The sequence below is a fragment of the Poecilia reticulata genome, linkage group LG16, assembly GCF_000633615.1.
Source record: "Poecilia reticulata strain Guanapo linkage group LG16, Guppy_female_1.0+MT, whole genome shotgun sequence".
Taxonomy (NCBI): domain Eukaryota; kingdom Metazoa; phylum Chordata; class Actinopteri; order Cyprinodontiformes; family Poeciliidae; genus Poecilia; species Poecilia reticulata.
In genome coordinates this window covers 24,790,308-24,914,769 of record NC_024346.1, presented here as the reverse complement: position 1 = coordinate 24,914,769, position 124,462 = coordinate 24,790,308, and the positions used below count along the sequence as shown (strand labels likewise).

General features: G+C 40.2%; 8 protein-coding genes across 11 annotated transcripts in view; 3 read left to right on the top strand and 5 right to left on the bottom strand.

Annotated features, from left to right (window-relative positions):
• The first annotated feature begins 27,478 nt into the window (after window positions 1-27,478).
• zhx2a (zinc fingers and homeoboxes 2a) lies at window positions 27,479-55,947 on the top strand. The gene is made up of 13 exons (XM_008432016.2): window positions 27,479-28,325; window positions 45,184-45,596; window positions 45,784-46,503; window positions 47,872-48,084; window positions 48,755-49,006; window positions 49,147-49,362; window positions 49,522-49,606; window positions 49,718-49,903; window positions 51,036-51,433; window positions 52,173-52,425; window positions 52,518-52,674; window positions 52,878-52,988; window positions 54,364-55,947. The coding sequence occupies exons 2-12, from the start codon at window positions 45,498-45,500 to the stop codon at window positions 52,984-52,986; spliced, it is 2,688 nt and encodes an 895-aa protein (XP_008430238.1). The 5' UTR covers window positions 27,479-28,325; window positions 45,184-45,497; the 3' UTR covers window positions 52,987-52,988; window positions 54,364-55,947.
• derl1 (derlin 1) lies at window positions 55,226-64,017 on the bottom strand. The gene is made up of 8 exons (XM_008432018.2): window positions 63,680-64,017; window positions 62,022-62,133; window positions 61,877-61,941; window positions 61,244-61,270; window positions 60,252-60,347; window positions 60,077-60,129; window positions 59,856-59,966; window positions 55,226-58,980 (listed from the first exon to the last, which is right to left on the bottom strand). Exons 1-8 carry the CDS (start codon window positions 63,830-63,832, stop codon window positions 58,833-58,835), a joined length of 765 nt encoding a protein of 254 aa, XP_008430240.1. The 5' UTR covers window positions 63,833-64,017; the 3' UTR covers window positions 55,226-58,832.
• A 1,439-nt stretch (window positions 64,018-65,456) lies between these two features.
• tbc1d31 (TBC1 domain family, member 31) lies at window positions 65,457-76,889 on the top strand. The gene is made up of 23 exons (XM_008432019.1): window positions 65,457-65,878; window positions 66,067-66,207; window positions 66,683-66,798; window positions 66,941-67,119; window positions 67,771-67,922; window positions 68,028-68,187; window positions 69,137-69,337; window positions 69,427-69,597; window positions 70,525-70,604; window positions 70,689-70,835; window positions 70,938-71,071; window positions 71,160-71,293; window positions 71,647-71,826; window positions 71,926-72,158; window positions 73,007-73,079; window positions 73,214-73,293; window positions 73,379-73,514; window positions 73,613-73,705; window positions 74,140-74,268; window positions 74,410-74,604; window positions 74,787-74,856; window positions 75,667-75,822; window positions 75,944-76,889. Exons 1-23 carry the CDS (start codon window positions 65,808-65,810, stop codon window positions 76,093-76,095), a joined length of 3,183 nt encoding a protein of 1,060 aa, XP_008430241.1. The 5' UTR covers window positions 65,457-65,807; the 3' UTR covers window positions 76,096-76,889.
• Window positions 76,890-77,793: 904 nt separating this feature from the next.
• On the top strand, window positions 77,794-82,497 carry LOC103478288 (protein FAM83A). The gene is made up of 6 exons (XM_008432021.2): window positions 77,794-78,982; window positions 79,062-79,178; window positions 79,726-79,820; window positions 79,937-80,104; window positions 80,230-80,354; window positions 80,990-82,497. The coding sequence occupies exons 1-6, from the start codon at window positions 78,685-78,687 to the stop codon at window positions 82,170-82,172; spliced, it is 1,986 nt and encodes a 661-aa protein (XP_008430243.1). The 5' UTR covers window positions 77,794-78,684; the 3' UTR covers window positions 82,173-82,497.
• A 764-nt stretch (window positions 82,498-83,261) lies between these two features.
• On the bottom strand, window positions 83,262-86,848 carry lg16h8orf76 (linkage group 16 C8orf76 homolog). Its single transcript, XM_008432022.2, has 8 exons — window positions 86,633-86,848; window positions 85,939-86,040; window positions 85,329-85,472; window positions 85,052-85,102; window positions 84,828-84,972; window positions 84,627-84,738; window positions 83,745-83,877; window positions 83,262-83,660 (listed from the first exon to the last, which is right to left on the bottom strand). The coding sequence occupies exons 1-8, from the start codon at window positions 86,735-86,737 to the stop codon at window positions 83,487-83,489; spliced, it is 966 nt and encodes a 321-aa protein (XP_008430244.1). The 5' UTR covers window positions 86,738-86,848; the 3' UTR covers window positions 83,262-83,486.
• A 217-nt stretch (window positions 86,849-87,065) lies between these two features.
• LOC103478290 (snaclec rhodocetin subunit delta-like) lies at window positions 87,066-93,500 on the bottom strand. Of its 4 annotated transcripts, none has more exons than XR_001777407.1 (5): window positions 93,380-93,500; window positions 89,214-89,240; window positions 88,758-89,055; window positions 88,034-88,179; window positions 87,066-87,899 (listed from the first exon to the last, which is right to left on the bottom strand). XR_001777407.1 is itself a non-coding variant. In XM_008432023.2 (5 exons), the coding sequence occupies exons 1-5, from the start codon at window positions 91,752-91,754 to the stop codon at window positions 87,553-87,555; spliced, it is 858 nt and encodes a 285-aa protein (XP_008430245.1). In that variant the 5' UTR covers window positions 91,755-91,896; the 3' UTR covers window positions 87,066-87,552. The 4 variants fall into 4 exon arrangements, 3 of the variants coding, with proteins under 3 accessions (XP_008430245.1, XP_008430246.1, XP_008430247.1); XM_008432023.2 differs by lacking the exon at window positions 93,380-93,500 and adding an exon at window positions 91,715-91,896; XM_008432024.2 differs by lacking the exon at window positions 93,380-93,500 and adding an exon at window positions 91,715-91,896 and having other exon boundaries at window positions 88,758-89,025.
• Window positions 93,501-94,551: 1,051 nt separating this feature from the next.
• On the bottom strand, window positions 94,552-97,997 carry LOC108167015 (fucolectin-4-like). The gene is made up of 6 exons (XM_017309389.1): window positions 97,932-97,997; window positions 97,766-97,811; window positions 97,547-97,576; window positions 97,174-97,456; window positions 96,613-96,758; window positions 94,552-96,446 (listed from the first exon to the last, which is right to left on the bottom strand). The coding sequence occupies exons 2-6, from the start codon at window positions 97,797-97,799 to the stop codon at window positions 96,424-96,426; spliced, it is 516 nt and encodes a 171-aa protein (XP_017164878.1). The 5' UTR covers window positions 97,800-97,811; window positions 97,932-97,997; the 3' UTR covers window positions 94,552-96,423.
• Window positions 97,998-112,127: 14,130 nt separating this feature from the next.
• zhx1 (zinc fingers and homeoboxes 1) overlaps window positions 112,128-124,462 on the bottom strand; it is a 21,741-nt gene continuing 9,406 nt past the window's right edge. Inside the window, exons 4-8 of the mRNA XM_008432026.2 lie at window positions 121,220-121,441; window positions 120,914-121,129; window positions 120,093-120,257; window positions 118,630-119,877; window positions 112,128-117,522 (exon numbers count right to left, since the gene is read on the bottom strand). Of these exons, the coding sequence (XP_008430248.1) occupies window positions 117,235-117,522; window positions 118,630-119,877; window positions 120,093-120,257; window positions 120,914-121,129; window positions 121,220-121,441 (2,139 nt within the window). The 3' untranslated portion in view covers window positions 112,128-117,234. The remainder of the gene's footprint in view (window positions 117,523-118,629; window positions 119,878-120,092; window positions 120,258-120,913; window positions 121,130-121,219; window positions 121,442-124,462) is intronic.

Here is a 124,462-nt window from a genome sequence, read left to right as displayed (position 1 = left end):
AAGTGACTGTTTTCGGAACGGATGAAGGAAATTACAAACTCAGTCAGTACTGACTAGTCGTGCTACCTTAAATATTTACAGTAAAACAGTTAAACTGTTGTTTTCATTCAGAAGTTCCTACCCACTCTTATGCAGACACACACACACACACACACACGCACACACACACTCGCACACACACAAATACTTTGCTGTGCTGGACAGAGGTCAGTCCCTCTTACCAGACTATAAGTCTGTTTTTCAACAACACCAAATAACGCACCGTTAGGTTACAAAGTTTCCATAGGAGAAGGTCACGAGGTCACAAACTTTCCATGGGGGAAGGTGAGGAGGTCACAAACGTCCTATGGGGGGAGGGGGAGGGGGTTATTAAAGGGGGCGGGCTTTGATAACGTTTAATCCATCAAACTCGGATTAAAATTTGACAGAAGGTGGTATATATAGTCTCTCATAGGTTATTGTGTCATTTCCTTCAGTGGTTCTTGGTGAAGCGCCACCACAGGTGAGCAGGGGAATAGGTTGCTATCAGGTGTGAAGACACCCTTAAAAAAATCATCACCTTGACTTGTTTTAAGCATTAAACAATTAAATGTACTTTTTTTCATTTCAGTGTCTGCTCTCACCTCTTCCTTGGCACATTTGGTATAGAAATCATCGAGTCATGCACATGTTAAACCGAATAACTCTCTGACATCAAAGAACACCTTATTGCGACGTCAGTCCAAATCCAACCACACTGTAAGCCTTCTGAATATCATTAAACTGAACGTGAGTAGCTTTTGTTTTACTGTTGTGATGCATGAGGTGTTGAAGCCTCAAAAAAGTGTGATTTGAAATCAAAGTGACCTTGTTTTAGTTCGAAAGGTACCACAACAACCCACATTCTGATCATTTAAACAAATGTTTAAACGTTCTGATGTGTAACAATGGCACTTGACAAAATGTGAAATGTAATGCTTCAGTTGTTGACTGTGCGTTCTATGACTTTGTGTTTTCATGACGTACAGCACCTCGCTGCTGAAATGTGCTATGCAAATAAACTTGAACTTGAAAGTCTAAAGTAGTTGAGCTCCGCGAGGTTCTGTGATTAATTTGTTTGCAGCACTTCTTTCCCTCATGGCTCTTACATTATAACCCACCCAGAGGTCTGATCTCACTCATGATCACAAATCACTTGTGTGAGCTGAGTGTTTTAAGATCCTATTGTTATTTATGTGACTTTTGGACATAGCATAAGAAAACCCTCAAGAATAGAGGAGGGAAATATCGTAGGCAGACAGCTGTTCGCTTAGTGTGAGTAAATGTATGTGTCTGGAAAGCTGGAAAACGTTGGGTTGACAGAAATACACAGCAGCAGCTCACTTGCCTTAAAGAGCGTTGGTCCATTTGTCCATATTTGAATGATATTCAAATTCATGATTTGACAAATAAAAGGTTCGGCTTCAAATTGTTCCACACATGTACGTGGAAGATTGGGAATAAAATATCAAAGTTGAAAGATTTTTGGTTGAGCGTCTCTAAGACTGTTATGTTTATCTGTAAAAATGGTTTTTACATGGACCTAAATGTGGACACGCTTGGTGCGTTTTCTATGCCTTGTCGCATCCTTAAGATACGTCTGTTGATTATGATGCACTCAGGTGTAAGACATACACTTTGCTATTGCTTCAATTTACAATTTCCTGATAATTTTGGGCTGAAAGGTCATTGCTTCATGCACAGTTTCTGAGTCCTCCAAACGGGCAACGTGATTATTAGCTAAATTAATCAAAAAGCAGGCTAGACTGCTGTCAGCTGGAGTCACTTAAATGTCTCAACATCGAAAAATGAGTGAATATTTGTCGGTGTAGACAGAGAGTCTGCATAGTGTAGAATGAGACTGTGCTGAAACTGAGAAACCTAAGTATTTCAGATCATCACATTAACCATGATATCAGACAAAAAGTTTTCAACTAGTTATTTTATCTTCTAATGGCAAAGGTTAATCAAACCACCCAGTATGAGAAAGTAATCATCCGAGTCACAAAATCATGAATTGAGTGTGATTTTCTCTTTCATTCCCATGCTCTGTTTGAACTTCAGCAACTGACGTTCTCTATGTCTTCATGCCTCCATGCATTGGAGGTCTGCCATGTAACTAATTGATTTTCTGTTTGTGTTTGCAAACAACTAATATTTCAGGCGTGAGGCCAAGGATGATGACAAGCTAACTAAGATGTGAAACTTAAACCAAGCTAATCCCGCATGATTGAAACTTACCTGAACCTCCTCAAGAAATGGCAAAGATTCTAAAAATTAAATTAAAAAAACTCTGAGATAATATAACATTTCTTGTTCATGTAATTATGAGCATTTCCAAGACCGCAACCTTTTTCAGTACCTCAAACTAATTTACGAGCAGCATGCTTGGGAGTCCCTTCATCCAGCCCATGAGTGATTCTGAACGGCTGCATAAAAAAAGTTGCGTGAAATGAACTCTGACCCTGGATATCTGTTAGCACTCTGTATCTGCCTGAGTCACAGAGCTTAATGAAAGGCCGCCCTAAAGAAGCTAGAGAGTCCCAGCGCTGCCAGGGATCATGTGCTCGTTGTGAAGCAAAAAAAAAAACTAAAAAGGAGAAAAAAAGTGCAAGTAAACAGAACAAGCCTGGAAAATATCTTGTCCCCCCTCCCTCCCTCCCTCCCTCCCTCTGTTTCTTTCTTTCTCTTTCTAGAAACTGCTTGAGCAACACTTCAGCCCTATGCAGCAACAGCGCTCTGAGCCAAATGTACGTCAGGCTGCGGACCTGACAGAATGTAAAATGACAGGTGATTTGTCCTTATGTTGTTTGTCCACATCAAACTGAGAATTCAGGAAAAAAAAAAGTTAAGCACAGAAGATCACACTGCAGCACTAATGAGTTTTTGCTTACCAATAGTAATGCGTTATAAATTCCTTACTTCCTCACTTGCAGTTTTCTGAGTCTTATAGAAACTAATCTGTTACGATATTTGTTGAAAGGACAAACACACTCACTGCTGACCAAATATGTTTTTTTTTACATTTGTTCAAACCGCCACCATGTCCTGACTGTGTGATGTGAGACAGATAATAAGTGAAAAGATCGGTCTCCTCTACGTCCACCCTAAGCTGCTATTGGCTTCTGAAGAAATGCACCGCTCCAGACCAAAAACAACCTATCAGAGCCAGGAGGCGGATCTTGGCGCTGCCAATCAGCATCATATACTAACTCACTGTGGTAATGGTGGAAAAACAACTTGGCATTACAGGAAAACCGTTTATCCTCCGTCATTGGTGGTCATGCTAACTAGCGTAGCATTCATGACATTGTCAGAATGAAGCTGCAAGACGGGAAGAGAGATGAGCAGCGCCACACAAGATTGTGATTGACAGTGCCAAGACCCTCCTCCCGGCTGTGATTGGTTGTTTCTACTTAGTCCTGGGACAAGACAGAGGAGCTTGTTTTTTTTTTTTAACAGATTATCTGTCATCACATAGTGACAGCTTTAACAAATATGTAAAAATATATATATTTTTAGAAAAGTTACATACTGCAGCTTTAAGGTACAGGTGTTTCCCATCATCTAAGAAACGCTTGGCGGGTGACATCATCCACCGTTGAGTCCAGTGGATAAGCGTTGTGCAGTATGTCAGTCTTCATTATGTTGCTGAATGATGTGCTCAAATAAGAGGCTGGGCAGAAAATCGTCTTCCTCTGGAGTCCTCAAAGTGAAACAACGCTGCGAGCAGCGATGATCTGGATTCAAGCTGACCACAAACACTTGTACCATTAGAATCTCTTGACCTCGGTGAGCACTTGGAACGAATCAATACGGTACATGTTCCTTATTTTCAGCCGAGTGAGCTCAGTCTCAAAGCAAAAGATACTCGTGCTTTTTCAGCACCCCCCTTGGATTGTGTTGTGCTTCAGGGTGTTTGATTTGCTGATACTTTACAGCATTTAGGGTTGGTATTGTGAAAGCGAAGTTTGGGCCAAACCACCGTCGGATATTTCACAAACACCAACTCTCGGGTTTATCGTCCAAACCATCCCAAACATCAGCAACATTCTGCGGGAGTGAAAAGAACACAAACTCCAGGCATCAACATGACATTTAAAATAAATAAGTACTACTAGGGGGGCTTGCTTTACAGTGAGACAACATCAAATATTTCTATTATTATCGATACAAACCAAAAAGAATGTAACATTTTTCTTTACATTTTACAGTTTGTTTTGTTTACTTTAGTAAATTAGTCATCACTTGTAAATGGCATTTGGGACTTATTTGTTTTCTTTGTCTGATATAAAAATTGGCTTCATGAAAGCAAAAACAAGGAACTCTGTCAGCCTTTGCTCAGACATTTCATCCAACACCTGGAATCAGACGTGGACGTCACATTTTCTTTGAACTAGAAATAATACCTAAACCTTCATTACATACTTGCGCATGTTTTATAATATAAACATTTACAATTTTCTACAAGAGGTCTCTTCAGTGCTCTTTAAAGGCCAGAACTTTCCAGCATGAACACATTATCAGTTTCTTTTGCATCCTGGCTGATCTTCGCATAAACATTTGAGTCACAGGAAGCTGTCCGATTATCTTGATCGAATGTTGAACACATAAAAACAGTACGCTGGATCTATGGAAACGCAGGCCGAGCTGTCATCTGATAAGGTGAAATTTACTGCAATGGTGATACGTCACTAAATTCTCAGACGCATCTCATGGATCTTATTCATCTCAGCCAAATTAATAACACAGCGTTGTTAGTGATCCTTGAGGCTGGCCCACAGGAAGCTCTGGGATAAGGAGTCTGGTCATGGATGCACGGTTTATACAGATAGGAGTCAGATTAGTCAGCGTAAATAATGATTTATCCTGGGAAAATACACATAAGTCAAAGTTAGATTGGTTTTTCTTTCAGTTTTTGAACCAATTTCACCAATTTTTAGAACAAGAAACATCCAGAGGAGAAAACATTGACTGTGCAATGTGCCACCCAACTAGACCAGAGTAATTTTTATTTGGAACATTTGGATAAGAAAAAAAAAATTGTTTCATGCAATGTTTTACATTTGATAATAAGATTACGTGAAACATGTCTTTTTTAAAATAACTTTTCGGCATACACAAGAAGGCAAGATTTTAGTTTTATGTTCAGAAAAAAAAAAAGCTTCGTACAATGCTTACAAATGAAAACCGAAGAGGGAACCAAAATGTTGTGCACAGATTGTTAAACCACAAACCAAACTCGACAAACGCACAGACAGCAGTAATTTTATTAGCCTCCTCCGTCGCTCGGTTCCCATCTGCGACAAGTCCGAAGCTGCAGAAGGCACATATGGAACTGCTGTGTGCTCTGTAGGTGTTTATGTTGCACAACATCAGGAGAAAGTAACGAGCCTGGCCACAAACCATTGTGCCAAGACATTGGTCTACTATTAGCATATGGGAGTTTTCAGGAGTGCACGCTTAGTAAAACTTAAGTCACAAATTAAAAGCATTAAAATAATTACACGGCCCGAGGCATTCGACTTTAAACCGTTTCACTTGGTTATATCTGCATGCACAGATCTCTCTTTGTCCTCGCTTATTCCAGGTTTTTATTTTCCTGCAGGCTTCGTGTTGCTTTTGTGTGCTACTTTCCGTGACGAGGATTAGCCGAATGGGAAAACAAAAAAACAAATTGTTTGAATAGACTTCTCCCGCTGGTCCTTACATGTGTCGGTGTGTGGGCTAATTCACAGGAGGCTCAGATGCACATCATTCCCGCAAAGCGTCTTGGCAACTGCAAATTCACTCACGTTACTTCATGTCCTGCTGTTGTGGTAAAACTCATCAAGCGTCAGAAGCGATTCCCATAACTGCCTCGGCACAGTCATGTCTCACCGATGCAGATGGTGGTGAGGAGCACAGACTGCCGGAGACAAATTAGTCTGGCCTGTTGCTTTCTGCTGAATATTTCTGCTTCTTAAATTCCTGAGGAGCAAATCAAAGCTGGCACGGCGCCAATTAATGGGTCACTCAGTGTTTCCACATTTTTGCTAGATGTTAAGTTGTGTTTAAGAAAACCAGCCTTTCAGAGCGTCACCATGCGGACATGGATGATTCTGATGATTAATAATCCTTGGCATGTGATTATCTTAATATTTAATCGGGCTTAGTTATGGGGTTATAAGTTAAACAAATTGAGATCACATTTTAGTCTTTTTGGATTGCAATGAAGTCAAATCGCCAAGACCTTTATGAGGCATGTCCAACTTTAGATGGTAGCAGTTTTTGTCTGCAGCTTCACTAATTAAAGTGACATCACATGTTGGGGAGGTATCACTTCAATCCATCCTCCCAATATTTAAACCTGTTTAATCCAGTTCAGAATCATGATGTGGACTGAGGTGGATTCCAGTATTATGCAGAGTCGACTTTTTTGAGCTTTACACCATGTTATGATGTTATTCCCTCATCAGAAAACATCCTGTAGTGTTGCTTTGAGGAATCCTTTAATCTCCAGTGGCAACCAGTCAGATGTGCAAAAAAACCCTGGGTGGACCCAGTGCTGCCTTCGAGATGAAGCTCCTCCTCGGAGCTGCAGTTTCCGAGCTTCCGCCTCACAGATCACCCACCTCCCCTACGACTCTCCCTCTCAGCTCCTTCAGACTAGCCAGCAGCAATTAGCAAACACCTGGTAGAACTGGACATTTGCTGAGCTCATCATATGAGCTTCTGCTCAGTGCAAAGCTGGTAAAAATGTTGCTAAAGGGTTGATAGAAGAGCGATATTGTGATGACTTCCTGAAGGCGGAGTTTCAGAAAGAGCAGGAGTTTTTAAAGAGACAGAGACCTAATTTCTGTGCGTTAAATTTTTAAGTCAAATTTCTTTTAAGCCATAAGTGATACATGCAGCCTTTTTATCACAACTGATGGTAACACAGTTACTTGATTGCTCTACACAATGATACTATGTGGCTGGAAAACATAATATTGCCCCTTTAACATCTGTAGCATAAGTACATTTAAGGGAGTGTTGACAACTTGATCAGTGTTGATGCAGACACTGAAATACAGTAGATTCTTGGAGGGCATAAAGGACCACAACCGCTTGCAAATAGGGAAAATCTGCACATACTTTAGACACCTTTAAATTTCTTATAACTGCACTGTTTAATAGTTCAAACTCCAAATATACCTTAATATGCATTAACAGTGGAAACCGTCTTAGCAGTACCACATAAGCTAATGTCTACAGTCTTCCTTATCTCTACTCTCGGGAGAACAGCCAATCAGTGCCAAGGAAAATAAATGGCACTTCTGGATTGGCTGCTTAGCAAACAGCAGCCAAAAGCGTGTTAAGCAGCACTGGAGCACGTTTCTTTAATCCTGAAACATTTCAAGTCTCAAAGTGCTACAGCAGTTTATGAGAACGTTGAATTGTTAATGTCGGTGTCAGCTTCATTTACATAGCACCTAATAGCAAACACTTTGCGGCGAAGTGTTACCCACCAGGAACAATACAAGTAGTCCCAGTAGGACAGTAAAAATAAAAACTTCTGTGAAGTAAATAATCTAAAAACACTTTAACCTTACTAGCATAAGGGACATAGTAAGTAAAGTATTGAAATTTGTTGTAAAATCATTGTATCTGTTTTTGCTCTCATTGTTTTTGCCTGTTGCTCTCACTCTCTCCTTTACATCACACTTCTGCGCTGCACCGCCTCTCTGAGTGGGTTGTATATGCGATGTGATTACAGTCTTCTCAGCCCACAAGCAGTGAAACAGTATAGAAACACTTTGGGTCAGTACATTTGTCGTCATGAGGGCCAGGCGGCTGAGGGGCCTTGTTGTGTGTGATTGCACAAATTCATCACCCTTGGGCAATCACAGCCAAACAATTCATCATGGTTTAAATTCACACTCAGAGGATCTGAAAGGCAGAAAGGGTATACTTCCTAAACTGTTTATGTCGGTCCGTTCTACCCTATCTGTGCGCGGTGATTGTTAGCTGTTGTGTTAATATTGTGGGACTTGCCATGGCATGAAGAATCCTCTGAAGTAGAAAGTGAAGTAAAGAGATCAAAACACATGCACACTATGTGCTCAAACCACACCATGAAGAAGAAAAAATTACAATTTTCTGCTTGGAACTCACATAGGTCCTGTATAGTAAATACAGTAAAACACTTACTTAGGTGGATTTAAAATTACAAAACAGGTTTTGCTATCGATAACCAAAAACAGACTCCCCAGGACGACAACCATTAACGCAAATTTGATTAAACTACCAGTTGACAGAGTGTGACTTCAATAAAATAATAAAATGAGACGTCTCTGTTCCATGAAGTGACAAAATACTTGGCTGATGGAAGCAGTTACAGTAAAGCAAAGAACCAGGACTTTTTATGTACTAAAACAAAATATGAAAATGAAAAACTAATATGAACTCTTCAAAGAATTACCATCTCTAAATAAACCACAGAAGTCCTAAAGCAAGAAAACCTAGCTTACTAGGTATACTTGCTAGTAAGCTAGTAAACCTAGCTTACTAGTAAGCTAGGTTATCTTACTAATAAGCTAGTTTACTAGCTTAGTAAGCTACTACTAGTAAGCTAGTAAAAGTAAGCTAGTACTAGTTAACTTGTACTAGTTAACTAGAACTAGCCAGGTAATAACCTGGTAGGACAGTATATGTAGGACAACTAGGCTTACTAGCTTTAGGACAAACTTACTCGCATAAAAAATTGCTAACACACACTAACATTTTCAGTTCCAATATAAAAGTTGTAATTGCAAAAAAGATAAAAAAAATAACAAATGTGTGCTTTTAGATTGGAATGATGAATTTTTGAAAAACGTGTAGGTGTGCTTTCATTGTTGCGTTGTCCGTGCAACAAAGGTACTTAAGGATTATGTTTTATGTAGAAGCAGCAGTAATTTTTCAATAATTCTGTTCTTGGCCTGAAATCACTTTCCTGCCATAACTTGCTAAGGTCGTTTGGGTTTGGCTCTCTGAGAAATGGACCTCGTTTTTCAAAAGACAAACAAGAAACTGGAATCATTTGGTTTTACAGAAGAAAGATTTTTAAAATGTTTGTTTATCCATTTTTTTTTTTTTTTGCTGACACACAGTATATATCCTCAACGACAGCTTGTCCTTTACAGATCTGACAAAAAGAAGGAAAAAAAAGAAAACAAGCTAACAATGCACTCACACAGCAAAAATGTACTTCTATTGTCAAAAATAAAAATCTGCAACTGACTCAGCATGCATGTTTTTGTACTGTGGGAAAGAACTATTAAAAGAAAACATTTTTTCATGTTTGAGGAGAACATAAGAGCTCAACACAGCAAGGGCTGAGAATTGAACTGGAGCAAAGTATAAAAATAGAGCAAAACTAAAGCAAAGCCTAATTCATTAGCAGATACGTTAATGGATGTGACATCTGATATTTTGATATCCGTTTTAGACTTTTAAGTAGAGTTGAATGTGATTGACATAATGCAAATCTACAGCAGCACAGAACACATGAAAAACCTGTGTTGTTTTCCATATGCAAAACGTGAAACTGCTCCTTTGAGCGAACATTAAAGGTGTTTACACTTCAGCTTTAGGCTATTTGAAACCGAGTCACAAATTGTGAAGGAAAAGCAGTGGCTCTTTAAATTACACATAATATTGCACAATCATCTTGGTCTCATTCTCTTGCAGAACAGCAGTGCCCTGATTGTAGCAAAGTAATAGAGCTGTTCACCCAAACGTTGCTAGGAAGCCAAATGTTACCTCACTGTCCCAATACTTTGTCTGTAATCCCTTATATAACCCCTCCCATTATTTGGCCTTTTCTCTCTCTGTCTCACACACACACACACACACACACACGCACGCACACACACATACACACACACACACACACACACACACACACAGCTGCAGACTAGGCTTCCATCCAGATCTTCTTAATGGTGAGCGCTGTTACACTGCACACACACACGTTTGTGGATAAGCATAAACAGAGAGCAACAAAGCGTGGATGCTGGCTGCCAAGAGGCTTGTTCATGTTGCACATGTATTCATGTACATCTGCTTTACAAAGCTTTCTCTGTGAAGTCTATTAATCACTGAGTTTTGTTTGAACTCCAGCCTCAGTTATTTTATATGATGTCATGACTAATGTTAGCAGTTTATATCTATTTTTCTGTTTTACATAAGATATTTAATAAGAAAACATGTTTTAATAGAAAAAAATCTATTTTGTTTTATGATTATTTGCCCCTTTTTTTGTTCCTAAATAGCAACAGCTTTAACAGTATATACATCTAATCTAAAATTAGTGTCTCAATCAAAGAAAAAAAGAACAAAGAAAAACATTTACACTGTCATTCACGGAGCCATCAATGTAAATAACCAGCCTATAGATCATTTGTCTTAGTCTGACCGCCGATGACCTCTGTGCCCTGGAAGTGCCACAGTGAGACGGAAAGACAGGACCACACACACTCCCACACACAAATAAACACAAAAGAAACGTGTGAGCGGAGACTTCCCCCGCTTGAGAAGACAAGCAAACCCAGCGTTGGAGATTAGGAATATTTCACGCAGAGTTTACCTATGTGAGATTAACACACCGCACTGAAAGAGCACTGAGCTGGTTACTGCAGGCCCTGCAATAAATTCACTTCCAGACCAAGGCAGCTTGAAAGCAGTGAGTGAACACTGAGCTGTTTTAGTTACGTTTGTGTTGCAAAGTGACAACTACTTGTAAGAATTGTTTTAAGTGAACTTAATGGGCTCTAGTTGCTGCTTTATTGATGCAGGAGCAACTTTTGGAAGGAAAAATTTGTTTTACTGCTTCCCTTTATGCTGCGTCTAAAGCATCTGTTGCAGTAGTTTAATTGTAAATAATTTACTGTGAAATTTCAGACAGAAATGGTTATCAAAGATACATACAGGCACCATCTGCTGCTTTGTTTCAAATTTATCAAATATCGTATTTTTGTTACACTAGAAATATCAGTCCATACTTTCTGCGCATTTGATACTAGCATACAGAATTTGATCAACATAGAGAATGTATAGAGCATTAAACCTTTAACCTAACATGGTCAATGAGTCACTAGATTTGAAAATAAAGACAAAGTAGCAATGTCACAGTCATCCTGATACAAATGCATAAAAAAATGCATCACACTTCATAGATGTCTAACAAAAATCTGATTCCTGTGTCTGTGCTTAGACACATGTCACATCTTTTCTGAGACATGCCAACACGAATGGCAAAACAAGAGACAGCGTGACAGCAGCTTCAGTTTGCTGGATGTCAGCGGCTTGCACTGCAGTCCATTGTGGCATCTGCTGGAACAACAAAGACTTAAATGTTTGCTAACACCCTCTAGCAGCGTTTTCTTTGCTCATAATTTTGACACGTTTCATTGAAACTCAGTGTGATATTCTGTGTGAATATTTGGTTTGATTTTGGTGGCTGCCCTCCGTGGCTTACCCCGACTATTAAGTCAAGCGTTAATGGGCAGATTATGCGCGCTTCTCAGAAATCACACAGGTGAATGCGGTTTGTGTGTGTGCGCTCTCACTGAGGCGAGTGCGTCTGTGTTGTAGGCAAAGGAAGCACATCTCATGCTTGTGTGGCTGCTCTGCTCTCCATGTTTCCTCATCAAACAGAGACTGATGGATTTAAATGCTAACAGGCTAATTATTGTTTGGCCTTTGCTTTTTCCTAATGATCCCATGGTGCTCTGTGTCCTGATTGGCTCTGACACTGCAAGCCGGGCCCTAATTGGATCAACACAATTAGTCACATTCTTATTAAAGTCAAAGGTTTGCTCCTTTGAATTCATTTGCAGTATTATTTATTAAAAATCTATGTTAGCAGACATATAGACATTTAAAACTGCATGTGCTTATAGCGTTTATGTGATGCAATAATCAGCACATATAGAAATGTTTCTTGTTCTCCAGCTAAAATTTCATTCCAGTATTGCTGACCAAACCTTATTTTCTAAGTTCATCTTTAATGTATATAATTTTCTCCGTAAAGTATCAAGGATTTAGAACTCGAAAAAAATTACGTGCATTGCAGGAAATTATTTTTACCCTTATTTACATGCTCACTTAAGATTTACGACAGTTGATTGCAAAAAGAGGAGCCACAGAAGAAGAAATAAAAATATTATGTCAGGTAACAAGGGGTTCTCTACTGAAGTATGTTTCAAATGACAGGAGTCCCTGATGAAACTTATCATAATTCCAATAGTTAAATAGCTGTCTGTGATTTTTATCACCCAGAACCTACTGTATGTGAATAGATTTTTCACAGCTCCTTAAAGATAATTGCTTATTTTCGTTTGTTGAACTTCCAAAGCTTTATTATGGGTTGTGTATATTATTTTGCTGAGCAAATAAATCCAGTATTTTTCGCCCTGTACAACCTTTTAACTCTTAAACTGAAAGAGAGAAAGAACTGGTTGCTGTGACTCCATGTCTACCATGTGGTCTGTTCTGCAGGCTGTGAAACATTTGCCAAAATATGTAGCACTCAATCTCCATCACACATTTAGGGAAAAGCTTTCTGTCCAAGTTTTATCTTGGAGGGTGAATTCCACCTTTTGGTCAGTAACTGTTCGATATAGTTATTAACTGATGGATGGACAGAAGTACTGAAATATGCTACGAGCCGAACAATCAAAGAGTCATATCAAAACAGAGGCGATACATGCTAACATTAGCCTAGCAACTTCAGGCAAATACTCCACAAGTATGGTCAGGAGTCAGACATGACAAAGACGGTATCTGTAAGGAATTTTCTTAATCCAGTTGATATTGTTGAGAAAACTGTATCTCTAAGTCAGTGTAATACCGATGAAATGTAGGGTTTGACTTCATTTCAGAGCTACCAGGCTGCCATCCATATTCAAGGCCTCAATACAAATCCTTACCTGAATCCTTAATTCTTAATCCTTACCAAATCCTTATCCTTATCCTTAACATATCAACTCGTTATTGAAAAACACATCCTGATTTGGAAATCACAAATTATTCCTGAATATTTCACTTAATTTTACCTATATTATGAATATTTCTTAAACTGCTTCCATCAATTTATTTTAGAACCTGGTTGCGTGGTGGCATTATTGTTAAAACTGTTTCCTGCAGCTTCAAAGGCTTGCTGGTTCAAATGTCACCTCGGGTTTGACTTGTGTGCCAGGTACTCCCACATTCTTCCATTCTGCAAGACTACCATTGTTTAGAAGCAGATAGGACAAACAGTAATTAGATTTTTGAGTAAATTAAATGTCAAATGCAGCAGAGGAAATGATCCGACATGCATGTCATTTGGTAATAAATGCACCATATATTATTATTATTAGACAGACATTAACATGGTGATAATCTCTCCCAAACATACTGACAGCTTAAAACAACCACAGACCTTTAAAATGTTCTTCCTCCATAAAGTCACGCAAGAATGAAAAGAGGGAAACGATACAATAAAAAGAATCACCAACAAATAAAAGGAGCAGATTATGGAAATTAAAATTAACTGTGAGCAAAACGAAGTCAGCTCGGGTTACTTTTACACTTAGCAAGTCTACACACATTAATTACTCATAAAACAAAATAACAATTTGGTTGTTCTGCTCCTAGAGGGCACAAAATACAAATAAGAATGAGACTAGTCTTACATTCATGGACTCATTAGGTCATTTTCTACCGGGCAGGTGTTCTTCTTATTTGATTGGCAGCAATGGGAAGTAAAAGCGACAGTAAGTTGTGGCTAAAATCCCTCTACAGATATTAGCAATAGATTCATTTCCTCCTGTATAAATTGCACCAACATTATAGGGTCGCACAATGTGCACAGTGTCTGTGTGAAGCCCGGCCTGCATTGTGGAGGCTTCCTACCCAGAGCCATTAGACTGCATTACCAACACTTGACTGGGTTTGATGGAGCTTACATTTTAGATATGTATGAGCGGTCGTGGTAATATTGAGCATTAACCCTGCAAGTGCAACAAACCTAACAGTTCCCCAGTAAACCTAATTTCCATCTTAACTTAAACAAAAAAATAAAAATAAAACAGCTACATGCAAAACAGTGGATCATTGTGTAGCTATAGAATTATTGAACCACTGGGAAACAAAAATGGGTTTAAAATCATGCTAGGCCACTTCCACTTATCACGTGGCCACAAACCCACTGAGTTTTTTATTTGCGGTTCATTTGAATGAGTTTGCCCGTTCGAATGTCCTCGCAATGTGTAATTTTCACCAAGGCTGGTAATGAAAAGAGCAAATTAATTTTGCAGAAAGACATTTCAAAGGACAGAGTAATAATGGGGGAGATCGAGAGTGTGTCGAGTCGACACTGCACACCACTTTAGTTCATCTGTTGCCCATATGGCTCCAATTAGCATGCAACCCCCTCCGGCTCTGGCTTCCTCTTTATCTACCTCCCTCCTTCCCCGCCTCCTCTGTTCTCCCTTCACCGCTCCCCTCTTCACCCAGCTTCCTAACACCAAACACTGCTGACACAATTACCTCCTGTAACCTTTCTGTTTGGACTATATGTGCATGCGTGCATCTGTGCGTGCATGTGTGCGTGTGTGTGTGTGTGTGTGTGTGTGTGTGTGTGTGTGTGTGTGTGTGTGTGTGTGTGTGNGTGTGTGTGTGTGTGTGTGTGTGTGTGTGTGTGTGTGTGTGTGTGTGTGTACCTAGCCTCCCACTGCCCTTGTCTATAATATGCCACCTCCAAGGTAGTAGTTCCCCATGTGTTTTCAGACGTATACACTGAACAAAGCACCTATAGTTACTCAGAAAGTCCACTGGAGCACATGGGATTTGGGGTTTTGTAAATTACTGAATGGGTGTAATGAGCACAAAGCAGAATGAATGCTAGATCTATAGTTGCCTCGTTGGTGATTCATTTTAGAGGGATAGTTTATCATTTTCACAGGGATGATCAATTTAAATGTCATAAGCAGTTAATATCTCACCTGAAGTCAATTTGTGTGTCTTCATTTAGCATAAATCTAGATTAGCTGGTAATGGAGGCTAAAGCTAACTGCTAGTCCAGTGGAGGCTAACACAAGATTGCACTTGTAGAATTTTAAAACAAAAACTCCAGTCTCTCTGTTATATGGGTTTATGATTCTTTTTTTTTTTCTTTTTTTTTTTTTACTTTTTATGCTTAAAGCTATTGTCACGCTGGTATTGGGTGCGTGTTTACAAGGAAGGACTGTAAAATGTAAGGTGGAAGTGGTGCTGCTACAACAATCCACCTGTGGGAAACACATACTCAGAACATATGAAACTCTTCTTACAGTAACTACCTAATCAGCATAACAATCAATAAAATAACTAACAATTTTCATCAAACAGTACAAAGATATATAAATATGAGTATATATGTATGTAATTCACTTCAAAATCCTTACCAATCATTTTAATGTGAGTAAAGAGTTTTTCGTGACGCAAAACAACTGGAGAACCTCGTGTTACAAATTGTATTTTATCCCATATGGTTTTGAAAGGCTTGGATCCTTAATGACGTGATTGTCTTGGCTGATATTTCTTTCACCGTGAGCAGATGAGCATGTGTTTTCGTCTCCCCCACCTGACTTTGTGATGTCCATTAATTGGTTGTTTTTACTGCTGTACCGTGACCGCTCGCATCGCGGTGACATCACAGGGAACCTACATGTACACATTTATGAATCGTTAATTGAACTCAGGTTCTCTTCCTGGTCACTGGTGTTTCCCCTCGCTCTGATTGGCCAAGGTTCGCCTGGGGATGACTAATTATTGAGTCATTTAAAGTTTCCACACCACCGGACCACCCCAATGTTCATTATAGGCTTCAACACCATACATTTGGGATGAGCATCCCACCCTTTCTATCTGCTGTATCGCTTTGTCATGCAGTCATTTGTTTAAACAAAGGCTGTCACAGACATAACATCAAAGAGGACTGCACGCAAGAAGATAAGAGCTTGTGAAAAATTTGTCATCAAGGGAAAACGTCTCTTTGTGTTATTAGAACCATAGAGAGTTTAGAGAAGTTATGCAGACGGAGTGTTGCTTAATAAAACCTCAGCACTTCAGATCTTCGTACTGCAGTTCAATCCCTGCTGGTGTGCCAGCACATCAAGGCGACGCAGAGCTGACCAGAACGACAAACAAATGGGATTCAGTTTCAGATTTACTGCAAACTTCTTGCGGCATCTTTGGTCAAAACAACAAGTCACTCCTTGGGTCCGGCGTATTGCATTCATTTCAAACCTCTGTGCTCACATCTGCTGCACCCGATGCTGCATGCTCACCAACACAATATGAGAAATAAAAACTCTGCAGCACTGAACATCTGTAACACATTTAAAAAATGTAAATTTAGGTCAAAGTACTGTGTAAGAAAAGAAAGTGCAATTATTACCGACTATGTTCTGTACTATGGTTTAATGCAGTAAATTAGTTATTCTACGTTTATAGTTGTGTTGTAAAAGGGATGCATTTCTGCATTTTGTTGGCAATAGATGCCAAAATGAATAACATCAGAATTGTGTTAAAAAATAAAAAAAAGACAATATGACATATTTTTGAACTCTGAAATAGTTGTCACATGTTACTTTGGTATACTGATTAACTTTAGGATGGATTCACTTAACTTTCTGTCAGGTATTTCACCATCTTTTTTTTTTTTATTTCGCATCAGTCGAGCCCTCAGTCAAAAATGTCAGGCCTCTTCATGGAATCAGTGTTTCTGTCTGAAATGATTAAATGTGGGATTTTTCGGAAATGAGAAAGCACGGCTCGTTTGTGAAAACCAGAAATATGCACAAATAAATTCCGAATTTCTGAGCCAAGGCCCATTAAAAGACGAGGGGTAAAACAAAAGTACTTCATGGTGTCCGAGGACACGTTTTCATTGAGACTTTTGTAATAAATGTTGTCGCAATTTCTCCATAGCACCTCTAAATATACTTTGGCTATCTGAATCTGAATATTTCCACTATGTGTGCCTTCCTGTTTCTGTATTAAATCATGTCAAGTTACTTGATCAGGCAGGATGTATTTAAGCGCCAGGTCTGAACTTTAAAAGCTTTATAAACATTTTTTGCAAAAGTGTCAGTAAATTATATTCTTAATGTGGCTTGAAGGCCAGAGGCCTGTTCAGAATGTATTCACAACGATTATTTGAGCTATAAATGATCTAGCGTTTGCCATAAAATTATTGCTTATCAACATATTTTCTAATGCTTATTGCTCTCCTCACCAGACATCCCACACTGGCTTTTTTTGTTGTTGTATTGAAAAAGTAACACTGAACAGACATGATGAAACATGATGGTGGCAGCATCATGCTGTGTGAACATTCCTCTTTAGTCGGCACGGAGAAGCTGTATAGGAAGGTAGATAGAGTTAAATACGAGACAACATTTTGTTAGTACAGAATGTTACACCAGACTGACAAAATACATTTTTGAAGTAGACATGTGGGCTTAAAGTTATGCTTAAAAGTTTTTATTTTAAAATAATACTTTTTAATCAGGCTGACGAGCCTCGTTGGAACAAATATCCCAATTTACTGAGGTGTATCTTCAAGCACAGTCTGTTTTCAAAGAGTCAGCAGAGGGAAAGCAGAACCTGCAGCATACAAGCCTCCAACGGTCATAATAAACTATAAAACCACTTGCCTGAAGCCGCTACTACTGCATACTTGAGTCATTTGGCTGTCTAGAGACATTTTTGGCTTTCTCTGAAATATGTTTTCTTGGTAATCTGAATGCTTGGACACCAGGCACATCCAAAAAATGTATTTTAAATACCAAACAAGGACATGACTCACGCTTCACTGCAATGCTCTGCCTCTGGTTTAGCATTGTAATCTCTGAAAGAGGAGCGGAACATTTACTCTTTGCTAAGGAAGCACTTAGGATCAAAGAAATCACCTTGTGGGATAAAATGCTCCAGGCTCCAGATGGCAAGGGTACATCGGGGTAGTTCACTTCCTCAAAAGCTGGTGTAGATTTCAATGGTTTTTATATTGGGGTTAGAGTGGGAATGGAGGCTAACCGACTGACAGTTAACAAATGGTCTCGCAACTTTTATAGAGCAGGGGAAAGGAAACCAGAATCTCTCTGAAGTACATTTTTTTCTAACCCACACGCAGACACAGCGTACATTCCCCAGTCCATTACACTTACCTTTATCACCATGTCTGAAACACTGACTCCTACCTCAGGTCTAGCTGTAATGACTCACCTCAAAATCAAGCCTTAAACCGGACAAAAATTTTAATCTCAAAAAGTCCCTGGTTTGTCGTCCGAGATGACATGAAGTCGGGCAAAAGTAAACCTCCGGCTTCTGCTTCCTGTCAAAAAACAAATGCAAGCTCATGTGAGTGACAGTAAAACATAATGGAGCAACCGCAGTTACATAAAGATTTATGATTTCCGCACAGTAGATGATAAAATTTGGTTTTGGCAAACTCTTGTCATTCTCAGGAAGTCAATCAGAGCCTCTTTAACAAAGCTCCAGCCTGCATGTGTTTATTTATGAATAAGCAGCAAGAGGAAGAGTGGAAAGGTCACAAGAGACCTGAGTTTGACATGTATTCTAGAAAGCTAACTTTTAATGAGTTTAATTCAGTAGTATTTGCTTTTAGTTTTATTTAAATAAAAGGGGTAACATTAAGAAACAACCCTGAAGTCTTTCATGTGAAGAATTAAGGCAGTGATGAAGGTAGAAGGAGGTCCAACCTGGCACTAGCACAATGTACCAGATAAAGAAACTGGTGAGTGTAGATGCTAGGATATGAAACACTGTGAGGGTTGCTTAGCCATTACCTTACTTTCACAGAGTAGTTTGTGATGCGTAAAACATAACAATATAATCCCAAAAGTGAAGGTATTTTCACTTGGAAGGGAGCCAAACTTTGTTGTCGTGCATGACACGTCAACAAAATAATGCACTACCAACCTTCCTAAAAGCATTTGTGCATATAGTTTTTATATAGGACTTTGATGACCATTCATGTTGGAAGTTACGTGAAGTCAGAGCAAAGACATCACTTATTATGGACACCGGTCTGTGTGTCTTTAGTGTGCTCTGAAACAATTAGCATTGCACTTGTAAACATACAGTGCTACCCGTGCTTCCCTCTAAACTTTCTTGCCATCTTTTTAACAACCAGCCAGAAGCTGAACTTTCCACAAAACACCAAAAGGAAACAGCATGAGACCAGGTAACACTCCAGATCCCATACTGGACATCAAACAGTGTTCACAGGGTTCAAACAATTTTCCCCCTCAGTGACCACAAATCTGCTCAGTCCCTTTCCTGTCTGCGCTTCAAACGAGCTGTTTAACCTACCTTCCTTGACCATTGCTCACACATTCAATTAAATCATCAAATCTGAGTCAGTGTAGCTGGAATCCATCCCGCTTCAGCACTGAGCCCAATTCAAGTTGACCGGCTCAGGCTGTGGTCGCAGCAGTGCCTCCGTTCGCCCGTTTGCTGGGTTTGGTTCTCTCGGCCGTAAATGGACACCATTAGCCCACAGGCTCATTAAGCCACTTTAGCCCCATTAGTTTTCCTTGACACGCAAGACGCTCAGCTGGAAGGCTCATGTTTGGGTTCTGACAAAGAGTCAAAGAGAAGGAAAAGGGGATGAGGGGAACAAGATGTGGAAGGATTTCAGAAACATTTGACCATTTACGTCTTTTCATCTCGCAAAGTCTATTATTGTGTGGTGTTTGCTTACTAATTAAAGACCAAGATGTCATTTCTTTGTTGCAGAAGTTACCACAATTGATGCTGTGGGATAGATGAAAAAGAAATGTGACGACAAAGGAAGGACAATGCTGAGAGAGAGAACGGGAGTAACACATCTCATATTTTGATTGTTTTTTTTTTTTTGTTTTTTCTTTTGTATTTTTTATTTTTCACCATAGTGGAGGATTTCTAAAAAAGAAATAAATAAAATCAAGGCTTATTCAGTGAATTGAAAGGGTTGTTTTTAGTATTTTTTGTGACGCTTCATTGCAGAATATCATCACTGGTTTCTGCTGAAACTGTGACAAAGAATCAAAGCATCTGTTATTGTAGCATAAGATTACAACACCAAAAAAAAAAAATAATACACAGAATTACTGAAAAATGTGGAGGTATGATAATAACAAAGGAGAATTGCGAAAGCAGGAAACGGTTAAATGACTCAATGAGAACTGTGTACAAAAACAGTCAGAAACTACCAAGATAAATGCTGTGATGATGTACTGCTCTTCGGGAGATTATACCCTGATTCTTAAGGCCTGCAATAAAACTTCAAAGAACTATTGAGGTCCATATTTACTAAATACTAGCATGGCTCTGTTTATGGCTGTCGAACTTTTACTGCAGGATGTATGTTGGGTTCTGTCCAGATCACCGAGGGACTCTCTCTGAAATCCTATACACAACAAAATCAAAGGGGGAACCATCCCCCATAAACCGCGAGTACATTGCAGCGGAGAACATAAAGTTGTCCTTGTATACTCTGATTACAGACCAACAACCCAGTTGCATCATGCATGTGTAAACCCAGTGTATACACACTAAAACCGAAGTAAGTGAAAGCATCAGTGGCACGCTGAAAAGTAAAACTGCTGCATTATAATTTATCTTCATACAGATTCTTGCTAGTCCAAGCCAGTTTTTTTTTTGTTTTGTTTTGTTGCAGTATATTCACCACAATATGGAACATTTATCCTAAGTGCAATAATTTTTGGCAACCATCAGTGTGATTTATTTACGATACCGTGAAGACCAGAATTACTTTATTAGTCAGACATTTCCTGTCTGACTACTACGAATAAAGGCGACTAGAGCAACAAAATATAAAATACAGAAGATAATCTTAATTATACCTTCAAAGGAAAAACAGGTAGAGCTCCTTTAGTTCCCACATGACTCTCTGTATTTTTTCTGACTGATAATAATGTCAAACAGCCAAATTTGCCTTTCTTCTAAGTGAAGAAAGGTACATTTCTTCACTTAAGCCAAGCAGTTAAACCAGGATTTTATGGTGATTTTTTATTTTTGCTGATTTTGTGGTGCTACTTTATAAATATTCTAAATGAATTTTGTTATATTTACACTTATATATGACAGTAAATGTGAATTTTTTTAGTCGTCATGTTGATCACTGATTATAATTGGCATCTAGGAAGGATGAGGCAGTATAAGTCAGATATACCTCCACATGCAGGTGGGAGTTGGTAATGTTTTTAACTATTCTTGTGGAAAATTTGCAATAAACTCATAATTAGGCAATAGCTCACAAAAATGTGAGGATTTGTTGATTTCGCATAAGTTTCCTTTATCACAGATTTGAAAAAAACTGCAGGGACTGGCCAGCAGTACTGGCTTTCTCTGCTCTGTATGGTCAAAGAAAACTGATTAACAAATATAAACCATAAACTCTGTTTATAATGTAAAAAATGTAGAAAAGGATATTCCGTAAACAATTATGCCGCATAGAGAGTAACAAAGACAAACCGGTCTTGCTCTGCTATCAAACACAATGAGATTATAAACTGTCCAATTACTGTTAACTTATTTTTAACTTGCAATCTACAATGGCGATTATTACTGCTATTGCCAAGTGACAGTAATGGGCTTGTGAGCTGTGTAAGGTGATGGGTTTAGAAAAGATCCAGACCATTTCACAACTTCACAATTGTTAAAAAATGGAAAGAAAAAGAAATGAAAAATTAAAACCCCAAAGAGGCCAGAAAGCCCTGAGGACAGACTTCTTCCATGTGCGGTCTTTTCCCAAAAGTTGCAAAGTTATGGTTTATTCAGAAGATGGATTTGCGTCATTGACCCCTGTCTTACAACTGCATTCAGACCCCTGGAACAGATTATGTCCCCATGGAAGAGATTAAGTCGAAGTGAATGGTGCAACAAAGCTCCCGAGAGCGTGGTTCTTCTGTTTAGACGGTCTAGCTCTCGACCCCTCTGAGGTCAACACAACCAAGCCGTCTTAGATCAGCAAATTCTCGACGTTTTAATTAGCCTCTTCTCAAAAGTAAATCTGAATGAAAATTTGGCTGCAACCACCCATTTCTCATTGCAACTTTCCCTTGCCTTCCCTGCCCTTCTACTCTTGCTTTTTGTTATCTTCTCTCCAACTCCAGCCTCTTCATCTCTACTCCTTCATCTTCTTCCCATCCCTTTGTTCTCCTCTTTCTCACTCTTTCTTGGATGCATTACTGTAATTTCACTTATTTTGCCTCTCCAATCTCTGCTTTCCATTTTTTCCCCCTCTCTCCCTTAGACACTGGAAGCCATATGGGCTAATTGCAACCATGTGTTTGTTTGATCATTACAGTGGCAGCTCTGTCAGACTCTGAGAATCTTTACTGTAGCGCACGGAGGTGGCACCCATTGACGTGCACATGCGCGCATGCAAACACACATAAACACACACACACACACACCCCTACACACACGCACACACCCACACACCTACACACACGCACGCACACGCACACGCACACACACACACACACACACACGTGTAGCCGGTCTGGGGCCTCCTGCAGACTAAAGACGCACAATCTGAAACACGGAGTGGAAGTAGTCTCATATCTCCTCCCGGTTAATATTGCTGTGGTGAATATTTTCATATCATGGTTTTCGCGAAGTGACAGTACCCTGAACCGCAAAGGATAAGTATTTCAGAGAAATGGAAATGAGCAAAGGGTTTGCTTGTGAAAGAAGGCTCGCTCTTCCACTCTTTTTGTGTGCCTTGGGAAATCATGACGATGCCAAGCTTTGTGTTTTGTGTTGTTGCCTTGAAAGTTCAAAAGGATGCTGGTTTTGTCCTCCAAAACAAAGGAATAATGTACATTTTTAATCAAAGAAAGATGAGAGGCTAATAAGAAGCAACACTGAAATGTTTTGTTTTGTTTTGTTTGTTTTTTTTTTACAATCATGTCTTGCTGAATTTCAGGAATTTATCAAATCTAATGTGTATATTGGGACCTATAGGTTTTTGTACAGTACTTTCTAGAGTGTTGTACAAAGGAGTTTGATGGGGTCGGGGATGGGGGAGCTCCTTTACTTTCGAAGCAATGGATGAAAAACATAATCTGACAGTGGAATTTGCTGGCACAGGGTTAAAAAAATAATCAAGATAATACGCAGTTTGTATTTCACCTACAGTAGGTATCGGTGTTAGCATCTTCATTTTTTATAAATTTAAACTAGTTGGGCCTTTGCATTAAATTATCATAATTTACAAAATCATGCAGAGTTGGCATTTTTAATGAACTTTCAATACAACTTCTAGAGCAACTTTGTATTAAAATTATTATTTACCGAATGACACTTCATGACAACTGTCATAAACATTCATAAAGACTTCTTTATGTTCATGACAGGTGTTATGTCATGTTTATGACAGTGTAATGTCAGTCTTATGCACACCCCTTCAAATAAAGTGTCACCGAATAGTGACATGATAATTTATTTATCTAAAACGTCATCTTGTTCTCATACGCCTGTGATGCTTGTTTCTATGCCGCTCTGTTTGCACTATCATGGCCCCAACCGACAGCTGTGTCATGGCTGAGGCTGAGGCTGAACCTGAACGTGGGAAGAGAAGTCAGGCTGAGGCTACAGCGATAACAGGACTGATAGCTCCCAGTGCTCTCTCAATGAAATGTTACCAAAACAGTCTGTTGATCTTGTTCCAACTGTCTGCTGTCTGACAGGTCCAGCACTGCTCACCAGGGAAGAAAATACGGAAGACACAATCATACACATTTCATAATGCACAATTGCTTTCATCAGAGCTCCAAGAGCTGGTGCAAAAGCACACATCCAGGAGGAAGTGTCTGAACTGGTAAAAAGATTTACTAATAGGAATATTAAGCTATATTACCAACCACGCTGCACTGCAAAAGCAACCACATCCATTGACTTTTTAACATGTTTCTGCACATTAAGCAGATAATTGTGATAATAGTAGATAATAGTTCAAGCACACACGTTCTGGGTGGAAAGTGTCTGGGAAAAGCAATTTTTCAATCGAAATTGAAATTCTTAATTTGATTTTGATCTGAACGTTGGGCAATTCAAACAAATAAACATGCATTAATCTACATTAACATATAGTAGCTCTGTCTGTATGCTTAACATCACAGCATGGTGTGACTGCCATGTTTTACTACAGGATGGTGTGTTTAGGGGGCTTTGTGTAATGTCAGCTTTCTGGCACACATAGCATTTTGCAGGTATGCAAGTAAGTTCAATTTTGGTTTCATCTGACCTGAATATCTCTTGCACATTTTTGCTATCTCTTATTTAGCTTGTGGGAAATTACAAACGAGACATAGCTTTTTTTTTTTTTAACAATAACCTGTTTTCTTTCTTTTTTTTTTGCAAGGCCAGGTTTGACACACAACTTCTGCTCTTCTGATTTATTCTCTGCCTGCCCAATATGAACTCTTCTTTGAATAAACAGCAAAGTATTTTCAGGGATGCAGTTGTCAGTCAATAGAAATGGGTTTAATTAAAATCTTTAAAAAAACAAAAACTAGTATACTGTCAAACAGCGATCTGACCAGTTTGAGTCCTTTTTTCAGATCAATAAACTGATTCACAATGGTTATCGTTTTTGAAATGGTGTGTTTTCAGATTTCAAAGGAAGTAAAAAGGAACAAAAGAGCAATGCATTTATACTAAATGGGGTAACAAATTAGCAAAGGACCTAAATGACCCCAAGCCATTCATCAGAACCAATATGGGTGATTTTGTGAACTCTCTTGAGTTGTTGTTTCCAAGCAACCAAAATTAAAATCCTCAGATACTCATTATTCAGGTTTTCAAGTACAGCCTGGCTATCACATCTATCGCAGGGCAACACTATAGCGAGTGAATCCAAAACTATTCATACACTCGGCAGAGTTAGATTTAAATGATGTCCATTCAGTCAAAAAAGTTTGCTTCTCATAGGTTATGTAGGCATATATTTTAAAAAATCACTTACATTACAGCAATAAATACTGTTTATAACTGTTGACAACATTTCCACATGTTTCTAATACTATTATAAAACTGAATCACTGGTAATGACATAAACGTTTTAAGGTTGATATAGGTCCCTGTATAGATTATCAGTCATAAAGCGACTGGGACTCCCAGACTTTAAAACTTGCCAGTTAAAATAAAATGTTACTGTTTATCTACATCTGCCAATGGTATGAATAAATCTGGCCTTCGCTGTAGCTGCTTTCTGTAAAGGCAGTTTATATACTGAGAACTGAAAACTGTGTGTTTGAATAAACACGAGAGGAAGTCACGTGCCTCATTATTGATAGTTTTAGAACAAAAACTTAATGAAATTCAGCTGGTGGCATGTTTCCTGCGTAAATTAAACAAAAAAGCGCACAAATGCTTACATTCACCCAGAGTCCAGTCGAATGTTTCCTGGAAATCCAAAGCCTTTAAAAATGTCAGCAGCCAAGTGACATCTGAAATAGCAAACAAACTTTAATAGGTCACTTAACAGGAGAAAAGTGGAGAGGAAAATGTCCTGCCTGCAGGCTTCTATCTGACCACATGCTGACACTGTCACTTCAGCTCGAAGCGAACTACGGCAGCAGGACATTTTGTAATTAAAACAACATTTGATGTTGTCTCTGTCATGGTTTTATTGTCCGCGTGACATGGAATCACTTGTATTTAGAAGTCAGCTTGTGGTCAAAGTAGCAAACAAGACATCTGCATTGGTTAATTTAAAAGTCTAAGTTACCTTAGACTTGTCATTCATACTTATGTTTGTTGATCCAAATCCATGGAGAAAACATAGGTGGAGTTCAGCGCACTCAGTGTGTATCAATGCAGCCACTTGGCACCATCTAGTGACCTTTTATTTAACTCACAGATCAGAGCAAACGTTTTAGTCTCACCACGTGTAAATGCAAGAAGTAAATAAAATTTTTTTTAACTGCAGGATGTATGAAACATTTAGTTTCCATTAGAAATCTGACAGAGAACATTTTCTGAAACTAATAATTGAAACTAGGCCCTATTTATGTTCAATTCACAAAAAGGATGTGGCACAATTACTTTTTGAGTCAGAGGTACTCCACCTCGAAATAAGATTTTTCTGTCATCGATGCATGCAACCATAATTAACCTCATTTGGATTGTTAACACAAAATAAATAAAAGCCATCCTACATCTCTTGTTGCGTTTGTACGTATTTATACCAAGCTTTCCTGATTTTAATTTAAAAGCATCAGTATTAAGGAAATTTTAAACTGAATATGGTTATTGCTTTTCAGAACAATGGTTATTTAAAAATAATACGTTTGTCTTCCTTGAGCATAAACATGCTTCTGTCTGATGTGGGTCAGTTCAACCATTCACTTGTTTCTTCATAGTCATTAGCTATCCAGGGAAAAATGTATGCAAGTATTTTACCCTAGGGTTATTTTTCTCAATAAATTATGATGAAGTTTGGAGACAAAAATCACAAAAATGCTGAAATGACTGAACTAAGTGACATTGTATTATCAATGGGACTCAACTCATCCAGTACAGGAACACTTCACCTTACTGCCCTTGGGGCAAAGATGGAGGACTTCATTTTGATGAAGGCCAACCTAAACAATAGCACACGCTAAGGATATAATTTTATGTTGAATCTTGTTCGTTATGTTTTGTCTCATGCTGCATGTTATTGTCTACCTAGCCGTTGGTTGTTATTGTCTATGCGGTGATGGGAGTGCGGGGGCTGGTTTGTGGAAAAGAATTTCCCCTTTGGGGACAATAAAGTCTAGTCTACATAGACAAAATTAGCCCAGGAAAAAAAATGCCTCTTCCACGTGCCATTCTACTGGAAAACAAAACAAATCTGTTAGAATTAAATAAAACAACAAGGGTGCAATAAACTGGGTACATACCAACTTTTGGCTATGATTCACTTCATGCAAGTGTTAACAAGCTGCAACAGTAATATTAAATCTGATTCACCTGACAGAAAAATGTGGCTTTCCAATTTAGGTTTTCCAGAATTTTCCTTAGCACTCTATACACTTTTGAGAGCCACTGAGATACAAATATACTCAATAAATAGACACAACACAGAGTGGTGAAGGGGAAGCTAACCCTCACCCAACTGGGCTAGCTGGGGTCATTTTACACCTTTTACAATCCATCCCTTTGTTTCATAACTGCACATTACTATTTTATTAGCCCTAAGTTTTTACCTATAATGGTTTTGAGTGAACTTCCACCCTTGATAAAGAATATCTTATTTGACATTTCAACATTTTTAACTTGAAAACCTGTAGGGGAAAACGTGTTTTACATTTCTTAAAGACTATACTTTCAGACACACGCTATTACTGCAAACCTGTCTGGAGAAAAGGTAACACTCTGGCCATTACTCTGCAACGAAAATAACAGGTTTCAAACTTTACTGTAATATTACACCTCGCTGTTTTGGTTCTGTGTTTGTCTTACACAGGTTTTGCTTGAATGTATCATCAAATAGACTATGCCTGAGCCCAGGTCAGCAGTTTTTGCATGCATCCAGAGGAGGTCAGTGTTGCATGTCTGCTTGTGACCTCAAGTCACTTTCCCTGACCTCACACTAACCTCTACAGATTCAGCAGGGAGGGAGTTTTTTTTAACTTTGAATGAAGGAGAGGCAGAGCTGAATGCGGGTTTCCCCTGCTGCATGCTGGAAGAGACCGCCTCCAGCTGAAAAAGCACTGCAGCAGCTCTGCTTCTGAGGGATGGGGCTGGTGGGCGTGGCCGTGGATGGAGGGTTGGACTTTGGGTGGTAGCAAACGCCCCATCGCTGGATGTAATATTCAATGAGCTCCGAGCAGAGGACATCATCAAGGGGCAACTTGACAGCAACAACACGCAGTTCATTCATTTTCAGCGCCGCGGACATGCCTGGTGGACACTTCAGGTTCCCTCCTGATATCGGGATGCAGACTTGCCCCACTTTTCTCCTCCGGCGGCCAAACTTTTCACGGCCATATCGCTATGGAGCCGCTGTGGACGGACACCGGCGCTCCGGTACGACATGCAAATACGTACTCTGACGTCGGCGATCATGTGGCTTTTGGCGTAGATCCTCCTTGTGATCGCCAATTTTTTCCCTTCCCTGTCGCCTGTTGTCTCGTCGGCTATTGGGCCGCCGCGAGACTCTTTCAAACCCATTCGGCGTGCTTGCTGCTCCAGCGGTCGCGTTGGGATTGTACCGCGCTACCTGAACGTCGCGTCAAGAAGGGGGTGGGCAGGTAAGAAACGGCTAAACTCTTCCTCTGGTTCTCTGTCGTCTCGCCGCGGCTGTTTATCAAAAAGTCCCCCCAAGTTGAAGCTGCGTGTTGTTGTTTGTTTGTGTCCCTCTCGGTGCTTCGTGACGTCCACACGCCGCCGTGTAAACATTTTAAGTTGTCTCGCCGCATGAACTTTGCGTGGCTCTGCCGTTTACACCTGCGTACGGGGGGACACAACGTGTCCCCTCCTGAAGTTAGGTGGACATTTTCAAGCACCGTGTGAGAGTTTCAGTCTGATAAGCGGCGACTGTGGCGTCGGCAGGCAGAGAGGAGAAACATCGTGTCTACTTTTCCTCCTCCCCCGTGTCGACATAACCAGCAAAACATGGCCGTCTCTGCCGACATGTTGTTACGTCGGTGGCGAGAGGGGGAACATTTGAGAGAGGGGGGAGAGAATGTGTTTCTCTGCGCCCCACTCTCACGTCTCGCCTGGGCCCGGCGGAAAGGACCCGGCAAAGTCCGCAAAGCGGCGGGTGCAGCAGCTCTCTGCTGGAGGTGCTGAGGTTTCACCGCAACTTTTAGACTCCGAGGTTGTTTCTCGACTTTGATTTGGGAGGCTCTGTGATGTAGGCGGAACGTTACCCCTGGTGATGCCTCCTCCCCACCGACACACACGGCGCCGCTAGTGTGGGTCCTCTCACTGCAGTGAGCTAGGAACAGCCCGAAAACTCCCTAATTCCGTATTTTCCTGTCATTGTATCAACTTTGGTGGTGAACTCGGTGTCCCACATTATAAGCTGGCGGTGTCACACCAGCCTCCTCGAGAGGGAAGGTGTCCCCAATGTGCCCAATGACACATTTGGCACCGCTGCATCCATCAGGATTATTTAGGTAAGGTCACAGAGGTGACATAAACAGCCACCACACCTGCCACTCATCACCTCCTGCAAGTGTTTTCCATAACAACTGGAACAGCTTTAGGTCACAGGTTTGTCATCGTTCATCCTCCAATAAGGAGGATGTGACAGCTTTTTTATATAAAGCCACTGAGCAGACTTTACTGTAGAATCCATCAAACTTCCTGTGGTGTGTAGTGTTAATACACACACTACGTTATCAGTGCACTTTTTAAAACACTTTTTTATTTTTTACTAAACACATTTTGTGACATCCTGTTATTGAAATCGATATTTCGTCTAGCACTTTGAATTTGTCTATTTATGTAAAAATTATATAAAGTCTTTTCAAAATGAAAACAAAACAGTAATCGAGGCGTTCAAGGACTTCAGCTATGGCCTTTAATGCTACTTCAATCAGCCTGTGGGAGTAAAATTAAAGGAGCGTTTTTAAACGTGATGGTTAAGATGATTCATTGCACTTGGACAGAGGGGGGAGAAAATAGTTCTGATTCTCTAAGCTCTCATCCAGTGCGTCATGCGAAATCTGTTGTTCATCCAATGTCTTTTTTCCTCCCATCTCTTGGATGACCTGGTGTTCTGTATTTTGCATGTTTTTTTGTTTTTTTTTACGTTCTCTGATCAACAGCCCTCCTCCACGTCCCTCTAGAAGATGTAAAGTGATTTTGATCACAGCGCAGTTAACCCTCCCGTCAGGCCCGTTACCAGCTGCTCCCTTGAGGATAAACTTGGCTGCGCTCGCTTAGGTTTGAACTCCCGTTTTTTTTTTTTTTTTTTTTTTCTCAATTGTGAGGAGAAATTTGGGTCGTGTTTGTTCTTCACATGGTTTCTGCTTGATCTTCCACATCAGAGATGATGTTATGTAATTTGGAACGACAGCTTAAGTTTTTTTAAGGGGTGGCAAAACGATAAAAGCATGTACCTGCTTCGGTTGATTAAAAATCAGATGGCTCCATTTAAATTGCCCAAAAATATGTGTCAGTTTTTTTTGTGCAGAATTTAGAGAACCATCTGTTCAGTGTCAAGTTCTGTACATGAGACAGAAATGCTAAGTATTTTGTATGTATGATTTATTTATTTTAATTTTTATTTTTTTCTGTATTGTTTGGACCCTTTTAGTCAGTATTCATTACATGCAGGGATTATAAATGCCTTATGCATCCTAAAATCGCCGGCTTTATTTACATAAAGGTTGCTTCCTTTTGAAGCGGTGTAAAAATAAATCTTCCTGTTGTTTTATAGTAATGTTTTGGGTTTTTTTTTTTCCCCAGTTGTACCCAACCATGTGGTCTTTCTCAACACGTTGTGCTCTTTCAGAATGTCACAGTCAAAACATCCAGCTGTGAAGCTATCTACTTTATTTGTTCCTAGAGGCGTTTATCCGTTTACCATAGTCAGATGGTGGAAAATGAACAAGACTCGCTCTGTCACATTTGTTTAGATCAAACGGCTTCAAAAACTCGTGTCAGACTTGAGCAGCGGAAGGAAAGGGGAAAACACAGAGATTGTTCTGTTTAGGCATATTTATTCAGGCAGTCCAAAGGCAAGCTGTTAAATCAAAGTTGGAATTGTGTTTGACAGCAGTAGATTAGAGGGATCTTGTTTCGTAAAACCCCCGCAGTGATCAGAACTACTTTGTTTTTATTGTTTAAGACTTTTTTGCGTCTCCTGCTAGAAGATTAGGTCCGGTCCAGTCCAGTGTGATTTGCAGAGGAGATGACTGATGGTTGCCGTGCAGCCTGATGTCTCGCGTGTCGATCATTTGAGGAAGTTTACCTGCTGAAACTTATGTGGAGGTCGATAAGGCATCAGGCCTGGTTTTTGAGGGAGATTTAAAATAAGTTTATGAAGTAGAGGACAAGCGAAAGAGTTAAGAGATTTGAATGTGTGCCTTCTGGTTGAGCCCAGCTTTTTAAAATGTATTGCTTCCCAAAACTCTTCTTATTTTGCAAACTGTGTCATATAAATTCCTTTCATGGCTCTGCTTTTATTTTACGACTGTGAAATGTATTCTAAATGCAGAACATGCAAACTCTTTCATTTTTTTCTGTAGTTGTGATGCATACAACCTTCAAGGTCCAGAACCCTTGAAGGACTTTGATCACCTATATTACAAGTGTAAATTACATAACTGTATAATGCAACACATTGACCATGTTTGATAAAAGATCAGATCAGTTTTATTGCCGATTTCTTACAGTACCACTAGTTGTAGCAATGCTTTGTCCTGAGTTATTGCTTTAAAACTTTAGTTGATGTATGAAGGTGAATTTTCTTCTAGTCTTCAATCCACTGACAAGTCACACAATTTTTGTATCAGGAGCAGAGGTGATGTCACAACAATTTCAACAATTTTAAACCCGCTTTAGCATCTTGTACTTGTAAGCACCAAATGTAGTTAGTTTGAATAATGAGGCACATTCATACAGCATACATGTGACTAGCTCGTTAGCTTCCACTAGTCTGGGTTTTCATTTACTTCATCAAAATTAAATTTCCTATTTACGTACAGATTTAGAGATGTTCAGCACAAAATGTTCCTTCGTCACTTTTTATTATTTCTCAGGAAACTCAGATTTTTCAGATTTTTTTTTTAAATTTTTTATTTATTTATTTTTTTTTATTCTGATGTTCTGAAATTTGTTAGCTTTATCAGGAGGTTCAGTAAAGGAAATTAGTTGAACTTTTAAGCTGCCACTAGCAGCCCTGCAGTGAGCTGTTTATTTTACGGACAGACACTGTAGCAGATTTGTTCGTTTTCATAGCATTGTTGTCTTAAAGAGTCAGCAGTTCCCATCTGGCGGTCGAGCTGTTTCTTTCACTACTAGACATATTTTTAAACAGAGAAGTTGAGAATGAGAGGGGAAATCCCTCTTGAGAACCAACACTGCAATGTGTGTATTTGTGTGAATGCCAAAAGGGCAGCAAAGAATAGTGTGGCATCCGTACAATCAGTGTGACTCAAGTAATTTAAATGAAAAGCTGTTTTCTTTTGACTTCAGAATTTAATGAGTCAAAATGATAAGTTTTCATAACGGATTTTTTTTTATTTATCCTGGTATAGATTAAAACCTGAAACAGAACCATGTTTATGTACAGTAAACAGTTCCTGTCTGTTTGCCCAGTTTTGAATATTGTGTGAAATAAGCAGTGAAAAAATGTTTGCCTCCTGTCAGATTTCTTGTTTTCTTTGGATCATACTTAGATGTTTCAAATTATTAAATACATTTTAATATCAAAGATAATGAGCAAATGTGAGAAGCACTTTTTAAAGCCGTGATTCGGTAAAAGGCAGTCACTCGTCTTTGCTGAATTGTTTTATAATATAAACTCTAAAAGTCTTTCAAGCATAAGCTGCTTGTTTAAAGTCATTCCACAAGATCTGTTTCAGACTTGGGGCTTGTCTTGACTAGGCCACTCCAAAATCAACGTTTTGTATTTTTGAATCATTCAAAGGTGAAATGCATGTTTCGTACTAGTTTTCTGCTGCAAAACCCAAGCCTGACCAAGCTGACTTAACATTTTCTTTTAGGATTTTTCAGATGGAGAACAGAATTGATGACTCCATCATTTAGGTCATCCAGGTCCTGAAGCAGCAAAGGAGGCCCAGAGCATTATGCTACCACCCTGTTGGACTGTAAATCCTGCGTCTGTCTTGTCAGCCCACAGAATAGTTTCCTTAGTCTTGGGGAGCTTGTTGCTGAGTCCTGCATTAACTGTGAAAGCACACAGTCGGGGTGTCCATGCATCCTTACAAAGTCCTAAATTCATGAATCCTTAAAATGTCTTAAATTCATTCAGAAATTTAAGTTGGCCTTAAATATGCTGACCACAGGTTTTGAATTTGGCTGTTTCAGGATTCTTTGCTTGTATATTCTATATGTGTGTAGTTTATTTTCTCGTGAGACTTGTCCATCAGGCAAACATTTCAGTCGCATGCAGACTCAAACTCTTCATTACGTTCTGTGATTTGAGGCAGTTTAGGCTCCCACTAACTAGCTGCTAATAAATCCTTGCTAGCCACATAGCTTTTGTGCATCTATCATCGGTAAGTGTGAATTACTGCCAGTTGGCCGGACGACGTTTGTCTTTGCCACTGTCTCACTTCTGTTATCAACTGATATGACGCTACGGGCATTCTGTGCAAAAAAGGTTGACACTACTTTATAAAATATGCAATTTCATTCGTACATTTCTGTCATGATGCAGATCTTAAAGTTATGACCCTTTTAGGATCATTATGAATTAAATTTGAGCTGGTGAAACCTGCAGAAACCCTGGCAGTGTGTTAGATGTCTTTCTTGGTTATTTTGTGACCGTTGTCATTTTCTGGCAACTCAAAGCCTTAGAATTGGTTTTGTAGCTCTTTCAGAACAGATAAATGTCAGTGACTTTGTTTCTCATCTGTTCTTGCACATCCTTATGTTGGAGCGTGGTGTGTTCATTTTTGAACTCTGTTTGACATAAACAGTACATAGTTTGAAAGGCCAGCTTCTATTTCTGTAGATTGGGGTAAAATGTTGAGCGTCTCCAACTTCAAACCGTTTATCCAGAACTCTGATCCTACACAGCTACGGAGCGCGTCCAGAGACTGTTATAACAGAGCTTTTTTTTTTTTCTCCTTCTGTTTTAGATGTCACTGATGGAAATATTGTGTGCTTGTATAATCTGCTGTCTAACTAATGGGGGGCGGTGGGGTGTTGAACATGTTTTCTTGTTTTGCATACTGATTAGAACCATCCATTGTTTCATAACCACACATTAGATTTCCACATCTCATCCCGAGCCGTATAATGGCTGCCCCTTCTCTCTGTGGAACGCCGGAGTGAGTCATCACGGTTTCGGAGGATGGAGGCTGTTGTCATCATGGCCTGCCGTGCTCACCCGGGCCTCGTGGGTGACATCACTGGCGTCTAACACGGAGCTTTGTTCCTGCGTTTTTTTGGTTCAGGTCTTCTTCTCTGCCAGCTTCTCAGACGTGTTGTTAGGTGACTAAGGCAACCGCAGAGATGAGCTCATCACCTGTAGGTGGGGGGGGTCAAACGGTGGAGGCTGCGACTGGGAGTAGGTGTGATATTTGAGAGAGAGAAATGAGGACGAGACAATTACAGCGCTGTTCGTAAGAGTTTTGGTAAACGGGGAGACATTAAAAGTAGATTCATGTCCTTTCACCTTTAAACACAGTTCTTCATGTTGGTGTCAATTTTCAGTGTAAATGGCTTAGATATGCTGGCTCCAGACTTCCTGGAAGTGCTCCGTCACATCAACATTTCCAGGTAAAAGGCACATAAGGTCACATCAGTTTATGTCCGTGAACGCAGTCCAGATCTCGTATTCTAAAACCTTAAACCGAGCTAAAGGTGACTCCGAGTTAGCCACGGAGGGACAAAGAAACACACCGGAGTCAGAATGTCTGAGCAGCATGAAGGAGATACGAGAGTCGACTGAGACTGTTGTTGTGAGAGAACGGTTGCCCACTCGGGTTCAGTGTTTGGAGCCGGGTTCTTCATCAGCACCGGAGCATCTTAATTCATTAAAAATCCTTCCAGCTTCGCTGTGGGATTGGGTTGTATTTGAGCATAAGAGTGCAGAGGAGTTTGCACAGCAATAAGCGTGTGTAGTCATGTATTAAACTTCCCCGCTGTACATGACCCAGCAGCTTTTCTTTTTTTCCACCATATTCACTGCAGTGTTATGGACGTTCTGCTGTGCTGTCTGCTCAGAACCAGCAGATCATTCATTAGCATCACAGCAATCCATGTTTCATTACCTTACTGAAGCATACGCCATGTACTGTCCACGTTCTGATACGTTTCAACCACAAACTGCAATGTATGATCTTTGGAATGTAACTGGGGCAAACATTGATCGCATTATTTGCTATTTATATGGAAAACGTTTTGTCATAAAAACCTCGATTTATTGTTGTCGCAATGAATCCAATTCAATGTTAAATTAACTGCTTATTGTCTGAATTGTTGTTTTTACTATTTTCTCCATTGAGAATATCAACAAATATCAGTACATTTGAAGATATGATCAAATTACACGTGCAGTCTTTATGTGACTGGCATCACGAATGGATATGTTTTTGTTCTTTTTTGGGGGGGAGCTATAATTGATGTCATGCATTCACAGCCGTTCAGTTACTTAAAAAATAAGTAACAAATAGTTCTTAATCTCAATTTTTATTTTTATCACAATTGTATCACAAAACAATATTTCAAGCCTTTAAATCCAAATCTTATTAATTAAATAACAAAATAGCCTTTCATATACTTTTACTCTAACACTAAATAATTAAAAAAACATAGCATCAAATTGTCTTTAGAAGTTACCTAATTAGTAAATAAGTGGACTGTGTGGAAAAATAAAAAACTTACAACTAATCAATATTCCTTCAACTTTATATATACTCTACTTTTTGTTAGTTTTATACATAAAGTTTCAGTAAAGCACGTTGAAGTTTGTGGTTGTAGCATGAGAAAATGTGAAAACGTTTCTGGGTTGTGAATAATTTTTGCGGCACTGTATGTCACGAAGAGGTTCATGCATAAACGTGTGGCATAGCCTCCTGCGTCCTCTGAATCTCATGTTTGTGGGGTCAAATGAGAAAATGGAGGGTCCAAGCCGTAGAGCTTTTCACTGTGTCTGCCACTGGAAGAGCTTAGGTTCCCCTTTTGTCCGTTTGAGGCCAATAAGAAATTGCTAGGAACCTTCGCTCACACGCCCCACCTACTGCAGCCAAGGCATAAACTGACAGGTGGGAAATTCGGTCCCCCAGGGACGCCGGGTGTTTGAGGTTCATGGAAAACACAAAGGCTTACCTGGAATCCAAAAACACTGGATCGTGTTGCAGTGAAAAAGGACTGAATGTCAGGGATTAAACTATTGGAAACGTGTAAGTGAAGTTCTATAAAACTCTCATTTGGGGGTACAGTCAAGAGCTAGATAATGTTTCTACAAACTTGAACAGTCAGATTCTCTTTGGAAAAAGACACTGTGGACCATTCTCGGATGGTTTATGCAGTTAAATTACTGCTTTGAGACCATCAAGTGAGAGTAACGCAGTGTTGCTGTGGCTGGCTGGTCTTGAACAAGGCTGTGGGAGAGAGAAAAAGAAGAATGGAGGAGTGGCTCGACTAAACAACAGGAGGTGGAAATAAGATTGCAGAGCCTTGTCAAGGGGGGGCTCTTTATATTGGAGGCCCCATTTTTTTTCCTAGAAAAAAAATCAAGAATGCTTTCATCCAGTATGTCTGGATTTGTTGTAGCAGAACTATGTCAAAGCAACAACAAAGTCTTTTCTTCTTTACAGTCTTGTTTTCTTATGCTGACCTTGTTCGTCAGGGTCATTTTCAGTAATCGAAGCAAAGGTTAATTCTAGCTGTAATTCTTTGTTTAAACTTTATTTTATTTTGTGTGATTAAACCAACATAAAGCAAAATAAGGTGAAGTTATAACGGATTGAAATGCAAAACAAAATGTGTGGTTGAAAACGAACTCTGGAGTTAAACACAACGCCTTCAATGTGACATGGTGGTGGAAGTAAAATGCTGTGGGGATATTTTACTTCAGCAGGAAAAGCTAAGCTGGGTCATTCGACAGGAATATGGAGGTTAAGCCCAATATTCTTCACACACTTTTGTTGAAAGTTTTATTTGATCAACATTTCTTCTGATTGGAAGTAATATTGTTTTTGAGAAGGCCAGCCAGAGTTCTGATTTGATTCCTATGGGGACATTTTGCAGAGAACTCAAGATTAGGGTTATGGCAAGGAGATCCTCAAAAGATGAGTTTTAATAAAAATAATTGAAAACATACAAAAATATGATCAAGAATTTTTAAAAGGGTGTAAATATTTTTGGTCTTGACTAATTTCGGGGCAGTACTGCTGAAAATTTCAAACCGGGATGGAGGTTTTTCTTCCAGCTTCAAACTGGAGCTGAAGTGCAATATTACTATCCTGTGTTAAAGTTTTGACTCAGTGAGGCAAAATACAAGTGCATGCCACACTTTTCAGATTTGTATGAGGAAAAAATCAGAACCATTATGAAGTGGAACCATTTCCTTCCACTTCATAATTATGCTACCTTTAATCCCACTGGAAATCACTGATGTTTGTGGCTGTAAAACAGCAAAATGCTGAACATATCGAAGGGATATTGAAGACGCTGCAGAAAAACATAAAAACCCTGGTAAACGGGGCAACAGAGAAAACCAAGACTCCCTTATACCTGTGGCCTTGATTTGTTGAACACGATGTTCTTTACCTGCGATCAAGTTATTTAGGCAGATTTGTATAAAGTTGTCAGTGTTGTCAGTGTGCAAGCTGCGAGTTTCTCCCGCTGAAAGGTGTAGCTGAACTGGATTTCAAGCATCGCAGCTGTCGTGACGGTTTCTGACCTCTGCGGGGTTTCTGCTCCAGGATGGAAGCACACATTCGCACACCACGCTCTCTGTTGGTTACAGCGTTGCCATAGTAACCCAACCATCCGCACTTGGATATTTTTATAGCCTGCCCTGTATATGCGTCCCAGTGTAGCTGTGCGTTCTGTAAGGAGACAGGTAGTGAAGGGAAAAGAGGGAGAAGTAGTCCCTTTTTAGTGTGTTTTATAAATTATTTTTATTTTTTATAAGCCAGATTAAGCAGAGATGAACGTTTCAGATCCAATTCAGAGCAGCTTTTTGGAAAATGCTTCCTTTACACTAAATATAGGTTCGTTTAGTGAAGGTTAAGCAGTAATAATCAGGTTTTTTTTCCCCTGAAGTTTTGAATCAAATTTAAACAACTTTTTAAATAAGGGGAAAGCAGAACAATATAACAAAAATCTTTATGTATTCCCCATGTCCTGCATCTTAAACACATCTACTGTCTTGGTCTGAGGCACCAGGATTCTTTATCGCATTTAATGAGTATTTCAAAAGATTGAGGTTTTTTTGTTTTGTTTTGTTTTTTGACAGTATTTAGAACTTAGCTGCTGGAGAAAACCATTGATGTGTGTTTGATCTGCAGCAGTAATTACTAGATGTTGTGTATCAAAGAATAATCCATATGAACACCAGACAAACTTATCTGGCTGAAGATTATTTTGTGTATTGACATCTCGACTTAGTGAGACCACTGTACTGTAAAACCATGCCCCTTGGTACAGTATGTTCTTCTTATTTTTCATATTTTCTGACTTGTCATTTCAGATATTAATGGAGTAAATACCAGCTGCAGACTAGATTCTGCTTAGGAATATATATATATATTTTTTTTTTTTTTTTTTTGCTACTGAACCACATTTACAGTAGTCTTCATAGCAGGCCTGCAAAAAGTAGCACTGCTCTGTTGCTATGCAGAACATAGCGAGCACTCAAACACAGTGCAGCACTTCGCTTTGCTCCAGAGGAGCCGCGTGATGAGATTTAAATTAATTCTGCGACAGTCCGAAATTCAGCCTCCATCTCCCTCCTTCTGGGACGCGTTGCGTTTGTGCCGGAGCTTCTCCTCACCCACACAAGTCTTGCCGACACACACTCATTGTACTTCCGCGCTGCAGTGGCTCACTTGTGGATCATGAAGGGAAAAGCGCTCCAAAAAAAAGAACAAGAGATGGGGGTTGGGGGGTGGGCACGCCCCACCGAGCCCAGCTACCAGAGCAGGGAGGGCACGCCCTCTGTTTGTAGTAAAAAAGAAAAATGGCTTCTGATATGTCAAATCTTATCAGGTTTTTGAGATTTTTTTGTTTGGTAAAAAACAGAGGAGTCATTTCAGGATTTTGACTGCTTTCTCACTCTGCGCTCTAGTGTGTCCTGCTGGTTTGTTCTTCATGCACAGGAGTCGGAGAGGCTTCACTTGAATGCCTTTGTTTTTGTTTCTCTTGACCCACTAATCCTTTCTTTACTGTTAATTCTCCACCTTGATTTCACCATCGAGATTCTTACAACCCAACCAAACTTTCAGCTGGCTGGTTGTTCACAAGAGGTGTAGAAATGTATTCTGTTCATGAGGATGAAATTGGTCATATTTCATTGGAATACCAAGAATGCCATTTGGTTTCCATATATTATTGTGCTTGTCTAATTCTAAGTTGACCCTAATGTCAAATATACACAAAATGCTTCTTTCTGTGTTTTAGAGTTTGAATTAGAAATTATTAAAAAAGTTATGACTGCCCCTTTATTTTTGCACCAGTAGATAATGTCCAACGAAAATGGCAACTTAAAAATTTTTGCCACGGTTCCTCAGTCAGAGTGCTCACAAATTGTCTGTGAAGTACCTATTGCCAAACAACTGGTTCTTAACTGGGAAACGGTGGATTGCTTCCTTTGGGTCATGGATCTGTTTGGGTTTTTGGTTGCCCAGGAGTTGAAGGGGTGATGATGAGATTAATAAGGAGATTTGGTCCTCATCTGTAGTAGTTCAGACTTTCCTCCAGTCTGTCGTGATGAACAATAAGCTGACCCAAAAAGTGCATTCCTTCATTTGCTGGTCTGACTATGTTCTAACATTTCCTTATTGGTCATAAGATGGGGATCGTGACCAAAGGAACAAGATACTGGGTGCAAGTGGCAGAAAAAAAGATTCCTCTGCTGGGTGGCTGGGTCAAGTCTTAGAGATGGGGTAAGGAGTGTAAAAAGTTTGAGATGGTTCAGGCATCTGATCAGGATGCTTCCTGGGCATCTCCCTTAAGAGGTGCTTTCAACAGACCTAGAACATGCTGGAGGCACTATTTATCTCTTTTGACCTATAAACGCTTTGCGATCCTCCAGATTGCATTGGAGAATGTCAGGAGGATGTCTGGGTTTCTTTTCTGGACCTTTCACCCCCGTGGTGCCATGTCGATGGATAGATGGATTGATCATTTCCACATGCGGGAGACTTCTTTGATTCTAATTCAACTGAGTGTTTTTAGACAATCTAACTAGTAGTCTTCACACGTAACCTCTTTCAACACACCTAGGCCTTTCGAGAAGTACAACCTTTTTACTTCAACAAATACAAGCCTAAAGCATGCACTTTGAAACATCTCCATATCTGTGGCTCATAGTGGCTGACACTTACTTCACCAGACAGTCGCATTAAGAGAACAGCCAGATGACTTGAGTTTGACTGGAAATGTGGGTGTTTGTAACATTTTGAGGCCTTGTAGCACAAGTTGACAAGATAATAATGTCTAACAACTTTTTCCTAGAACGTCTTAGTCACATTGGCAGCAGTTACTATAGTGATCCCCAAGTAAAAATGTCTTAAGACATAAAGAACAACATAAAGATCTTTCATTACAAGTCTAGCTGGGGTTTTTTATTCACAGAGAAGCTATGATGGGTATTTTTATGATGACAGGTTCAGCTAAACAGTCTCTTTGAAACTCCAGATCTTGTATGCGGCAAGTGAGAAGCATCTGCCCTTCCTCAGTGTGAGATTACCTTAATGGCACACAGAAATAGGGACTGAGTTGAGCGTACTGCTGTGACTCATCTGTTCTGTGTCATTTGCCTCTCCGTGCTGTTTGATAGCACATCCTTCCTATGGCCCTATTGTGTTTCTGACATATCGAATCGTCTGTCTGTCTTCATACGTCAGAGCAGCGGCTCCGGATGGCATTGTTTTGATTCCTGTTGTCTTACTGTCTGTAGCGTAACCTTGTTACTGTCTGTCCTTCTTCATCGCATTACTTAACATTTTCAGGTAGATGGCTGCACTATTATGATGCCAACCAGGCAGCCAAACAACAGGACAACACAAACTGACAGACGGCCAGGCTAGAGGCAGCCAGGCTCAGTATTCATACAAGTTTAATGAGCATCCAGACAGTAGGGAGTTTGTGGCTCTGGCACGGAGCTCACTCTGCACACATTGGCTGACTGGGTTAGACACACTAATGGAACAGGTGGGAGGCCGACGGTCTGACCTAACTTGTGAACGCAGCTCAAGTTTTAGAGCAAAGATCACAGTTAATAAACATTTTCTATCTTGAAGAACAGATACTTTTTTATTGTTTAAAACTCAGGCAACAGATTGCAGAGTCCAAAAAAATATATCTTTTTTCAAGGACATCAGACAAAAAAAACACTTAATATTATTTTACCTTGAGACTGAAAGTCTGTTAGTGTATTACAAAGATGACTAAATTAGATAAAGGCTGCAGATATGATATGATTAACAACATGGATTCTTTGTGATGGCATTCGGTGAAGCAGCAGGAGAGCCGCCCCTCCTCCAGTGAAAAATGTTGAGAGAGGAAGAAGAGTGTTGGTCTATCTCCAGTGTTCATCTGTTTGCTCAGGCGTTTCTCTCTGTTTGAGATGGTGGGCACACATGTTTGACTGCCACAATTCAAACTGGCTGAGTTGTTTGTATTTACATTGTGTACGATAATGTCTGCCTTTCTGACTTCTGCTCAAAATCTGACATGTTTTGAACACTGTTCTTTTTTTACTCAAGTGGCACGGTAGCAACTTTTTTATTACATAAAGCAGTATCTGATGTTCTCCGTGCATCCTGTTGACGACACTAAGTGCTTGTCATATAAGTTCCTGTGACTAAATGGTGTTGCATAAGGGGATGGCTCATCTTCCCTCTCAGCTTGCATAGATCCACTGTAGGAGATAAAAATTCAGCTGCAGCACAATGGCTTTTCTCTTTGCTTCTGATCTGTCTTTCCCATCATCGCTTTTGAGGAGGGTTCATGCTGTGTCAGCAGTGTGGCAGCTGAAGTTCAGGAGGTCATGTGAAGTGGCACTTCAGTCGCAGCTGACAGATGCATCCCTCCATTCCTCCTTATCCGATGTTAACTGGATTTCAGCAGAGACGAATCAAACTTTTCAAGGGGCATATGGTGTATGGTGCACTGTATGCAGTTCTATGCTGGAGTTAGATGGTGTACTATATACTGTAACCAGTGGCAACAGGAAATTACTTCCCATCGCCACTTTCAAATCAGCATGCTGCAAACACAGAATTGTGTTAAGTTATGTACAATAGAGGTTTGCAGTATGAACAGCCTGTTTAACGCCTTTCCACAGCATCTTAATTAAAGTTGAGCCTGGACTTTGATTAGGCCGCTAAACCTAGTCCTTCAGTTGGTTTCTTTGGAGCATATCAGGGTTGCTGTGCTTTGTCATGCTGAATATTAACGCTGAAGTAAAAAACTGATGGATGGACATTCTCCTTCAGGATTTTATGACAAGTCATCAAGGTGGTGAAGCAGGAAGTACCTCCACCTTGTTTGACTTATGCTGAAATGCTGTTAATTTATACACCACATGTTACAGGACACAAATCTTCCAGAAAGTTTCGCTGTTGTCTCTGCAGTCCACAAAGCATTTTCCAAATATCTTGGGGATCTTCGTATGTTTTGTGGCAAATGTTAGATCAGCTTTTGTTTTTTGTTTTTTTGGTCAACGGTGGTTGTGGTTAAAATTTTATCATCTGAGTCAGGGGTCAGTCAGCGGTAGTAACTCGCTACATAGAATCACCACCATGCTGATGTCCCAAGATGTTAAAAATGGCACCATAACCCTTCCTAGAATGAAAGCTATCAATGATTTTCTTCTGTGTTTCTTCGGATGTGTAGCTTTTTAAGATCTTTTTGCCTACTTCATGTTTTTATGCAGGTTCTGATTAAATTATTTGGCAATAGCCAAACCTGGATGTGGCTAATAAAAGTGAAGCAAAAATATCTTGTGGCACAAGATCTCATTACCGCCCCGTTTTGTACAGCGACTGCGCAGAGAAAGTTTGACAATATTTCAAAACGGGCATTTCACTCTAATTTGTCATTAAAAAATATATAAAAATAAGTTTTAAAAAAACTGTCAGCATATTGCCCACAGCAGATCTAAGCTTTCAAATCAGCATGCTGCAAACTTTCCAACTGTAATGAGCCAATTACAAATCTGGGTTTTGGTCTGTAAAATATACAGATTGACACCAGAACCACATATCGGCAATGGTGCAAGCAACTTGTTGGTTGCTACAATTGTCGCACCTCTTTTCTTAAACGGTAGGTGTTGCTGCATAGAAAATCTACCTGCTACACAGCAGGAACATCATCAGAAGTAGAATTGAACAGGAAGGAGACTGTAGGTACACAAACATGGATTAAGACTTCCAACCTTTCTGCCTCCAGAAATGAAAAGTTGACTTCCTTTCAAAAATATACTGTTACTCGGTTTGGGTTGAAAGCACATCATAAAGTTGCTACTGTGTGTACTGCTTAATTTGTTAATGATCATTTATGGAAGTTTTTTTTTGGTGCTAAATTTACCATCCCGATTTCACAAACCACCCATCCTCATAACAGGTGCATTAGTTTATTCTAACTCCTCCTCTGCCTCTTAAGAGACGGCAAACAAACCTGAATGCAGTTGGACGATGTATGTACAGCTTGTGGTACTTTACGTTCGCTGTTGTCATAGCAACACCATGGCAGTGCAGCTGTTTCCTGACGATGCTTCAGTGGGACGTTGGAAGATTCGAGACCCGTTGGGACAGTGGCTGGGATGTCAGCATGCAGGCCTCAAAGGCTTCGGTGCTTTTCTAAATGGAGGAGATGTTGTAGAGGTTCGCATCGAGATCGTGACTCTCGGAGGTGATTACAAAGTAAATCCAGAGCTGATGAAACTGCCTTGGGTCGTCTGTGCTTGGAAGCGTCAGACTTCCTCTGTTTATTTTTACTTTATTACTGGAGCAATAAAGCGCTGTTGTGTAAGTGAGATTTTAATTTGGAATGAGGACTCGTTCTTCTGTGCCATGTTTTATGGAACCTCATTAAGTCCCGATAGAAGAGCACCGCAGCTGCATGAACTCATTTGATTTTTACTCATGTGAATATGAGAGTAAAGCTTGTGCGAGAGGCCTCCAGAATATCAATGGGCCTTTTCAGTCAGATAAGCTTCTCTCTCATTAGCCTGCAAGAAAACTTTCCCCAGCTCACACTTCTTCTGATATTTCTGAATGTTCCTTCTTGATAGGGTGTCATTTTCCACAATAAAGCTGTTCTTGGCTCTTCAAGATGCGAATGTGAATCTAATTTATCTCTGATTTGTCATTCTATCCACACTTTGTGGTCCAATCAGCTGAATAAGTATTCAGCATTACTCTGGACAGTCCTCTTGTTCCTGACAGCAGCAGATCTGAATATATTTGCATCCCAGCTACAGTATCGCCACAGTGAATCTGACGCAACAGAGTTATTATGTGGATCTGCAGGTTTGCAGACCAAAACCTAACAAAAGATCATCCTTATCATCTGACTTACAAATAATAATATTTACAATGTTCAAGTTGTTGATACCCTTAATTTGTATTTTCCTTTCCCAGCCTTGTACTTAATAATTTTTCATTCAATTAGCACATTACGTTTTTTGACAGTTGCTCCTCACACTTTACAGCCAGTATTATAGCTGGCTTGTGCTTTGCCTGAAGTTGTGGAGTTTTGACTCACAATATTGTCAAAAGGTTTCTATTTTTGTTCGTTTTTTTGTCACATTCTTTTCCACCAGTCTCCCAGCATGAAACAACAAATGCTCATTAAGCAGCACACTACCTTTCGTTTAATCTTCCAGTGGTTCGCCGCAGGTATTCCTTAAGATTGTTGCCTGCACAGTAGTTTGTGCAAAAGAAAAAGCATTGTTGCAGTTTTGTTCTATTGTTCAAAGACTTTTCTGAAGCAGTCCACCTGTAGACCGCCTGTTTGCTGTGCCGTTCATTTGCCAGCTACTGTTTTATACCCATCGACATTCAGCTTGAAACTTGAAAACTGTGGTAATCTGTTACACCAGACAACATTCAAACACTTAATCTTGACTTTTGCTTTTGAATGATTGCATTGTCATTGATTATGCTCTGCAGAAGTTTTCATGCTATCCGCACAGAGGTCGAAGAACTGTAGATGAACGTGAAAACATTTTTCTACTGTTGGGAATGATCAGTTCTCATTTGCTGACTTTTTTTGTCTCCCATCCAGGCAGCATCCTGTCATGAAGATCCAGAAGAGCTGCCATTGCTGGAGCTGACACCGTCAACGAGTCCAGCCCACGCTGCTCTGCAAACAGTCCTTCATCTCCCATTATCGTATTTGGTCTCTCTACAAATACCAAAATATTTCTTTGACGTCTCTCTGTGACAGTCCCAGAAAGTCCCGTTCTGGTCTGCGTTTGATCCGTCTGGCTCCGCTTTAGACAGTCATTCTGTATTTAATCAGTGGTCCTCCATCTTGGAATCCCGAGCCAAGACAAAAGCAACTCTAAGCACATTCCTGACCCGCAACCTGAAATCATCATGTCAAGTCGACGCAAAGCTTCCACTCCCTGCATGATCCGACCAGAGCAGACACAGTTGGAGGTGGATGATGATGAGGATGAATCGCACAATATGGAGGCAGGAGCATTGTTTTTTTTTTTTAATGTTTGTTTTTTTGTTTATTGTAACATTTGGAGGCCCTGGTGGGATTTTTTATGTGAAGAAGATCCTAATTACATTCATTTACATAGCAAAAGGTTTAACTAAACATTTATATACAAGTTAAAAATCTAATCTAATGACTTTTGCCTTCTCTTTCTGCTAGGTAACAGAAAACCATGTTCAGGATGAGGTGCCTATGAATACAGACCATCCAGTGCAAGCAGAGCCACCGACAGACTCAGACGGGACAGGCAAAGCCTCGGACGCTCCCACAGGTCCTGACAAGCCACAAAAGGAGCCGCCAGACCCCTCCAAACCTCAGCGCAGACAGCAGGGGGGCTACGAGTGCAAATACTGCACCTTTTCCACACAGAATCTTAACACTTTCAAGGAACACGTGGACTCCAACCATCCAAATGTCATCCTCAACCCACTGTACCTGTGCGCTGTCTGCAACTTCAACACTAAGAAGTTCGACACCCTAACGGAGCACAACGAGAGATGTCACCCCGGGGAGAGCAACTTCAAATTCAAACGCATCAAAATGAACAACCAGACAATCCTGGAACAGACGATAGAAGGCTGCAGCAACAGCGCAGTCATTTATAACACGTTGGGTTCGCTTCCTGGCAAAGGGGACAGACTGGGAAGCTCCTCGCTTATCAAAACCAACACAGTAAAAACTGCTAAACCAAAAACTTTGTCTACAGACACCAAACGGACAGAATTGCAGATGAGTAAACTGACCCCAGAGCTCGCCAAGAAACCAATAACGGCGCTCAATGTGAACGGGACCGTTATTATCCCAGAGTCGACTCTGCTCAAAGCAGACAGCCTTTCTCACATCATGCCTTCTTTACAGCAGCCTATAAATTATACCCAGGTAGGACAAAGGGAAAACCTCTGCTGTTTTATCACGTTGGATGTACAAACCTCAATATATGTTATTGGGATTTTATTATTGTCCCAACGGAAAATATTTTCTCCAGATAGGTTTTTCTGCCTTTTCTGCATTTATGAAACTTCCTTAAGTCAGTACTTTGTAGGACTAACCTTTACAACCTTTACAGTTGCAAGTGTTTTTGGATATGAATGTCTCTACCATCTTTGTACACCTAGAGACTGTACTTCTTTTTTCTTCTTCTTTACAAAGAAGCTCAGTTTCAGTCAGAATGAACGGAGCGCATCAAATTGCCACAAATTAACAATTTCCAATGAGTTTTTAGTTGTGAAGTGTAGTCACTGTGATAGAATCATTGGTTATGGCTTTATTGCTGAAAATCATTGTTGTTAGGAAGTCGCTCTCCCACATTCAGTTGTCCTCGTTGACTCTCCTGCATTGGTAGGAGTTGCCTCATGGCGTCACTGGTTCAATTTGTGACCCCAAAACAGATGGCTAGAGTAAGTGAAGGCTCCAGGGGGGATTATTGTATAAAATAATAGTCAAAATATGCCAAGAAATGCTTCAATTTGGTCTCATTTGACCAGAGCAGCTTATGTGAAATATTAACTGTGTCCCATAAATGGGTACATTAAAAAGGACTTGTGTATCTGGAACAGTGTTGGGTTTTTTTTTGCCGTGCTTCTGCTAAGCCCAGACTTGTGCAGTGCCCAGCCGATAGTCGTCCTGTGAACAGCTTCTACCTGCTGCTGATCTAGAGCTGATGCTCTCCTTGCCCCGCATTTCCATCCAGGTAGATGGCCCTGTCTTGCAGAATTTGCAGTTGTCCCAATTAGTGTATTAGACTCTTGTTTTAATTTTGGGGTATCAGAGTAAAGGGAGGTGAATACATATACACATTTCACTTCTCAAATTCTTGTGCTTCCCTTCCATTTCCCCTCATACTCTACTTTGTGTATCACTTTGAATCCAAGCAAAGTGCTATTAAGTTTGAGGTTGTAACGTGATCAGATATTAAAAAGTTTATAGTGGGTGAATGATTTTACTTGGCAGTGCATTGGTTTAGAATCCCTGTGAAGTTATTTTGTGAAAATATTGCCTACTAATGTTGGCAATTATTTGGGGAAATTTCAGAACGGCGTAAACTTTGCAATTCACCACCCAACACAGAAAGTCATTCAATCAAATAAAACTATATTTGATGTGATGGGGGGTATTTTTTATAGCTGATCCAGAATCAGGTAATAGTACTTTATTAGTCATTATTCCTTTAACTGATAATATTGAGAATTTACAAAAAAAAAAAGAAAAATCCTTCCGGTTGCCATTTTGACTCGGTTTTTGTTTCAGGTGCCGAAGATCGCCGTGCCCCTGAACACAACCAAATACAACCCGTCCCTGGACGACAACCTGACGCTCATCTCCTCCTTCAACAAGTTCCCCTACCCGACGCAGGCCGAGCTCTCCTGGCTCACCGCGGCCTCCAAACACCCGGAGGAGCAAATCAAAGTCTGGTTCACCACTCAGCGGCTCAAGCAGGGCATCAGCTGGTCCCCTGAAGAGGTGCAATGATAATTTCTTATCTTAATTTCTCTTTGCTGTGTGTGTTGCTACTGTGAGCTGTTGGTAGATAAACAACAGTAAACAGAATTGTACCTAATTTTGAAAACCTAACAACCTGGGCCAGACTTTAGAAAAGGCTTACTGGGGCCGTAGCCCAGCGCCCAATTTTTGGGGGGCTTTCAATGAATGCATGTTTTGTGTTGTACATTATATAAAATTCATAGTCCCATATCTGATTAGTTCTATTAATATTTTGGGGGTTTTATGAACATAAAACATTCTCAAGTATTTAAAAGTTAAGAAGCTATAGTAATTTCTTTGGGAACAACATGGAGCCACTTCTCAGGAGATGCATTAAACCTACCTTGCATCAATTTATGTTAAAGATAACCTTTTATACTATTAAGCTTATTTTTTATACATTATTTTTAACACTTTAGGAACTTTTTGTGTGAACATTTATATCTGTTGCTGTTGTTATACCATAATTTCCCCCTTTCTGTTCTATTGATGTTTTGTAATTTGCATTAGTAGAAATTTTTTTACTGTAGTGGATAGGACACCAAATCTGGCTCCAGGCCCGGGACCCCGGTTCTTGTAAATCCGGCCCTGCTAACCATGCTCAGTTTGACCTAAAACGTTCCAAATGATCTCATTCTTGATGTCTCAGGTAGAAGAAGCGAGGAAGAAAATGTTCAACGGCACCATCTCATCAGTGCCTCAGACTCTGACAGTGGTGGCTTCACAGCTGGGCTCCAGCTCATCCACCAACAGCAGCTCCTCCAAGCCTCTGCCGTCAGCTGCCACTGTCCTGCAGTCTCTCCCCTGTCAGATCCTGGGCCAGAACAGCCTGGTGCTGACTCCTGTGGCCAACGGTTCCAGTGTCACATGCGCACCACTGGCGCTCACAGTGGCCAGCCAGGTAGACAACCAACAGAGGAAATGACGTTTTAAACATTAAAACTTTAAAGTGAATGTTGCTTACAGCAGATTCTGATTGGACCCGTTAGAAGTACCTTATCACAACTTGATCAGTGAGAGAAACCGTTTTGACTCCTGCAGGTGGCACAGTCGCTCAAGCGACCGCTGGTCACTCCGGTGATCGCAACCGAGAGTAAGCGGCCGTCCATCATTCAGACCATCCATGCGTCGACGGCCACGACGAAGCTGGCGTCGCCCAAAATGTTGACTTTCACAGCGGACCCGAACAAAACGGCCGAGCAGCTGTCAGTGCTGCGCTCCAGCTACACACAGTGTCCTTTCCCCGAGGAAGATGAGGTAAGAAGTGAGTGGAATGACATCTTTTTGTGCAGTAATAAACATAATTGTTTCTCCAATGGTTGGATTCCCAGTTTAGTGTTTTTCCTCTTAAATCCACACCTATCAGCAGCAGTAAACCACAGTTGCTGTTTACTTTAACGCTGTTTACTGTGGCAGATCTACAGGCTGATAGAGACCACTGGACTGTCCAGGGGAGAGATAAAGAAGTGGTTCAGTGAACAGAGGCTGCTCAATCTCAAAAGTATGTAAGAAGAGAAAATTCACTCTAAACGATGCCTTATCTGCGTTTTCTTGTCCTACGTGATGGAAAACTAAGTGCCGTTTATGTCTATCTGTGTGCGTCTTCTTGGAGGCGTGGCTTCTCCACCTGTGCTGGTGAAAGCAGAGGCGGCCCCTGCCGTTCTGGACGGCCCCGTTAAGAAAGCTGTCCCGAGTAAGTTTCCCCTGCTGGAGAGAGTGAAGGGGAAGACATCGGAGCAGCTCAAGGCGCTGGAGGAAAGTTTCCAGAGAAGCAGCTCCCCAACGGAAAAGGAGCTCGGTAAGGAGTCCAAACAGGCGCGCAAACTTTTATCTTCTTACTTCCACTTCTCGGTAATCATACTTGTTAAACTTCTCAGCATGTAGTTACGTTGCAAGCTCAAACATAATGCGTTAAGATTTCATACAAAAGACCAACAAACATAGTGGATTATTGTGAAATGGAAAAGAAGGTGACATTTTTTTAAAATAATAATAATTAGAAGGCGTTGTAAGAGACTAGAAATGCTCTGGAGGAGCAGCAGAGATCTATAACTCAGGTAGGAGATTCCCTACCAGCATGACGGTAACCCTAAATATGCAGCCAGAACTGCAGGGGAAATGTGTAAATGATATTATATTCAACTGGTAGACTGGCCTAGTCAAAGTTCAGATCTAAATCCAATTGGGAACCTTTGCAAAACTAAAAATTGTAATCCATCCATCCATTGTCTATTCCCTCTTAAACATGGAGGGTACATCTTGAACAGGTTGCCAGTCCATCACTGGGCGATAGACACACACAGAACGTACAACCGAAAATCTCAATTTTGTTGTTATGGCATTACAAAATATGAAATTATTTAAAAGGTGTAAATACTTTTGTGCTAAGCAAATCAGAGTTTTGCTGTGTACTGCATTAAAGCGTCTTCACATGTCCAACTCAGACCTCTTAGTTTTACATGATTTCATCCTCCTGGGAAATCCTGACAGGATAAATCAGGTAATTGGTTGAAACCGTGTTAAGTTTTACTGACTAATCAAAGACATGTAGCCAGTCACAAACATATTCATCTCCATTTCTGGTCTCCTGCATACCAGTCGGGCTAATTAGCAACTTGTAATGTTCCCGCCGTCTCTGGCATTTCTGCCAATGAATTAGACTTTTAAATCACAAAAAAATCAGGTTGTTTTCTTTCACTTACACAAGTCCACAGCATGTGACTCGGTTTTTTTTTTTCACCCCGGAGGAGCTGGCGCTCCTCTCTCGTGGCTGCAGCCATGACGGGAATAGTGGCGACGTTTTTAATGAGGCCCCGTTTTCAAGTCCCCCCCGAAGCGTGACTGAATCCTGCGGTTTGTCGAAAAGGGGAACGACCATCTTTTCTCTCTTTTTTTTTTTTTTTTTTCTAATCGTCTTGTTTCTGCCGCAGACCAGCTGGCTCAGGAGACAAGGCTGTCCAAGACGGAGGTGGACTGCTGGTTTTCGGAGCGCCGCGCCCTGAGAGACAACATGGAGAAGGTTCTGCTCACCATGGCCTCCAGGAACTCTGAGGACAGGCCGGAGCGGGCGGGAGGGGCGCTGCTGAATGGGGCTTCTCACCGGGAGCAGGACGGGAAGGCTCTTCGTTCCTCTCCTCACCCTCCTCCTTCCTCCTCCTCTTCTTCTTCATCTTCTACCTCCCCCCCTGTGCTCGCTCCTCAACCTCCCACCCATTCCTCTTCAAGATCTCCTCCCATACTCAACTCGTCTTCTCCTCATCCTCCCCTCCTGTCAGTCTCCTCAAGCCCAGCGCCCATCTCCAGTCGCACGCTAGCCCTTCTCAGGGAGGTGAGAAGCGATGAAAGCCTGTCTTTAATGGATTGTATTTATTTTTTAGTTAAAACATAACATTTTGGAATTGCAGTGTTCCCATTAAATAAGGCATTTAAAATCACATGTGAATATGTTTGTTCATGCTATAAGTTGTTAAAAAACATGCTACACCATCATCATCCTACCACTTCCTGCTGCCTCCTTCATCTTTTCCGCCAGTAGAAACATGATCACATGGCTCGTGGTGTTTCATTGTTGTTTTAGTCAAAACAATGAAACATTAACTGCATTTCCCTTACAAATGTGCACAAAACTTTGTCGATGTTCTGCTAATGTCAGCCCTCCCCCACCTCCACAATTGTGATATTTCCATTAAATTATTGCGGTAAGTCGTTAAAAAACATGCCACGTCATCATCCTCCTACCACTTCCTGTTGTCGTCTTTGTTGTTTCCGCTAGTGGATGCATTCGGTTGTTGATCGCATTTCAATACGGCTGAACAACCACCTGGTCCTAGCTCAAAAAACGTCTTATCGAAAGTGTTTTCGAAATGTCTGTGTTATCATTAAATAAAAAATAACATTTTACGTGAATAAGCTTGCCGACGCAGTAAGTCGTTAAAAATCATGCCGCTTAACTCCCAATTATGTGGTCGATGAAAACGCAGCTACTGACGCCCACGGATCCACTTGTTGTTGATGTTTAAAGATGCGTTGCTTAATTAGTGATGAACATGCTGTGCTTTTACCCACAGATGTTCTGTCGGACCCAGTGGCCCTCCCCCGAGGAGTACAGCCAGCTGGAGCTCCAGACGAAACTGGGCCGCACCGACATCGTCCGCTGGTTCAAGGACCACCGCTCGGCCCTCAAGAACGGCGAGACCCTGGACTGGATGGACGCAGTCCAGAAGCAAAGCCTCGCCGAGGAACAGAACACGGGCCAGCACCAGAACGGCCAGATCTCTGATGACAACCAGGCCGTTTCCTTGGAAGTCAAGGCTCTGAATGGTGAGTCCCGCCGGAGGACACTCTGTTCTCTGTTTGATTCATTATTATTCCACCGGACTGAGGCTCTAAAAATTGAAACTTGTTGATCCTAGCGGAGGAGTCTGGTGGGAACGTAGCAGCTGGGGAGGACTCCAAACTGTCCGGCCAAGACAAAGGACGCCGGCTGGCCGGGCGACTAGCGCAGGGCGTGAACGATCTGAGCCGAACCGGGCAGGACCAGAACAGCTGCAGTGCATCTGACAAAGGAAGGTAAGAAAAACATTGGCTTCATACTGGAGAAAAACATTTTGACTCACATTTGTTTGCATAAAAAACAGGCGGATCAGGTAATTCTTCATAGACATTGTGAACCATCATTTCTTCAATCTGAATTTATTCTTTATGTCAATAAAATCTAATAATGCACAGCTTAAATTAAGTTGTTGGTTTTTTTAAATATTTTTTCTTGCTAGGTGGGTAAAGGTCACTGCTGGAGACGAGACAGAAGGAGCGGAGAGACAGAGACTGGCCACCGACACTGGTGTTATGAGTATGGAGCAACCAGGAAGAGTGACTGGGTGACGGTAGGTTTAGATCTGTTTGTTCTTAAAGCGTCTTCTAAAAGTATTCACACCCCTTTTGGCTTTTGTCACATAACGGTCTCGAGCTGTATCTTATTTTATTAGACAAAAACAAAAAAAAGGTGCATAATTATGAACTGCATAATTATAAGTGTGGCATGCATTTGTATGCCATCCTAACCCCTGCACGGAATAACTGGATTAACAGTGGGATTAAATTACATCCGAATCTGCTTTGTTAACTTGTATGCAACTGGTTGCACATGAGTTTTATTTATTCAATTCAGAAATACTTTATTGATGCCAAAGGCAAACTAAATGTTTGCTTTAAATCAAATAAGATTTTTCAAAGAGTTATTGTGGATGGTGATGGCTTTGGGCAGGAAGGATGTCCTGTAGCAGTTTTGAGGATGAAACTCCTCCTCAGACCTTCTGCATCACAGAGCAGCTCTCCCCCCCACTCAGCTCCTTCAGACTAGCCAGCAGCAATTAGCAAACACCTGGCAGAGCTGCACATCTGCTGAGCTCATTATAGGAGCTACTTCTCAGTGCCATGCTGATAGGAACATTGTTAAAGGAGGAGCCATGTTGTGATGACTTTCTGAGTTTTTAAACAGACAGAGGATCAATTTCAAGTTTTTAAACTACAAAATCAAATTTCTTTTAAGTCATATTTGATATATGATTTTTTTTCTGAAAACTGAGGGTAACATAGTTACTAGATAGGGCTATAAAATGGGACTACATAAAAAACATACAACACTGCCCCTTAAATGTCTAGAAATTTTAACATAATAGATCTAATTGACAAGTAAAATCCATCATCTATACACCTGTGGGAATATAGAGGAAGTGATGTGGTTGATTTAAGTTTGATTCACTTTTTAAACCAAACTTTTACTTTTCTGCTTTAGTCTGCAGCCCTCAGAATCAGTTATTGCTGATGCTGATGCTGATGCCGCTGCTGCTGCGTTGCCAAGTTTTTTCCTCTGTGGATGCTGGGAGACGTTCCAGCCCTCCGTGACTCCTGACAGGACGAACTATAGAGAATAAATGGGTGGCAGGAACAGACTGTGACTTGGCTGAAATTAAATGGTGAACTGTTCCTTTAAGAGGGCACAGCTGCGCTTCTGCAGCCATCTAGGAAGTTGCTGGTGTGTAATTATGTCTGATTGGTCCTTCAGAAATAAGGCATGCACCGCCATTAGCATCAAACGTGCAGACAAAAGCAGATAATTATGGTCACGTAAGGGCAAAGAGAAGGTTTGTTTATGTAAATAAGATGGATAAAAGAAAAAAGAATTATCTCCAAAAAGAGATTTTTAACTGTTAGCAGGAAAATATTGGCTAGTATTATAAATCTCTCTTCCTGTTCTAGGAAAGGCAAATCTTTAAATGCTGATTCTCCAGCCATCATGGGGCAAGTGAAGACGACCAATCAGAGACACAATGTGTCTGTGATGTCATCACAAAGCGCCAGGGACGATTACAGCACTGAGGTGAAGAACGGACGCCGACGTGAAGAGGAGTGCCAAAGCTGGACTTGATGCAGAACTCTCACTACTACGTTTAGTTTAGTTTAGTTTTCGTTTTTTGGTTTTGTAACATGTTTGTAAATATTCTTGTCATACAGAGTAAGCGGTCTGTTCAGGTGCAGAGCGACAAAACTTTTCTTTTAATTTTTATTTTCATGATGAATGAATGTCGCCCCAAAACCTGGAATGTTTTTGGTTGCTGTAATAAGAACAAAAATGCATTATAGTCTATTTGCTGGAAATCTCCTTTTTTGTAAAAAAAAAAAAAAAAAAAAAGCAACTAGCTGCATTTTGCTCATTATGAGTAGATTTTGATGGCACTTGCATATTTTTCTTGTCGTAGTGGTAGATGTTCCCGTACCAGGCTGCTTTTCAAATGCCTTTACGGTGATACAATGCTGACTCAGATGTGCAAAACAGGCGAGTAGGAGGAGTGTGCAGCTGAGGAAACAAACTGCAGCGAGCACACACACACACTCACACTGATTAGCAGCAGTGGTGCAAATACTTTAACAAAAAAAAATATCCGCAGCTTGTTTAAGCAGTTTTTTTATTTTTTTTTCAGACGTGTTCTTGAAGCTGATGCAGAACATGATGTGCACATTTCTACAGAGAACTGATAAATCCCGGAGAATGCAGGGTCTGTCCGACACCATGCTGCCTTTCCAGCTCATACCTGTTGTTTCCTGTCTACTTTGTAAAAAAAAAAAAAAAAAAAAAAAAGGGAGCAGAGTGGAGCAGCTTCACAGTTCTGTGTTGTAAATCTTCTCGGCGGAACCTGCCAAAAGCCCTTCATTTTCTTTTTTCTTTTCTTTTTTTTTTTTATGAAAATGCTACATGCACTCTAAATAACCTGAGCACCTTTATCTGAGCCTTCTCATATATATCCATTCGTTTAGCTGTAAATACGTCTTGTCTTCTATCTAGGCTTCTTCGCTTAAGAGTCAAGGTGGGATTAATTCCCCCTCTTCATTTCTGCACATGCTCAAAACGGAGGTGGACGAACGTCGGAGATACAAAAACGGAGCTGTTAAAAGGCGGTTGGAATGTCACTGCAGTCAAAAGCTGTCACAAAGTTTCAAGCGTTTCTCTCTTTTTAACTCATCTTGGAAAGTGTCGTTCAAGTTGACCTCTTTATTTCCACATGAATGAAATCGGTGGGTTTTTTGCTTTCAGTCACAGAAGGAGGGAGGGGAGCTATAATTTAGCGTCAGCAGGTGGATGGCTGTATGCTTGACTGCATGTTGGTTCCTGCTGCATTGGGTTCACGGTCTCGAATAACTCAACATCTTGTTTTTGACGTGTACAGGATTACTGCTTGCATTTTCATTTTCTCCCTTTTAAGTCTGATGCAATTCAATAAAAACACAGTTGACTGCAAAATGCCGTGGTAGTCTGAATAAAATGGAGAATATGAGATTCCTTGATATTTGAATTTGTTGCGATTATTTTCTGCCAGCATCAATACAGTGCTTTGGACAAGTATTTAAACAGTCTTTACATTTTTTCACTAACCTAATTAGAGTGATTGAAAATGCTTGCCACACTTTTCAGATATGAATTGGGAATTCTGAGCTAGATTTGACGTCGGAGCTGAGGTAACTGCTTCTAGTTAAAAAGCCTGAATTTCAACGTAGCGATGAACGTAGGCGTTGTTCGTGGTAATTCTTAGAAACATCTTAAGCTTCACTTATAATAAGCACTTAAAATATGATCCATTTAATCTTATACCTAGTGGCCCAATCAGTAGTGGGGACCGGGGCCGCTACATACAAGACTGATTCTAGATGCACTTTCACATGTGTGTCTTGTAAAATGTTTCCACCTAATCTTCCTACTGTGGAGCGGCCATGTTGAAACGTGAAGTCGGTCTTACAAGTCGTAACTGGGGGTAAACCATGCAGGTGATTGGGCTCAGAGAACCAGTTCCAATCAAAACTGAACATGCACACCAAAGGAAAACATTAGGCTAAAAGAAAAATTAAATTATATGGAATGTATGAAATAAATGTAAATTTAATTATAAATGGGTCAAATTTCATCTAATTTCTTGCCTTGGTGTGAAATTCTGATGTGAATCAAGCTCACCTGACTGATGCCTCACAATGTTGAGACGAAACTAAAATGTACAACTTAAATGTGTGCAATTCCTTTTGCTTTTCTAGAACCTCTTGTGCCGCCCCCCATAAACATGCCGCCCTAGACAGAGAGCCGTGTTTGGCAAAATGAAAAACTTATATCGACTCTTAGCTTGAGGGTTCTTTAAGAATATTTGTTTTCTTCCAGCACCACTTACCAACATGACCCAGCAGATGGACATCTCTTCTACTTGATGTGTTGATACAAAACTGATAATCAACCCACATCAATGCAACAATGTAAAATAACTGAGGGCAATAAATGTGTTTGCTCTTTTAGAGGAGAAAACGAGAAACAAATAGTAATAAAACAATTCTCAACTGGTCCTTCTGTACATATTCTAATAATTTATTTTAACAAAGTATTGCATTAAGGCAACAATAAAAATAATCAACACACCCAGACTCATCTTTTCAATAATGTGCTGTATTTACAAAAAAAAGAGCAAGAGCTCATTTTTGTTTTACCTCATTTAAATCGTCTCACGTCAGAAAAAGTTCCGGCTCTTTGCACCAAAGGCTCGAAAATACAAATATGTTACACGTACTCAAGCTCAGACCTGGGAGATACACAAGTTAAATACAGTTTCTATGTATAAAAAAACAAAGTATTCACCCCTGTGGATGTTTTACGAATTTGACTTTTTTGACAAAAAAAATTTTTTTTAGTAAAACCAAAAAATCAGTTGTGGAAAACTGCTTTTTACAAAAGAAAACAAGTGACTGCATAAATATTCACCACTTGAAGTCATCGTTTAGAAGATGTGATTTTTGCTGCACTTCTTCTTTTCAAAACTTTTCAATCTTCCGTCAGGTTTCTGTGTCAAGTCCTGAAACAAATTCTCTATCAGATTGACTTGTCTTTAACCATTTCTGTGTCACTTTAGCTCCTTAGTTCTCTTGCAGATGAAAACAAATTATTCTCTGGCATTTCTCGATATATTGCTGCATTCATTTTACCTTCTGCCTTCACTAGCCTTCCTGCCAAGCAGCATGCCGCCACCACCGTGCTTCACACTGGGAATAACGTCTTGGTGCTGATGTGCATTGTTGAGATCTGCCAAACACAGTGTCTTGTTTGATGGCTGAATAGCTCTATTTTCACTCATCACTCTAAAGAACCCTGTTTCACTTGACTATGGAGTTTCTTTTCTACCATTTGGCAAACTGTTTTAGCCTAGATATGAATTTTCTTTAAGTGGCTCTCTCGTCACTTGCCTGTGCTTTTTAAATGATGAAAAGCACAGGCAACAGGCAGTCTCTACCATTTCAGCTGCTGAAACTTTTTTATATCCATCCCCTGACTTTTACCTTAAGCAACGTTTACTCCGATTTGCTTGGAGTGTTCTTTTCTAATCCTACCTTCCAGCTACTGGTGTCTTTATGCTACTTTAGTCACTTCATTCTTCTCATTGTGAGATTGCTGGCACTAATTGACTGGACCTCTGTTAAATTAGGTTAAATGGGGGTGAATATTTAAAGTGTTTGTCATTTTGTAGAAGTCAGATTGATATTTTTTTTAGTGAAGCCAACTTTTGTTGATCATGACTGATTTGTAAAAGCAATAAAGAGGGCAAAACATCCAAGGAGGTGAATACTTTTTTTTTTTTATGCGCTATAGCTTCCCTTCTCGTCTGCTGGGGGGAGGCTGACGGCGCACTCGGCAGTGATAATTACAATGTAATCTGATATGGCATCACAAGCAGGGAGGAGTCCGAATCAACAGCGTGCAGCTGCAACATCTCTCGTGTCGACAGTCGAGTCATGGAGGAAAACGGCGGAAGAGGACAGGAAAGACGGAAATGAGCGGGAGGCGTTCGGGGTCGCCACGGAAAAAAGACATTTATTTTTATTAGTTCCATCTGCTGGACGCGTGCAGCAGTAGAAACGGCTGAACCGAGCCTACGGTCAGAGTCCGAGTCCTGTAGTGCGGAGCGGAGCAGTTCCGGTTAAAGCACATACACACACTTTCTCCGGTTTCATCCTGCAGCATCTTTGAAAACCCAACACACATACACGTGAATCAAACTTGAGGTAAAGTTTTTCTTTCTCTCTCACTCTCTCTCTTTCTTTCTCAAAACAGAAAATTGTGAGGAAGCAAAAATCTCAGGCAGAAAAAAAAAAAAAAAAGTCAACTGCTCAGTTGTTTGTTAAGAGGGAGCTGAAGGAGGATCTCATTCTCCTCCGAGGCGAAAGCCTTGTCCCCAGTTGTGACGGCCTCCTCCCCTGCCTGCCGCTGGCGGCTCCTGGGGAACCGGCCTCCTGGTCGGAGGAACTCCAAACCCCGACACTCCTCCTCGCGTGTTAGGGAAGAACCGATACCTGGAGGAGGAAAACAGGGAGGCGATTTATTGAACATCGAATGCTACGAACAACCGCAACCAGCTGGAGGTCAGAAAAAGATTCCCGACTTTATTTGGTTCGTTGTGGCTTTAAGACGAAGACGAACGGTTTTTGTTCAGAGATGCCTCAGAACATGAATGATACATCATCACAAAGGCGAAACGTTACTGAGTGATTCAAGAATCTGACACATTATAAATTACAGCTTTAGATAAAGATGTTTATTTTTGAAAGGATGTAAATATGACTCATGTTACTATACACTGCAAAAACACAACATCCTACCAGGTCTAATTCTAGTGCAAGTATCTTACTTTTCTTGAAATAAGACAAAACTAACTTAGAAGTAACTTTTCAGCAAGAAACAATTGATGGAAAAGTACAAGATGAAAGTGAAAAAATCTGCCATATTGTTCCACTTGTTCTACCTGCAGACTTCACTTATAACTAGCATTTTTCCCTTCAATATTAAGGAATTCTTGACTTAAAACAAACTTCTACATATTGCTGAAAAGTTATTTATAAGTTAGTTTTGTCTTATTTTAACTGCACTAACATATCTTCACTAGAAACTAGACTTGGTAAGATTTTGTGTTTTTGCAGTGTAAGATGCATATTTTGAGGCAGCTGCTACAAATACACTGTAATCCTTTAAAGTTGAGTTCAGTCGTCCAGACACCGCTGACCCTCAACCTGGAGGATTTCACTGTATTAGCAGGTTTTCAACCGTGAAATTTGTACCACCCAGTTTTATTTAATGCAGAAATTAGACGAAGAATTTACAAAAACTAGAAATGAACCGCAAAGTTACGGATCAGTGCATTTCTGCCTTCATCTTTTACTTGAACACTCACAAGAACTCGGGCGTGGAGAGGAAGGAGCGTCCGCCCAGGTCCATGGGGTATTTGAACATGAGGAAAAAGTAGAGGTGGCCGACCAGATTGCCCGTCAGCTCATTCACAAATCTGCACAGAAGCAAAGAGAGGAAGACTAAAGAAACCTCACACCACCGATCCGCTGCGACGCTGCGGCTCGTCCCTATGGGATCCGATAAAACGGGTAAGTTGGTACTTACGATCCTCCGATGATAAAGTTGAAGACCAGGATGACCCAAGGTAGGTAATGTGCCTACAAATAGAGCGGCAGACATCTTTAACTGGACGTTTACATGCATGCAAGCAGCAAAACCGCCAGAAGTCCCTCCAACAATCAGCTTCGTGTCCGACGTGAACGAGGTTTGAGGCACGTACCTTGAAGCGAGTTCCAAACCAGAAAGACACGATCATCTCGCTGTTGAACTGAGCCCAGACGTACAGCACCGACATGATCAGTGGGATCATCAGCAGCTGAAAACGTCAACAAAAGGAGACGCCAAGTCAGACGCTCGCAAAGTAAACTTTGTATGCAGATTTTAAAAATAGGCTATTTGCTGCCCAGAGGAGTAATTAAGCCAAAATTGTATAAAATGTATATATTTTGTATGCAAGATAAAAAAAATAAAAAAAACATCTGTAAATGTGTTCAACCCAGGGACCCACAAGTGGCATTGATCAAATTCTGAAGAAAAAAAAAAATCCTATACAACCCGACAGATTAGCACTACGGTGTGTTGATGTTAATTTGGGCAGAAATGCCTGAAGCTTTTGAGCTTCTTGACATCAAATGTACAGTAAAGGAATTCTGTTAGTGAATTTTAGGCAATAAAATGTTGATTTTCTTATTTAAAAAAGGAATCAAATGATTTGTTTATTTGCATCTTTTAATGCAATTCAAATATTGCATAAAAAGCCTTCGGTGGTTAAATGAAAAATGTGCAGAATGAGCCCATTCTTTTATCTGATTAATCGATTAATCGTAAAAAATAATTAATTACTAAAATAACAGTTGGTTACGGGCTGAGAAACATACAAAATGTATCCAACAGTCTGATATGCGGCTATAAAAAGAGCCAAATCTGGTTCTTCTAAGCATTCAGTCAAAGGAGATTAAATAAACAGGCATGCCACACTTTTCAGATTTTTATCACATAAAATCCAATTGCAAACAGACCCAATGAAGATTGTGGCTGCATTGTTGCAAACACATTTTTTAAAAATTCATGAGGTGTGAATAGTTTTGCAAGATACTGCGCTGTTTATCGCATCCTGGGTTTTCAGTGTCACCTGGAAACAAGCACTGCATGCTTCAACAACTCGGCACAGTCAAACCTGTATTGTGGCGTAGATACAGAGAGAATTCTTACCCGCATGTCCATCAGCAGCCCGGTTATCTAGAGACGCCAAGTCAAGGACAACAAGCTCTAGGCGGTTTCATTTGCAGCCTCAGGATTTGGGAGAGGGTACTCATGGAGGGGGGAAAAATAAATAAAAAAATCCCTCACTTAAATCCCCATTTCAGCTCTAAAAGCACCTGGCACTCACACTGGAGCAAAGGAGCCGACCTTGACGGATCACGCCTTCCTGCTGTTTTTACCTGAGGTTATTATCAAAACTGGAAAATTCATATTCCTGATTTTGTTTGTGACTCAGTCTGAGGTGTCTATTAATCATCACTGAACTCCTGACAAAACAAACCGAGCCGGACTGTGAAGCCGCTTGGTGCTGCATGTGACCTAGATTAAGTTTCTCTCTGCTCTGCAGAGGGTAGACTGACACTGGGCCACTGGCGCAGAGCCACCCTGACATGGCATGCTTCTGCTGCAGAGAGAGAGAGATAGACAGAGAGAGAGAGGGAGAGAGAGATGGGGTACAGAGGAGGAACAAAAGCATCAGTGGGTCTGTGGAAAACAGGCCTACAAAGGGCTGCAACTTTCAGCGTTCATTCTGTCCTTTAAGGTTTGAATTTCCTTCTGTTGGCGACGGTGCTGAAAGGATACAACAATGCAGATCCAGTTGAAAAGGAGCATGAAAACATAGTCTGCAGGCCGGCCATCAAACGCTCCTAAGGATTGGGAAGAAAGGCGACATTTAAAAAAAAAAAAGAAAGGGTGACAGAAAGCGTAAGCGGCCCGACGGCCTCACCTGTTTCCAGCCGAGTGGAGTAATGGTAGAGGAAATAAAGATTGACCATGTAGAGGAAGCCAGTGTTTGGGGTGATGGGGAAGTAAAGGGTGGCTGTCACCGGCCTCCAGAGCTGAAACAAAACAAACAAACGGGATGCGGACTCGAGGCGGATCACAAATCAGACATTTTCAGCCATCTCTATCCGTGTTAACAGATCTTTCGCGGCAACGATGTGAACAACACGGCGTTTAAAATGTGCTGAAGGGACAGAGCTCTGTGAACGATCCAGGAACAATTGTCGCTAATCGGTTTAGCTATTAACCTGTAAAAATGATTTCTCTTTGTCGCACCAACAATTCCATTAATCTGGGATGAGGCAGCAGCAGCCCTTTGGTCATTTTAGGATTTACTGATTTCTTACTTGATCTCAAAGGACGAAAACCAAATTATGAGATAGAAATACGTATATTTTTTGGCCAGCACCAACTTTTGTTTGGTACTAATACGACTGATAAAAATCAATAAAAATGGAATCAAATTGTAGCTTAACGGGCAAGATTTAATGCATTTTCCCCCAAGCCAGTTTCAAACTATTCTTTAGCTGAGCCATGGCTGACAGTATTGGAGTGGATTGTAACATCTGTCATAAACATGTTACAACCATCTCCTTACATAAAACTAAGGAGTGTTTTTTTTATTATTATTTTATTGATAGTGGAATACAAACAGGTGAATGAGCTGATGTAAAAAAAAATAGAAATCTGGTGAGATCTCAAAGAAATATACGTTAGTCCGATCTTTGTGTTGTGTGTGTGGGTCCTTTTGGTAACTCCAACCTATAATACACACCAAACTGCACCTCGTGTGTCTGTCAAGATTGAGATTCAAATTAAAAATATACACGCATCCACACAAACATAGGCACACTGGGTGTATTTTCGATGGATTGATGGACGTTGATTGTATTATTCTTTAAGTATTCATGCCTTTTTGAAATGTTTTATTATACTCATTCATACAACCACACATTCATGAGGCAAACAGAGTGTCTGAGTTATGATTCTAGTTTATTCTTTACTTGCAAAATACTTCATTTTTTAGCATATTTTATGATATAGTTTCTTGTAGATGGAAGTTTACTGTTAAACTCCATCATTTAAAAAAACACGTGAATACAATTATTATTACTAGATATTTTTTTCTACGGAACAAAAATAAATATAAAGAACGATATTAATTGTTTTTTAATGGTGCATTTAAAAATCATTTTCTGTCTGAATTACACTGCCCTCGGACACAAATTCAAGCGGAACGCCTTTCGTGATTACTGTCGTACAGTCGCCGCCTTGTGGACTACATCAGAACAACACCCTAAAAATAAACACATATTTACAAACCCTCTAAAACAGAAATTTTATCACATTCCTTGAAAAATTAAAACATTAAATTCATCACTGATAACATTTTAGAATGACACGGTTCACTGAGTATTTTCGGGTGAGCACGTTAGGGTACACTTTCAAGGCTTCCGGAAGTTCCAACCTACGTCTCGACCTCTGATTGGCTGCAGCAGAAGGCCTATTAGGGTTAGCCAGCTGCTAACAACCCGAACACATAAATAGAACCTCAACAACAACCAACGCTTTGGCTCAAAGTGACAACCATAATATACTCACCTGAAATCTGCTAAAGACCAGCTCTGGAAACAGCATAAGGTTCCTAAAATCAATCAATCCTAGTTTACCGATAAAGGGAACAGCAATCGAAGCAGCAAACCAATACCGGGTGATCAAAGGGATGCTTCGGAACCAGTCCCCGATGTCTGACATCTTTCCATAGGAGTCCCGCCAACTAATAAAGGCGAAACAAAGTCTGTTCTTTAAAAATAACTCAAACTCGCTTTAAAGTACAAGCCTTCTTGGGTTTGTTTGACAGCTACTCCACAGCCAAGTTAACATGACGTGGCTAATCACTATGAGCTAGTTTTGCATTTGTTGACGTCACAAAGCTCCGAGAGGTAGCTTCCGGTTCAGATTTCCATAATAAAAGGCAACAACCTCTACCAATAATATCCGCCAACAAAATTAGAGCAAATTATATTCAGACTTCGCGAAAATAATAAATTGTGAAATTTTCTAACCTTTATTGTCAGAAGGATAATTTAGTAATATGTGAAAGCATGAAAGTACAAGCTGATTTTACAGAAACTACGGATATACATTGTTGTTTTTATATTATTCTTGAGACATTGTCAGAAGATACATTGCTGTATTGTGATTGCTTTGAAGTGACAGATTACAGGCTTCTAAAAGGTTCTACATTAGTGCTTTACTTCAGTTAGTTGTATGCATGATCATAGATAATATAATATAATATAATATAATATAATATAATATAATATAATATAATATATACTTTCTATAAAAATCAATACTAATTAGTATAATTATTTTTCGATCTGCAAAATAGACCTAATGCCACTCTTAATTTGGATGTAAAGAGGCTAGTACAACCGGATGCATTTTGAATATATAATACCAGATTTTTGTTTATGTTCTATTTCCTGTAAAATTTGCACAGCGCCCCTTCGACCATTCAGAGGAAGCCAGCAAAAGAAAGAGGCGTGTCGGTGCCAGTTGACTCAGCAACTGAGAAGTATTTTAAACTGAAAGAAGGTGATAAAGATGGACAAGATCTAGATGGCTAAGAAAATATCTGTAGAAATGTGTTATAACACCAGACTTGCTTTCCATTATGTAAAATGCAACCTTAGTTTAGTTTCATTTGTTCTTTTATTTTTGTTTTAATCTGTTTTATTTATCTATTGCCAAATTACATCAGTGTGAAAAGATGTTTAACATTACTCAATTTCAAGAGGTACTCATCCAATGCAATATTCATTAATTCAGTATTTTGGGTAACTTATCGTCACTTCTCAACTTGTCCTAACCAGACCGATGTGGTCCTAAATGAAAATGAATTTAACATCCTTGCCTTAACATGTAAAAAAACAAAACACAAAAAAAATTGTGATGTTACTGACAAGAACGCTTCCTGGTCATTATTTTGGCCAACACTTTTAATTTCGCATCACCTCAGAACGAGAGCTTCAAAACCAACTCAAATCCTTCACACATTTATAAAATCCCACTTTTGTTTAGACCTCCTTAACACGTCTTTAAATACGCCAGAACATATGTGATAACACGGGAAACAGCTTGAAAGCAGTGTTTTTGTAACAAACCAATACAATTATAATTAATAAAATTGAAACTCAACATTTTATGTTAGTATAGTTCAACTAATTAAAGTGTCCAGATATTTATTAAATCTCAATAATAATACAGATATTTTTGAAACCATTTTGTTCCAGGTTTCAATCTAGAAAGTGGTAGTAAAAAGTCTATGCCAATCGCCACAAAGAACCATTGAACTTCAACTCCCACGATTCAACGCCAATGACGTCATCTTTAAGCGACGAATAACCGTCTTCAAAACAAACATGTAAGCTGTCTAACAAGCAGCTGCTTAGCTGTACTTCTGCTCATTTGTTAAAGCTCAGTCGAGTTTCTGTTAGCTTTAGATTTTGATGTTGATATTTACAACGTTTTTTGTCGACATTTTTACAGAATAAAGTTCCGACTGTAGATTTTGGTTTTAAATTTCGCGCTGTTTGCTCCGCCTCTGTTCATCTTGCCTCTGCGTTATGGAGGTTGGTTGCTTCGGTCAGGTCAGGAACGTAAAGAAGTGAGAGTGGATTTTATTCCTATGATTGTTTAATCGGCAGAAACATTTTTTTTTTAAATGGAGGTGACGGACATTGGAAACAAAGAGGAAGGGAAAGTATGGCATCGTAAACCAACACCCGGCAAAAGGTAGGTTTGAAAATACCCGGGATGCCTCTTTAAAACACCTGTCTCATTAGCAGTGATCAAGTGCTGCTGGGCTTACAGGGAGTTATTAAAGCAGACGTGATAACGGTTTAACGTGGCAAGGTTTCGATTTCTATAAATATGTCATTTTTCCATTCGTTGCATCCTGTCTGTGGGTTTCCCCTCCTCAGTGTGTTGGCGACGGTGGTCCGCACTGCTCAGCAGAACAAGACGGTGCGTTTCCTCCATGTGGCCTTCGACACCACAGGGGACTCTTTTCTGGCCGGAGATCACCATGGCAACATTTACTTCTTTGACATCAGTAGAAACAGGTGACTATCTGTGGGTCCTGCTGGGTGTGTGAGGGGATGCTGCAGAGTAAAATGTAAACAAATGAGCATTTAAAGCGTCTCACAAAATCAGTCCTTCCAGTTGAACTGCTTTGCATTTTGTTACATCACAACCGCAGCATTAGGAGTAATTAGTTGGGATTTATGTGTGCAAGGAACACGCTAGATTTGTCAGTGCCATTTGCAGGTGGCCACAAGCAGCAAGAAGGTGTTTTGGTCAGAGGAGATCAAAATAAAATCTTTTGGTTTGCATGCAAATGAACATTACCCTGAATGCATCATTCCCACTGAAAGACACGCAGAGTTGTGCTGGATGTCTTTCAGCACAACTGGATAGATGCTTTGCACTGGAGGGAACTATGAAAGTTTCTTTTTTTTTTATGCATAGGACAATAATGCTAAGTTCTTAGAGCCTAGATACTCGATGTCTAAACATGCCCTCCTCTCTCCTGGGCAGGTTCCGCTTGGTGCAGAAAACAGGACAAGCCTGTACTGCTCTGGCATTCAGCCTCCGCAGGACAACTGAGTTTCTTGTAGCTCTGGTTGACCACACCATCAAATGCTTTGACAAAGGTGAGAGGAACTCTTCTGAATCTTACCTTTCAACATCAAAACTATGTGGAAGCAAAGACAGACAGACCGAAACATGTCGTAAGCATCTACTCACCACTCAATGTTTTTTTTCCCCTGCCGTGCCGTGTGTTTACTTCCACAGACACGAAGCAGCTGGTCAGCTGGATGAGAGGTCACGAGGGAGCCGTCACGTCCATATCCGTCCACAGCTCAGGCCGATATGCCATCACGACATCATCAGACACCGCTCAGCTCTGGGACCTGGACACCTTCCAGAGGAAGAGGAAGCTGAACATCAGACAGTCTGTCGGCATACAGAAGGTAAACAAACAGATGCAGCGCCACATAGTTAAACCCAAGTTCACTCATATCTCTGGCACATTTAGATTTAAATCTAAAGTCTGTTTCTTTTTTCCATGATAAAAAAAAATTAATGATCAACAATTTTGGTGATTTACTCCAAAACAAGGTTTCAGTAATTGTCTTAAACTTGTCCGTAAATGTTTTGAAACTCTAAAAGTCCATTAAAAGTGTCATTATTTACCGAATCACACTTCACGACAACAGTCATAAACATTCATGAAGACTCCTTCCTGTTTATGACTGTGTCATGTTAGTCTCATGGACATCCCTTCAAATAAAGTCTTACCAAAGAAGCTTATTTGTGTGGCACCATTCACACACTTTGCAATACAAAGTGCTTCGCAGGAGGAAACAACATCTCATACAAAATCACATAAAAGCATAAAGACATTAGACATAATCGGGTATTTTTTTGAAACACTAAGCCGAGACTATAAATAAATTATAAAGCAATTAATTTTCAGCGCTGATTTAAAGGAGTCAGCAGTTTAAGACAGTGGTCCGTTGTCTCTGACTAACTAAACTGTAATTTTTTGCGTTAAGGTGGGACTTAGAGTCACTCTGTGAGGTTGACAGCTCTGCAGCGACGCACTGTTTCCTGCGTTTCAGGTTTTCTTCCTCCCCCTCAGCAACACCATCCTCAGCTGCTTCAGCGACGACTCCATCTTTGCGTGGGAGAGCGACACCCTGTTCTGCAGGTACCAGCTCCCCGTTCCCGACTCCGGACCCAGGATCTTTTACAAGGCCTTTGCTGTCACACGGTGGGTCTCCAGTCCATTCGATGAGCTCCTCTCTAGTGTTGCTTGTGACTGCCAGTAAAACTCTGCAGGGGTCAGAAGGCTTTAACGTGGGTGTCGTGTCGACAGAGACGGTAAAAGCCTTGCTGCCGGCGGCCGCTCCAACCTGCTGCACCTGTGGTGCCTGGAGAGCCAGCAGCTGGTCAGGGTGATCCAGATGCCGTCTCAGGTCCGAACTGTCAGGCAGCTGGAATTCCTGCCTGACAGCTTTGATGGAGGAGCCAGCCAGGTACACCAGCAGCAGGACTTTTTTTTTCTTTTGACTTTGCTGAGTTTGACATGAAAGTCATCCTCCATCACAGCCGATGTCCTTCACTTTGCCTCCACATTTAGAAACCAGGTTAGATTCTGGGTTTAAAATGAAGAAATAAAAAAAAAAAAAAACATCCCAGAAAATGAACAACTTAAGCATTTTACATAAATTTCCACTAATGTTGTAGATTTTAGATTTATTTTGAAGCTATTCAGCAGTGAATAAAATGTGAACTCAATTTGATTGATATATTTCAGTATTGTTTCTATTAAAAAAAAATTCATATTGTTCGGAGTCATAAACGTCAGAATATCTCAAGACAAAAATGAAAAGAGGGACAGAAACTCACAGCATAATGAAATTATTCCATGGCAAACTTCCACATTTTTGACCAGTTACTCATTACAAACACACACACGCACACACACACACACACACACACACACATAGAAAAGGACAAATTTATTTTCATTGTTCATATTGCTTCACCTCCTGTGGGATTTCCTTTGTTTTCCTTTTCCCGTTGACCTCTCTGAGGAAAACAGCTTTGTTTCTTTTCCAGTTTCTATTTTTCTAGACAGGAAACCAAAATGTTCACTTCAAGAAATATTTTAATTGGTGACAAAAAGAATGTTCCGCCATATTTTCTCGCTGGTGCCAGACGCTGATGAGCTGGATGTCCTGATATGATCGTGTGCTGAAGGCGAACAGATTCACAAAAAAGCAGAAATGTACTAGAATAGAGTTAATAATCCAAATGGAGAAAAACTAAATAATTCTGGCTCCATGTTTGGAACGGCCGTCTGATGTTTCCAGAATCATTCAGAGAGAATCGCTTCCTCCTTTTGTACTTCTGTTCACCGTCTTGTTGTTTCTCTTCTGCTGTCCTCGTTTGTTTTCATGTTTTTTGTTTTTGTCTCCACAGACTTTAGGGGTGCTGAGCCAGGACGGTGTGATGCGTTTCATCAACATTCACACATGCAAACTTCTCTTCCACATGGGATCCGTGGACGAAGCCATCACCGCCGTCGCCGTCGGCCCCAACGGCCGACACATCGCAGCCATCATGGACAACGGAAGCATCAACATCTACAGCGCCCAGAGCCTGACGCAGGAATTGAACAAGGTGACGGTAAAACACGTTGCTGCAGGACACGTGTTCTCACTGGGTCACTAAAGGCTGTTTTGTTTTGTATCTGTGCTTCCTCTCCACAGCCTCTTCCGTCTCGGGTAGCCGTGGTCTCTGGCGGCGGAGCTGGTCACGACTTTTCCAACATAAAGATGAAGGTTAGGTCAGAGGCGGTCCGGCCAGCCAGGCGATCAGGTGGAGAAACACAGGTGAAGATACTGAGACCCCCTGCAGGGTCTTCAGCTGAGGACAAAGAGGTAGGACAAACACAGAACTAATCATTTTTATTTATACTTGTTGCACATTTGGTTTATTAATTTTATTATAATACAGAGAATTCTATCATCATTTTCACTAGACACTCAACGGTCCGATATTAATATCTGTATCGGTCTCAATATTTAAAAAAATAAATTCTAGATCTGGTATCGATGTCTGATTCACAAGATCTATTTAGTCTAATTCTATGATTTGTGCTCTGAGCGACGTCTTGCTTTATTATTTATTTTACATTAAAGTTAGAATTTCTAATTACACTTTCTGAACAATTTCAAAGGTTTGTTGCAGTTTATTTTTACATGTTTGACCAAAGTAGTGAACCAATTGTTTTTGTCAGTTTCAGTTTCTTCTTTTTTTACCTTTACTGTGGATGTTCGACTCCGAAATGACTGAACAAATGAAAGTTGTTTATAAATGTTTGACCAAGCGTGTGAAGCTGTTATTGAGTTTAGGTGTGCTGTACTGGTGCAGAGCTATCAAATAAATTCAGTACAGTTTAATAAAGCAAACGATTTAGATCAGTTCAGCACTGTTCTTCTGCATCGGATCGTTATCGGTACCAGCCGATACCAAAACCTCAGGTATTGGTGTTGAACTTGAATAAAACAGATTGGTGCATCCCTAATTTTTAATCCTATTTAATGTGGAAAACCAATAAAAGTTGCAATTGTTGGAAAAAAAATACGTAGAAAATCTGGTTCCATTAAAAATTAATGAAAAATGTATGCATTAGTTGTATTATTCCTTATTTTCACAGTTATAAAATAGTTTCTATTGGTCTAACACATGATAAACATACCACAGTTTGATTATAACATGGCTGAACGTCTATCATCCAATATATTTCCTCAATCAAAGAAGTCGGATCCACTGCTCATTTGGTTTTCTCTCGTTTTGTGATGAAGAACGAACTACCTGCTGGTCTGAACAAGAAGAGACTTGTAGCTCTGCTGAAAGCTTTTGGGGAATTTCCAACTAAATACAGGTGCAAACCTCTTTCTGTTAAAGGTGTTTCCATATTTGGCGGCATTTTGATACTTTACAATCATTTTCTGCGTGGTTTGTGCAGGATGTTTGTGTGGAAGTCTCTGCTGTGTCTCCCAGAGAACCACGCAGCGTACAGCAGCCTGACTGACAAAGGCCTGCATTCAGCCTTCCTCACTCTGCAAGACAAGTACCCAATCAAGAGCCACAAACTGCAGAGAGGATTGCAAAGGTCTGTTTCTCCTACAAATGTCACTAAAATCTGAAATAACAGCAATTTTTGTCTGGTTTAATTGTGTAAATCTTTTTTTTTTTGTTTTTGTCTCGTCTGCAGGCTTCTATCTGCCTTAGCTCACTGGGCAGCCATTTTTGCAGAGGTGGAATATCTTCCTCTGCTCTCGTTTCCCTTTGTCAAGCTTTTCCAGAACAACCCCATGCTCTGCTTTGAGGTGGTGGCCACCGTTATTGGTACGTCTTTACTGTGACGCCGTTTAAAAGATTCGATTAAAGCAGGTTTCCTCTGTAATGTCTGCTGACTCACTGCGACCTGCTTTAGTGAACTGGTGCCAGCACTGGTTCGAGTATTTCCCCAACCCTCCTCTGAACATCCTGAGCATGGCGGAGAACATTCTGGGTCATCACGACAAGGAGCTGCTGCAGCACCTGATGGACTGCGGCATCACCTCGCAGGTAATGGCGGCGGCAGCGACAACAGGCCAACACTCAGAGACAGTCTGGAGTCTGACTTGTACTGTTTCAGGAACTTAAAATAGTTCCCACTGTTTCTAGACTTTAATTAATGTCACAATATCCATCCATCCGTCTGATTGGTCCATAATCCACCGTTTGTTAATCTGTTCATCTTCTTAATTCATTCTGTCAAAATGTGCCACAAGCGACTCTGAATTTTCCTTCTGGTAAAGTTTGTAATCTTCACATGCTGAATGTCAGGAGACTTGTCAGACACTAGAAGCTGCACATTTCAGTAACGGGTTTATCCTCATTTCTAAGAACCCTGTCCTGCGTCTCTCTGTCTGTCCCAGCTGTACGTGTGGCCACTGTTGGAGACCATGTTCTCCGAGGTTCTGACGCGCGACGAGTGGCTCCGGCTGTTCGACAACGTCTTCTCCAACCACCCGTCCTTCCTGCTGATGGCCTGTGTGGCCTACATCATCTCCTGCCGGGAGCCTCTGCTGCTGTGCTCCCAGAAGAAGGACTTTGAGGTACACTTTCTGCCCCTCCATCTTAATCACCACTGCGATCTGTTGTCACAAATGTACCTTTCTCCTCCTCCTCCTCCTCCTCCTCCTCCTCCTCCTCAGTACTTTTTTCACCATCGTAACAACCTGGACGTTGGGGCGATGATAAAGGAGGCCTACAGGATTACTGGCAGCACGCCGGCTGCCATCCACCCCCGAACCCTGCTCTCCGACTTTACGCCCCTCACCAGCGGCCAGTACCCCATCTTCGACCAGTACCCAGAATTCATAGTGGAATTCCAAAGCAGGGAGAGGGAGCGAATACGGCTGCAGGAGATGGAGTACCTCAAAGAAAGGCGAGCTAATCTCAATAGCAGAGATGTAACTGCATCATCACAGCTGCATGATGATGTAATGACATCTATGAGCAGAGCAAGTTAATCGTATTTTTATGTTTTCCAACTGCAACCTTTCAATGACCTCTTTTCTTTTCCTTCTTCTGTCCTGGAGATTGTTTTTGTTCATCTGTGTTACATTTAGTATATTTACATTTTTAGGACAATTTTATCCTGTCTGAGCTAAGGATGCAAATCAACGATTAACGAGTTAATCTAAAGTCGATTGACGAATGATTAATAAGCGACAGTTTTTTTTGTTGTTTTTTTAACTGGAGTTCTCTTGATTGTCTTTCCATAACAGGAAGGGCTTAAATGTTCAAATTTAGCCCTCTGACACATGGAGCCAGTGCAGATGGATACTCATCTTCCAAGTTTATTTCTTAAATGAGAAATGTCGAACAAGATTTTATTCTTTTTTTCTTTTTTTTTTTGCTTTCATTTTCATTTTATTGTCATGCCACAAACATAAAAAAAACATTTTGTAGAAATTAATGGACCCAAAAAGTTAAATACCTGTAAACATGAAGACAAATGTCATTCTAATACTGTTTTTTTTTTTTTTTAACTTTAATTTATTGTTGTACGGATAAAGGAGAAATATTCATTTACATATTTTTTGTAGCATTGATTGGAGGAAAAAACTAATTTTGGCCCCTGATGCAAAACATTTGGACATGGACATGGAGAGGCCATTGTTGGAACTAATTAACCATTAATTGACAATTAATCATAAGTCGATTAATTGTTTGCGTCTCTAGTCTGGTCCTAAGTTATTCAGACCTAAAGTGACTTTTTGTCGTCTTCAGGGAGGAGTTGTCGGCACTGCGAGCCGACTTTGTGCGCCGCCAAGCTGAAGAGAAAGTCTACTACGCCCAGCAGGTGGATTTATTTACTAGACTTCCTCACAAGCAAAGACTGTATTGTGTCAATGTGTTCAGATTTGAATACAAATCACCTGTTTTTGAAAGCTAAGCACCTGAAATAATCAGATTTTTTAAACGATTTCAATATAGGAGTTGCTTCAGAAAGCCGAGGAGCAGCGCAGAAACATCCTGGCACAAGAGGAGGAGAAGCTCGCACAGCAGAGGACAAAGTATCCAACTACGCTCTCCCGTGTTCATTGTTTCTACCAAAAGAAGAAACGTAGCATTAGTTATTAAAGTTTTCACGGTGTTTAGGCTGACGGCGATGAAGAGAGAGCTGAAGGTGAATGAGTTACACCTGCTGGATGCAACTAGAAGACGCTTCCTGAAGCACCAACAGGATCTCAAAGCCTCTCAGATACAGAGGCTGGACCAGGAGATCAGCAGGAAGGTAAGCTTCTCTGGGTCTGAGTGTCAAACCTGTAATGTCCGCGATGTTGAGCTTCCTTTTTTTTTTTTTTTTATGATGTACCTCGATACTCAACCCAGATGGATCAGCGGGAGCAAGAAACGACCGCAGCGGTTCAGGATCTAGAAGTCAGACAGATGGAGCTGGAGGTGCAGAGGAAACGGTTTGAGCAGGTGACGAGAGCCGCCTGGGCCTATTGGGGAACATACGGGCCGTTTACGTCACAAAAACACTTAGATTAATGGTTCTTAATGGTCCAAAAGGGGTTTGGACAGGTGCTTGAAATCCTTAAAAATGCTTGAATTTCATTTGGGTATTTTTACGATTTGGAAAGTGATTGATTTCTCTGTAAAATCCTTGAAGGAGTGTTTGATCTCCAAACTGCACATTTTTGTAATAAACTGCAATCTAACATTTGATTAGAAGCCTAAATTTGGAAAATGTTATTTATAGAGGAACCAGATATTTTCATACACATAATAAAAAGGACAGACATATTTTTTTCTCAAGGTTTGGAGTTAAATCAGACTGAAGTTTTCTTATTTTAGGTTAATTTAGAATTAGAAAAAAATAGTGAACAAACTCTGAAATAATTGCTGCTGCTTAGGACCTGCTGAAGAACCAGGAGCGCGTCGGACGAGAGGTTGAAGAGGAGGTGCAGCTGAAAATGAGAGCTGCAGAGAGAGCAGATGAGACTGGCCCAGAGCTGCTGCACGGCGCAGAGAGCAACCCACAGGTCAGCGACACACCCCGCTGGAAATTTAGCACCTCACAACAGTTGTCCGAGGAAAGCACTAAGCAGTCATCATAACTTGGGTTTTGGTCCAAGTTTCTGCAATATTTACCGTCTGTTCATGCGACATAAACTCTCACACAGGCCCTGGAGGAGTCCCTGGCAGAGGCGTACCAGCTGGGCCTGGAGTCTGACTGGCAGAGAGAGGTGCTGGGGCGCCTGCAGCAGGTTGAAGCTGAGCAGGAGAGGAAGAGGAATCTGCTGGCAGAGCTTCAAAGAAAATCTCTGGCAGAGGAAGAGAAACTGGCTCACACCATGAGAGAAGTGGCAGGAAGAAAAGTGAGAATAGGATTTTTTTTGTGTGTGTGTGTTTATTAGTGTGGAACAGAAACAAATGATACAGGTGTAATTTTATCTCAGACTTCAAAACAAGCTTTATCTCTGAGAAGTGTGGGATTTGTTCAGGATTTTTTTTTGACTGTTTTTATTCATGGAGAGTGATTGCTGTGTTTATTTTGCAGTGGGATGAAGTGATGAATAGCAGAGCAGAGTTACAGGAGCAGCGACTGGCCTGGTCCACAGCAGACACGGGTAACACATCACACACACACACACACACACACCATGGTAGAGGTGGATATTAATAGATGGTCAAACAGCTTTTAAATTTATCCGAGAAAGCTGCCCGGAAACTGCCTGTATTGTCGGATATTAACGGGGAGAAAAAAAAACTCCCATCTTCAAAACACCTCGAGTCAGCTGTAGTTATCATGTCAGGCGACTAGATGGCGATGTGATTTTCAGATTGTCATCGAATGCGCAGGCGCTTTTAACCTTTAGCTTCCGCCTCATTGTAAACAATAACCCGTATCCTATGAGCGAAGAGCTCATGCAACATTTTTATTCCTTATCAGAAACCTGTTAAACTGAACCAGTTATTAGTATAACATAGCATAATGCTATCCGCCATTGTTTTTGTTATCAGCCCGTGCACGCATAGCATAAACCCTAACAACCGTGCGTTCTGCGCATGTGCACCGTCACCTCCGCGGGTGGTGCTACACTTAGGCGTCACTCTTTCATTTTCCTGACTTGTTTCTGCTCAGACTGCTCCCTACCACAAGGTGGCAGTGTCGTATCAAGTTGTTTGCCAGTCACTACCACAGAAATGCTCTGCATTGCACAAAATCGATTAAAAAACATTCACTTCTGCCATTGCAGGATTTTAAATGAGAACATTTCCGAATAATTAATTCAAATAACATTTAGAATGTGTTTAATCACTTCCAGTCTTCTTTACCACAATAAAAAAAAACTCTCACCTCTGAATTTTAACATAAATGATGTCCAGGAAACCTGTACTACACAGATCTAATCTGGTCTTTTTTTTTATTGTCTCAGGAGGAGAGCGACTTCTTCACAAACCTACTGCTTCTGTTGCAGCTAAAGGTGTAAATACAGCCACAGCGAGGAGCTCTGCCGCCACCCAGAGGCAGGAAGGCGCCAGCATGGTGTGTCTGAACAGCTCTTCACCTTCAGGGAGCTCCTCCACCAACTGTGAGTCGGTTTAAGCAGTAAAAACTCATTACATTAAATACATTTTAGTTCACTTCTTCAGTGTTTTTGTGTGGTAATGATTATTTAATAGTAATTAAGGGTTCTGTTTGCGTCCTGTTAGTCTCCCTGGACCGCGGCCGGGCCCTCTTGGACAGCAGCGAGAGGGAGCTGCTGAAGGAAATCAGGGAGCTGAGACAGAAGCTGGCAGCGCGAGCCAGAGAGTCCACCTCGTCCTCCTCACCGTCTGTGCCCAAGCCGTCCTCCGTGTCCTAACGACCACCAGCTGCCTTCTGTCGTCTGCCCATTTAAGGAAACATATTCTGAACCTAAGCTCACTGCAGCAAAACACAAACAGTGACTCAGACCGTGGAGCGTGTTGACTGGCTGCAGCGTGGTTATGAACCATCCGCCCTTCCATCTGAGACAGGTTGAGGGTTTACTTTGCGCAGATGAACTCAAGCATGAGAAGATTCTTTAACAACATCGTTGAGCCCAGTTAGAAGTTTAATTTATTTCAGTTCTGGGAAACATTTTGTGATGAAAAGACAAATGTGACCTGACGCCGTTCCTGCATCTTTTCCTGTCTTTGCTCTCTGAAAAGTCCTTAGTCAGCAAAAAAACTAAGAAGTGCTTCAACAAACAGTCCAGATGGATCAAGTTGAGCGGTGTCAGATTGATGCTGCGTTTGAATGTCTGATTTTCACTTCCTACTCAGCAGAGCGTCTTCTCACTCTGAACTTCTCCGGTACTTTCTGTACTTGTGACCTCGGCGTGCGTAATATACAGACTGAAACCCTCTGATAAGGAAGGAGCAACAATTTTAAACACAGGAGTATAAATTAGGGGTACAATGAGCACTCTGACTTCAGATTTCTGCTGCAGTATGAACTCTTGCAGCCATTGTAACCATAGAAACAAATAAGTGGCCGTAACTACTACTTACTTATTTTTATATTTTCTTTGGTAAGAGCACCAGTGCTTTAATTTGATCTTTTATTATCTTTATTATATCAGAGATGTTTTTTTTATTTATATTTGTCTCGTTTAAAGCCATTTTTGATAAAGTCGCCAGTATTCTGTCTGTTTTATTGTAACTTTTGATTCCCATTTATCTCATCTTGATACATTTTATAATGATTTACTCACATTTTACCTAAAATACACCACCTGAGCATTTTTTCAAAAGCGGTCACTGCGTGACTAAAGCATCCTTCTTTTGGCAGGGCAGTGAAAAGCTACAATTATCTTCTGAACATGTTGCAAAGACTCGTGTTTAACTTTTAAAGCTGACAAGTGGCATCAATGCAAAGCAAAGCCAAAGCATTAAAACCTCCAAAAAGGTAAAAAAAAAAAATCTCCATTGAAGACGGAAGACGGATGCATGTGAGCTGGAGATCTGCTTAAATGTATCATCATCAGTGTGAGAAACAGCCTTGGCTGAGGTTTTGTGTCTCTGCTCCTAATCCCTGTCTAGGTGTGTCTACCATTGAACCAAAAGCCAATCAGCCATTCTTTGACAGGAGCTGAAGTGACAGCCATCTTCATTCCAGTCACTCATTTGTTCCTGCGCTCATCAAGCTGCCTCAGGCCTGGGAACAAAACTCTACGTCTGCCGTGCTGAACTATTAACCACATCATGAATGTTTTCCTACTGCCTGTAAGAAAACAGGCAGTGCTGTGTTTATTTCATTTAATTACACATAGACTTACAACCCTCTCTATTTTTTTTACTTCACACATATGATAGGATCCTGAACTGTTTTAGAACCTTGAAAGAGCACGCATACTTCTTGAATAACAGTTTGTCAGGATTCAGCCACAAACTTTAATTCATTTCATTGTTGATGTGATTGAGCAACACAAAGCAGCACATAACTATGACATTCTGTAGCTGTTTTTTTTGAAGAATATAGATGTTTTTTTAGAAAACGAATCACATCACAAAGACCAAGGAACACAGCAGACAGGCCAGAAGAAAGTCAATTTGAAAGCAGAGTTGATTTGTGAAACAATTTCCCAAGCTTTAACCATCTCACATAAAAAAAATATAATAATAATATATTACCCAAAATTGGAAAGAGTCTGGCGCAGCTGCAAATCTGCAGATTAGGGAGGCAAAAAGAAAAAAACCCAGAAAACTTTTAGTCCAGTTTAAAGTTTTCCACAGGCTATACTGGACACAAATACTCTGGCCAGATTAGACCAATATCTAGTTTTTAAACCTAAATCCGAAATGCCATGTGTGTTTTCTGTCTCTACTGTGAAACAAAGTGTTGGAAGTATCATGCTGTGGGGAGCTGTTTTTGTTGTTGTTGCAGGGACAGGAAAGCTGTTCAGTGTTGATGGGAGTTTCACTTTCCAGCATGATATCAACCCTAAACATAAAGAACAGAACTAAATGGAACAGCTAAGAAAAAAAAATTACTTGTGTCAAAATGGTGTAGTTAAAGTCCAGGCCTAAATCTAATTGAGAATCTTTGGTTAATTTACTATATAATTACTACCGTAGTAATGATACTAATCATTACTATGTTTACTGTCAAATAGTAATGACGGTAATGATTACTAGTAATCCAACACATAAAATACCAAAAACGGAGATAAAAGTTGAGGATGTTGAAAAGTTCTGCGAAGTGCTGTGTGATAAACTCACCTGTCACATCTCATCTTGTTGAGGAAATCACCTGGCTCTCAGCAGAGGCGGGTCTACCTTCCCCTGACTTTCCACACCAGTAGTTCTCCCACACAGCTGCAGCAGAACCCCGAATGCAGTTCTTCTCTTATTATGCTGATCCAGACTGAAGCTTTTCGAATCAGAACCGTTCCTCCAGCCAGAAAACCCTTCATCAAAGCTCCTCCACCATGAACGGATGCAACAACATCTCAGTTTTGTCATACAGAAGGTTCCAGCCTGTGGGGAAGGTGAGGCGGCGGGTTCAGGACCTTCGCATCCCGTCGTCCTCTAATTATTGCGCCCATACGGCCAGCGGAACCAAGCCGGACCTGAGCCACAACGAGAGCGCGCGGTTAGCGGCCGACTGCCTGCTGTCCCGGGGCCTGGACGGATACCGCCAGGTGCTGCAGGCAGAGGGGGAGGTGGACTTCCTGTCAGAGCTGGAGAAGCTTTACATCCTACAAAACGGGAGAGATGCAAACACAGGTTGAGTGTTTTTCTCTTTTTTTTCTTCTTCTTCTTTTTTTGTGTGTTTCAGTTTTTTACTGTCTTGTGTTGTTAACAGAGTATGCAGACGACATAGACAACATGGATAAAGAGTTTGTCAACCTGTTTGCCCATTGTGAGTCCCAAACGAGCAGCGACTCCGCAGTGGAGTGTTTGGACCAGAAGATCGATAAAGGTATTAAATTACTTTACTGCAGTCATGTCTGTCTGAAAGCCAATTTCTTCAGGCTCCAATTTCTGTCTCCCCAGACGTGAAATTATTTGCTGCTGTGTCGGACGATCCCAGCAGGGCTGCAAAGTTATTGATTAATCTATCGACTGTTCTGACGATTAATCGTATACAAAAAATTAGCACATTGTACAGATTTTTTATTTAAGCACTTAAGCCTTTTATATACAATATTCGAAATACATTAAAAGATGAAACTATAAGCAAATATTTCACTTCCAATAAGAAAATAAACATTAATGCAACAACAAAGTGAATTTAAATAGGGTGAAGCTAAGACTATGCAGACTAAAGCTTTTGTCATTTTAAATGCAAAGTATGTTATAGAGTTTTGGCTTAATTACAGCTCTGAATATGTAGTTGTTTTTTCAGCAAATGGCATCTTTTGAGTCTGTATTCTCCAGTTAGCGATTAATTGATAACTAAATCAGCTGACAATTATTTCAGTAATCGATTCATTACTGAATTCGATTAATCTGATTAATCGTTTCAGCCCTAGATCCCAGCCCCGAGGTGTTTCTCCAGTCTGACAGGACTGCAGCTGCCATGAAAGATCTGGTCAGACAGTTCCTCAGAAAGGCTAAACTGGTACGATAGGAGGTGTGTTTGTGTGACTTGAATCCCTGTTGCTATAGTACCACACGGTTGGCAGGCATGCGGGTGACAGTGTGGGTGCGTGTATGTGTGTGTGTGTTTGTATTCAGGTCTTGGCTGTAGTGATGGACGCCTTCAGTGACCCGGAGCTGCTGTGTGATCTTCTCGAGGCGAGCAGGAAGAGAAACGTGTCTGTTCACCTCCTGCTGGACCATGTGAACATGGAGGGGTTTGTCAGCATGTGGCAGGAACTCAAACTCATCAGCAGAAACTTCCCGGTAAGTATTTTCAAAACAAGAAAAAAAAAAAAAAAAAAAAAAGATGGACATATTTAGCTTCAGACAGTGAGAAGAAAATTTGCTGCTGCATGTTTGTGATAGTTAGCGTGTGTTGGTGTGTACAGAAGGTGTCGGTGCGAAGCGTCACAGGTCAGACCTACAGCGCAAAGACGGGCAGGAAGCTGACAGGTCAGATAGCGGAGAGTTTTATCATCGCTGACTGGGATGAGGTGCTGACTGGTACATACAGGTACATCTACACACACACACACACCTACACACACTGCAAAAACACACCAAGTTTCACCAAGTATTTGTGGTCCAGTTTCTAGTGCAAATATCGTAGGACACTTTTAAGTAAGACAAAAACTAACTTAACAACTAACTTTTTAGCATGATGTAGGAGCTAATCTGGCAGATTTTTCCCTTATAACATGGGAAAAATGTTTTCTTATAAGTGAGCTTTACTTACATCATGTTATAATGTCATTCCTCATCAAAAACATACCTGGAGTGTTACCTTGACTCTTTCGTGCACCTCTGAGGAATCCTTGAATCTCCTGTGGGAACCATTCAGCTGTGCAAAACACCTGGGTACACCAAGATCCTCCTCAGAGCTGCACTTTCCAAGTTTCCGAGCTTCCGCTTCACAGAGCAGCCCTTGATTTACCTGATTGTGCTATAAAATAGCATTATGTGTCCGGAAAAGACAAAATACTGTCCCTTTAAGATATTTACACTAGAAACTAGTCAAAAATACTTGGTAATATTTGGTGTCTTTGCAGTATGCCGCTTCCAGAAAACATTGTCTGTTTCTCTATTAATGCTTCAGTGATTGTAAAACTCTTTCCTATGATGTATTCCTGTTTCTGGTGTCTCCCTCAGTTTCACATGGCTGTCCAGTATGGTCCATCAGAGTCTTCTGGTTCTCATCAAAGGCGCCTCGGTCTCACATTTCCATCAGGAGTTCCTCAGACTTCACTCCAGCTCCAAGCCGGTCCCTGGATTTGTCACTTTCATCTCTCTGCCACAGTGTCTTTGCCTTTACTCCCTATCTCATGAGCATCCAAACGGCTGTAACTGGAAATCCCACAATACTGTGACAGCAGCATGTTCACGTGGAGAGATTAGTCTACATCCTCCTCAAGGCGATAAGCAGCTCAGAGAGAAAATACCTCCACATCTGCCTCTGTGGCCTTCGGTTCAAACAGCAGCAGAGAGTGGAACAGGAGCCAAGACGGAGCTGCAGAATCAGAACCAGATTCACGGTCACCCTCATCTTCCCGATCAGACCTTCTCAGATGTTCAGCTTCTCAACACCACTGTGAAGAAGAATGCAGAGGTCCAAGAGCCGCGCAATCTGAACGATCTGTCCCTAACACACGGGCGGCAAAATGTTCACCGTCAGTCAGGCTTAAAGAAGCAAAACAGCCTCGCTCTCCTAGATGGGAGCAGCAAAGGAGTTTTCACTCTGCAAAGGAACAGAAACACGTCGGCAGGGTTCACACCAGACATCCAAGCACAAAGAGACCAACTGGATTCCTCACGAATTGCTCACGCTAAGGTGGAACCTCAACTCCTCTCACCTCCGTTGTCACAGAAAACACGACCGAACCTCAGCCGTCAGGTCTCTTTCAGGAGCTCCAGGGAGTACATGCCCAACCTCCAACCCAACGCCTTCAGAGGAACTAGCAAGCAGGAAGGGTTCATGGAATGGCATCAGGGTCGTCTGAACTCGTCCTCTCACACAGTGACCTCTTGCTTTAAACCATCACCAACAGGAGCAGGAACCGCTCTCGGTCCTCAGCAGCAGGCGGAGTCCAATCGGTTCCTGTCAGGCGTATGGGCCATGATGCAACCGCATCCCGTCAGACTGCACTGGAGCCCACAGAAGGCTGCGCGACCCGGAGCGATGGCTCGCTACAACTCCTTCAGCGGTGCACATGAGACGGGGCAGGTAGGCTGGAGAACCCTGCAGAGCAGCAGCAGCATGTTGCTGCGAAGGAGCCTGAGCCTGACGGACAGAAGCCCAGCAGGATACAGAGGAGCAGGACTTCACCCTGTATGAATGCATCCACAGTGCAATGAAAAGCCCATGAAGCAACAGAGCTCCACTGAACTGAGAGATTCAATCACCGAACAAGAAGCAGACCAAAAACAAAGCAATGCAGAAATCTGAAATCAAAGAGAAATTGTACGTTAATTTTCAAAATGCAATAAACATAAGGAAAAAAAAAAGAAAATGTTCCATTTCTTCTTAGCCCCTTTACTTTGATACCGCTGGATAGAAGCCACTGCCACCAAAAGCATTTGGACGTCACATTGCGTTAGTTTTCCACCACGTTATTCTCCATTCACATGGTGAAACACGGTAGTGGCAGAATTATGCTTTCTGTGACGGCAACAAGGATGCTGGTTAGAGTTGATAGGAAGATTATTTTTAGACAGAACAATTGACAAAAAAAAAGTGTCCATCTCCAGACATGCAATGTACTGACTGAAGGGAAGCAGTACAAATGTCTGCCAGACTAAACAGATTTTTTAATTAGGGGAAAAAAAAAAAGATTTAGTTTCTACTTGTTAGTTTTCCATTTTACTTTGTGTCAGTTTGCTTTAAAGCAAGAAAAACTGGGAAAACATCAGTGGAAATTAATCAATTTGCAAAGCACTGCTTTTCTGGTTCAGCTTTTATCTTTTAAAATTGACAAATTACCTAATTCTGTCTTTCAAAAGTAACTCAACACAACAGTGTGTCTCTGTTCTCATGACTCTGAATGGCCTTTCTGGTCCGTTATAAACATGACTTGGTTTTCCTACTAAAATGATTCTTTTATGTCGAGTTTTCCTCTTCAATATTAAATAACTTACCAGGCTGGAGTTTCTCATCTCATTTTGTGTTTGTGAGGACAAACTTGATTAAATCCAATCCAGTTCAGTTAATTTACAAATGTCATCTGAAGACACCTCACAGAGAAATGTCAACTTTTCTCAAAACATCTGAATCCTGCTTTTTTTGGACCATTTTTGATGACAATTTCTATAAGGATGAAGAACTTAAATGTAGTATTTTAGACAAAATATGTTGTAAAAAAAAACATTTAATTTGTAGAACATATAACAATTTTGAAGAGAAGAAGAAATAAAAAGACACGGATAATAAAATATAAACAAACCTGTTTACACAGATATACATGATATACATGTAATACTTATAGCTAGTCTTACCGGCAACACATTACTTATTCTTTGGTCGTCCCAAAAAAATAAAAAAAAACTTAAAATATACTGCAACACTGCTATATTTGCAATAAATATTTGAAGAATCTTCAGCATCATCTGAAATCCTCTGCCAGTTTGGCTGCAAACATGGATTCCAGCAGCATTAAGGTTCAGCCTGTGATCCATCACTCTGTGATCCATCAGTCTGTAACGCTGCGGCCAGTAAAACGCTGCTCCACCAGCGCTCTCTGAAGCTCTGCAAGCACACCAAGGTCAGGCTTTCCCCGTCCTGGTAGTCTTCCCTCATCTTCTCTGGGATCAGGTCCTCCGACATCACCTGGATCATCAAAGCAACAGCAGAAGGTTCTAGTAGAAGCAGAGTCTAGACTCTGGGAATGAAGTGAAAACTCGTCCCGCTCACCTCGGTGAGAGCCTGCAGCGTTGCTTCTTTAGGATTTAGTCGCTGTAGAGCCTCTTCTGTGATCCGGAGAGTTTTTTCACTGCGCTGCAACACAAAGGAGGACTGCTGCTGGCGCAGGATTCTCAACAGGAGCCTTTCAAGAAAAAAAATGCATAAAACAGGTGTATGATTTACACATAAACACTAAAACCAAGGAAATCTGTCATTTCATGTCACCTGCTGCTGTGTGGAGAAATGTTTAACTTCTACATAATAAATGACTTTGTTTTCAGGTTGTTTTTACGTGTTTAATGTAGGGCTGGACGATAAATCAATAACGATATATATCGCGATAGAAACATGATCAATATCAATAGATAATCCATCCATCCATCCATTTTCTTTACACCCTTGTCCCTTAGTGGGGTCGGGAGGGGTGCCGGTGCCCATCTCCAGCCAACGTACCGGGCGAGAGGCGGGGTACACCCTGGACAGGTCGCCAGTCTGTCACAGGGCTCAATAGATAATACTGATAGATATTCAAGAATTTTGCTGAATTCCAATCCAGAACCGCACAGCATTCTGGGGGATGTAGGCAGAGCAAAGGCTTTGCCAGCTAAGCAAGATTGGTGGCATCAACTAACTAACTTACTGAGGTTACCTAGCAACAACCTGTTGAGTAACTGGGCAGCAGAATTTTAAGGTTTCCCCACCGTGCCTCACAACTGCGTAAAAATGAATGAAAACACACAAAACTAATCAATAATTATCAATATCGACTGATATGAAATGCTTATATTGTGATATGTTTTTCAGCCATATCGTCCAGCCCTAGGTTAATGTTTTATTAGCTGGGTGTGATTTAGCCTGCGTCAAAGCAGCAGCTTCATCAGAAAGCGTTACCGTGTTCTGATGAAACACATGCAAGCTCTCAGCCAGACCCGGTCCTCAGTGAGCTCTGCTGCCCCCTCCTGGTCCGCCTCAGATTCTCCATTCACAGCCTCTGATGAGCGTTCTGGTACACAGAAGCACATAGTCTATATATACATATTGAGCTAAATATATGTAGATGAAAATATTTTTATCTAGACAAGGTTGCTGTACCCATGTCTGAGTGGCAGTCCAGCAGCTGTAAACACGTCTGACCCAGGCTGAACCAGTGCCAGGGGTTAAAGGGCATCAGGCTGCACAGCTGCTGCAGGCAGGACATCTGAGGCCCCACAAAGCCAAAGTGCTGGTAGATGTTGACCTTCAGGACGTGTTCAGATTTAAAGTTAGCACTCACACCAATCTGAATTTTGAACAAAAAGGTTTTATTTGACACAGACTTTGAGCAGCAGGAGGCTGGTCAGGTGGCAGGTGTTGGAGGCCTCTTTGTTCTGCAGGAAATGGACATGGTGTGAGGAACGCTGTTTACTACAGAAGACATCTGATCTTATTTTACACAAGATGTTTTTTTCATAATCTATCAAAAAAGTATTGTATTTTATGACAGTTCTTGACTTAAATCATTAAAACCAACCCCATGATCATTCAGAGATGTTTTTTTTTGTGAATAATTATAGCAGGTAATCTTAGGAAAAACCTGCAGGAAAAGAACTTCACCAGTAATCCAGCTAGCTCCAGCGCCTGCTCCCTTCGTCCCAGCTTGGTGCAGCATCGAGCCATTCCCTCCAGGACGTCGCGCCTGATGGTCAAATTGTTGTCTGCGATCCACTGCAGGCAGCTGCTGTAAGCATCCAGGGCTCTCTGAACGAGGCAGCATGAGACACAACGACAGTCAAGCAAAGATTCGGCTTTAAACTTAAACAGCTGCTGAGTTTGATGGTATTACTGCAGTAAAAGTATAAAACATCTAAAGTATCACTTCACATATTTAAATCATAAGAGTTGAAGGTGTGTGATTAAAGGATTGCAAAGCAGCTAGGCCTGATTAAAAAATATATACATTTGTGTGATGCAGAATGTTTTCCTGTGCATAAATAAATCCTGTATGTATTTTTGTACATAAACAACTATTTTAAATATTATGGAAATACGTATTTCTCCTCTTTCCGTCTGTCTCTTCTTCTATTCAAACTAGAAGCCAAAAATAAGAGTTTTGGCAAATTTCTCATCAGAATGCTGTCGCATTACATGCAAATTTTGTTGCGAAGTTCCAGTTGCAGTTCAGTTTTGCAAACTGAGTGAAAGGAAACTGAAGAACTCAAGTTACCTGATAGTTCCCATGCCTCAAAGCCAGGTCACCTCTGAACTTGAACACTTTCTGCTTCTCCAAGGAATCGTCCGTATCCAGAGCGCTGCTCTCACAAAACCACTGCGAGGAGAAACAGGAGGACGTGACTGATATATTAACTGTGAAGTGCAAACCTCATCTTTTAGAAAACAGAAATGGTCAAAATTATGTAAAGAGAAAGCTGACATTTTATGTTTTCCTGGTTGAAATTTAGCCTGCTTTTAACACGTAAAGGCAACGTTTTACAATAAACAGCGAACATTTGTATCAATACTTAAATCTTTTGGCTGCACAAATGATGAACAAAGGGGAATAAAAATGGCCGGCTGTTTTCCTGTTGATTTTATGTTTAAGAATATAAAGGGTCGATGCTTCATCATTAACTGATCAATTATAAACTATGAAACATCAAGTGAACTACAGACTTGAATGTTTACCCAAACAGCACGCTTAAAAACAGAACAAAAACTTTATACAAAACACTAAACTGAAAGCTTAATTTATTAAATCATCCATAAAAAGCTTTTTTATCCCCTCACAAAATAAATACAACGCTTCGTATTTTAGTGTCAGAATCTTTGAGAGAGAGAGAAAAAAACTGTATTGTTACCATTAATAACATTAGCAAACAGCAGCACATAGTCAACAATCATCCTCTGGCAGACAGTCTCACCTCTGGTTCACACAGTTTGGCGTTATAAGACGACAGAGACTCACACACCCGCTCCCTGGCCTCTGAAAACACAGAGTCATCAAAGGTGCTGCCGAATATCTCCATCCAGAAGCAAAAAGCCTAATAAAATATGGTATTACTACAAAAAAGGGGACCCAAATACTTATACTCAGTTTCACCAGTTTGTTTGACGCACAGTCAATCGGTCCGTCAAGAGCTGCTCCGACGGAAGATTCGTTAAATATATAGTTCCGGGATGAAAGGTACCCGGAGCACATTACCTCACGACAATCTTAAGTCATGCTTTTTATTTATTTTTATTACATTTTTAAGCCTTTGTTGTGTTGCTGTTTCTTCATCTGATTATTATTATTATTATTATTATTAAACATTATGACAATTAAGCAACATTTCTGTTGTTTTATTGATTTATTACTTTTTTCTTATTTTCATCTTTTATTTTGATGTTTTTACTTATTCAAATATTACTGAAAGCAAGCAACTTCATGCTAGACATAGAAATCACCGACTTATACGATACTTAAAAAAAACACACACACATTCCAAATTAAATTCCTCTGAAAACAATCAAATACAATACCTGAATTTCCAAGCACATTGGAGATAAAACAAAACTATAAAGTAATCCAGATTTTTGCTTAGAACAGAATTTAACTCTTGTGATTAAAAGAAAGTGCTATAGAATGTAAAAGATGAAAAAGCCATTACTTCAGAGCATCTGCTTTGGATAAAAGAGTCCAAGTCTAAAACTACAGGAAAGTACATAACCCCTCAAAGTAGTTATTGCAAAAATACAGAGAAAATGATTATTTTAGATTTTTTTAAAACACAGAAAAAGTTCCGTTTTATGACTACAAAGAAATATTAAAATTGAAATAAAGTAGACGTCCTAAACTTCTCTACAACTGACAAATAAAATTAAACTCTTCATAGTCAGACTTGCTGAACCAGCGATGGTCTCCTTTTTTCTCCATGGCTCCACTCATGTCACAGTCTTCTTTATATCCATCCCTATCCCAGAGTTTAAACTCTACAACATTATCATCAACCCAGAACCAGAAGTCCAGAGTGCAGGTGTAGTGAAGTCCGATCCATATGAAGGGACTGTTGGCTTTCTCAGCCTCCAGCTCAGCAAAGGCCTGCATCTGTTCATCCAAGATGGAGGCCAGATCTCTGTGTTTATCTCTGCAGTAGTACAGAGCTTCTTCCCAGGTCTTGTTTTGGTCAATCAGTAGAAGAGGTGAAGCTTAGAAAAGAAAAACAAACTTAGTTTAAAATATATTTGCAATAATATCTGCAACAATTAAAAACTTAAGTTTCTTTGAAAAATCATTACAAATTATTTTATGTGTCTTTTTATGGTGGGAGTTCATCACATACTCATTTTTGTTCCAGTGATGTTCACGTCACAGAGAACCATTTGTTTGTTTTCTGATATGATCACAGTGACGTATCGCCCCGACACTGATGAAGGAAACTTATAGACATTGGTCTGGTCTGTTTTGAAGGCTGTGATGTTTTGAACCCTGGATGAGAGAGATAAAAATTAAACATAACACTGACATGACAAAGTAACCTCTTCAACATGAATGACATAAATAACACTGAAATAAAAACAGGGAATTTGCAGTAACTTCACATTTATCGCAGTGTTTTCAGTTTGCCATCATTGTATAAATGTCATCCAGGGAAGAAAAGCCTTTAAAAGTCATGTTCAAGATTTTGCTTTCATTCATCTGCACATTTGTTCAGACATCAGTATATTAATAATGTTTAATGTGAAAAAAATAGCCACAAATTCTTTGAGCCTTTAAGGCCTGGAATAGACAATTCTGTGACATATATTGTAGCTCAAGGGGAAAAAGAGCTAAATCCTTCAGTGACTGAATTTGCATTTTGAAGGTTTGTAAAATAATTATTTCATTGGATGAAACACATGCAAAATTCTAAAAATGTTAAATAAATCAGTTTAAGATAACATGACCCTTACAAAAGGAAGGATCTTCACACCTGATCTGTCAGTTATCATTAGGCTGATTAAAATTGCATATATATATATATATATATTTTTTTTTTTTTTCTCTCCATGAGGGGAGATTCTTACAGCTTGTTGTTGGTGCCATTGTTCTGACGAGAGTTCCCGATGTAGATCTTGGCACCTGATATGTCAGTCGCCTTATTATTCTGAATAAAATTTCTGATATTGATACAGGAAATGTTGTAAACACCCTGCAGGTCTACAGACCACCAGGAGTTCGTCTGCTGGTTGGTGTGAGAACAAGTCGAGGGATTTCCATCAACGGCTCTGTCAGCAGTGAGCGGTGTTTCTTCACTATAGGTTGTAGACTGGTATGCTCTTTTGTCCGTCAGCTCTATGTTTGGTGTGTTGCAGAAAAAGGACTCTGTCAAATTACAAAGCATTTAACTTCAAAGTGTTGGTCTTCACATGACAATCATTTTAAGACTTATTTGACTTCAAATGACACTTATCCACAGTAAAGTTATGACATGAAAGATTAAACACAATAAGTGGATCAGACCAAAAATATATGGAACCTACCTGGTTCTTGATTTGCACACAGCCTTCCTGTAAATACATTTTAAAAAGTTAATTTTATAGAGAAACAGTTAGAGCTTCTTCTTTAATAAAATCATTAATTGACTAAAAACCTCATCTTTCAAACCTGAAAATAAACCCATTGTATGATGTGTAGCATTATTTTTGCTGTGTATTAAAATAAGAGGTCATTGACAATAAAAACTAACTGTTTTAGTACTTGTAACACCAAGACCTCAGGCAAAAAGGACTTTCAGTTAAATCACCCCTTATTATGAGGCAATTCAGACAGAGGATTAGACAGCGACTTGAAAAGTTGGGAGCTGACAAACTGGAAGTCTGAGATAATGGATAAGCCCAAAAGTCAGAATGAAAAGGCAGGCAGCTAAATATCTAGTTTGGAATTAAATATTTATCTCCATATGATTCTTCAGACTAAAGTGAGAATTGCATAGTTACAACTACAACTGGAATGCACAAGTAGGCACATAACAGCTGGACCACAGCCAATCAGAGGGGGTTTGGGATATTTGACAGAGGCTCCATCATGATGGTTAGATGCCTCTAATTTTGAAAAAAAGTTCAGACTTATAAAAGTGGAACAATGCTCCCTGTCTCTGTGAATATTACTGTGCTGATCAACTGAGACGTATGATTTACTGCTAGTGTTCACCTACTACGCAGGACAGACGCATGTTGCATGAACTGTCACACAACAAATACTACTTATCACTGTACTAGCTGACATGAAACTGCAAAATAAATATTATTACAGCAGACTTTATGTCCCTGCTCAAGTCTTGGACTGGATTCCCGCAAATTTGCAAGGTGGTAGAACTGTGTAGAATAGCGGTTCTCAACGTGGGCGGTACCGCCCCCCAGGGGGCGTTCAGAGGACTGCAGGGGGCGCTGGCGGACATTTTTACAAAAGGGGGGCGCTGGGATGCCTTTGGGGGGCGTTTGGTTGAAGGTAAACTTTACACCTTAAATGCACAACAATGCCAGTTTAGACTTTGAGCAACTTGGTAAAACTGTATTGTGTAACATTAAAACATGCTTGGCTGCAACTGTATCGATGGAAGCTCTTCTTCTATTCAGTGTTTGTAGCTTCATGGCGCAGCTCAGCTCCGCATCAGTTCAGCGTTACACCGGCTGATGACGCTGCTGTGATTCACTTTGTCTGGTATTTATGTAGGCTACATATGTTTTGGCAGTTCTGTGATCATGTCAAAGCAGCAATTTATATTAAAAAGTGTTTTATTTCCGTTTGAAAGCTGCCCCCTTTCATGGAAGGACAACAGAAAATCGCTCTTATAAACATATAATTACTAAAATCACGATGCCCTCACTTTGTATCCCTCTGAAAAATGAACCCATTTAAATAAAGAAATCCCTCCATGGGTGATACCACGATAGAGAGCGTTCATTTTATAGCGTTAACACCGGAGCTGTAAGTGGTCCGACATGATTGAACAACGTACCACAGCACTTTTAAATTTAAATAATCAGAATGCAGAAATTGTTTCCGTTGTTTTAAAATGTTTATGTCAGTCTGCCTTTTCCCCATCGATATGTTTCCCGACCGCCCTGCACCTTAGGGGCTAAAAAAAAAAAGAAACAAACAACGCCGCGCACATTGCGCAAAACTCTGAAACATGAGAAGCGGGCAAAACGGAGCAACGAACTAGATGTGAATTATGGCATAAAAACAGAGAATCCGACGCTGAACAGTGAAAAATAAACACATGATGTGAAACACATGATGATTAGGCGGCGCAGCAGGTGATGAGTGAAGATTACTGATGGTGAGCATCAATAATCGATAAAATAAATCTAGCAACAGGAAAGAAACTAAAGTGGACATAGCAATAAACCAAGAGAGGATAATACTAATCAAATGAAACTAAATGGAAATGAATGAAGAACAAAATGCAAGAATAAACTAAGAAACTAAAGTAAATACGGAGGAATAAACTGGTATGGCAAGACCTTTAGAGTAATAATTAATACAGAGGACTGTATAGCAAAAATAAACAGACACTATTTCCAGATAAAAGGTAAAATAATATTGTTGAAGTGCCATGGGTAGGGGCGCAACGACACATTATTCAGGTGGATGCGAAAACATAAATCGGTTTTGCATTTTTCTGTTTGTATACATTATGTTGTGCTATTTTAAATGATTATCACTTCAATTTTTAGAGTTATTTTTTAAAAGCCCACTTAGGGACAAGTGCTGCGAATTAGCTGTTGGTATTGCACCATGATGCAAACATAGGACTGCTGTTTTATTCAGTTTGTCTATGTTGATGTGTGTCTGTCCCTATCAAAAGATAAACTTTATAATTATAAATGCTGCCAGTTGCATGTGGGGTATCACTAGCATGATGTCTCTTTGACTTACTCCGTTCAGTATACAAAACATGAGTTCTGTGGTATAACAGCACTCTTCTTTAATATAATTAATATTGAGGGAAAAAAATAGAAGTAAATGAGAAGCTTACCCATCAGAAAGATGGAGGTGAAGAACAGAATCCATGACATTTTTGGAGGACACTATGTTCTCTAAAATTAGTTCTTAGCCACGGACAAGTAAACTGTGTCCCGGACAGAGGCTGTTCACTGATGCCTTCTCCTCTACAAACAGGTAAATCAAGAGTCAGTTTGAGTTCATGTAGCTTCACTCCTCTTGTTAGGTTGCTTCCCTCTGACAGCTCATGTAGACAAAATCCAGTTTCATGGTGGCACCTGGATTTGAATATGTATTGTTGCCTTAATAATAGATGGTTTGAATACCCCATTGCTTACTGCTCTTTGAATCTCATTTGCATTAATTTGGGGAATCAGATCCTAAATGACGCTGGCACAGCGAGTGTTTATCTGGGATGAGGTCAGACTTGATAACCATGCTAAAATGTAGTGTGTAAGAAATAAAGTATGAAACAAATGATCTTAGTTATATATATATATTTAGATTATTAAAGAATCAATAAACATACAATACATTCACATATATTTGAGATGTGCCGTTCAGGTTTTTTCCTGCCAATTCCGATCACCCATAAGGGCCGATCACAGTTTTTATTTTTTTTTAATCATAAGCACTACCGGTTACATTATGTGGAAATTTGCTCAAAAAAAGAGCAAATGTGATGAAAATCACAGGATTTCTTGTTGATCATGTGGCAACACTAAGGTAGGAGTCTGGTACTCTGCTCCTCCTCACAGCAGGGTAACCAGAAGTTAACACCACCTTGGGAATTGCACCCAAGGAAATGTGCTTCTCGTAGGCTCGAGGTTCGTGACCAGAGAGAACAAGACTTTTCCAAAAATAGGGATCACATTTATCGTTTTACGCTTAAAAAAAATAAATAAACAATCACAACAGGAAGGGATTGTACAGTACTGAGGCCTACCAGCAGGGGGAGGGCGGTCCAAATGGGAACTGGTTCCTAAAATAAATCACCCCAAACACTTGTGAACAGGCATTCAATCATGAAGAAACCCCAACACCGGCCACTCGCTCAACACACAGTTCCGGTCTCCCAGGAGGCCCCTCCCACTACCGTCAGCTCTCAGCCTGGAGACAAGAGGGTGGGGTTAAACAAGCAAATACAAAAAGAACACAATTACAATTTAAACTTGGCCAAAGACTAAAATGAGGTTACCGCCAACATAACCAATTAAAATCATCAATGTTTTAATAGAATAGTTTAAAACAATCCATGGCTGCTACCTGCAGTGAGGCTGGAGGCTATACACAAAATAGAATGTTCCAAAGTAACAAATTCAAACCAAAGAAAACCCAAAACTAAAGAAACAAAACAGATTAAACAAAGCAGTTGGGAAAATGAAACGAAGTCAACCAATGAAACAAGATAAACTAAAAAGAAAAAAAAAATGAAAGAAAACACAGACAAAACAGGGTCTCCAGTGAGCTGCAGCAGTGTCAGAGCTGGAATTAAATCAAAAGGTTAGTAGGTGATTTACATACGATGGAAGGCAGAGGAAACCATCGTCACCCATCAGAGCTGATGTGACTTCACCCAAAACCAGAGGATCCTTTCCAGCCCACAGTGGGAGGATCAGCTTTCCAATATGCGCTATATATAAATAATTGTTATTTTTGGTGTTATGGAGCTGTATGGGTGCAATAAAACAATACATACCCGTTTTATGTGCAAACTGCACTGGGGAGGGTGAATTACAGCCACACCCCAGTACCAAGCAGGAGCTTCCAGTGGTTTTCTAGATGTAAACAATTCAAGTCAAATACTGAATTTGTAGGTCTTATGCCAAAGGAGAAACATTACTTACTGATGTTAGAGCTTTAAAACCTTCACACTACCCAAGTGACCTTCCCAATGACGTGTGACCAAATGCCAGCATAAGCAACCAGGTGAGAGAGTCTGCCTTTATACTCTCCACCCCTTATGAGGTGATTAGGGACCAGGTGTTTTGAATATTGGGGCAGGCTTCTCCCTGCTACAATCATAAGATGAATGAACACAGTAAAAAGGGGAGGGGGGACAGATTTTATCAGGCGGTTAAAATATTTTATTCCCCCATCCTAGCTTTGTCAAAAAAAGAGCAAATGTTATGAAAATCACAGAAATTATTGTTGATAATAAGAGGAATGAAAACAGTAAAAGACTTGCAGGTAAATTAATTTGTTTCCATTTTATAGAGGGCGAACACATTATTTCAGGCAGCTGAAATATCCATTCTCTCCTCCTCCAATAACTTTGGAAAATAAAAGGCACTTGTTTCCAAATTCTCAAAAAATATTATGTGTGATAGCATACTAGACATTTCCTTAATCCAGTAATGTCATATTTTACATTAGAACAGGATTTACCAAAAAGTTTACACTCTGATCTTTTCAGGAAGTCTTTATTTTTGTGCCCTGCTATCGGCCAGCTTCCCTCCTCCTCTTTTATCAGAAATGAAAAATTATAAATGCACACAACGTGTTGGAAACCTGTGTTTGTTGACTGACTTTTGTCAGGCTTACGAGAGAAAAGCTGAAAGATCGATTCACTTCGCGTTTAAAATAACACAAAACAGCGTAATAAGACCTCCACACAAGACCTCGTTTATTTATGTATGTATTTTTATTTTTGATAGCTGCCGATTAAAGTGAAAGTTACAACATTGACATGATTATATGAGTAGTTTTTAGCCGAAAAATCGATCAGAAGCGCCGTAAAAATGGTCAGATCCGCCGGATCCACCTCTCTGGCTGCAATGCGCGCTCCCGGACACAGGGGGAACAGATTTTCTCACAAGACCGAAGCCGAGTGAACACAGCTAGCTAGCTAGCTATCCATCAGTAGGTTCAGCAAATCTGTTGTGGAAATCTGAGTTCAAACTGAAATAATGTTAAATATTTTTGGATTTTTGATGGCCAGGGGGAAAAAAACAACATAAAAAACATCTGACCTCAAAATAGAAAACGTCAAACCTTTTTACTATTTCCAGCCATAGATCCAAAAACTGACATCTGACTATCAGCTTAAAAAAAACATAACATTCATAACCGTGATAAAGGAAATGTGCAACCATTGATGCTAGGATCAATTAGAAAATATAAAAAGATCCAAAAATGTGTCTTTAATCAACATTAATGAGAAGATAGCTTTTATGTTTTATTTCATCACCAAACAGGGCATATCTCCATATAAAATTACCATTAAGAAAAGCACTCAAAGCTGATAAATCTGTTCTCTAAATCAGTGACGTTGTACAGAATTTCAAAAATTGAACATTTATTTCAGTGTAAAATATTTTGTGATGTTTAATACTTTAATGAAATTTTTTTTACATTTGCTGTACTTCTCCATTTATTCTGATAAAACAATAAAACAGCCTAATAAGAAAGGATCTTTAGCGGTCATTTACAACAAGCTTTAAAGCATTAAACATTATAAATACTTCATAATGATATCAGTGAGCATGACACTATACAGACTCAGAACTCTTTGATACAAATACAAATAATTATTACCATGACATAAAGGGGGCAGAGCACCCTCAAATGAAACTTGCCACAAATAACGGAACATCTCCTTTATCCGAGGTTCTGCTGCGCACCGTGCTCAGCAGGCTGCGGTCTTCTCCTGTCTGTCTGCGGTCAGGCTGCAGCTGAAATAAACAGCCAATCAGCTTTCAGTTTTCAAACGAGCCTAACGCGAGCGAGATCCCGCTCCCTGCTAGCCAACCTGCTTGCTAACGATGGCGACTTTATCTGTCAAGTTGTCTAAATCTTAAATGTGCACGAAAGGAGCACAGTGTTTTGCTAAGACTACAGCTACAAAACAAACCCCAACGTTTCACAGGTCAGTGAAAGGTTTTAATTAAAAAAAAATATCGACGGAGTTGGAAGTAGGTCAGTTTATGTTCCCTTGACTTCAACAACCTTAGCATGTTCGGTGTGTTTTGGTTCAGTTTGAAAGGCGACTCTCACACCAACTATGTGGCAGAGCATCAGTCGAGCAGGTTTTTAAGGTAGCTAATGAACCCCGCTGTGTTTACTGTTACGAATTGAATATTCTGTTCTTTTTGTGGGAAATGTTTGCGTTTTTGGCGCTGAATCCTGATACTTAACGCAGTGCTGCTCTGTCAGCTATTGGATTTGTTGTTACTCGGTTGTTATGCGTGTAAATCAAACATTGTGTCCAAACAAATTTTTTACAAAAAAAATGAAAGAAGATGAACTAGGTGAGTTCCTGAATTGGAATTGTGTAAAAATGTTAATAATTCATCAAAGGGAAACTGCAAACTTCTGCAAAGGCTACCGGAATAATATATTTAAAGGGCTTTTTTGTCGATATTTGCTGTAAATATAATTCAGCCTGTAAGTTGATGTGAAGTTCGCTTACGTTTCTATGACGTCACTGTGAGGAGTCAACTTCTACTCGACTTTTATCATTTTATAGTCCACCATAAAATATATGAAGTCTATAACCTCTAATATGTATATACATAATGACGCCCCCTTAACATTTTCGCCTGCCTCCTCATGTATCCATGGCTAGAACGGCCGTGACATAAGTTTTGCGCAAAGAAGGAAAATCAAACCAACCACCCAAAAAATGACAGAAACAAAAATGAACTTTTCAAACAGAGGGTCGTTCTGTCTGCATCTGTCCATCCAGGATTCAGAACCGATTTCTGATTTCCTCCAGAGATTTTCAGGGATTCTTCACAACAATCAGTCAAAACAGAATGGAGGTTCTTGAAAAAAAACACACAAAAAAAACATGTTTTCTTGTGTAAATCCAGTCAACACGAAATATATAATCCACTTGGAGAAGTGATGGGAAATGCATACAAATAAAATCATTAACTAGCAGTGTTACTATCAAGTAATGTGTGACACCACATTTCAGCGTTAACTTACCCAAAGCTGTGCCAGTGATGTTCACGTCACAAAGAACCGTGGCTTTTTGTCCTGGTCTGATCACCGTCACGTAGCGCCCAAACACAGATTTGGGGAACCTGAAGACGTTTATCCGGCCTGTGTTGAACTCTGTGATGTTGTAGGCTCTGAGTAAAAGACAAAATATATCAGCTGACCAACATCAAAACAATTTGAGAAACAATGAAACACCCGAACAGTGATGCAGAAAAACCAACACTTTTTTCAAGTGTTGGGGAAGAAAAAAAAAAACACCTTTTCCCAACTGATTTTTTCTTTCACTCAACTGTCTATAAATATGCTGTACATTTTTTGACATTAAAATTTTATGAGACGTATTTTTACTATCTACAAGCCATGAACATAAATTACAAGACATAACCTCTTCAGATTTCACTGGTGTAATAAATCGATATTTTTTTATTAGTTTCACTTTCTGAAATGACGAAAAATACAATAGTTTTGAACTGAACCTGCATGTTATATCATGTTAAAGCCTGAACATGTAAAATGTAACACATCGAGGAAACAGGAGGATCTCACAGTGTGCCGTTGTCATTTGGAGAGTTTCCTACGTAGATCTCGGCAGGCGTTACGTTTAGACTTGAGCAGTTCTTGTTGTATATAGAGACACAGGAAACGTTGTGAACCCCCTGCAGGTCAATTCTCCACCAGGAGCTCGAATTAATCAGGGTGAGAGAACATGTGGAGCGATTCCCATCAGAGGCTCTCTCAGCGTTGGTTAGTCGGCTGTATTCATTAGAGAAGTTCGAAGACTGAGATGCGTTCTTGTCAGGCAGATGTATCAGCGGTTCGTTGCAGTAATCTGTAAATAAAAAGAGACGATTAGACACGTTCTTTCCAAATTTCATGACATTATAAAAAAAAAATCTTAAGGTGATTTATTTGGTCTCACCTGTTGTCTGCTGAGTTACATGCAGCCTTCCTGTGAAGTGTGGTAAAAGTCTAATTTTTTAATTATTTACTACTTTTAGTTAATAACGACAAAATTCTGACATTTAGCTACGTCATTTATATGTTTACATGTTTTTCTCTGTCCTGTTGTAAAAATGTATTTTTTACACACTTAATCTCCAAAAATATAGAAATGTTATGGATGAAATGAGCAACTCACCAATCAGTAAGATGGGTAACAGTCTCCACATCATCTTTGAGGGTTTCTGAAATTGTTTTTCATAAATGACTGAATAAGATATGAGGAAAAAAAAGTTCTTTGCACAAATAACTTTTCCATTATGAAACCAACAGCTGTCTCATCCAGTCATGTTAAACTCACTCACCGTTGGGACGACGTTGATCACTCTCAGCTGATTTATGATTCTCTCTCAGTCACACCTCGGCTTTTATTTGTCAGTGTTTCTAAGTTGGAACAAAATGTTGTCTACATGTCCAACCTGATCCAAATATAGATATTTTACTTCAGAAGTACGTTTAAACCAAATGTTTGCATCTGATTTCCATCGGTGAAAAAGAAACAAATGACAGTACCGCTGTTCATGACTCACCTTCGTTTTCCTATCATGAAGAGATGTAAATGTGTCCTGGTTTGTTGACAAAGAGACTCTTTAATCAGAGAGCTTTCCGTGAGTTAGTTATTTATTTATTTTTCTGAGGTTATTTTTTGATAAATGATTCTTTGGTAGACTATATCTTTCCATCTGCAACAGAGGTTCTCATATTTTTACAACATGTACCACCAAACAAATTTTAACTTGGGACCATAATTGCAGACATTTAAAAAAAAAATTAAGGGTTGACTTTCCTGTAAAAATCACAGTAAAAACAAGACATTTCTAAAACTTTTGATGATTTTGATGCAGTTGAAACTTTTATGTACAGTTCTCTGCAAAAATGGAAGAGAAATCTGGAGCAACGAAGACATTCAGAGGGAGAGTTTCGACTGTGTCGAATCGTCCAGGAGGATTTCTATGAAGCGCTTCTCATGGTTTATTTTAATGACGCTGGTTGTGATATTCAAAGCCTCTCAAGCCAGATGCATCATGACTGATTCAGGAACTTGGGTTCTGACAGGGCTGGGATTGATTTTATAGCAGCAATTCTTTCTGCTAACAACATCACCACTGTGCAGCTGAGTTACAGATTATTTACAGGTCTGATGCTGTGAAAAAAAAAAAGTTTTCTATTGTGTTACTTCACAGCTATGCTGGGAGAAAAAGACAGCGCCATTTTGAAGCTGAGCTCTAGCTGAGTGCCGCTCATCCCTCCTCCCTGCAGCAGACATCGTGTCAAACACATACACACATATTAAAATTGTTCAGGTTTGATAAGGAAACCCTCTTCTGCTCCACCTTAGAGGGTTAAATGTTAAATTGAAGTAACCTGAAACCTAAACTACAACTTCCCGTGTTTGCTAAGTTGCAGTTTTAATAATAGACTCTCCTAATGTTGTTGGGAATCAGAATTCTGCAAACCAAAAATGTCACTGGATAGAAATATAGTACAAGGTAGAAATGAACAAAAATGACTTATATTTATTAAGTAATAGTTTATTGAAAAATGCATGTGTTCAGTTGGAAATCTACGATATGAAAGTGTCAATGAAATACTTTAAAACAGTCAATCCTGGTTGTCAGCTCGGCCTGAACAGCATGTTTTAGGTGTCTCCTTTCTGTCAAAGACCTGGACTAAATAAATGAATTATTAAAAGGCTTTTTTTTACCCTTAATAGAGCTCTTGTATTTCTGCAGTGATGAGAATTTTTGGGGATTGATCTGGTGCTTTCTGTGTGTTTGCCGTTGGTGGTAATTTGCATTTGGACACGGAAGTTTCAGTATCCAACCAAACTAAGGCTGACTTTTCCTTGATCTGTTCAGATAACAACCTGAGTTGTGGTCACCTGAACTTTGTTACGTTCCTACACCACACACACAAACAAACACAAACACACCCACGTTAAAATGATTAAATCATAATTTATCATCTGTTTTAAAATGTGTGGTAGGTCTCGTACTGTAGCAGGACATTTTCTTTGTGTGAGAGAAAACGCTAATGATGAGAATTAAAATAACTATTCTCAAAAAACTACTAATAAGTAAAACAAGAGTCAGTTTGGGTTGATGTAGCTTCTCTCCTCTATCAGGATGTTGCTCTAAGATCATGTAGATAAGATCCAGTTTCATGTTTCCACCGGAATTTGAATATATTTATCTTCCTTCATAATGGAGGTTTTGAAAATATACTACAGTATAGTATATCCTAGTTCCAAGTTACTGATGTTTATCTTTTTATCTTATCTGCATTGCTGGGAGCAGATTCTTCACAATCTGGAACAGAAGAAGATTTGTGTGATAGGAGGTGAAACATGACGTCACCTCTGAAATGAATGAATTCTCACTTTCATCAATCATTCTGATCTGCAGGGTGAGTGCAAGATGAATTAAAACAAGTGAAAGGGAATAAAATAAATAAATGCACACATTTGCATGTACATATCCTGACCTTTATTTGACAGGAAGCAGAGAGGAAATGGGCAGAGAGAGAGAAAGGATGGGGACATGCAGCGAAGATCTGAAGGCTGGGAATCAGAATAAAAACACAAATGGATAAATTAATGCCCAAAAACTGGACTGAAATTTATATTCGATCTACATTTAATTTCTGACATGCCAACACCTCAGTGGTAACAAAAATAAATAAATAGGGTAAATAAAATGATTTAAAACTGTTATGAACTCCAACTAACAGTGCAATATGTTTGCATATCTGCAATTTTTTCCATGGAAAATATTGTTATACACATTTATTGAATGAAATAGATTTCTGCAGAAAGAGCATCAAATATAGATCAGGGTGCATCCGTAGTTTTTATTCTGCTGAAGCTTTTTATCTATGAAGAGTATTAAGTAAATGTTGAGCTGTGGCTGATGGAGAGGATCAGAGAGAGAGCAGCAACCTGTCAAGGTGAGTGGAGGGAATAAGAGCTGAAGAGAAAGTTGTTTTCATGATGAATTTGTGAAAAAGGTGTAATTTGAATGTAATTATTTGATATAATTTATGAATAAGTAAAAGAAACTAATGTCAAAATATTTCTTTACTTCGGATGCTGTGGAGTCTGTTATTCGTCTTATTAATTGGTAAGTGGTTCATTTTGTTCACTTAAATATCTACATAATCTGCTATTTATTGTTCAATCTACTGTATTATAGCGTTGGACACAGCGTGGCTGGAAAGTTCCAGTTTTACAGTGAACTCTGTGGTATTGGAACCACTAGAGAGAGCCAAAAATTAAATTAAATAAAACATGTCCTCTGGGACATGTTTTATTTAATTTAATTTTTTTATTGTCTTACGGTCACTGACCTCTAGGGGCTCTCTTCCTGAGAGAGCTCTGTGTTTCCTGTTTCAGTTCTACCTGATTGCTGCAGGTGAAGAGTATTGGGGCTCGTCAGCCATCCTATAAGAAGCAGCAAGCTGGAGATGCCAGATCCCCTTCTGTTGGTCCTGGGCTTTGACTTGTGATCCTGTTGAGAGCTGACTGTGTGTGAGCTGAGCTGAGCTGAGCTGAGCTTGCTGTGAGCATCTGTGTGAACAATTGTCCAAGATGTGTTTTTGTTCAGAGGTGGAAGCTGGTAGGGGTTTGCTGCCATTTTTGTTGTGAACTGTTTTCTCCTGTTTTTTGGTTAGTAAGGGAGTTTAGGTTTTGTATTTTCTTTTAGTTCTTCTTTAGAAAGTGGTTGTTTTATTTTATAGTTATAAGGGGGTGTTTTGTTTATTATTTTGACCTTGGAGACCCTGACGCTTAAAGCTCCCCTGTGTTTTTTTCCCTCCTGTAGTTTTGGCAGAATTGTAAAATAAATTATATTTTAGTTACTCATCAACTGTACGGATTACTTTGTGTTTTATGTTAAAGCCCAGTGCCAGAATTTACTTTAGAGATTTTAGGGTGGGGTTGTAACATATTGGACAGATTTCCAGGTTTGCATATTTCTGCCAGATGGTGACATTTTGTTCTATTAACTACACTAGTATCAGTCAATAAATAGTTAATAATATAATTATGTACACAGATTGAAAGTGGCTTCGTTCACATCTACTGCTGCCATTGCTAAAGCTAGGACTGCAATCTAAACCAGCGCAGAAACATGTTGTTGTTCACAACTTCTCATTCTGTACATTAACCCAGTAAAAACATTCTACTGGAGGAATCCAAGTGAATGGGGGGAAAAGCTGGCTACATACGGTGCACACGAGAGTTTTATTTTTCTTCAATATTTCTATTGAAGAAATTCCTATTATTGAATGGCTTCTTACAAAAGTTTTATGAGTCACTCTCAGTCCTTTTCAAAGTTCACGTGACGTGAAAACTATAAAGTTCCTAAGAAACAGTGAGCTCTTTATCAGAGCTGCTGACGAAGAGTGTTGTTATATATTTCTTGTTTCACTGATGCAAATCAGATGCAGAAAACTGACTTCTGTAGAAACAACTTCTCATTTGCATCAGGGTTTCTCATAATATTAAATAAACGTTGGGGTGTGGCTGACAAAGGATTAGACGTACATCAGCTGAGAGTGAGCAACATCCTGCCAAGGTGAGTGGAGGGAATGTGAGCTAAAAAGAAAAATATTCTATTTTTCAAAATAATTAATTGGTACAAAACTGTACTTTCTAATTTGAATGTATTTGTAGAAAATTGTTAGTAAGTGATTTCACAAAACTGACAAAATATTTTTCTACTTAAGATGATGTGGACACTGTTATTCATCTTACTGATTGGTAAGTCATTTTATTTACTAAAACATCAGTTTAGTCTGGTACTGATGATTCAAACTATTATAATGTTGCAATCTAAGGGATCAAAAAAGTCCAGTTTTACAGTGAATGAGCTCACAGTAAAACACAACAACATGTAACTGAATGACAACTTTAAGAGTAAAACTAGTGTGAGAATGTTGGGATTATTTCAAAATTAACTTGGCCAATAAATAAAAATCAGACATTCAACATATGTCTCTGGCACTTCACAGGAAGGCTTTGTGAAACTGAGCAGACAGCAGGTGAGGCTAAATCAACATTGCTGAACTCTAGAAACTGAACTTATGTAATTAATGGATTGTAAAAGTAAAGATCAGTTCTTCTCTTTTCACTCCCAGATGTCTGCAGCACACAGAACATCAATCTGACTGACAAGAAAGCATCTCAGTCTTCAGCCTTCACTAATGGTGGCATACCGTTCACTGGTGACAGAGCCTTTAATGGGAATCGCTCCACATGTGCTCACACCCTGCAGCAGAACAACGCCTGGTGGAGAATTGACCTGAAGGCTGTTTACAACATTTCCTGTATGTCTGTATTTAACCCAAGCGATGATAATCATACTGACTTGTCAGGAGCTCAGATCTACATTGGGAACTCTCTGCAGAACAACGGCACCGAGAACACACTGTAAGAACATCCTGATTCCTTAATGAAATTTATGTCACATTTTGATACTATTTGACATCCTTTGAAAAATAATAGTTTTAATGATAAATTTCATGCACATTTTGCTTCCTTTCTTTGTTAAATGTTTTACAGAAAGGATTTCTTATCCAAAGCTATTTTTAAACCTGGATTTGAATTTAAATTTCAATGCTTTGCTCAAATTTTTTTACATGCACTCACCAGCCACTGGTAGTGAGGGGGTTGGACCCAATTTTTGCCTTCAGAAATGCTTTTATCTTTCGTGGCATAGATTCAACAAGGTCCTGGAAACATTCCTCAGAGAGTCTGGTCCATATTGACATGATGCACATTTTGGATGTGCATCATGGCTGCACATCCAAAATGCAAATCTCCTGTTTCACCACATCCCAAAGGTTCTCTATTGGATTGAGATCTGGTGACTGTGGAGGCCATTTGAGTTCAGTCAACTCATTGTTGTGTTCAAGAAACCAGTCTGACATGATTGGCCCTTTATGACATGGTGCATTATCCTGCTGGCAGTAGCCATCAGAAGATGTGTACACTGTGGTCATAAAGGGATGGACGTGGTCAGCAACAATACTCTGGTAGGGTGTGGCGTTGACGCGACGCTCAGTGGTACTAGTGGACCCAAAGTGTGCCAGGAAAATATCCCTCACACCATTTCACCACCACCAGCCTGAACTGTTGATACAAGGCAGGGCAAATCCATGCTTTCATGTTGTTGACGTCAATTTCTGGCCCAACCATCCGAATGTCGCAACAGAAATCGAGACTCATCAGACCAGGAAACATTTTTCCAATCTTCTATTGTCCAGTTTTGGTGAGTCTGTGTGGATTACCTTAGATTCCTGTTCTTAGCTGACAGGAGTGGCACTCAGTGTGGTCTTCTGCTGCCGTAGCCCATTCACCTCAAGGTTCAACATGTTGTGCATTCAGAGATTCTCTTCTGCATACCTCAGTTGTAACGAGTGGTTATCTGAGTTACTGTTGCCGTTTATCAGCTGGAACCAGTCTATCCATTCTCCTCTGACCTCTGGCATCAACAACACATTGCACCCACAGAACTGCTGCTCACTGTATATTTTCTCTTTTTTGGACCATTCTCTGTAAACCCTAGAGATGGTTGTGCATGAAAATCCCAGTAGATCAGCAGTTTTTTAAATACTCAGACCAGCCTGTCTGGCTCCAACAACCATGCCACGATGAAAGTCTCTTAAATCACCTTTCTTGCCCGTTCTGATGGTCAGTTTGAACTGCAGCAGATCGTCTTGGCCATGTCTACAGGCCTAAATGCATTGAGTTTCTGCCATGTGGTTTTCCATTTCAACATTTGCGTTAATGAGCAGTAGGACAGGGGTAGCTAATAAAGTGGCCGGTGAGTGTATATGTCATAGTAGTGTCAATGCTTTGACAAATTCTGACAGTTTCAGAAAGCTAGAAGGTCTGACATTTTACAAAAGGTTTCTTTCTGAGTTACTTTGATTTCTTCCCAACATGGAGTCATAACAAACTCTCTCTTTTCCTTGGTGGCTCCACCTTCTGCATCTCCATTTTCAATAACACTCAGTTGTATTCAGTGTCAGCTCAGCTATCGGTTGTTGTTTTTTCTCTTGTTCAGGGTTTTCAACATCACAAGCTTCCAAGTAGATCAGAGAAATGTCTTTGAATTTCCAACATCGGTGTTTGGACGCTACGTCACTGTGATCAAACCAGAAAACAAATTCTTGGTTCTTTGTGAGCTGAACATCACTGGCGCAGAGCTCGGTATGTTTCATTTAATTCTCAGGCAAATAAATTCATTACAGGTTAAAAATGGTTTGACGCTTTTAAATGTATCCATTAATTTTTAAACAAGGACCAAAAATGTTTTGGTCTCAGTTTTTGTCATGTGTACAAATACAATATATATAGATATTTTATCTGTGTGTGAAATGTTCTGTCAGAGAAAAGATGTTTTTATCCTGATGCATTTTGTAATCCAGTAAAATGCAATTATTTGACTGAACCATGTTCATAATTATAATATTCTAACAGAGATTTAAACACACTCTTTATAGGCAGGAACAGATTTCTTTTGTTTCTTTTAGAGTGAAAGACTAATATAATTTAAGCCTCGTTGTCAATTTTCAATGAACATTTTTCATACAAAGCAGAAATATATACACACACACTCTTACTAAACTTTTGACAAATGTCCCGTCTGCGAGTTTCATGTTGATCACAGACATTTAGTCTCTGTTTACAAGCTTCTGTGATAATTATAGCTGACATTGCACTACTCTTCCTGATAGAAACAGGAGAATTTTATCAAGCTGCTTGGTTTTCTGGCAGATATTCTGACTTTCATTAGACTTGAAGGTCGGCTGCTTTCATTCTGATGTGTGTTTCTTTGTCCTGTTGGAACAACCAGCTGTGTCAAAGTTTCATCCATCTCACCCAAACTTTCTCTTTTAATTAACAAGACTCAAGCTAAAATGGAAGTTAGTGGAACAGCAGCATCTCTAAATGCAGTGATGTAACTGAATCCTGTCCCAGATTGTTTAAATGTGCACCATTTATTATTCTAATATGGACAAAATTGTAAATATATTAATTCCTCTCCACCCCTTTCCTTACCAGAATCTCCCTTTAAGCTGATCGACACAAACAAGACCTGGGAAGAAGCTCTGTCCTACTGCAGAGGTAACCACAGAGGTCTGGCCTCCATCTTGGATAAACAGATGCAGACCTTTGCTGAGCTGGAGGCCGAGAAAGCCAACAGTCCCTTCGTGTGGTTCGGCCTTCGCTACGACTGCAGTTTAGAGTCCTGGTTCTGGGTGGATGATTGTAATGTTGGTTCTGGTGTCAAAGATTGTGACACCAGTGGAGCCTTGGAGACAGAAGAACAGCATCGCTGGTTCAACAAGTCTGGTGATGAGAAGTTCAGTTTCATCTGCGCACTGAAATAACACTGCAAACAGATTTTATTTACTCCGTCAGTTCTCTCTCATGAGGAAAGAAAAGCTTCTGTCTCTGATCTGTTTGTGTGATGTGGACAGCTCCTCGTCTCCTGATCTTTGAGAAGATGTTCTCTCCTCTCTAGTGTCTCCTGTTCCACACTGAGATTCTTCTTCCTTCCTGACGTCATTAAACAAAGCTCTGGTTGGGAGCAAACACTGTTAGAAAACTTTAGTTTATACAGGAACCAAAAGATATTTGCATGGTTTTTTTTTGTAATAAAATACAAATTTTCACGATTTCTCTGTTATGCATCATATATTATGCAAAATAGCATCACAGGATTTGGGGATTATATAAAATAGCAACTGCAACCCCATGGTGCTTAAAGGTAGAAATAATTAATAACTTAATAGGCCAATCAAAATTTCAGACTCACTTTGCTCTATATTAATTTCTATGTGTTACCATTATTCATAGCTTATTATTGTTATTTTACTATTATTATTATTAGGTTTTTTTCCTTGTTTTTTATTTTATTCGTTATATAACAAAACAAATTTATAGATGTACATTGGCAAGGAGTTGCTAATTATTCTGATTATGTATGTCTGGTTATTTACAGTTGTCATTATTACCACTATTATTGTCTACAGATTGTTTTGTCTTATGAGTTAGTTTGTAGCAATTTTGTCTATGTAATATGATTTATTTGTTGGTTTTTTAGCTCTGTATATTGAACAATCACATGAATATTATAACATAATTTTAATTACAAATTTTGATAATTATTGAGTCAGTAAGAAATATATTTAATTAAATTGAGATAAGGGGTAGGACTAAAAAAGCATTCACTTCTTCCTAAATAGCAGTAAACACATGATTTTGTTCTTGGTTATGTATGCACATGTTCTCTCTATACTACTGTTTGCTTGTTTTTAAAAACCTGTTTGAAATAAATTAAGTATTAAAATACTTGGATGAAGCAGCTTAATGGCCTTTGATTTGAATAGCTAACATTATCTGCATGCAGGAGCATTATTTACTTAATTAGTTTGTCTGGAAGAAAATTCTAAAAAGTTTTTTGGCTCTGGCTTGTTGCTGAACATGACACATAGTATTAATATAATATTAAGGTATTCCGACACTGTTCTTTCACAAATATACAAAGCAGCATTTGGGGCCCTACCAGAACCTATGAGGAAATAGTTGGTCTATTGCAGGAGCAAACACCTACGCACGCTGACCAGTGGAATAATCATCCATTCCTCAAACATAAATGAATGAATCAAAGAAACACTCCAGGTATGATTCTGATGAGGGAATAACTTTCTAACATGATATGAAGCTAAAAAAAACCCCCATACTTTTCATTCCAGCCAGAAGGTAAATAAATCTACCAGGGATGAGAACATATTTAGTTTATCCAGGGTCTTCCTAAATTTATTAGTCAAATTTACATAGATGGCAAAAATGTCAGAGATTAGAGAAAAAGGTCTACAATATAGAACAATACAGAAAAACAAACACACTAAGTGGTGCAACAACACAAGATGTTATTTTTTTTGTATGATACACTGAAAGTAAAGCCATGGTAACTCAGACGTCACAGCTCTTAGTTTACAGCACAGATAAAATTAAACTTATGTTCAGACTTGCTAAACCACAAACGGTCTCCGTCTTTCTGCATAGCTCCACTGGTGTCACAGTTTTCTTTTGGTTCGTCCTGACCCCAGTGTTTAAACTCTACAGCACTGTCATCAACCCAGAACCAGTATTGGAGAGAGAAGGCGTAGTGAAGTCCGATCCATACGAAGGGACTGTTGGCTTTCTCAGCCTCCAGCTCAGCAAAGGTCTGCATCTGTTCATCCAAAATGGAGGCCAGGTCTCTGTGGTTATCTCTGCAGTAGTTCAGAGCTTCTTCCCAGTTCTTGTTTTGGTCAATCAGTAGAAAAGGAGAAGCTTAAAAAAGAAAATTAATTAAAGTCAAGCAAATCCAGTGATTTATGATAAAAAGACAACATTGAATCCTAACATTCCACAACACTGGTGACACAAAAAAGGTTGTTATGCAGCAACATTTAAATGATATAGTAACTCAATATATCTGAATTAGTCAACAGCTTGGCCGTTCCTCTGAAAGCTAGAATTATTACAACATATTATATAGTTTTCATGGTGGGAGTTAATGAACATGGATCACGTACCCATTTTTGTTCCAGTAATGTTCACGTGACACAGAGCCATATAATTTGTTTCTGGTCTGATCACAGTGACGTATCGCCCCGACACTGATGGAGAAAACTCATAGACATTGATGTGGCCTTTTTCAAAGTTTGTGATGTTTTGAACCCTGGATAAGAGAGAGAAAATGAAACCCATTGCTGACATGACAAAATAAACTCTTCAATAGCAATGAAATGGAAACTGGACATTAGATGTAAATTCACATTTATCTCAATGTAAGGGCGTATGGTTATTCACCGCTGCATGGCTACACCAGATTATTGTCCTTGACTGAGTATTGACTTATTTCACACAGTATTTGTAACGGAAATACAGTGGAAATACTGCTCTCTGCTGTCCTTAGATGTTTTTTTTATTCTTTTTGTTAGTTTGCCCAGCTATTTGATTGTGTTTGTTTCTCCTTAGTATACAGTATGTGAAGGTGGACTGTTTTTCTTTTTTTTGTTTGTAGGTCCCATGTTTTTGTTTTCGGGTCACTTTCCTGAAGATAAGCAGTCAGATATTTCAGTCATAAATATCTGAGACTCAATCCTGCTAGTAGCGTTATCTTGGGTTTAGATTGCATGTATTCTGCAGGGAATTGACTGCCTCGTGCAGGTTTTCCATGAACTATTTTAGGGTTTGTCCATCTGAAGTGGTGTTTGAATTCAAGTGAGATGTTAGTTGATTGACAACAGACGAATAAATTTAATGGGAACCAATAAATCTTTTAATCAACTTTATTCTCATTGCTAATTATCACCTCCTGGCTATTTGGAGCATAACAACCAAATGATTAAATATGTATTTTGAAGATCAGAAAAAGAATGATTGCACTGGATGAAGTACATGAAAAAGTCTAAATTGTAAAATAAATCAACTTAAGGTAACATGAGACTCTTACAGCTTGTTGTTGGTCCCATTGTTCTGACGAGAGTTCCCGATGTAGATCTTGGCACCTGATATGTCAGTCCAATAATAGTCATAATTGTAGATAGAGATACACGTAATGCTGTAAACACCCTGCAGGTCTACAGTCCACCAGGAGTTAGTCAGATATTCGGTGCAAGAACATGTTGATCGATCCCCATCAAAGACTCTGTCAGTACGGTACTCTGTTAGAAACCCTTTAAAGGTTGTAGACTGATATACTTTCTTGTCAGTCAGCTTTATGTTTGGTGTGTTGCAGTTTTCTGTGGATGAAACTTTCAAATTACAGAAAAGTAACATGAAAAGTTAAACATTAAACAGATATCAAAGAAAAAAAACATTTGACCTACTGGTACTTTTGTCACCATGTGCACACAGCCTTCCTGCAGAAGAATGAGGGGAAAAAAATTAAGTTTTTATAGTGGAAAATGTCAGAGCCATTTTCAGATTGAATAGTTATTAATACTCAGCTTTCAACCCTGTCATTGAACATATGAAGTGTGACATTATTTTTGCTGTGTGATAAAGTAGGGCATTGACAGCAAAACTAAGCTTTTAGAGCTTTTTTAATATTTGTAAAACATCAAACTATAAAGTAAACGAGCAGCTTACCACTCAGACAGATGAAGAACAGAATCCACAGCATCTTTGGAGAACAAACAAGCTAAAATGACTTTTTCTTAACTAAAGTTGACTAAACTGCTCAGACCAGAGGATGCTCCCTGATTCCTCCTCCTCTACAAATAAGTAAAATAAGAGTCAGTTTGGGTTGATGTAGCTTCTCTCCTCTATCAGGATGTTTCTCTCTCTAAGCTCATGTAGATAAGATCCAGTTTCATGTTTCCACCTGAATTTTAATATATTTCTCTTCCTTTACAATGGAGGGTTTCAAAATACACAACTGTATAACATATTCTAGTCCATGGTTACTGATGTTTGTTTTTGTATCTAATTTGCATTAGATTGTATAACTGGAACAGAGAGTGCTTGTGTGGGACAAAGTGAGACGTGTCAACTCTAAAATGCAATAATAAATAAGAATCATAAAATAAATGATCTATTACTTTAAAAAAAACATTCGGACTTGCAAAGAGAATCCATTAAATAACACAAGAGATAGGGAATACAGCAAATACATTTACACACAGGACAGTTGTACACGCATATTCTGCCCTTTATTGTACAGGAAAAAGAGGAAATTGGAGAGGACAAGCAGCAAAGATCTTCAGGTAGGAAATCAGAGTCCAGAAGGCTGCATCAAGAAACCTTGTTTGTCTCACTTAAATGTTTCAGCTTATGAAAATATTCTAATATACTTAGATTTAAAAAAAATAGCAGATGCCTTCTCCTTCATCAAAACAAAAAATTACTCAGGTTTGGGTAATGATGACCACACCAACCTGGTCTTCGCTCCAAGCTGATGCTCATAATAGAAATGTAAAGATGTTCCAAAGTTCAGTCAAATACAAACTTTTGCATCTTATTTCCATCAGCTCCCAAAATTAATAAGAAATGTGGCACTGTGTTCGTTTTGTTATTGTGTCAAGAGATGCAAATACTTTGTGTTTTGCAGAAGGGGTTTCATGAATAAAAGGTTTCATTCTCTCCTCTGTTCTTCCTGTTTCTGAGTTATTACTTTTAGATCAATCTAAACATTAAACATGATCTTACACAAGAGGCGGGGTACACCATGGACAGGTCTATCGCAGAGCAATACAGAGAGGGACAGGATGAACGCACGCAATCAATCAATCAACCTGACAGTCATGTTTTTGGATGGTGGGAGGAAGCCGGAGTACCCAGAGAGAACCCACGCATGCACAAGGAGAACATGCAAACTCCATGCAGAAAGACCCGATACTGGGAATTGAACCCAGGACCTTCTTGCTGCTACAAACTGCATCACTGTGCAGCCCCCACATTTAGACAGATCCACTTTATAGACAGATATGGGGAAATATGAGTGACAGCAGGTTAATGGTATTTAATTTGATCAAAGAGCACTTTAAAGAACTGAACCCAAGTTATAAATGCTTCATTATGGCAGTCATTTTTTAAATATAAATATAAGTGGATTCATGGGTATCAAAGCTCAGAAGGAGATTTTATTGTGAAGGCTGTAATACAGAATATTAATTTATAAAGCGCATCTGTGGAGCTTGAAGCAGAAACCAGTTATGAGCTGAACGATAAAACAACCACTAGAGGGAGCCGGAGGACATGTCTAATTCTAGATCAGATTTCCAGGTTGTTGAATTTCTTCCAGATGATAATGGTGACAATTAAGGTCAAGTTGTGTATTTAACAAGACATTACACTTAAGTCCAAATGTATTCATAACTGTATTCAAAAGATTTTAATTCATCCATCCATCCACATCTGTTAATTAAATGTTTTATTTTTAACATCACTGTTAAAAATATACAGTGATCATTTCTGTGCTAATGGTACACATGAGAAAAATGTCCAAAAGGAGTTTTCTCCTAAAAACAAGTTCAGCAACTCATATTTTTCTCTATAATATTGATTGGTTATTCAATATGAAAGTTTATGCAAAGTAAAAGACTAAATAAAAACAAAATGGCCTCTTTATATAGCATTTAATTTCCCCCAATAGCCTGAATAAATTGCATTAGTAGAACTGATCAGTTATTTATCTTTACTTACCAACATATGGTTTTTTGATTTGAAGTAATATTAATGTTTTGTAATGATCCGGCCAGAGTCTCAACTAGACTAATAAGTTTAGGATTCACTGTTTGATTTGATATATTTCTGTATATAGATAGTATTATTTTACACAAAGTGAAATGAAATAACATTTGTTGTGAACTGGTGAATCACAAATAAACACAAATGAACTGAATTATTGAAAAGAAACAAAAGGTATGTGAAGGTTTAAAAGCAAACTATGAAAACGTTAAAGAGCAAACAGTAAAAAACAAAGCAGCACTAAAAATGGTTTTAAAAAGACATTTTACTTTGTACATTGTTGACCCTCTGACAGGATGGACCCGGGGTTCGTCTAAAGATGACCGATTGCTGTGAGGATCGTTCCACCATCTAGCCGTCTAAATAAAACAGGTGAGGACTACAGCAGAAGTACAGTAAAGGGTACAGATATGACACAGCAGGTAAACGGTTCAGATCACAATGTTCGCTCTTAGACCATCAGCACAAAGTTAACAGGGATACATGATGAGGGCCGGGGACAGAATCACAACGCGGTGAACAAATATGGCACCCGGACAGACCAAATGTTGCAGGAATCAGTCTGTTCAACATCTATTCACTGAATGTCTATAAGCGATGTGACGACAATATTTTTTTGTATTTACAGAAGCGGACACGGCCATTCGGGACACATTATTATGAAAAGGAAATAGCACACAGTAAAAAGGTGAAGGCTGGAGACCTGGGAGCAGGAGGCCTAACCTGTAGACTAAACCACTCTCTGTCTGCATGAACGTCTAGAGAGTCAAACACTTCTGAAACGGTACCAGGCGTCTGCTGACATGACACGTGGCAGCTCCAAGTACAGAGATTGTTCTGCTGTAAACTGTAATTCATAGCATATTCTCACCGCAGGAACCTTTTACCTCTGCCGTTTGCACTGAGGGAACCAGGATGGAATCACATTACCAGAGTAGAAATCTACTCCATAACACTGGTAGAGAGGCAGCGCTTCTTTTTGTATGTATTCAGAACCAATTACAGTCCAGTCACATAATGCATCAAGCATGGAGACGGACGGCGGGTTGTAGACTGCTGGAAAACGGCTGCCTTCTTCCTCTTTACGCCCCCTGGCTAACGAAATGATTCACAGCAGCAAGTACACCAGCACAGAGCGCGTACGTCTGTAAATAAGGAGAAAGCTGTGTTTTTATTTTGGTCGTCTCCATAGCGATATCTGAGAATCCAGCTGGATCCTGCAGCTGGCAGAGCGCTAACGCCTTAGCTGATTCTGTTCTCATGAAGATATTGCTTTATCCATATCATCTGGACTGGGGAAAGAAAATGCTGTTTTGTCTGTATATTCAAATTGAAAGTGAATATTTGCTGGTAATACTAACTGATACATGAGGAATAATTTCTATTTTTGCTTGCAAACATTAAAACCAAGCCGTATATTCAAATGCATTGATAAAATCAGCTTAAAGGGAATATTAATTAAATCAAGTGTGGATATTTGGGTTAAGAGAGAGCAACTCAAAAACATGTTTTAGTAAAGTTTAAATGGCTTACAGAGTTCATAATGTTAGGTAAAATTAAACCTGGGAAGTTCTGCTGCACCATGTTTGCATTGCTTATTTAGAATTGAAATAATTTTAGCATATTACGAATGTCTATTGGCTTTGATTTTACTTCTGTTTCAGAATGTAACAACTTTGGAAGAAATGCTTAGAAGTAAAGGCAGCAGAATAAACCCCTGGGTTGGAATCGGTGTGAGACTGAAGAGTGAAATGTCTGACCAGTTGATCAGCAGCACAGGAGTGCCACAGGGAACGGTCCTCACACCACTCTTTTTACTCTGTAAGCTAATCTTTCCAGTACAAGTCAGACTCCTGTCATCTGCAGAAATACTTAGACAATGCTGCCATTACCAGGTGGATCAGAAATGGACAAGAAGCTGAGTACAGAGAGCTGGTGGACCACTTTGTGGCCTGGTGTGGTAACAATCATCTCATCTTGAAATGTGAACAAAACACGGGGAGGCCTGTGGATTTATAGAGAAACAGGAATCTGTTCAAGGACTTTACTTTATAGGTTTGTAAAGAATGCAATCTTTGATGCCAACGTCTGCTGGTGTAGCAGCATCAGTTGCTACACCAGCAGAGCCAGGGACTTTAAAAAGCTAAACAACCTGACTCTGTTCTCCAGGATACAGTTCTCTACAAGAGATCTTTACTGACAGCAGTCATCACCATCTGTAATGACTTTGCAAAAACTTGGATAGTTGTGTTATTTAAAAAACAAACAAACAAACAAACAAACAATATTTCGCTTTTGGATTCATAAAGTATTTTCGAATTGAGCTAAATGTCACAATTTCTTTCTTCCATTTTTGCCTCTGCGGCTGCTGTGGGTGAGTATCTGCATCCACAGATGAACAAATCTGAGTCAGCGATTGAGTTTGAATGTTGCTTGAAAACAATAACAAGTATTCCCTCTTTATATATGGTAACAAATTAACACTTGCTGGCTACAGGCTTCATTTACATCAACACAATGCTTTTGAACTCATCACTGGAAACACACTCAAGAAAAAGACAGAGGATATCTAAAAGGTTCCTGGAAAATACTGGAAGTACTTAGAGGAAATGGTTCAGGGTAACACAGTGGAAAGGTACCTTTTTATGTTTTCATCAAAGGAGTTAACTGTAATATTAAACAAATATCTCTAGAGTCATGATCATGACAATTAACTCATTGTTGAAGTCTGATAAGAAAAATGTATCAGGCATTATTAAAAACACAAAAGCAGCTTAGCCCTGATCAGACTGTCCCAAGTCCACCAACCTCACATTTCGTATGTACAACATGAGATGTTTGTTCTGACTATCGCATGCAACATATGACAAAAGTACACTTCAACATTACAGGTTATTCATTTCATGGACAGGCACTTGTCACTGAACGACAAAATGCATAAAGTCAGCTCTCTGTCAGTTCCTAAAATCAAGATAAATTACAGCCAACAGTCAAAAGTCTGTTCAAAAACGTGATCATATAAACGCCGTGAGGGAAACTGAACGTTTCCATGTCTGGCTGTGACAAGTGCCTGGCGACAAAATACAAGTAGCTTCGTTAAAAGACGTAAAAAGCGGACTTTCTGAAATCCGTTTCAGGTTCCGGTCATCTTCTAATGTCGGAGAAAAACAGAGTTTGAACATTATTTAGACTGAAGAAAACGTGTTTAAGAAGGTTTTTTTTTTTTTTTTTTAATTTTCACATTGAAGAGTTCATGAACTCGAGTTCAAACAAGTGTAGGAGCCATGTAGGCACAAAGGTTTAGTCATCGGAGTCACCGAAGAACAGTAGTTGGGACAGCTTTTTAGATCGTCGTACCGTTTCTTTTTAAAGCAGTAAACAGGGGCGTCGTTTGGTAGATTTTCCACAGAAAAGAGGAGGCCGTCCTGCTTCTTCATCACAACTGAGACCGTCCTCTTTGTTTACTGGAGCAGTTTTTCAGTCTTTTGGTTTCTGGTCCCCCAGCGTGTCAGTCTGCGACAACAGGGAACTCAACAGAACGCTGCTGGGACGTGCACATCATGAGTCTAGTCATGGGTCTGACAAAAAAGACTCGATAAAAAGGCATAAGGAGTTATCAAGGGGCGAAAGGAGCAATAACAAAACAAGCTCCCATCATTTAAAGCGAGACAGTCAACAAAAACAACTTTTAGGCTTCGTCAAATCGGCAGGTTATCAAAACGTAGGGCTAATGATACAACATTATTTTTAGTGCAGAAAAAATGGTGCAATGATTGTTCTTTTCTTTTCGAGCAGTTACAAATGTCTAGCTCTTTAAAACACGTGGTATATAAATAGAAAAATCAATACACTGATTATATCCCTTCATGTGTGAAAACAGAAGGAATATAAAAGGCAAAATACTGGTTAGTCATAAAAAACAGGGTTGGTCTCGCAGAGCCATTTCATGGTATAATGTGAGACTTAAGGTGCCTAATCAAGTGGAAAAAGTGCAAACTTTTAAAGATGAGTTTAAGTGCTTTAGGTTGGGGGGTTGGGGGGGTTCAGTGCAGAATGGGTTCAGATTATAATTTCAAATACTGTTAAACAGTTTCTTCTTACAGTATGGGTCAGGACACAAAGATCCACACATCGCGAGTCAGTCACTTCGTTCTTATTAGAATAGTGACATGATCTTTCTTTGTCTGATTTCACTAGATTTAAACCTCACAGTGGGCTTTGCTTTGATCTCCAGTATCTCCTGCCACAAATTGCCGTCTTGCATGGGAGGCACCACTTTCAGCTTTGGCACAGCATGTTTACTGTTTGAATCTAAGAATCTCTTTTTAAAAAAGGGTCAAAAAAGCACAAGACATATATATATATATTTTTTTTTATCAAAAAGTGGAAAAAAAGAAAGGAAAAAGTTAAAAAACGTCATCAGCAGTTCAATTCACACACATTCAGTGGCGTCTCCGACGTTCAAATTTGCAGATGTTCAGTTAAAAACTCGTAATAATAATATCGATGAAGCGGTAAGGCGGTATAAAGGGAAAACATTCCGTACTATTTAAAAGCGTTTTAGCATTTGCATTCATGCAGCGTCTGGCTACTCGTTTTATTGCCAAGTGAAGCCTCAGCCTCGGACTAAAATGTCATCGCAACTCCTGGTGAAGCACAAAACCAAACAGCCTTTTTCAATGAATTTCAGGCGCCAGAATAAATATCCACAACGAATCCTGCATTTAAGACTCACGATTTAGTCCTAATGTCGCATTTTGATGCAACTCAGACTTAACTTTAAATCTAACGCGCTTTAACGTCGGCGTGACGAAATTGTTGTCAGTTTCGGAAAGCAGGAAGTGTGAGCTTCAACGTAAAAATTCATGGTTATCTGTCAGTCTTTAAACTTGATTATCAGAGATCAAACACAGATAATTGTAGCTGATGAATTGACTACCTTCACAATTCTGAAGAAGATAGATTTTTCCATGTGCTTTCCACTACACATACCAGGTTTCCTAGCCAGCTAGTTTTTGCTTTTATCTGTTATTTCTGAATGATATATAGTGGGAGTTTTCATTCTCAGCTCAGTTTTAACACTTTTTTTTTCTTCTAAAGTTAATTTTGCAGCAGCTGCTTTATGACATCTGTCAAAGTTTGAGCTTGATCTAAACCGTTCCTTCAAAGATTGAGCTAAAGCTAATAATTGGTGTATTATTAGTCTCATGTGGACTTGATTTGACAGTGAAATAGTTCTTGTTCATGCACGTTAGTGGCAAACAAACAAGGACACAAATAAAACTTAATTTATCTAACTGACCGGTATCGGCCTAACTCAAGTCAATTTTCAGGCCAAATGTCAATGTCAGTCTTTAGTCTTCGGAAAGGGACAAGCTTTTCCTGACGCTACGTGACGGCTCCCAAACCTCGCTGTCGTCCGTTTCGTCGCCGTCGTCCTCCTCGTCGTCTTCATCGTCCTCCTCGTCTCCCGCTCCTGCGCCCGCCGGCTCCTCGGTGTTCTCCAATCTCCCTCCGTGCGTCTCCTCCTCGTCGTCCCGTGCTGCTTTGTCCCCGCCCGTTCTCCCTGCAGCCCCAGGTTCCAGGAAGGGATCTAACCCCAAGTCCAAGCGCCGCTGGACCTCAGCAAACCACTCCCTCACCTTTTCACAGACAGAGACACAGCTTAAAATGTCAAATAAGACATGGAACGAGTGCAACATATTTTATTTCATTTAGACCGGCTGCGTGACATCTCATACTGCCGGAATGAAAATGCAACGTCAGAAGACTGACGGTCACAAGAGCAACTCCCTTAAAATATTATGGCTCATAATTTTTAAAAAGTCAAAACAGCACATTTGTAAAGAAAATGGCAGACCGTAGAATGTTCTCCGTTATTGGGTTGTGTTCAGTTTATGTGACATAGAGATCACGTCGCACTACTTTTTGAACTTTGGGGCCCCATAATTACCTCACCCACTTCAGCTGTTACTCAATATAACGGAAAACTACCCAAAACGATTAGAGTTGAGCCAAGACAAGCTCGTGCACTGCTAGCTAACAGCAAAAAGGTCATTACTAATATTAAAGATAGTTCTAATTGAAGAGAGGTTCTACTAGGCTATTATCTATAATAGTTGTCTGTTGTAGAAATATGTCCAATTACAATACGTTTATAAAGAACTGAAGATACTCCCTGAGCAGCTCAAGGCCAAGAGTTAGCCAGACTGCGGTCCATGTTAAGTAGAATTTAGCCATTTAAAATACCTGAACAGGTTTATTTTCACTGGATGCAGCTCAATACTGCAAAAAAGATCAAACATTTTCTACTTTGCGGGAGTTTACCGAATTTGTTGCCGTTTCGTCAGCTGAACAAAGTCCTTGTTAGCTAAAGCTAGGTGTGATAAGGCGGTATCAATCAGCCAGATTTTGTCGTGAATGACAAAATGTGAAAAAAGCAGAATTGTCTCTTTAACGTGTTGTATCCTGTTTTTGCGTAGTTAAGCACTAGTTTAACAAGTTTTTGTTGGCCAGTATTTGAATCAGGAAGGGAATGGTGCTCTAACCAACTATGGGTTATTTCAGCTTATTATTATTTAACCACATATATAGTGTGTATAGAGTTTTGAACATTTATTACTAATAATTAAAGCGACATAATGAAAAAACCCCCCAAAAAACAACAAAAAAAAACCCATACCCCATTTTGACACCCTATTTATGCATTTAGTTTCTGGGTATTTTCTTTAAAAATCTCCGTCGCCCACCTGTTCATAGCTCATGTTGGTCTTGGTGACCAGCTCATCCAGGTCTTGCTCGCTGAGGAAGTGGTGCTTCAGGTAGTACTCCTTCAGGATTTCCCGCCCGGTCTTGAATTTCTTCGACGGCGGGGATATTTTGACATCTGCGCTGGAAGAGGAGGAGGACCTCTTTGGCTGCTTCCTGGTTTTGGACCGCCCCCAGCCGCGGTTCCGACCACGCCTTTTCCGACCGCCGCCCCCCGTTTTGCCGCTGCCGCCTCCTTCGCTTGGTCCCTCGACGTTGCCACTTTGGTACTGGAAGAACCACTTCAGGTTCCCGTTTTTCCAGGAGTACCGAGAGTCCCCGAACCAGCTGACGATGTAATGGCGGGGAAGGCCGCTCTCCTCCGCCAGCTGGTCGTACTCCTCCGGCGTGGGCCACTGCGTCCGCACAAAGGCACTTTTTAGAATGTGGAGCTGCTCTGGAGTCTTTTTGCTTTTCTCTTTAAGGTCTTTCTTGCTGCAGCCGCCACCGGACAGCTGCTTGCTGCGGCCACCTGGAGGAGTCTGACTCCCCTTTCGAGACGAGGAGGCAGATGGAGGAGAGTTGCTTGATCCTCCTAGTTCCCCCGTTTCCTCTATCTTCGAGTTATCCGTTTCGATCTTCCCTCCCTCGGACGACTCCGGCGAGGGCGTACTCGCGGCGGGGACTTTCCGCCTCTCGTTGAACCAGGCGTCGATCTCCCTCCGAGTCAGTTTGGTTTCTGTCCTCAGACGACTCAGTTCTTCGTCCGACGGCATGCTGCTCTTCTCGAAGCTCTCCTCCAGCACCACCAGCTGCTCGGGAGTCTTCTCCTTAAACTTCTGCAAAGTGAAGTCTGGGAAGGGGTTCCAAGTCTTGACTCGGGTCTCTTTCTCTTTTTCCTTCTCCTTCACAGGGGAAGTGCTCGGAGGGTGAGGGGACGCGGGGGTCTCGTCGCTCGAGTCGATGACTATGGGGGTGTTGGCAGCGCTGCTTGAGCTGCTCCCCCCTCGCCCACCTCCGTCGTGGAAAACAATCACGTGGCTGTTCTTGGAGTTGCGCTGGTTGTAGCGTGTGTCGCTGAACCACTTTTTGATCTCGCCCTTCGTCAGATTGGTGAGCTTCATCAGCCGGGCGATCTCTGCGTCCGAGGCGAAGTGGTTCTTCAGGTAGCTGGCTTTCAGCTCCGCCAGCTGCTCTTTGGATTTCTTAGGTCTCAGACTGAACGAGTCAGCACTGAGGGCTGAGTTCTCCTTGGAGAGGGAGGGGGAAAAAGTTAGCCATCAACACAGCGCTCCTGTTGCGTCATTTCACACAATAAGGTAGCAAACAGGAAAAAGGCAAATGATGTAAATTCTAAACAAGGCATTAGTGCAACGTTTAAGAAACACCAGTGTAATTAGATGGTGAAAATCCTAAACCTGCTACTAAAACAGCAAGCGCATCCAGATGTGAAAGGTGTCCCAACCTGGGGAGACAGAGAGGGAGGCTGGACTGTGGTAGCCCGTTTTAGCTCACTGTTTGTCGGCGTGGACTGACAGGAAACTCTGCTGGAGCTCTGAGACTGACTGGGCAAACCTGCCACAGTCAGCGTGATTGGACTAGTCACTGGAAGATTCCCACCTGGACCAACCTGTGGTAAACAAATACAGAGATCACTGTGTCTGATTCTCATGCATGTTTTACAACTTTACAACATCAAACATGTTTTAGCAGGATTTAATGTCACACACCATCAGAAATAGTGCATAATTGTGAAAGGAGCATGTATCAAAGGGAGATACTATCTGTTTCCATATCGCACAGTGCCATTTTATAGCAAAATCAAGTAACTACAATACCTTGTGTTATAAAAATGTTCTATGTATATGTGTCTTTAAAAACTCCTGCTCTTTCTGAAACTCCACTTTCAAGAAGTCATCACAACATGTCTCCTCTGTTAAACCTTTAACAACGTTTTTACCAGCGTTTCACTGAAAAGTAGCTCGTGTGATAAGCTCAGGAAGGAGATGTGCAGTTCCACTTGGTGCTAATGCTAATTGCTGCTGGCTAGTCTGAAGAAACTGAGTGGGGGAGGGCTACTCTGAAAGGCGCAAGCTTGGAAACTGGGAAAGTGAAGCTCCAAGGAGGCGGTCAGGATTCCTCAAACATGCATGGCACTATCTTCCAGGCAACTCTCCAGGTATGTCTTTTTAAGCTCAAACTCAGTCCAGCTGAGACATTGTTCACACAGCAAGCTTGAAATCCAGAGTCCCTCATTGAAATGCGGAACATTCTTTCTTTGCCTACCTGTGTAAACACAAGGCCAGGTTGGCCCACAATCTGACAGGTCTGCAGGATGGACTGCAGGCCGTTTGCCGCAGCGGACAGCTGGTGCGCGGGGATGACGGTGATGGTTTGAGGCACTGTGTGCACGGTCCCGTTAAACTGCTTCCTCCTGGCCTCCTCCACTTCCTCTGGAGTCCAGCTGACGCCGTGCTTCAGACGCTGGGCCGAGAACCACACCTGCGCACACATTGAGTGTCTCTAGTTGAAGCAAGACAGGAAAAAAAACAAAAAAAACACTTGATTATGAAAAACAGTGTGATCTTTTACCTTGATCTGCTCTTCTGTGAACTGTGTCTGTGATGCCAGACTGCTTATTTCTGCCAGGGAGGGGTAAGGAAACTTCCTGTAAGTGTTGATCAGAAGAGGGTTGGAATCCATAGCTGCACTGTAGGAGGGGATGCTGCTCAGAGGAATCAGCAGCTGGGACTGAGAGACGGCCGCTGCTGCGGCTGCTGCTGCACTCTGCTGGGCCTGGAACGCTGAAAGCACCTGGCATGGCGGCAGAGAGAGCGAACACCGTTAAACACAGCAGCTGCTGCAGATGCTTGCTATTCAGTATCAAAGGTGTGAGCTAAAGGTGTCGTCCCTGAACAGGACACCGACTCAGCTGTGAATTATCTGTCCTTTTCCCAAGGCTCAAAGTGAGTTTTTAGTTCTGCAAAGGGGTACTGGTGGCATGCAACACATCTCCCTACAACAGAGCACTGCACAAATATTCATAAGCTTACTAGTTTTTCCACATTTTGTCATGTTACAACCACAAACTTTAGCGGATTTTATCAGGATTGTATGAAACGTTTCCAATATGAAACAAAACACAAATACTAATTGTAACTAGAGGTGTGCCGATCGATCGTCCACCGATCATAATCGGCCGATTTCCGTGAAAAAGTGTATGATTGGTGATCGGCGATCACAGTCTCTTGTTGCCGATCACACAAACCGATCACCTGCATCTCATTTCACAGCCTGCATGTGCAGCTGGTCTCCTCTTTCCTTCACACTGTGCAAACACGCAGCAACAAATCCTAAGCAATGTGGAACTATAACGCACTRAGTGAATGGGAAAGTTTGCGTGTTGCGGCGGAAAATTACCTCGGGGTGAAGCAGGTCAAAATGCATCAACACAACGAATCTAATATGGCATAAAAACAATGCCATACTTGACGGAGTTTGGCTACATCGAGGCTCACTGCAGTAAAAAAGACATATGGAGGATCAGATAACAGGTAAAGCAGCGCACAGCTACAAACACTCACCCGGATTAGCATGACGGTCAGAAAGCTAAACAAATAACCCGCAAAATTATTTAAGTCTTCGAGCTGCGATGTACCACGCTGGTTCTGCTCTCGCTGTTGAACCGCTGCTACGCGCTACAGGTAGTAATATTTCACAGACGGAGTGCTGCTTCTGCTCCACCTGGTAGTGACTCTCACACCGAACCTCTGCTTAAAGCTGCAGCATCTAACCTAAAAAAATAAATTTTACATACCTATTAAAACTTTCGCTATCCTAAACATGACAGATAATCTCTGAAAAAATAATCGATCTGTAAGATTATTTGTTCTGCATAATTACTCCGCTCAGTCAGAAACAGTTCATCAGAACTAGCAGTAATAAGCTTAGTTAGCCGCCATGCTATCAGGAAGTTTTCACTCAGTAACTCAGGACTGTCTATTGTAATGGATCCTGTATTTGCCTATGAATGTTAAATTTTATACTTGAATTTTTTGGCAATGTTGAGAAGTTTTATTTGGACTCTTTGCATTATTTAGCCACTTCAGAGCCTCCATATGTTTTCAGTCTGTTAAAGATAGTACTACCGATAGCAGTGGAATAAGTGGAATAAGAAGGGTTCGGTGAATGCGCATATGCAACTGGGGGGGTTCGGTACCTCAAAAAAGGTTAAGAACCACTGTCCTAACGTATTCATACCCATATGTAGTCAGTTTAGGTGGCCAGCCATGTTTTGGTCACATTACAGTGTTTCCAGATGCTTTAAACATCTCTACAACTTTCACAACAGGATACACACATGCACACACACACAGTCGTGTTTTCATCACTTGTGGGGACTTCGCATTGACTTCCATTAACTACAGCCTAGCCCTTACCATAATCCTAATCATATCCCTAACCATTACATACCTAACCCCTACCTTAACCTTTACCATAAACCTAACCATCACAGACCTAACCACTAACCCAAAAACAACAATTTCCCTCTTGGGGACCAAGAAAATGTCCCCACAATGTGCAATAACCCCACATTGTAGACAGAAATAGGTTCCCATAAGGATATGACAACCTGGTACACACACGCACACCCACACGTTTGTTTTGCTGTCTTTGTGGAGACTTTCCATTGACTTCCATTCATTTCTACAGCCTAACCCCAACCAAAACTTAATTCACACCTTGGACCTAAACCTTACCCCTAATCCCAAAACAGAATTTCTTCTTTAGGAGCAGTGAGTTCCCACAATGTAGTATGTGCCAGGAAAATGGTTCCCACAATGCATCAAATACAGAATACACACCCACACACAACAGGCTTTTAGTGGCTTTGATGAACCAGTGATGTCGCTCATGCACTATGACATCACTGATGACTGTGATACATCACCCTTTAATACCAAGTTCCACAGAGCAACTCATTTGATCTACATGTCAGAGGACCAAAACTCAATTTCACATCCTTGGACTTTAGAGCAACCAACGGAAAAAAATTTCTGAAGGTAGAGACGAAGATGTGATGGGTGAGCTTGCCAGCATTTTTAAAGAAACATTTGTTGATGACGGCATGGACAGACTGGAGAAGGAAAATTGCGAATTAAAACATTGTGGAATGTCTTCGATGAGCGCTCCAAGTCGAGTGAAAATGCTTGCTGGGAAACAAACCTGCAAGCAAAATACGATATGGCGGCAAGTCGAAACAGAGAACTCCATGCGGAGTACGTGTCGGTTCGTGCAGAACTTGATGACATGGAGCGCAAATACGAAAATACGAGAGATGAGGGGCGTCTTATAGAAACCGCTCAACAATCTCTCAGAGGAAAACTCCAGGAGATTCTGGTAGATTTGAAGACCGCACAGAGGATCATGGATGAGGAATCTGGAGAGCAGGAAAATCTTCATGAAGGACTGAACGTCCTCAGGAGCCTGAATGACTCCTGAGGACATTCAGGTCTTGAGACATTAAACAGGCAGAACATGGTTTTGTGGCAGAAAAATGCTCTGCTTAAGTCAAAGATAAGAGAACCAGGAGAGGAGGGCAACCGGGGACAAGGTTCAGCTCTGAGAAAACTAGGTAACTGGGTATATACCACTTTAAAGACCGGCTGTTCCTGAATGGCTGGCTGGTCCTGAATGGCTGGGTGGTCCTGAGTCGCTGGCTGGTAGTGAATGGCTGGCTGGTCCTGAATGGCTGGCTGTTCCTGAGTCACGGGCTGTTCCTGAATGGCTGGCTGTTCCTGAATGGCTGGCTATTCCTGAGTCCCTGGCTGTTCC

Coding starts and splice junctions, on each gene's coding strand:
- zhx2a (XM_008432016.2), top strand. CDS start 45,498: ATGTCAAGTCGACGCAAAGCTTCCACTCCCTGCATGATCCGACCAGAG. Junction 49,007..49,146: donor CGCTCACAGTGGCCAGCCAG/GTAGACAACCAA, acceptor TGACTCCTGCAG/GTGGCACAGTCGCTCAAGCG. Junction 49,363..49,521: donor CTTTCCCCGAGGAAGATGAG/GTAAGAAGTGAG, acceptor TTACTGTGGCAG/ATCTACAGGCTGATAGAGAC.
- derl1 (XM_008432018.2), bottom strand. CDS start 63,832: ATGTCAGACATCGGGGACTGGTTCCGAAGCATCCCTTTGATCACCCGG. Junction 61,942..62,021: donor CTCCACTCGGCTGGAAACAG/GTGAGGCCGTCG, acceptor CCCAATCCTTAG/GAGCGTTTGATGGCCGGCCT. Junction 60,130..60,251: donor GGTTTGGAACTCGCTTCAAG/GTACGTGCCTCA, acceptor CTCTATTTGTAG/GCACATTACCTACCTTGGGT.
- tbc1d31 (XM_008432019.1), top strand. CDS start 65,808: ATGGAGGTGACGGACATTGGAAACAAAGAGGAAGGGAAAGTATGGCAT. Junction 67,120..67,770: donor AGTCTGTCGGCATACAGAAG/GTAAACAAACAG, acceptor CCTGCGTTTCAG/GTTTTCTTCCTCCCCCTCAG. Junction 69,598..70,524: donor CTTCAGCTGAGGACAAAGAG/GTAGGACAAACA, acceptor TTTGTGATGAAG/AACGAACTACCTGCTGGTCT.
- LOC103478288 (XM_008432021.2), top strand. CDS start 78,685: ATGAACGGATGCAACAACATCTCAGTTTTGTCATACAGAAGGTTCCAG. Junction 79,821..79,936: donor TCCTCAGAAAGGCTAAACTG/GTACGATAGGAG, acceptor GTTTGTATTCAG/GTCTTGGCTGTAGTGATGGA. Junction 80,355..80,989: donor GTGCTGACTGGTACATACAG/GTACATCTACAC, acceptor TGTCTCCCTCAG/TTTCACATGGCTGTCCAGTA.
- lg16h8orf76 (XM_008432022.2), bottom strand. CDS start 86,737: ATGGAGATATTCGGCAGCACCTTTGATGACTCTGTGTTTTCAGAGGCC. Junction 84,973..85,051: donor CCAGCCTCCTGCTGCTCAAA/GTCTGTGTCAAA, acceptor CACGTCCTGAAG/GTCAACATCTACCAGCACTT. Junction 84,739..84,827: donor GGACTGCCACTCAGACATGG/GTACAGCAACCT, acceptor TCTGTGTACCAG/AACGCTCATCAGAGGCTGTG.
- LOC103478290 (XM_008432023.2), bottom strand. CDS start 91,754: ATGTCATGGATTCTGTTCTTCACCTCCATCTTTCTGATGG. Junction 89,056..89,213: donor GTGTGCAAATCAAGAACCAG/GTAGGTTCCATA, acceptor GTAATTTGACAG/AGTCCTTTTTCTGCAACACA. Junction 88,180..88,757: donor AATGGCACCAACAACAAGCT/GTAAGAATCTCC, acceptor TCTCTCATCCAG/GGTTCAAAACATCACAGCCT.
- LOC108167015 (XM_017309389.1), bottom strand. CDS start 97,799: ATGATGTGGAGACTGTTACCCATCTTACTGATTG. Junction 97,577..97,765: donor GTTACCCATCTTACTGATTG/GTGAGTTGCTCA, acceptor CACACTTCACAG/GAAGGCTGCATGTAACTCAG. Junction 96,759..97,173: donor CCAAATGACAACGGCACACT/GTGAGATCCTCC, acceptor TCTTTTACTCAG/AGCCTACAACATCACAGAGT.